This window comes from Scardinius erythrophthalmus, assembly GCF_964197995.2.
Source record: "Scardinius erythrophthalmus genome assembly, chromosome: 9".
Lineage (NCBI taxonomy): Eukaryota > Metazoa > Chordata > Actinopteri > Cypriniformes > Leuciscidae > Scardinius > Scardinius erythrophthalmus.
Window position 1 is genome coordinate 4,135,951 of NC_138229.1, and position 112,500 is coordinate 4,248,450.

Sequence of the window (112,500 nt, forward strand, 5' to 3'; positions counted from 1 at the left end):
GAGCTCATAAACATGCTTAATAATAAAAACATTAAAGAATCTGTTTTTAAATGCAATGTCACATTTCTGTTATGTCAACTACCCATTTACCAGTCCAGTAGCTGTCCTGCAAACTATAGGGAAATCTGTTTTATTGTTTAAATCAATAGTTATTGTTACAACAAATAATTAGTAATACAAACGGAGAATGCCTTCATCGCATTCAACATGAATGTTACTCTGAATAAAATAAATAATTACATTTCATTCAAATTATTAAATATTAGTTTGTTATTAATCTATTAAATACATTGAAATAAATCAAAATTTTGATTAATATAAATATATATGAGATTAAAATTAAATAATACATTTAACAGTACATTACTATAGTGGGAAGAAAAATATAGAGATAATTAATATATATTGTAACAATAGAAACTATTTAAAGATTTATGTGTTTATAAAAGTGGGTTTTTAAGGGTGTTTATAAATTTTAGGATGGGGTCACTCACATAAGGATGATCATATTTCGAGGTCCATGACATGTAAAAGATATAAAACAAGCAAACCCTGGTTTAGGGAACTGCACACTCTCTTTTATTGTCTGGTTAGTCGTGCAAACGCCCACGACTCAGCGCTCTCTCTCTCCCTCTCTCTCTCTCTCTCTCTCTGCCAAACTCCGAATGTAACTTGGCATAAATTCACGATGACAGCCAGATGTAGTCAACATCAGTCAGACCTCATTCACAGCGCAGCTGACAGGTGTGTGTGTGTGTGTGTGTGTGTGTGTGTGAGAGAGAGAGAGAGAGAGAGAGAGAGAGAGAGAGAGAGAGTGAGTGTGTGTGTGTGTGTGTGTGTGTGTGTGTGTGTGTGTGAGAAAGAGATAGAGAGAGAGAGTGTGTGTGAGAGAGAGAGTGTGAGTGTGTGTGTGTGTGTGTGTGTGTGTGTGTGTGTGTGTGTGTGTGTGTGTGTGTGTGAGAGAGAGAGAGAGAGAGAGAGTGTGTGTGTGTGTGTGTGAGATAGAGAGAGAGAGTAAGTGAGTGAGTGAGTGAGTGAGCTAGTGTGTGTGTGTGTTTGCATGCTTGTGTATTGACCTCAAAGAGTTTCTTAGTTTGAGTTTTTTACTTTTCTTGTTTTAAAACTGCTGCTGCTCTTTATATTTTTGTCTAATACACCTAAATCTGAAAATCACTGTTATTTTATAGTTATAGTAGGGTATTCTAGTTTTTATTTTGATTTTTTCTTTTTATATTTTCCATTCTCATTTTAGTTAAAGTTTTAGTAACTCTTCCTTTTTTATGTCTATATAGTTTTTAGGAATTTTAGTTTTTATTAACTTTAGTACTTCAAGTTAAACGATTATTTTATTGCAAGTAACGTAAAGTTTTTTATGGTTTTAATTTCAGTTAACTATAATAACCCTAAACTGAATAAAGTTATTCCTGTTTGATATGTTTATTGTTCATGTTCACAGATGATTTTTATTTAGGCCTTATACTTCATTGCCTTAGACATCTCATCGTGAAAGATTTTTTTTCTCTTTCAAAGAAGATTACTTTTTTAAACTTCAAACAAAAAATGCCAATGTACAGTCTGAACTGCAATAATACATATGTAAACATTATGTAAATATATTAACTCACATATAGAAACTGTTTTAACTGCTTTCTTATTATGCGAATGGAAAATAGTCTCGATATATATATATTTGAGTTTCTTTTTCGAGAACCAAAAACCAGAAGGAGATCACATACTTGCGTGAGCTCATGTTGTGTTTCAGTGTTGAATTACGTAATTCTCAAAGATGTGAAATGCTTTGTCACCATCTGCAGGGTTGCAATGGCATTACACAGATCTATAATATTCATAACGTTCCTAATATTATTATAATAATATGAATTATAAGTTATTATAACTTTATAATCTCGGTATATGATTAGATATAAATTAGTACAATATATTAGAACAGTTGGTTGCTGAAGAATCTTGTTATAATGGGTGAAAATAATGTCCACTAGGTGTCACTTTCAGCGTATGTATTTTATGTTGTGCAATAATATATATTTTTTGCCGTTAAAATGCTGTTAAATAAATAAATAAATATTGTAATGATGTTCATGTCTAAAATACGTGTAAAAAAACAACAACAAATCACAAAAATGTATATTTAAAATACATTATCTAAAAAAACTAAAGTGGCCTGTCCTATGGAATTTTTACTTTTCAGGTAAATTGATATTGTTTCAAGAATGTTTTCTTTTGTCCTGATTGTGAGACTTGTTTTTGCAAAGGCTCGCGCTGTGTGTATTTTCCCAAACGCGTTCCGTCGTCCGTACGCGTTCACACAGCATTGGCTCTTGCTCCGTCCGGGCTTCCATACTTCGCCTCGTTCTCGCTCTCAGTCGGTCGTGCAGCGAAGATGGCGGAAGCTCCCCCGCGGCCCTGCCGGTTCTTCTGTCACCGGTGTTCAGAAGAGATCAGCCCTCGGCTCCCGGTAAGACCCAGCGGACTCAACGAGCCTCTCCCGAAGGTTTTGACTCGGTGTGGATGGATGTAACGGATCGAACGGCCTCTTTTAAAAAGCGGTTTTCCGTGCTAGCTCTGCTAACGGCTAACTGGTTGCCAATAGCAACAATCAGGATTAAAATGAGGATTTGATTAAATTACACTTTATTTGAGACATGAGAGTTTAATCAGACGAACTGTTTTCGGATCTGACCGGGCTCTCCGGGCTTTGCTGTGTGTGTAACCCGTCCTGTCAAACCAGAAGCAGACTGGTTGTTGTGACATGATGAGAGCTCGTTTACTTTTAATAACGAGTCTTTGAAAATAATGACATTGACGTGATGATCTTCGCTTGTCAGTTACTCTGGCTTGTGTTTCATATCTATAGTTCATGTAGTTCACTTGTTCAAAACAGAGAAGTAGTTATGAAAGCTGCTGGTTTTCCAAAACCCAGGTTTTGCTGTCTGATCTGTAACTATTTTTAAAGTATTTTCTGCTCACCAAGGCTGCATTTATTTGATAAAAATACAGAAAAAAAACAATAATATTGTGAAATATTATTACAGTTTGAAATAAGGCTTTTCTATGTGAATATATTTTCAAATGTAATTTATTCCTGTGATCAAAGCTGTATTTTCAGCATCATTACTCCAGTCTTCAGTGTCACATGATCCTTCACAAATCATTCTAATATGATGATTTATTATCAATGTTGGAAACATTTGTGCTGTTTAATATTTTTTTTTATAACATCTGATAGTTTATATGTGATAGACCTTTTTTTCAGGATTCATTGATTAATTAAAAAGTAAAAAAAATAACAATTTTGTAACAATATACACCGTTTTCTTTCATTGATGATACATCATCACATTAGAATGATTTCTGAAGGATCATGTGACACTGAAGACTGAAAATTCAGCTTTCCATCACAGGAAGAAATTACATTTTACTATATATTTTACATAGTAAACAGTTATTTGAAATAGTAATAATATTTCACAACTAGGCTATTACTGTTTTTGCTGTAATCTTAAAAAAATGCATAAATGCAGGTTTGATGAGCATTCCAGACTTCTTTCAAAAACATTAAAAATAGTATTGTTTCTAAACTAATGTACATTAGGTGGCTTTAACGGAAAACTGGTGGTTATGAGAGACCAACTAGTTGGATTTTATTACCCAGGCCTAATTATTTTATGAAATCTTAATTATTAATTATTATCTGTAATTGCTGGAAACAGATGGCTGGTTTGTGTGATCAGCTGGTTAGTTGTGTTATTTTAAATAGGCCTATTTATTGTACATATAAAGACTTATTATAAAAGGTTTAGGCTGTGTCTCATGGTTGAAGTCGTTCAGTTGACAGAAGGCTGATTGCTTTGAGATTTGCTGGTTAGTTTAGTTAGCCTAACTATTCATAATCATGTAAAATATTTTGAGACTGATGATAACTAATGTGTAGAAGATCAAAATGTAGATGGCTTGTTTTTGTGTCTTAGGTTTCTGATCTTTGATTCCTATAGTTGCTGTTTTATCGTGAGATCTATTGGTTTGTGCCATTAGCTAATAATCGCAAATATTGTGAGTTTGAACTTATGATTTTAGATTGGTGAGATGCACGTGCTTCAGTTGGCTGATACCGAAGGCTTGTTGATATGAGTTCACTGGGTTAGTTTTACTAACTAATAACAATATCAGTTCGTTGACTTGTAAACTGGTTGTAATGAGATCAGCTGATTCATTTTGTAATATATGAGTGGATTTAACACGCATTGATGAAGGTACATTTCTGCTGACACTCTTAATAAATGACACTGAAACTGTTGGAGAATGAGGATGTGATCTTTAAAAATGCCGCATTACAATGAATGAGCCAGGACACATCAGGATTTAATTAGTCTGTTTCATACATAGAGCTGTCAGGAAAGATGAGGCCGGAGATCTTTCCAAAAGGATCTTCACATGTCGCTCCTTGTGTGAGGTTTCAGGGTAGAGAATGGATGGCGTCACAAAGCTCTTTTGCTTGTCTCTTCATCATTCTGTGCCGTTATTATCCTCCTGTTATTGTGCGGAGCCTCTAGAAAAAGCCCAAACTGAGCAGAACTGCAGTCACTGAGCTAAAGGTCAGGAGGTCATCGTATCTGCAGGGCTTTTCCCTATTGAGGGAATTCTGAAACATTCATTTATGGTAATTTGTGAGAAAATGCAGCTCAGAGTACCATACATCTATTTGTACAGGAATCACATCATCAGGGAGGGGTGGGCGATCTTTATATCACGGTTTTATAACAAACAATCACCATCATCCTAATTTTGAGATGTGCTATTGAGAATAACAAGCTTATGAACTTGCACAATTTAAAACAGAGTATTGCATTAAATAATCAAAATAGTCATTTAAACCAGTAAAAACGTTAAAACACTGAATAGTCTTCACTGTATGAATTAAATATACATTGATTCTTATTAAAACTACTGAAGTTATTCAGTCAAGAGCAGTGAGTGATTTTGTCTTTGTCTTTTGTTTAACATTATTGAGATAGACCGCAGCTTTAAAGGGGTGGTTTGGGATTTTTGACATCGGACCTCATTTTTAAGTCAGCCTGGTTGTTATTCATCAGTGGAGACATTTTTTTTTTAAAATTATTCAGTCAAAAAGTAAACACAGAAAAGAAGCGCACTACCGTGTGTGCAGTACATGTGTGTACCGGCTCACTCGGTTGCCCAGGTAATCAATATCACTCCGCTGCTGCTGTAGACAAGGCTTATGATTACAGGGAACAAATTATAACTAATGCAATGTGATGAAAGGTAAGTTTGATTTCTAACATTATTCTCTCAACGTACATTTGCATCGATAGACTAGTGTTATAATTGATTTGCGTTTGGTGCACTGTGGAGTGGGTAAAACGTTTTTTTTTTTGGCTGGCTAACATCTACCCTTGACTCGCGCTAGCCTAGCATCGGCTAACTATCCAAATATAAGGACTGAATAATTTAAAAAAAAAAATCTCTCCACTGATGAATAACAACCAGGCTGACTTAAAAATGAGGTCCGATGTCAAAAATCCCAAACCACCCCTTTAAGACCGAATGCACGGATCTAATATAATGACACGCATCCGATTTCTGTTTATTCACTTAATACATAATTGACTGTTTTTATGTAAATACTCTCCAAGATGGACATTTTGACATATGTGACCCTGGATCACAAAACCAGTCACATGTCGCACGGGTATTTTTGTGGCAATAGCCAACAATACATTGTATGGGGCAAAATTATAAATTTTTCTTTTATGCTAAAAATCATTAGGATATTAAGTAAAGATCATGTTCCATGAAGATATTTTGTAAATTTCCTACCGTAAATATATAAAACATTTATTTTTGTGAGTGAATGCAGCACAATCGCGAACATAAATGAACAACTTTAAAGGAGATTTTCTCAATGTTTCGATTTTTGCAGCCTCAGATTCCAGATTTTCAATAGTTGTATCTCGACCAAATATTGTCCTATCCTAACAAACCATACATCAATGGAAAAATAATTTATTCAGATTTCAGATGATGTATACATCTCAATTTAAAAAAATTGTCCCATGTGACTGATTTTGTGGTCCAGGCTCACATATTTGTGTATATTTAAGCGTTTAGGCCTATATGCGCACATGAAACCCCAAGCACATGCTCATCCGTGTTTCTCTCCGTCTCGCGCCGCACACAGTAAGCGTCTCTTTCGCGGTTTAAGGCACTTTCAATAAAGCATGTCCTGCAGTAGACTGTATTTTACGACAGTCACGTTACTGTCATGATTTGACTGATTTGGATGTTAGTTTAGGCTAGTTTTTTTTTTTTTTTTTTTTTTTTAAATGTGACACTTTTTATCAAAAGTTATGACTTTGATGCAATACCTGACTAAAATATCTCGATACCAATACTGAACCAGCAAAAATGAAAGTTATTTCTGCCCTCAACTGCCTCATCAAACTCTTATGTTAAAAATGCTTGCTAGTCACAAAAACAAAAATCATACTCGTGTCTCTAAATACATAAATTAATCATGAAGGGCACCAGCATCATTTAGGCTAATTGTGTTCTCAGTCACATTCATTAACCTGTCGTTTAAGGGTGGGCGATATGACTAAAATATTATTTCACTTGCCTATATGAGTAATTTTATTTCACCATTGCAATATCTCAATATAGTTATTTTGCTGTCAATCTTCTACTAATATAAAATGAGGAAATACCGTTTTTAACAGCAGGGTATTGCGAATGCGATACATTTGTAGTGCAACACTACTTGATCTGTTAATAACTGTTAACTCTTAATGACTTGACAAAAATTGCTCAGCAAGTTGCTGTGTTGCTTGGAAATAATAAACGGCTCACAGACAGGTTAATATACTATGTATTAGATAATTTTTTTAGTTTTTTAGCTTAATTTTAATTTGGCTTTAGTAATTTTGTGTGCTGTCTTTTTTACCTTTAATACTTTTTTATTTAAGTTTTAGCTTATTCATTAATTGTTCTGATTGTTTATTGTTTTTTTTTGGTGTTTATTATCTAATTGCTTCTCTCACTATTTTCTAAAAGCATTATAATCTGCTTTAGGCCATATGTTTGAGTGATTTTACCCTGGCTGTGTGTAATACCAGCCTCTACTCTTTGTTGCAGGATTACATCTGTCCGCGGTGTGAGTCTGGCTTCATCGAGGAGTTGCCTGGAGAAGGAAGGTAAAGTAACTCAGCGTATACTTGCCTCACAGATACTGAAACATTTACATTATATTTTCAGAAAAAAATATTTTCTAAAGGCCAATTCACACCAACAGACACTTGAGATCAGTGTGTCGGTGTGTGTTGGCGCCTGTCGGAGCTTGTTTCGGCCGGTTGAACATCAGATTCTGCTAAATCAGATTTAGAACGTCTGAAGTGACGTGTTGTTCTGTATCTGTCAGTGCCTTAATTCATTATTTTAATTCATTTTTCTCTGTCTCTTCTGTTTTTCTTTCTCTTTTTTCCAGTGCAGAGAATGGGTCCACGTCTACAGCCTCTAATGATCAGAATCGCCCCTCGTTTGAGGTGAGCTGTCGGACTCTTCTCTCTCTTTAACAGCGTCGTCATTATTGTGCTAGACAGCAGGCCTTTCTCTTACCCATGCTTTTGGCCGATGCATACATGTTGACTGCTCTGTGCAAACTGGTTTGGTTCATATTTCTGAACCTGAATGCAAACTTTGACAACATGCTCTTATCCAGGGCAACATATTTAAAAATTTTGATTATCATAGTTACCTGTTAAAGGTGCTTTAAGCGATGTCACATGTTTTTTAGGCCGAAATTGTTTTTGTCACATACAGCAATCATCTCCTCACTATCCGCTAGCTGCCTGTCCCCTGAACACACTGTAAAGAAATGCGGTCTCTGTAGACACCACAGGCTCCACAAACGGCAACAAAAACAAACTGGCCCAGCCTGGACCACGAAACATAACAAACAGTGTTCCAGCCAATAACCGACAAGAATGATTTGGGGGTGGGGGTTAGTGCGTGTGCACATGAAGGGGGGGTGGGGAGTGGAGGAAAGAGAAGCATGAAGAGGGAAGTTAGCTAGAGGAGAGATGTCCTAGACAACGACAACGACTAACGTTAGAATTATATTGTCCTGAATTTTGATATGGCCGACACACGACCAAAGAGACGACGTTCCGATGAACGCATTCATGACTGTTTCAGGAAGCACGGAAGGCAGGGGGAGGGGACAGGATGATGAGGAGGAGGGAGGGTCGAGCTAGCCTCCGTTTCGTTTGACAATACTTCGAACGTCAACAAGAATTGACGTCACCCAACATCGCTTAGAGCAGCTTTAACTATGATGGCCAAATGTGAAAATATGTTGCAAGCATGCAAATCGTAAATTGTTAAATAGTGTAGAATATTCTCCCAGGCCTCCTGTACTGCATTGAAAGCTGTGTAAGCTACATTAAGAAAACCTTATTGTGTGTGTGTGTGTGTGTGTGTGTGTGTGTGAAGCACATCATCCTCCAGTGATATTAAACTGGTTGTTTAAAGTTTTCCCTTTCACCCGTCAGAATGTGGACCAGCACTTGTTTACGTTCCCGCATGGATATGGGCAGTTTGCTCTGGGGATCTTCGATGAGGGCTTCGACTTCAGGGCAGGTTTGCCCGGGGAAGATAACCGTGACGCAGAGAACCGCAGAGAACGGGAGATGGCCTCACGACAACGGTACATGTCGAGACAGCCACGGGGACGCCACGTTCCCCGGAGACAAGGGGTGCGGCATGAGGGTGTACCCACTTTAGAAGGGTGAGAGTTCAGCAGATGCCAGTGTTACTCACATTTATACAGCCTGGTTTGCATTTTGATTTTGCAAATGGGAATGTATGGAAGATCTGTTTAGGATTCCCACTATAATGGAAAATAATACATTTTAAGGGGGTTTAAAAATTGTGATTTCAAGGCCTGAGAAAAAAAACAATATAGTAAATATAACTTTAAATGTATTTATTTATTGAATATAATTTTGCTCAGCTTTTTGTGAGCATAATTTCCTTTTTATTGTTTTTTAAATTGTTTTACCTACCTAGTAATCAACTATAAAATTGATGGGAATTAATTGTTCGTAAGGTGTGGGGAGCTCGATCTATTTCATTTCGTGTTGTTACTGTGGTAATGATATATTACGGTCATTACTGTAGACTAATAACACAATCTCATTGTCAGCAGGCATGAAATGAAATGGTTGTGTCACATTTTAAAATGTTTTGACAGAATCATTCAGCAATTAGTTAACGGAATTATCGCTCCGACAGCGATGCCAAACATGGCGATGGGACCATGGTGAGTCACTGATGACATTTTCTCTTTCTTTACATCATTTCTTCTCAGTGTATGACAATCTTCATCTGATCACTGCACTATAAATTGCTGTCTCACAGGGGAATGCTGCATTCTAACCCAATGGACTATGCATGGGGTGCCAATGGATTAGATGCCATCATAACACAGGTATTATCCCACATGCACACTATAGTGGATGTATTATTGTAAAATCGCTGTAACTCACAACCTCTTTTTTTTCTTTATTTTACAACCACAATGAGTATGAAACACTATCAGTGCATTATAAAACAGTGTGATCACATACTACATATTTGTCCCTGTTGTCGTTCTGTAGTTATTAAATCAGTTTGAAAATACGGGTCCCCCTCCGGCAGACAAAGAGAAGATTAAGAGTCTTCCTACAGTCCAGATAAACCAAGAGCACGTGGGTAAGAGGAACACACGAGCACATCATGGCATTTCCGTAACATCAGTTGATCTCTGTTGTCATTAGCTGCAGTGCTTCAGACTGGCTGAATTTCAGGACTTGTATGTTTTATATGCTGACAGTGTGCTGTGCTTTAGCATTCTAGCGGAAACTGGTAGATTTCCCACATGGTCAAATGCTCTCTGAAGCATTGCATCTCTAAATTCATCCAGCATCGTCACTATAGCTGTCAAGACACAGTGTTTCTGAAATGTATGCATCTGGAGGTCTTCAAGGGTTAGTTCACCCAAAAATGAAAATTCTGTCAGTAATTACTCGCCCTCATGTTGTTCCAAACCCGAAAAACTTTCGTTCATCTTCGGAACACAAATTAAGATATTTTAGATTAAATCTGAGAGCTGTCTCACTCCTCCATAGGCTTCTATGTTATTGAAACTTGGCCCAATGTTTAAAATAGTCCAAGTGTCTACAGTGGCTCAACCTTAAGTTTATCAAGTGACGAGAATACTTTTTGTGCGCAAAAAATAAATAAACTCAACTATTCAACTATTATTTTTCAGAGTGAGTTCACACAGTGTAACAGCGCAGCGCTTCTGGGTTGTACGTCACACGCATCACACACATGACCAGCATCGGCCAATAGTGAGCCTATGTTCTGACGTACAACACAGAAGCGCTGCTTAAACTTAAGGTTGAGCCACTGTAGTCACTTGGACTATTTTAAACATTGTCTTTACTAACTTTCTGGGCCGGCAAGTTTCACTAACAGAGAAGCCTATGGACGAGTGAGACAGCTCTCAGATTTAATCAGAAATATCTTAATTTGTGTTCTGAAGATGAACGAAAGTCTTACGGGGTTGGAACAACATGAGGGAGAGTAATTACCGACAGTTTTCATTTTTGGGTGAACTAACCCTTTCATGTTTATGTGAGCATTATGACAGTTTTGTGCAATAAGATATATATTAATAAATAAATAAATATATCAGTAAAATATTTTCTTTTTTAAAGTAGTTAATACAGTGCATTAAATTGATTAAAAGTGACAGTTAAGACATTTTAAAATGACTTTTTTACATTTAAAAGACATTAAAATAAATATCAGTCATTTTAAATTTACATTATAAAAGATTTCTATTTTGAAAAAATGCTGTTCTTTTGAACTTTCTATTCATCAAAGAATCCTAAAATAAAATGTATCACGGTTTCCACAAAAATATGAAGCAGCAGAAACTGTTTTCAACATTGATAATAACCAGAAATGTTTCTTGAGCAGCAAATCTGCATATTAGAATGATTTCTAAAGGATCATGTGACACATAAAAACAGTTATTTTAAATTGCAATAATATTTCACAATATGAAGGTTTTTACTGTATGTTTTAATCAAATAAATGCCGTCTTGGTGAGTGTAGGAGACTACTTTCAGAAACATTTAAAAATCTTACCAACCCCAAACTTTGGTAGTGTATTGAAAACAAATAGCACCTTAATAATAAGATAACAAATAATGCAGTTGATTAGTTCTCTAGTCATTCAGACAAGCCACAGACTAATCGCTTTGAAAATATATAATTTCAGTGCAGCCCGTTCAGACTCACCATCAACACTGTGAATTATAGTGGATTGCGACATTGACACTTCCTGTTTCTGACGTGAGTGTGTTTGTGTGTTTCAGGTGCTGGTCTAGAGTGCCCTGTTTGTAAAGAAGACTACAGCGCCGGAGAGAACGTTAGACAACTTCCCTGCAATCATCTCTTTCACAACGACTGTATAGTTCCCTGGCTCGAGCAGGTGGCGTTTCTCTTCATTGCACTTATTCATCTACACTCAACATGTTTACAACTTTTGACCTCATTTATTTGTTCGTTAATGAGAGATTCAGATAAAGTCCGTTTCAATTTGTTGCTTGCGACATTAATTTCATTAGGTTTTATACAGGAAGTCCATCCTGTTATACAGCACCTTTGAACTTTGTAACTTTTTTAAATGAATATGCATGTGTTGCAATTAAAAAAGTACTTCAGTAAAATAATATGCCAGGCTTTCAGAAATGTACTCGTCAAACTCAGACATTTCAACTTATTATAACTTGATTACTAGAACATTAACAGGATGAAGTGATGCATTGCTTTGCTCTGGATTGTCCATTAGCGTACATGAGAGTGACAACCCGAAGGTCAAATTTCATTTTTTCATGTTTTTGTAATTTAAAAAAAAAAAAAATGTTTCCATAAGGGAAGTTGTAACATTACTGGTATAATGCTGTGTGTGTGAGTATGAGCACGTGCGAGTTCAGAATATGCTGACGTAAGAAGTCTGCTTTGGGCCAATCATAAAGTTCCTATGGAGAGGACACGATTACTCTGTTTACAGTAAGCTCAGCTGCGTTTTAATACTTTTCTGTGTAAATATACATTAGATGGACATCTTTGACTGTTGTGGCCCTTCTCTCGACACCCAGCCTTTCTTTTCCATTCGTCAGCGCTGCGGTTGTACAACTATTATCCGCGTCTTGTGTTTTTAAATGAAGACATTAAAGATCATTTCGTATGACTGACATCATAGAATTTACAGGTATTTTGGTGCTGATGAGTGAATGGTCTTGGTAAAAAGCCAGAACGCCATGGCTTGTGTGAACAGCATGTTTGTGTATTTACATTGAGTCATTCTGGTAATTTTTCGGTAATTTACTGCGATTGAGGAGTGAAAGGGGCTATTGTCGAACAGAAGAAGAAAAAAAAACCCAGCTAAATTCATATAATAAAGTCATAAAATCTCCATTGCTGATGTTTACTAATCTGCCCCCCCCCCCAATAAAAATCACTTCCTCAAGGATGATGTCAATAATGAACTTACTTTTGATTGTTTTTAAACCTTTGCAAAAGACTTAACAATTATTAGAAAAAAAAACACTAATTGAAACTAATTTAATATTAATTACGGCGGCATGAAAAATGGCAAATGAAAAATGAATTACATTTTTAGTTTAATAATGTATCCAACATATGAATAAATCTACTGTACCGATCAATAATTATTATTTTTTTTTTTGTATTTTCTGCTCACCAAGACTGCATTTATTTGATCAGAAATACAGTAAAAATTTGAAATATTATTACAATTTAAAATAACTGTTTTCTGTTTAAATATATTTTAAAATGTAATTTATTCCTGTGATGCAAAGCTGAATTTTCCGCATCGTTTCTCCAGTCTTCAGTGTCACATGATCCTTCAGAAATCATCCTAAAATGCTGATTTGCAGTAGTGTTGAATTGCATGTGTTCTCTCTCTGATTCCCAGCATGACACGTGTCCGGTGTGCAGGAAGAGTTTGAGCGGGCAGAACACAGCCACGGATCCGCCCGGCCTATCAGGGATGAATTTCTCCCCCTCTTCCTCCTCCTCTTCCTCCTCCAGCTCTCCAAGCAATGAGAACTCCTCCAATAACTCGTAAGACCTCAGCCCACCTCCTGAACACATCATCATCATCATCATCATCACCACCATCATCATCATCTCAGCCCCAGCGCCACACTCTGGACTGATCTAGAACTCGCTGGAACCAGGGGCCGGAGCCGATGAACCTGCTCATCACTAACACACGTTTTCCTGGCTGGAGACAGGTCAGAGAGCACGCCAAACCCCGAAGAGAAAAACACAGTCTCATATTGCTTCAGACAGCCTTTCCTTCCTTTTTTCTTTTTTTTTTTAAACCATTGAACTTGGGAGCGATGATTCCTCGAGGTTTGGGCGCACACAGCGAGTGGACGGCAGCACCTGTCCCGCGTGACGTGCTTTTAATCAGCAGAACGCATGAGAAAAATGCTGAGAAAAAGAGAGAGGACGAACTGCACGATGACGGTGGCAGATCTGAAGACACACCAAGTTGAACTGCGTTTTTTAGAAGCAGACTTTGTGTCTCTCGGGAGGGACGCGTTCAAATAGAACCTTTTGTTTTTTTATCATTTGATTTTTATTTCACGGATAAAAGTGGCTGATATGTGAACGTGCGTATGGGTGAATCTCACAATACCGGTCAAGGTGACATTTCACCCTAAAACCAGAAGAAAAGAAATAAGAAATCGTATCCTGCTAAAAGCTCAAGCCTATTTTAGAGTTTTTATTTTTATTTTTTCGCTTTTGCAAAGTGAAATTATTTTCATAACAATTAAGCAAAGTGCAAGAACATTTCCGTAATGCCAAAAAATCTGATTCTCATTACTGTAGTGCCAATGGTATTTGTTGCACAGCCTTTAATTTATGATAATAAATAATTTTTTTTATCGTAATCACCATTGAGAATAATAATAACAACAAAAAGTAAAACATCTAATGGTCTATGGTAATGAGAATTTGGGGTAAATATATGCTTAATTCTCATGAAAATAAAAAAAAAAGTCATTTTAAGAATACATTTTGACCTGGACATGTTTTTGTGATTCATCCATATAGTCATGAAAAATAAAAATAGAAGCCAAGCGATCCGAGAGCGTCTGTGGCGGAGGAAAACACTGAGTGCTAGTATTTATTTGCACAGTATTTCTCGTTTTGTGGAGATTATTCGACCCCCTGAACAAAGTGTGAATTTTTTTTGGGCAACATTTGATATGATTTTCTACATTTAGCATCAACCTTAAAGCTCATGAGGAAAAATAGATTTTCTCTGTTTCACCCTTGCATTTTTTCGGGCCTCTATCCAGACGGCAACACGGTCCGATAACATGATGAAATCTCTCTCTCTCTCACTTTTTAAAAACAATATTTTTATCTCTCCTCACATTCAGTTGTCTTCTCTCGGTCTGCCACACATATTCAGTGACTTTCAGTTCACGGCAACTTTTTTTTAAAACTTATTTAAAGTTAAATGATTTGTTTTTGTAAATGATAATAAAGGAGAAGAACAAACGAACGAATGAATGAATGTATCACTGCTGATGATGAAACGTGTCATAAAAGCTGTCATTGGTCTCTCCACAGATCACAAACACAAACTAACTCCAGAGTTTCTGTTGTTTATTGGGGTTTCTTTTGAACAGCACCACTGTCCTGCATGTGCTCGAGTGCGGGATGAAGGGATGAAGGGATTGGGTTTAGGAATGGAGGTATAAATTGGATTTTAAAAAGTCTTTTAGTTTTTAATGACCATTTTACACCCTTTCTGGCATCCTTAAGCAGGATTTATCTGTCATTCGATCCATCGTTCTTTCTATCATTTTATCTTTCTGTCTATCCATCTATCTATCTGTCTATCTGACGTTCTTTCTATTGTTCTATCGCTCTATCTGTTATTCTATCTATCTATCTATCTATATATCTATCTATCTGTCGTTCCATCTGTTGTTCCATGTGTCGTTCTATCTGTATATATCTATATCTGTCGTTCTATCAATCTGTCGTTCTATCTATCTATCTATCTATCTATCTGTTGTTCCATCTGTTGTTCCATGTGTTGTTCTATCTGTATATATCTATATCTGTCGTTCTATCAATCTGTCGTTCTATCTATCTATCTATCTATCTGTCGTTCCATCTGTCGTTCTATCTATCTATCTATCTATCTATCTATCTATCTATCTATCTATCTATCTATCTATCTATCTATCTATCTATCTATCTATCTGTTGTTCCATCTGTCGTTCTCTCAATCTGTCGTTCTATCAATCTGTCGATCTATCTATCTATCTATCTATCTATCTATCTATCTATCTATCTATCTATCTATCTATCTATCTATCGTTCCATCTATATATCTATATCTGTCGTTCTATCAATCTGTCGTTCTATCAATCTGTCGTTCTATCTATCTATCTATCTATCTGTCGTTCTATCAATTTATATCTATCTGTCGTTCTATCAATCTGTCGTTCTATCTATCTATCTGTCGTTCCATCTGTCGTTCCATCTGTCGTTCTATCTATCTATCTATCTATCTATCTATCTATCTATCTATCTATCTGTCGTTCCATCTGTCGTTCCATCTATCGTTCCATCTATCTATCTATCTATCTATCTATCTATCTATCTATCTATCTATCTATCTATCTATCTATCTATCTATCTATCTATCTATCTATCTATCTATCTATCTATCTATCTATCTATCTATCTATCTGTCATTCCATGTGTCGTTCTATCTGTATATATCTATATCTGTCGTTCTATCAATCTGTCGTTCTATCTATCTATCTGTCGTTCCATCTGTCGTTCTATCTGTCGTTCTATCTGTAGTTCTATTTATCTATCTCTGTCATTCTATCAATCTGTTGTTCTATCTATATCTGTCATTCTATCTTTCTGTCTGTCTATCCATCCGTCTATCTATCCATCTACGTAACTAATGTTTTAAACTCAAAGGTTGCAGGTTTGCTCTGTTTGTAATTATAGTTTTTGCTGCTGCATCCTTCAAACAACCAAGAGCTGAATCTTCAGAGTCATAAATTACATTTCAACATTTTCGTTTCAGCACAGGATTTGATGGACTATTACTTGTTATCTTGCTGCAATTTCTTTTAAACTCTTTTATGCTTCATGAACAGATTTAATCACAGATGAAACAAACTCTCAATATATTCCTGCAAAAAAAAACCAACTTCCTGATTGTGCATTATAGTCAAATGATGTCCAAGTATACACAAAAAAAGATTTAGTATTATTTATATACTATTATAGTATTTATTAATGTTATAGTATTTATTAAATTAATTAATGTTTTCAATTAGCTTTTATTTTATTTTTAGTTTTTTTAATGTGCTTTTATTTTCCTCAGCTTAAATATTTCCATTAGAATTTAATTTCTTTCTTTCAGTTTTAATAATTTTAGTACTTTAGTACTGAGCGAGTTGCCAAGGCATCATTTCTAGTTTTTACATATAATTATTTTTAGTTAACAGTAACTACACTGATCTTCAGTTCTTCCCTGACTTTCAAATCTTCTTCCACAGTCTGGTGTGTGATCCAGATTTCCCACAGTCATGGAAAACCCAGAAATATCAGCGAAATATCCCAGTGAATGTGTTTTTCTTGTTATGCTCAGCTAATTGCCTTTTCTTGCCTTGCAATGCCTATAAAAATGATCTGGAAAAAAAATAACTGGTGATCTCCTGAGTTTGGGAAGCTTCCAGGATCAATCCACAGATCTTCTCCTTTCTTGGAACTTTGCCTTTTATGCAAATGAAGCCCAAAGCATCATCCTTAAATGTGTCATACCAGGAAGTGAGTGCCGGCATTCTGTTCTGCAGAGAGCGAGAGTGAGCGAGAGATATAAGAGAGGTTCATGCGGAGCTGCTCAGGTTAACCAGCAGAGTGTGTGTTCGGGAGCATGGCGACCTCACTGACCTCCAGAGGTCAAACGCTCCATCACTGAAGAGTCCCACCTCTCTCTCTCTCCGCTGCGCTGAGACAACCTTTCAATGTCATTGCTCCAGGCTCTGTTCTCAAGGTACGCTTCAGTCTCTGCATTGGCTGGCTTCAGTTCCACGTCAGCGTCAGGGATAACAAGGTAAGATCTGCTAGTCTGCAGGACTTCTGTGAGCCTCATGTCTTCTAGCTCCGCATCAGTGATGTTCAAGGAGGAAGATGACTTGCTTTCTGATCAATGATCGTGGAAGTGCTCAGGAACAGATGCAGTTCTCACAGATCAGCTTTCTCTTGTGATGTAAATGTTAGGAATATGTCTACTATGAAAGCAGAGAGCACACAGATCTGGGATTTTTTCCCCCCTCATTTAACTAAGAAATTATTCTAAGTCAAAAGTCAGCATTTCTAGATCACTAAACCAACAAATTTTATTTTGCTTCTGTTATTGTATTATTAAAACATTATATGCAAACCTTGTTATTAAGTAATATGCAGTTACCATAATGATATTCATAATCATCATTGTAGGAAGCGCATGATGCTATGTATTTGTTTGTCACTTATTTTACGTTAATATAATCTAAAATATGTGATGTTAGATTTTTATTTTTATTTGTTATTTAGTGCTGATTTAACCATAAATCTAGATATAACAGTACTGAATTCTATTATAGCTCTCAAGCATATAACATTCTCAAATTATTATGCTGATAATATAATTTGTTACAAAAATGTGGAGTCAGTCTTTTTTTTTAAATCCCCATCATCAGATTACTTGTAACACTTTGATGTCCATCATTGCAGCTAGCATCAACAGGATATGTTTGATATTATTGCTGCATTATTAGTTGAAGACTGTCTCAGCTCGAGTGTTTTTGTCTCTCTCTATGGGATCTCTCTGTATATATCTCTCCATCTCTAATTCTGAAGAGATTCAACAGGTGTTTAAAACTGAGTGACCCCAGTGGTTGTCTACAATGATCTGCTGTAGTTCAGTGTGTGTGCCGGTAGGTGGCGCCACACATCAGTCTGACTCTGATCGCACTGTTGCCTGTCATTGAGCGCATCCTCTACCGATGTGACATCATAACGCCATGATGACGACATCTGCATTTTTAGACTGCAAAAGTGCCAGACTGTTTATGCGACAATAGTAGCTTTAAATATTCCAGCCATCTGTTTATGCACGTGACCTTAGTCATTTACAGATTTCTGGATGAGCACAATAGACTTATGACTGATCACTTCATCAAGTCAGCAGGACTGTGAAGACAACGAATGAATATAAACGAAACGTGCTCGTATGCGTGAATAAAGAATGAGACTCACACATTTATCATGCTATTATGTGCATGTTAAAACATCAGCGAATCATTAACATTTTTTTTTCGTTAGGAGGATGTTTCCAACATCTGCCTCTTATATACTGCTAATTTTAGTAATGCATTGTTTTCATCGTTTTTAAGTTCTATATTTAAATTAAAACATTTAAAGTGTGACTATATGCAAATCGTGTTATTAAATAATGCGCAGTTGCCATAATGACATCATCATTTTAGGAAGCGCGTGAAGCCATGTATTTGTTTGTCACGTGTTTTACATTTATATGTTATTATATGTCATGACCTTGAGCGCAATGCCTGAATAAGCTGAATAACTTTCAATAAGACATACTATATCATTAGATATTATTTGACAATATAGCTTAAAATTACGCGATGCAACACTGTTTAGCCTCTCTGTTAGAGTGTTTAAAATCCAACTTATTGAAATGGAAATGCGCTCAGACTCAGAGAGTGACCCAACAAACAGTTAATAAACTAAAAGCTGTTTCATTTTGTTGGCAAAGAAATCACGTAGGTCTCACTCTATCTCTCTCTCTCTCTTTCTCTCTCTCTCCCATCATCCCTGCTGATTGGTTTCCCGCAAAGATAATTACAGGCCAAATCTGATCCTGTGAATGACATGGACCGGAATGAGCTCTCGCCCGGTTCGGATGTTGCCATGACGAAGAAAGCGGCCCATAAGAGCGCGCCGGCGTATCACTGCGCCGGGAAAAGCACCGCTAAGAGTTGCCTGGAGTCCAACTCGGATGCCGCCTCTGGCTCGAACCCGAAACCCAACCACGTCGCCACGGAGGAGACGGAAGATGGGGAGGAGGAATCCAAGTTTCAGCATCCGCGACTGAGGAGAGCAGGTGGAGGAGGGAGCGCACAGCAGATTAAAGGAGGAGGAGGAGGAGGAGGAGGAGGGGGAGGAGGCGCGTCCAGGAGCGCGTCCACTTCCACTGATGCGCGCCCGGGTGATGCTGCTGCTTCTTCTGCGGGTCGCCACGACACCGTTAAGGGCGGAGGAGGAGGAGGCAAAGCGTCTACCGTAGTGGCCACCGTGACGGTAGAGCCTTGTAATGCAGCCGAAGCCGACGGCAATCCCCCAGCACCGCTTTCCAGCATGAAATGCAACAAGAACGGGGAGTGCAGGCGGGACTCCGGCACCGGGAGCCTCCGGTCCATCATGTCCAAGACGGACGGGTTTAAGCGGACGGCGTGCAATTCAACGACCAGCGTTGACGGAACCAGCACGCAGGGGCAGGACGCCTCGAACAACCCCGGGTTCCCGGAGAAGAAGGATTCCAAAGTGTCCTTTTCCAACACTCCCAGCAGGAAAGCCTCGTCTTCGATCCACGGCGCGCAGCAGCCCCGCAACTCGGTGACGTTCCTCAAATCCGAGGATGGAGGTCAGGAGGACACCGAGACCCGGGACAGCCGGGACAGCCAGACGAGCTTCATGCAGAGGCAGTTCAGTAGCATGTTGCAGCCCGGGGTCAATAAATTCTCCCTGCGCATGTACGGCAGCCAGAAGGCGGTGGAGAAGGAGCAGGAGCGCGTGAAATCGGCGGGAAACTGGATCATTCACCCGTACAGCGACTTCAGGTGAGAGAAACTTTGGACATGTTGTTGACCAACAGCGACTGAGCATGGGATCCAAAAAGTGTAGGCTGCATGCTTTTTCTTTCGCTTGCATTTGAGGATTTGGGAAAATTGTGCATAATAATAACAGATATTGGTCATGCTTAATAATAAGGTCTCACTCACTGGTTAATGCATAGGCTACTAACAATGCACAACACATTTTTACAGCACTGATTAACCTTTGATGATACAAAATCATGTTCGTTTTAGTTCACGGTACCTTAAACTGATTATTGTTTATTGTTAGTTCATAACACATGAAACCTTATTGTTAGCAAGATCCTGCATAATTAGTGACATGATCATCAGGTTTTGTTTATGTCAGCTTCAGTACTGCTGTCATTAAAGCAACAGATGCATTCTCAGATTAATATTAATGAATACATTTTTATATTAGTGGTCTCAGACCCCCGAACCCCTCACACAAACGTGTTGGGTAGATTTAAAGCTAAGCATGATTTGACTGATTTATGACCCTTTCAAATACTTCATTTGTCCTCACTAGTCAGTTTTTAACAGATTTTGCTATGTTTGTGAAGACCCTTGTACAATCTGGCCCTCAAAAGCAGCCAAACCTGAACACTTGAGTATTATATTATTCTCTCATGAAACTGAGGTATCTATCCAGGCTATTCTTACGGTTATAAAAACAAAAACAAAAAAAGCAATAGCATTGTGATTTTAGACTAAGCATTTGTCGTCCGGTAGTTTTCATGCTGAGTTAGATTTATTTTTTTATCCGACTAGATCAAATTTGGTTGACGAGAAAACCATAACAATGTGACACCAAATACACTGAAGCACATAAGCAGTTTTGTCTAGACGATATGCTGCATTAGATTTGAACATATTTACATTCATTCTGAGATAATCTGATTGCCTCATGGTCACATAATGCACATATGTCAAGTGTTACTGATAGGTTTTAAAATATTGAAGCAATAAATACAATTTAGGCGTGTGCAAAACTTTCAGTCGAGTGTTGTTCTGCAGAGAGTTGGTCATGTTGTCATGTATCAGCGAGGAACTATTTCAGCACCTCTCTAAGTGGACAGCGACACACTCAGTCTGTGATTTGCATCTAATGAAACAATGTTTGCATTGCTCAGGGTTCATGTACATTTCACATTTTAGTCTGTCATTTATGCAACATGCATAAGTATTATTTATTGTAACTTTAAATGATTATGTGGGATGTAAATCATCAGAGGCCCTAGAACCTGAGCTGGAGATGAGCTGTTGCAATGCATTATGTGCTTTAATTGAGACTTTGTTTGGGTCATAATGTCTGTAGATCGCTGCTGTTAATGATGAAAATGTGCGTGCATGCAATCTTTGCATGAGGTTGCATGCAAAAACGTGCACACATCCTCATCATTTTGCATCATCTGCCTAGAAAAACCTGAAACTGATGCATATCTTTTTCAGCACTCCCACTCCTTTCAAATGTCATCTTGACATATCAAAGACCCTCGACAGTTCTTAGAGACGATCAGCTGTGCAAACCTCGCATAAAGAGACGGCCATTGTTGCATCAGTCTCCAGTTATGAGTCAGCATGCACCTTAGCGCTCTGCTGTGACCTTGAGTTGCACACGTGTGCAGCACCACGTGGAAACCGATCATATCCGCTCCATGCTTTATTTCAGACCTTCAGGAATTGACTCTCACCCGTCACAGCCGTTTGAGACTCAAATATCAAGGGTCTTGTGAGGTTTTCGGCACTCTAGCCCTCTTTACAAGGTCAATATAAAGCTTTCTCGTGTTATAATGCATTGCAGTGCTCATGTTATTGATTTATAGTGTGCAGAACAAAACCTGTTTAATGTGGGTGACATGCATGCTGAAAGCATTATAATCCTCACAACACAGGAATAATTATATTCATTATTTAATGAATGTATAATATTCACATTAGAAATGTTTAATGTCATTAGACTTATTGGATTGGAAGCTATCAGAATATTTCTCTATGCATTTAAATGACAATCAGAATAAACAGGAAATTAACCGACTCATTAATTCTCATGCATGTTCTTAAACCGAAACACACATGAACTGCAAAATGTAGGCCATGAGAATCTCACAAATGCAGGCCGTGATGTTTCTTTAAATGTTTAAAGTCCTCCTCGCTCCAAATATTTTTTTTTCAGTAGCTTGACTTTCAAGCTTTCAGTAATGCATTGGAATTTGTTAACATTGACTGCGTTAGTTAATGTGAACTAACAATGAAAATACTTCTAAGGCATTTATTAATCTTAGTTAATGTTCATTTCATCATTTACTAATACGTTATTAAAATCTAAAGTTGTATGTTAATATAATAATCATGGACTTGAGCTGACATGAACTTACAATGAATAGTTGTACTTTTATTAACTAATTTTAACAAACATATTAATACCTACTATAACCCCAGGTTACACTTTATTTTGATAGTCCCAAGTTTGATAGTAACTTGCAAATGCAGTACATGTCAACTAGCAGTTATTAGAGTATTAGTAGACAGATAGGTTTGGATTAGGTGTTCAGGTTAGTAGAATAAGTTGGCATATAGTTAGTAGAATGTCTGTTGAGGAGCATTAAAATAAAGTGTCTGCAGATATTAAGTTATTAATAATCTAATCACTGCTAGTTGACATTTAGCTGCAAAGTTACTTATAGTTAGTAGAATATCTAAAGCGTTCCAAAATAAAGTGTTATCCAAATGCATTGCTCATATTAATATTAGTTAATGCATAACTCATTACCAAAAATTCAATGTATACATTCATATGCCAGCTGTCTTTTTGAGTTTTCTTAGTGTCTCGTCATTGCAAACAGTTTATGCATTTACATGATGCTTGCAAAATGGGATTATGAGTGAATCCGGATTAATATTGTAATAGTTTTGTGCAGGAAAACACAGTCTAATTATACAAGAACATCAACGCAGCGTTTACACATGTTCAGTAGTGAAATCGCAGGGTGAACTGGCGCTAGATAAAGTCTCTCCGGTCTCTCTTGCAGGTTCTACTGGGACTTCACCATGCTTCTCTTCATGGTGGGCAACCTGATCATTATTCCTGTGGGCATCACCTTCTTCAAAGAAGAGACCACCACCCCGTGGATCATCTTCAACGTGATCTCCGACACCTTCTTCCTCATGGACCTGGTGCTCAACTTCCGCACGGGCATCATTATCGAGGACAATTCCGACATCATCCTGGACCCCAAGACCATCAAGAAGAAGTACCTGAAGACCTGGTTCGTGGTGGACTTTGTCTCTTCCATCCCGGTGGATTATATCTTCCTGATCGTGGAGAAGGGCATAGACTCAGAGGTGTACAAGACGGCACGAGCCCTGAGGATTGTGCGTTTCACTAAGATCCTGAGCTTGCTGAGGCTGCTGCGTCTCTCTCGGCTGATCCGCTACATTCACCAGTGGGAAGAGGTACGTCAACAAGCTCACAAATATACTCGAAATCCCATCAAATGCGTATACACAGAGCTCCATATCAGCCACTGTGATTTTGCCAAGTAAGACATACATATTTTGTTGATCCTGGAACAACATTCCTGTCCAAAAGTTTTGTCCTAACCCTACTTTATCCCTAAATCAGAGGGAAATGATATGTGTATAACACTGATGTAGACACACCTAACCCTGGCTGAAAGACTTAACTTGACACAAACTTGTCTCTCAAATCTGATTGGATGATCCAGGAACATGTTGCACTTGGTGAAATCAGTTTCGCCATATATATCATACCTGTTAATTATGAAAGCCCATTTCCTCTACGCAAGAAAAAAAAAACATGCTTTGGTGATTTATTATTATGATATATAATAATTATGAAATAATAGGTTGAAATTGAGATATTAAAAAGTGCTAATTATGATAGAAAGTAGAAATGATGACATAAAAAGTCATAATTATGACATTATGACAGCTGAAATTTATAACAGTCTTAGTTATGTTTTTTGTCAATTATGACATTGTTTCTTTTTTATTTCACAATTTTGACTTAATGGCTTAATTAATGGCATAATTATGATTTTATCTTATAACTTTTGTCTTTTTATCTCATAATTAAGACTTAGCCTGTCATAATTGTGTCCTTTTTTCTCATAATTATCATTTTCGTCTCATGGTTATGCATTTCTCATACTTTTTTTTTTTGTAATATTGACTTTTAATGCCATAATTATGATTTACCAAAGCATGAACATCAGGAGTGGGGGGGGATTTTCTTATGTGGAGGGAATGAGCTTTCATAGTTAAATATACAATCTTAAAATGTTTTTAAATTAGTGTACGCTACATTCACACTGGTGTGTAACAGAACTGCACACAGGCATTAACTGAATGAAATATGAATCTGAATGAAATATGAACGTGAGTATCAGGGAAAGTGGAGGGTTATTCTCCAGGTTGACACAAATGGACTGCGGATATCTTAATAGAAATAGAGGACATGAAAGGTGCGGAGATGTGCCAATCTCAGCTGGCACGAACCATGAGTCTACCGAGCCAAAACACTCAGATCTTGCTCTTTTATACATCAGAAGGTTTAATAGACTTTTCAGTTCAAGGGGACCTGTTATAATCATAAATGTGTGTTGGCAGTGTATGTACACAACCATCTTATAATGGTACAAATCCACCCATTTCTTGTTTTATATCGCCTTTTAATAACAATCTGTCTCAAAACGTTTACGTTTTCTGTGCTTTGTGACATCACAATGCAAGAGGCCCCGCCCACCACATATTAGCCTAGCTCCTCCCCTGAGTGAGCCGTACACAGTCCGCCATGTGTATCTCCTCTCTAGAGCAGCTAGTGGAAACACAAGAATGTCTCATCTACGTGATAAACAATCAAAATGTTTTGGCTGTATTAATTAACACAGGAATGCGTTTGTTCAATCCACTGCGCTACTTTTCTATGTAAATGCGCTGGACGGATGTGTTTGACCGCTGAGCTTGCGTCTCGCATCTTACAGCGCTCTAAAAACTTTGCTCTCAAGTTAAAAGAAGTTGAACTTTTAAAAAACGTGTCTCTAGTCCACATCTTACATTTTCCTCTGCCCACGTCTCTCATTTTTAGATGCAAAGACACATTGTGGGCCCTATTTTAACGATCGAAGCGCATGGTCTAAAGCGAGTTCACTTAAAGTCCGAATCCACTTTTGCTAGTTTAACGACGGGAAAAATGGTCGGCGCGCCTGGCGCATGGTCTAAAAGTGTTATCCCTATTCTCTTAATGAGTAATGGGTGTGTTTTGGGATTTAAGTGCGTTAAACCAATCAAAGTCTCATCTCCCATTCCCTTTAAATGCCAGTTGCGCTCGTGCCATGATGGATCCGCTATTTCTATATTTATTTTTGATAGTGGAAAGACCGCACGCGTCTCCAGAGCGCAAACGGATCTGCTCGTGCGTGAGGTAAAAGTGCGCAAGCAGAACATCTACGGGACAAGCCGGATTCACCATATCTTTATGTACACAATAATAATCTTTTACATTGTAATCCTTTTAAGTAAAATATTTGGCATGTTTGTGTGCTCCTGTGCGTCCCTGTGTGTTTAATAAGCAGAGTGTGCGTGTGTTGTGGCCCCGCCTATAGGCGCACATTACTAACGCGCTCTTTAAATAACAAAAAATATATATTTTGCCATTGACTTTAGGCCAGGGTTCAGTTGGTCAATGACTCAGTCTATTTCTGTTGCCTCAAGATAGCAATGCGCCAGAACACACCTCGTTTTCAGAGCAGCACCTCCATGGGCGCACAAATGCATTTGCTATTTAAAAAACGAGGCGCAGGACGTAAAAATGATAACTGCGTCGGGCTGAAACTAGCAAAAAACACTTGCATCACGCTTGGCGCTGCATTGCGCCGAGTGTAAGATAGGGTTCTCTGTGTGAATGGCTGTGAAGGTAAGACAAAAAACACAAGGTCCATAGTGCATGTTTACATAGAGAATAATGGAGATAAAAAAAAGAGTTCTGTGGAAACGGCCCCATACCGTTTCTCCTGTTAGGTTGTTGCTGGAGTGTCCGAGGCACGAGCTGTAAAGGCACAGCCCTCTTCTGGAAAGGGGGGCGGAGAGCAGCAGCTCATTTGCATTTAAAGATACACACACCAAAACAGAGTGTTTTTGCTTCCACCCAAAAAGAGCCATTTTGAGCATGGAGTAAGACATGATCTGTGGGGTATTTTGAGCTGAAACTCAACAGACTTATATTACATCTTGTGAAAAGGGGTTTCATAGGTCCCCTTTAAGTGACCAGATCTTTTCTTTTAAGTCTAACGGATGACATTACATACATTTCCTTTCTGATTTTCCTGTGCTATGGGCGCAGACCGCTGCAGAGAGCAGATGGGGACTTTAACACTGATAAATTGATCTCAAACGTGTTGACTGTTGTCTTGTCAAGGTCCAGACAGGCTCAAGTGGAGATCTGATGGCGAAGTCACACTTTTGTCTGTAATTAAAGCTCAGTGTCAAAACCTCTGTCAGTCGATGAGGCTCTGAAACACTGTGGATGGATGCGGCTCGTACACTGTATGGAAATATGCCGATGTATGTCATTTCTGCATGATTTTGCTGACAATATAATTAAGCAACATTGTGATGATATTAATGCAGTATTGGAGATCAGCTGTATGCTAATGTACTTCTAAACGTTGACAAAATAGCTGATATACAATTACAATTTACAGTTTTTTTCTGAGAAACTATCAAAATGATTGACTCATTTTGCTCTCATTAAGTTTTGATGTTTTTGAGAACAGTATTCACTTCAGGAGTCTCATTAGTAGCATAAATGACTTGAGTTTATGGGTTTGATTTATATTCATGTTTTTGGTTTAGTAAATGTATTCAATATATTTCTCAATATTTAAGATTCAATTATTTGATTGTCATTATTCACAAAATCTTGACATTTTTGCTTTTTTTCATGCTTTTGGTAAAAAATATACACTACTGTTCAAAAGTTTGGGGTCAGTAAGATTTTTTTTTTTTAAAATAAATTAATATTTTAATTCAGGAAGGATGCATTAAATAGTGACAGTAAAGACATTCATAACTTTATAAAAGATTTATATTTCAAATAAAAGCTGTTCTTTTGAACTTTTCAACTGATCAAAGAATCCTGAAAAAAAAACAGTTCCCACAAAAATATTAATCAGCAAAAAATTTGTTTTATAACATTAACATTAATGTCATTAACATTAACATTTTTAACATTAATAATAATCAGAAATGTTTCTTGAGCAGCAAATCGGCATATTAGAAGTGATCCTTCAGAAATCAGTGACATATATTAAATAAAAAACAGTTATTTTAAATTGTAATAATATTTCACAATATAATTGTTTTTACTGTATTTTAATCGTGTTGAGTAGAAGAGACTTCTTTCAAAAACATTAAAAAAATCTTTGACATACATAAAACATAAGAAAATGCATTGTTATTGTGGGATTTATAGTTTAATTTGTTTAGCTATGTCACCCAGCCATAACAGAAGCTGTCATTCTCACAATGACAGAAAATAAATTAATTAATTTGTTTCAAGACAAAAGTTGGTCGTAATTAACACTGACTGCTCGGTGCCACTTTAAATCCCTTAATAATTTACGTTATTGATACTTATTATGCTTTTAGTGTGATAATCAGCTTCCCATTCAAAAGAAACAGGAAGACATTAAGAGTCTTTTGCTTTGGGACACTTTCGATTATCAATGTGAGTTTAAACGTTCCCCGTGGTAAAGCACCTTATTTGACTTGGAAAATAGTTTGTTCATTAAACACACGTGAGACTCCTGTTGTTCATCAATAACTCTTGATCCCTCCGGATCTGAGAGAATAACCTCTTAGTTAATAAAGCACTTCAGTCTTTTATCAGGTAAGATGCGGTGGATCAGGTGGATCAAATTTGCATAATTATGAGCTTGTGATTGGTAATTTGTCTGCACTATACAATTAGACCAATGCTGTACAGATACATGCCCTTGTTAAATTTCTGTTCAGCTCCTGTAGAAAAAACAACCTTCGCATTCACGACACGCACTGAGAACTCAATCTACTTAAACATAAAGCGCTCCGTTCATTCCTGTAAATGACCTCGTCTTAGAAAACGAGTTATTGAGATCGTTTAGCTTTGCCTGAATCTACAAATGATTCATTTTCCCTAAAACAACTCTCATTACAGTAACCTTGAGCTTCATTGTTGGTTCCTCGGGTCAATGTTTTGGTACATAAATGGTTTTCTAAAGAAATAGACAATAAAATATTATTATTTCTATAATAATAGACAATATTATTTGTAGAAATTAAAGCTTCCGCTGTTGCAAAGTGAGTTTGCAATTGCCGTTTTATTGATTTCTTTTCTTAGTATAGTTGTTTTCCATCTCAGGTGCTTGCGAACGACTCTTACTACGTGTTGATTAGACGTCTGATTCATCGTCATGCTGCCGGCCTCCGCTGTAATTGTATTATCCTTATGATTATGCGTTCTGAGCGCTGTTTTCATTCACTTGGAAGAGCCAGTTAATACATTGTGATTTTCGAGTCAGATAAGTTCAAGCATGGATGGCTGTTGCATCCATAAGCATTTAGAATAGATTTCTTGTTATGCCAAACCAACCAGAGATGCTCTGCGCAGGTGAACAAGCCAAACAAAGACACTTAACGGCTTAACATTACAGTAGACGAATGAGAAAATGAAAGAAAAGCAGCTTGATCTGTTTAGGAGCCGCACACTTACGCAGGGAATTTGTTCGGGTTTATATGCCATTTAGCATGTGAAATTGATGATACCACACAATAATAGACGTGTGTTAACACTAGAACTACCGGAATTCTATAATGGCCATAGCAGTCATTCTGACCGCTCATGCATTATGTGCATATAATTTCAATAAGCTATATCAAATCTAAGAATAAATGGATCTGTAATGTTAGGATAGGTAATAATAAACACCAGAACACTACATTTTAATTCTAATGTACGTGAAAATGTATTAGCCTAGTTAATCGACAACCACAGAACAGCTATTGTAATTACAGATACAAAGTCGAAAGTGATCAATTTTCTATTATTTTCTTTGTAAAATGAAAACAAATGTATTCATCCTTGGATATTAGAATACAATAACTTACAAAAACATTGGCAATATGCATTTCTAAATGCATAGGTAAAACCATATTCTCCGAGTATTTTCTCCTTTGAACGGCAGTGTCCCAAGGAAAGTCTGAGCACAAGAAAAATTGGGTAAATAATATATAGCGATATAGCAGGTGAATTATGTATATGATGTATATTACTATGTTATGATGCTTTTCTCCACTGACTTTCTATGATGCTTAAAGCATTTCTAAGGATGCCGAACGGGAACATGGTTTGTGTAGCATTAGCAACACATTATTAGCTGTTTGATAAAGTAGATCATATCAATTACCGTTGTGTGTTCAACATCGTAGAGAGCGATACATAAAACGCATTAGTATTCTGATACATTGACCTGTAGACGAGCCTGTATAATTCACTCTTCCTCTTCTTCTGAATCACTTTCTGGTTTAAACATATATTGGCTGAATTAAACCAGTATTTCCACTGGCCATTATGCAGCGTTTACTACAGTAAAGTTGACCGAGTGGATCAGGTAATCCGAGCTGGTGTGAGTGAGTGGAGGCGGAGGCTAATTTGCATATTCATCATGTGACCCTGCATCACAAAACCATGCAGTCATAAGTCGCACGGGTATATTTGCGGCAATAGCCAACAATACATTCTATGGGTCAAAATTATCGATTTTTCTTTTATGCCAAAAATCATTAGGATATTAAGTAAAGATCATGATCCATAAAGATATTTTTTTAATTTTCTTCCTGTATAAATGTATAAAAAATTATTTTTGTGAGTGAATGCAACAATATCGTGAACATAAATGGACAACTTTAAAGGAGATTTTCTCAATGTTTCGATTTTTTTGCACCCTCAGATTCCAGATGTTCAATAGTTGTATCTCGGCCAAATATTGTCCTATCCTAACAAACCACACATCAATGGAAACCTTATTTATTCAGCTTTTCTGATGATTTATAAATCTCAGTTTTAGAAAATTGACTCATTAGACTGGTTTTGTGGTCCAGGGTCACATATACTAAATGAAGCAAGTGTGTAGAGTTACATTCAAGCTATTTTAAGGCATGAAAAAAAAAACATATTTAATTGAAAAAAACATAAGATAAAAAATAAATTAATACTTTAATTCAGGAAGGATGCATTCTATTAATCAAAAGTGACAGTAAAGACACTCATAATTTTATAAAAGATTTATATTTCAAATAAAAGCTGGTCTTCTAAACTTTTCTATTCTAAAAACATTTTTTTTACAGGAAAAACATTTAAATATGTAATTTTGGTATATTATTTAAATTATTGACGACAGGAGGACTTTAAAAAACTAAAACAATCTGACCCCAACCTTTTGAATGGTGGTGTAACAAAGCAAAACATGGCTGTTGATGTCTAGTTTAGTTGATGCATTGGGAGAATGCGGATTGCCAGGACTGAGAACTGTATCCTGATCTTCCGGAAGTAAAGCTCCTCTGTGTTCCAGCAAATCCCAGCTGTCCTCATGGAAACCAGATACGCCATCCAAATGGGAGCAAATCTCTTTGTTAGCGCTGGCACTGGAAAACAACTCCGGAAATTAGGTTATAGAGAGTGAATGAACAAATCACACTGTCTGATTTTCCTTCATTTATGATCAAATTCTTTTTATGCAGATTAATTTCTTGTTATCATATATCTTAAAGTAACTAATGGTGTTTGGGTGGATGTGATTTATGGAGGTGTGTGTCTGACCACATGACGCTCTCAGCGTCCGTGAGTGTGTAGCAAGCGTCTCGCTGTGCAGTGTTACACTGACTGATGTCCAGTGTCTGACGGGCGTTTGATGCTCGATGTGGATCATTAATCACGTTGGGATTTCAGGGCCTGAGTCAATGTTTCTTCAGGGACAGGTCAATAGAAAAGTATTCTGAATGGATCCAGGAGCCGTGTTTGTGTTGTCTGGTGGATTCTGTGAACGTCAGTGTTGAGGAATGTTGCTTTTATGTAATGTGGTATGTTATTGTGGGACCAATGATGTCTCACTTTGTTCATTTGAATGTTGTAGGTTTTTTATTGTGTTGTCTCATCTTGCTGTGTTTGTGCCCTCAAAGTGGTTTGCATTCAATTCAAATTTTGTTATATTTTATGTTATGTTATGTTGTGTTGTGGTGTGGTGTGTGTTGTGTGTTGTGCTATGTTGTCATGTGTTGTTTTATGTTGTTATGTTATGTTATGGTATGTGTTGTGTTGTGTTGTGTTGTGTTGTGTTGTGTTGTGTTGTGTTGTGTTGTGGTGTGTGTTGTGTTATGTTGTCATGTGTTGTTTTATGTTGTTATGTTATGGTATGTGTTGTGTTGTGTTGTGTTGTGTTGTGTTGTGTTGTGGTGTGTGTTGTGTGTTGTGTTATGTTGTCATGTGTTGTTTTATGTTGTTATGTTATGGTATGCGTTGTGTTGTGTTGTGTTGTGTTGTGTTGTGTTGTGTTGTGTTGTGGTGTGGTGTGTGTTGTGTGTTGTGTTATGTTGTCATGTGTTGTTTTATGTTGTTATGTTATGGTATGTGTTGTGTTATGTTGTTATGTGTTGTTTTATGTTGTTATGTTAAGCTATGTGTTATGTTATGTGTAGTGTTATGTGTTGTTTTATGTTGTTATATTATGTTATGCTATGTGTTATGTTATGTGTTGTTATGTTAAGGTACATACATGTAGTATATTGTTATGTGTTGTGTTGTGTTGTGTTGTGTTGTGTTGTGTTGTTATGTTGTGTTATGTTAAGCTATGTGTTATGTTATGTGTAGTGTTGTGTTGTGTTGTGTTGTGTTGTGTTGTGTTGTGTTGTGTTGTGTTGTGGTGTGTGTTGTGTGTTGTGTTATGTTGTCATGTGTTGTTTTATGTTGTTATGTTATGGTATGTGTTGTGTTATGTGTTGTTTTATGTTATGTTATGTTATGTGTCATGCTTTGTTTTATGTTAAAGTATGAGTCATGTTATGTCATGTTATGTTATGTTGTCATGTGTTATGTTATGTTATGTTGTTATGTTATGTTACAGTATGTTGTGTTGTGTTGTGCACACATTGCAATCTTCTCAATCAGAACTTCCTCTAGATTACGGCTGCTCTTACTTGTAATGGTGAACACATTTCCAAAATGGAATAATTGACAATTATAGCCAAATGGTACTTGGAGATTTCTCTTGAAGTGACTCGATGATGATGATGCTGATGATGCATGCTGCTTCCTCTGTTTATTTGCTTTGAAATTCTGTAGAGAGATGAAAGATGAAAAATATAGATGAAAAAATCTGTAATGGAAAACAGGACGAGAGACAGAGAGAGAGACGTGAATGAGACCTTTGGGTGCATTTGTTCACAAAGGTCTGATTAGCTGCTCACAAAGTAGCGTACTGTTTTCACTAAGTAAACTCAGGAGGATTCGTGCGTCGCTGCTGGGCTTCAGACAAACCCTCTGGACAACCGAGAGCCAGAGAGAAAACCACTGAACAAATACTGTAATACGGATATATATCATTATTCACAAAGGAGAAAATATGTGCACAGTAAAGTTTAACCTTCAAGTCGAGGCACTTTTTTTGTAAAGCACATTTAAAACGTGCACTTAAGTTGTTTACATTAAAATATTTAACATTAAAAGATGCTATTTTTATAAACATCTATGTATATTATATATATCACATCCGTAGCAAATTAGCCCAAAAGGGAAATATGAATAATTAATCATCACTTGCTATAATTAATTATAAATATTTGGATCAGTTAATCGAATTAACTTCCTGTAGCTGAATTAATATTACAATCAATTAATCTGTTAATTAGTGAACACTCAGTACTGATAGTCTGTAAACTCTCAGAAAGGATATTTTCCGTGGCGACAAAAAAATAACTCTTTCTTAGCATGTAGCTATGATCACTTTAATTCATAAGCAGACCAGAATCAATCAAAAGCTTTAATTAACTAAATCACAAACACATACACACGATCACGCATACATGGGTAAAATGGAAAGTGAAAGTGACTGAAAAAGCAGAACGGGGGTATGAAGCTGTGTAAAGAGTCATTTAACCTTCAGTTTTTACTACAAAGGAAACTTTGTGTTGGCTTTTAAAGCTCCCATATTGTCAAAACTGAAATTTCCTGAAATTTTTCATGATAGCAGAGGTCTAGGTGTATGTAACTACCATATAAGTTTCAAAGCAGTCGATCCACAGACAAATGCACACAGCCTGCATAAAGTAGCTGTGCCTTTTCACGAGCCGTTGTGACTTGTGTATAAATGTGATGTCAGAACTACTCAGTCACCGCCTTCAGTCTCAACCCCCACCAATGGTGGGTCACTCAGTAAACAACAGGCCAATCAGAAGAGAGGCTCATGAATATTAAGTAGACAGGCCAAAATCGACCTGTTCTTGGCAGAGCTCCTGAGAAAGGAGCTGTAAAAATATATTGAGATGGCTTTTGGTACTTATACCGCAAATATATATTCTTAAGCACATCAAAACCTAAAATAATACTTCAGAAAGGTGTGAAATATGGGACCTTTAAGTTCCACAGATTGGCTTGACCAATGAGAAAGGTGCAATTCTCAAGCGGGAAAGTTCCTTTGTTTGAAAGGCTGACTCATTTGCATGATTGGAGTAAGCTGGCAGTTTGAGTCCATTTATATAACATACACACACTGCATTATATGAGAAGGGGATTTCTACCGAAGTGTGAGTCATTAAATGATGGATATTTTGATACCAGACACCACCTAGACATTAACTAGCAGTTCTATCCTCAGGCATGCGTAACACTATACAAACAGTAATAAATACAAAATGTCCTGGGAGGAAATGCATGTTCGTTCATTAGACAGATTTGTGAATGAATTAGTGGAGAGAATTACATTTCTATGGGACTGCATGTCTGTCTGTTTGTTGTAGCCTGAACTTTTCTCCCGACGGTGTGTGTTTGAAGTGTGTGAGGTGAGCAAAAGGATGGTAATTCTCAGTGAGGAAACCGGACATCACTGAGTCTGCCTGGGTGAGGGGTTGTGAAGGTGAAGTGGAACAATGGTGTGTTTGATCCGTTCAATCATTACACAACACACACATACACACACACACACACACACACATACACACACACACACACACACACACACACACACACACACACACACACACACACACACACACACACATGTGACCCTGGACCACAAAACCAGTCACATGGGTAAATTTTTTTAAATTGAGATGTCTGAAAGCTGAAAAATATAAGCTTTACATTGATACGTGGTTTGTTAGGATAGGACAATATTTGGCCGAGATATATGGAAGTAAAATAATGTCAAATGTTTTTGAAACAAAAAGCCTGTTGAATTGCACTACTTGAAAAAAAATAGGCATTGCATTAACCATGCTTGCATTTTAATGCATTGTATTTTTAGGGCTTGCATTTTTATGGGCTGAAATTCAACATGGTTGAATATTTAAGCTGTGAATATTTCAATTAAAAACATTTCAAACACATTTTCATTATTAAAAATTCAATAATCCATATTCACCTTTCATATTTCACCTCCAAAATATTCAAACTGTTTAAAAATACAACTTATAATATTCAACAGGCAATTTTCGGTCCATTTTATTTCGCTTTGCAAAATTCGCTTCCACAAATTCAGTGGTTCAAATTCGACAGTAAATTCAACGGAACTGCAGGAAAAGCAATAGATTACCGAGATACTCTCCATCTGCTGTAGTGTTGCACGATGTATCGATACTTCAAAAGTATCGCGATACTCGGAAATTAAAAACGTCACGATACCTAAATTGATCAGTATCGATACTTAAAAAACAAAACAAAAAAAACCCCGCCTCCCTATGGACGTCTGTTTTTTTCCTGACGCACGCAGCAAAGAACCTGCCGCTGTCAGTGTCATGTAACAAAACACTACAGAGATGGTTGCATGTGCGAGCACAATCGTTTATATACTGTCTATGAGCACAAGTGGTCCACGACTCGTTGAAAAAGATGACGCGAGGAGGAGTGACATATGGAAGTAAGTTGCCTACCTTGCTCTGTTGCACGGTGCACCGATACTTCAAAAGAAAACCGGAAATGAAATACGTCACGATTCCTTAATTTATTAGTAGGCTATCGCTTCTAAGAATGACCGCGTTCCAGATTTGTAAAGGCCTGACACACACTGGCTGCGTGTCGTGTCCGTTTTGATTTCGGCTCTCATGTTAACTGCCTGCGTGACACACACGCGTCTGGGCGCAGCTCGAGACGCGCGGAAAACGCGTACATGCTAGAAATAGAACCGACGCCTATTTTTCACGCGACACGCACGCGTCTTGGAAGCGTTTCCAGGCAAAATAGAATGTTTTGATGAGATTTTGACACGAATACATATTAATCAATGACATTTTGATGTTTAAATGTTTTGACAATTATACAATATAAAATGTAAAAATATGATCAATTTTCAAATATTGCACCTCTCAATACAGAACGAATTATTCTGTAGCCTATTTTGCCGTCAACACTGCCGACGTTGTCTTTGTTTGTTTAACATGAAGTATAGGCCTTCCACAACTCTCTCACCACGTCAAATATATCACCAATAAGGCTTATCATACCAATATTAAACATTGTTTAATATAATTGCTGTTCATATTTTTTATTCAGTTCAGAATCAAGATAAAGCTCTTATGTTTCTTATGATAAATGAGATAATGCTGCTAAATTTATTTATTTTTTTACCTTGAATGTCATTGCTCAAATTTATTTTTTATATTTTGATATTTCATATTTTGTTCAAATGTTTAATATATCTGCTGTTCATATGTCCATTTATTAGTGTGTTATATGATTAGAATATTGTCCCGGTTTTAAAATAAAGCACAGCAATGATATTTGAGAGTGTTTCTCCCTTTTCAGGAAAAGTATCGAAAAAGTATCGAAATCGCAATACTTGACTTGGTATCGGTATCGAAACAATAATTTTGGTATCGTGACAACACTAATCTGCTGTTAGTCAAACTCACCAGCAGGAGGTGCAAAAGCTCGTGTTGTTGACGAAGACAGAGCAACAGTAAGAGCAAGACATTCATTCATAAAATGAAAATGAGCTGTGTCAGTATATATGCGGAAAAGATGATAAAGACACAAAAGCTGTGTTTATGTTTCATTCAATAACTTCATTGTTACTTTCCCTGTGTAGCATGTCATCAGCTTTCTCTTCATGAACAGGATTATAATCGGTTTCCCTCAATACCTCACACTCGAGGATTCCCCTTCTGTCGGGACAAAACGCTTAACGTAGTTTATGGACTAATACAGTGATATAAAAGACCAAACTCACACCTTATTGGGGATGTAGGCTGTAGGCTACTATATAGGCTACAGGCAAGCAGATGGACTAAGAATATGAACGTAACCCGCAAAGTTTCATGCTGGGCGTTTCGTGATACTGGCATAAAATCAACACTTGATCAATACTAACACTTTCTCTTCTCTTCTCTTCTCTCTCTCTCTCTCTCTCTCTCTCTCTCTCTCTCTCTCTCTCTCTCTCTCTCTCTCTCTCTGCAGTATATATATATATATATATATATATATATATATATATATATATATATATATATATATATATATATATATATATATATTATATATATATATATAGTATAGGCTATGCCTACGTGTATTGCATTAGGCTAGCTTAAACTGGGAAGAGTCATAGCACTTGCATATTGTTGTCCTCCTATTGTTAGTTTAACTGTAAATCGCTTTGGATAAAAGCGTCTGCTAAATAAATGACTAAATGTAGCCTAATGTAAAATTGGCTTGACATTGGACATTCGCACATTTAGGGACCGTCTCAAAAGTTGCATAAAACATTGGCATACACGTTTCTAACTTCAATAGCAAACTTTAATTTATTTGAATAAATATCAAAAATCCAAAGGGTGCGCATTATGCCTGACACTACATGAACACTTTACAGTTGGTTTTATGACTGTAAATCGTTCTATTCAAATGCTATTGAAGTTAGAAACGTGTATACCAAAGTAGTATACACTTTAGAGACGGTCCCTAAATGTGCGAATGTCCAACGTCAATGCCAGTCTATCACTGGGGAAACGCTCAGCATTAAACTTTGCGCGTTATTCTGAGTCAATCTGCTTGCCTGCGAGTTTGGTCTTTTATATCACTGTAATTAGTCCATTAAGCTATACGTTAAGCGTTTTATATGTCCAGCTGGGGAATCCTTAAGTATTAAGGGAAACCCTAATAGCTTGCATGCAGCACATCGCCACAATATAAAGTTAAGGCAACTAAACAACCAAGAGAAATATATGTCAACCTCAAAAATGTAATATTGGATCTGTATATCCGCATCGGGGAATAACATTATAATCTTGTTCACGGTAGAGAAAGATGCTTGTAGGCTACACAGGGAGAGTAACCGTGAAGACACTGAATTTAACATAAAACCGCCGTCATAATAATCACAAATACATTGCATTGCTGTTAAATGAGTTTTATGAATGAATGGCTTGCTCTAACTGTTGCTGGTCTTCGTCAACAACAAGCGCTTTTGCACCTCCTGCTGGTGAGGTCGACTAACAGCAGATGGAGAGTATCTCGGTAATCTATTGCTTTTCCTGCAGTTCCGTTGAATTTACTGTCGAATTTGAACCACTGAATTTGTGGAAGCGAATTTTGCAAAGCGAAATAAAATGGACCGAAAATTGCCTGTTGAATATTATAGGTTGTATTTTTAAACAGTTTGAATATTTTGGAAGTGAAATATGAAAGGTGAATATGGATTATTGAATTTTTAATAATGAAAATGTGTTTGAAATGTTTTTAATTGAAATATTCACAGCTTAAATATTCAACCATGTTGAATTTCAACCCATAAAAATGCAAGCCCTAAAAATACAATGCATTAAAATGCAAGCATGGTTAATGCAATGCCTATTTTTTTTCAAGTAGTGCAATTCAACAGGCTTTTTGTTTCAAAAACATTTGACATTATTTTACTTCCATAGAGATACAACTATTGAAAATCTGGAATCTGAGGGTGCAAAAAATCTAAACATTGAGAAAATCTCCTTTAAAGTTGTTCATTTATGTTCACGATTGTGCTGTAATCGCTCACAAAAATATATGTTTTATATATTTACGGTTGGAGATGTACAAAATATCTTCATGGAACATGATCTTTACTTAATATCCTAATGATTTTTGGCATAAAAGAAAGCTCTATAATTTTTACCCATACAATGTATTGTTGGCTATTGCCACAAATATACCCGTGCGACATGTCACTGGTTTTGTGATCCAGGGTCACATATGTGTACTGTGTATATATATATGTGTGTGTAATGTGTACATACTGTACTGTAGCTTATGCATGTGTGTGTATATATGTATGTGTGTGTGTATATATATATATATATATACAGTGCAATGCATAAGTGAATACACCCATGCTAAAGTTGACTAAAAAGAGGAATAAAAAAATCATATTTTGGAAATTGAACTTAATGCCTTAATTTAAAAAATTAGGAAAAATCCAACCTTTAAGGACACCAATTTTCTTTGTGAATTAATAATGTATCGTAAATAAATAAATGTTCTTCCTTAAAATACATGGTGCATAAGTGAGTACACCCCTATGTTAAATTCCCATAGAGGCAGGCAGATTTTTATTTTTAAGTATTTTTTCTATTTAATTTTTAGGATACTATGCATCCTGATAAAGTTCACTTGGCCTTTGAAATTAAAATAGCTCCACATCATCACATAGCCTTCACCATACCTAGAGATTGGCATGGAGTGCTTTCCATAAGATCATCTCTCAATGCAAATCAAACTAGCTTTTAGGCTAACTGAAATAAAACCATGCCATTCCAAAGGCCAAGGGAACTTTATCAGGATGCATAGTATCCTAAAAAAAATTAAAAAAAATACTTAAAAATAAAAATCTGCCTGCCTCTTTGGGAATTTAACATAGGGGTGTACTCACTTATGCACCATGTATTTTAAGGAAGAACATTTATTTATTTACGATACATTATTCATTCACAAAGAAAATTGGTGTCCTTAAAGGTTGGATTTTTCCTAATTTTTTAAATTAAGGCAATAAGTTCAATTTCCAAAATATTATTTTTTATTCCTCTTTTTAGTCAACTTTAGCATGGGTGTATTCACTTATGCATTGCACTGTATGTATATATATATATATATATATATATATATATATATATATATATATATATATAATTTCTCACATTTCAGTTTTTTTGTATCTAGCAATTCGGACTTTATAACTCACAACTGAGTTTATCTTTCAATTCTGTCTGTTTCTGGCTATTGCGAGTATATATAACTTCTAAGAAAAAAGTCAAAATTGCACGATATAAACCTGCAATTGTGAGAAAAAAATTCAGAATTGTGAAATAAAAAGTCATTATATGTGAGTATATATATGTAGATAATAACAAACAATGAATAAATGCTAATGTTAATAAATTGCAGCTTGTTGTTTCCATTTTTTCCCTGTTTCTTACTAGTAAAGTGTGTAATTTCTGTCTCTAGTGGCACCAAGCGGAATTGCAAAAATAATGTTTTCAAACAGGTTTCCTGGATACTTTTTTTTATATATATATATATATAACTTTTATAAGACAAACTCTTGCTAATGTTGTGTTGTGATTCCGCCCTCCCAGATCTTCCACATGACGTATGACCTGGCGAGCGCAGTCATGCGGATTATTAACCTGATAGCGATGATGTTGTTGCTGTGCCACTGGGACGGGTGTCTGCAGTTTCTGGTGCCAATGCTGCAAGACTTCCCATCAGACTGCTGGGTCTCCCTCAACAAGATGGTGGTACGTCATTCCTTTTTCAATTATGAAGGCACATACACAACAAAAGACGTCTGCATGCAGGGAATGAGACTTTCTTAGCGTGTGCCACTGAACAATACAGCACCCCGCTAGCACGAATATTAAGAAAATTGGTTCACAACTCTCACAAAGCGAATATCCAAGTGGGGTAATTTAATTGAATGAAACTGAATTCTATTAAGCAGATATTACCTGATTCTCATTGACCAGCTAAATTAAGGTTCCCAGTTGGTGTCTGTTGGATTCAGATGTTGTCTGCTGCATCTAATAATGTTTATCTTTTCATGATGAAATGTGTCTACATGATGCACACTTGATTTCTCTCATTGCAGTAAATACGATATTAAATAGATCTAATTTAAAATTATTCTCTTCTTTGTGACAGATGGTGAGGAATTAAGTGTTTTTTCCATATTTTTTTCTTTTTCTTGTGTGTCTTTTTGTCTCCTCTCATTGGGTTTTCCCACTCTACCTCTAGCTCATACAGTGTCGGTCTGTTGAAGTGTGTGATGAAACTGTGAGTAAGAGTGTGTGTTGTTGCTCGGCTTTAAGCTGTTTTGTGTGGGTGAGATGAGACAGGGTGATGGCAGTGAGATAAAAGTGTGTGTGTGTGTAAATGTTCAGGTTTAGAGATGTGCCAAAGCAGCTGCGCTCTTTGTACATCTCTCAGACAGACATGAAAGAACCTGTTTATAGGGCCAGGCACCCCACACACACACACACACACACACACACACACACACACACACACACACACACACACACACACACACACACACACACACACACACACACCACTAATTAAAAAAAAAAAAAAACAAGAAAACTAAGTTTATTTATTCACTCTCATGCCCTTATGAGTCGATCTTAAAGGGTTCAGCTTCTTAAAGATCATGGAAGTGACTTCTGAAAGACTTTCCTCAACTGGATCATCCCAGTCTCTTCAACTCTCCAAAATCCCACCCTGCAAATCCAGTGTCAGCAAACATGAAGGTGCAAAATGATTGACAGCAAGTTTTCTGTCAAAGAAGTAAGAGTTATTTCAGTTGTCTGTCAAGTATGGAAGCTTGTTTCTGCAAGGAATAAAAAAAAGGTGATTGCGACTTTTTCTCTCACAATTCTGAATTTTTTTTCTCAGAATTGGAAGTTTATATCTTTCAATTCTAAGAAAATAAGTCAAAATTGTGAGATATAAATTTGGAATTGTGACATTTTTTCTCGCAATTGTTTATATCTTGCAGTTTTAACTTCATAATTCACAATCACAAGTTTATATCTTTCAATTCTAAGAAAAAAGTCAAAATTGTGAGATATAAATGCGCAAATCTGACTTTTTTCTCGCAATTGTTTATATCTTTTTTGAGTTTTGACTTCATAATTCACAATCGCAAGTTTATATCTTTTCAATTCTAAGAAAAAAAGTCCAAATTGTGAGATATAAATTTGCAATTTGTGACATTTTTTCTCGCAATTGTGTATATCTTGCAGTTTTGACTTCATAATTCACAATCACAAGTTTATATCTTTCAATTCTAAGAAAAAAGTCAAAATTGTGAGATATAAATGCGCAAATCTGACTTTTTTCTCGCAATTGTGTATATCTTGCAGTTTTGACTTCATAATTCACAATCACAAGTTTGTATCTTTCAATTCTAAGAAAAAAGTCAAAATTGTGAGATATAAATGTGCAATTCTGACTTTTTCTCGCAATTGCGAGTTTATATCTTTAACTTCTAAGAAAAAAAGTCAGAATTTCTGGATATAAACCTGCAAGTGTGAGAATTTTTTAAAAATAATAATACATTTTATGTGTGGTATTGTGGTAATAAAAAAGTCTCTTACAACCGCTTTAAAGTCACCATAAAATGACTATATTGTTATATTACTTTCATAATGGGGCATATTTCCGAATAAAACAGGATATTTAATGAGAACAAAAACTAAGACATGACATGATGTTATTTGCCTTTCTTTTTCGCTGATCTCATCACGTCCTCCCATTTTTCAGCTCTTCTTCTATAACTGCCTGTCACATCGAGAAAAACTTTTATTCTTTGCATTAATGTGCACTGATGAATCTTTGACAGTAAAGCTGCCTTTCCCTTTTGGCTTAAAGGGAGTTAAGAAGTGTGTATAGTCCAGTCATTTTATGAAAAAAGGTTGAACAAATTGCAACAGAAGCAAACTCAACTGATTTTGCATCCTCAATATGTCCTGAGTCCCGAAGAATCCCATTAGGGGAAAGTTTCTAAAAAGACCCTAATATAGCCTATTCATACGCCTATTCATTCTTTTTCTTACGTGAATAGGGTAAAAATTTTAACCTTTAGATATCACCATGAAAATTACTGAGTTGATTACTTACATCAAGACAAACAAAAAATTTATTACAAGTTTTTTGAAATAGTTTGTTAACATGGACAAACGGTCCATAATCTAATTACATATGTGCTAATTTGCATAAATACCACAACAGATCTAAACATTATCTGAATGGAACCCATGAGCATTAATACATAGAGGCAGGAAGAAGTACTTTAAACCAGCCTTTATTAATTATTATTGCAGAGATGATCATTTTTACCTTATTCACATAAGAAAAAGAATGCATAGGCGTATGAATAAGCTATATTTGGGTCTTTTTCTAAACTTTCCCGTAATGGGATTCTTCTGGGCTCTTTTTTCCTTTCTCAGGACATATTGAGGATACAAGATCAGTTGGGTTTGCTTCTGTTGCAATTTGTTCAAGGTTGACCCCCATTTTGGCTTAAAATGACTGGACTAGGTTCAATTTCAAATGCATGTTGACTTTAAGAACACGTATATATTCACTTTTTCTAGTTTGTCTGAACTGCTGAATTGTGTTACCGAGGCGATCCGTGTTGTTTCAGCTCCGTTTCCGTGGTTACAGAAGGTTCGTGATGATGTCACATGTGGCATTAAGGTCACTGTCCCTCTGGAGATCAGAGAACGAGGGACAGATAGAGAGAATGTGAGATGGCAGGAGGGCAGAAAGAGAGGAGAGAGCGATTACATAAACAGATGCAGGAGAACTGGGAAGTTTCACACACACACAGTGCCATTTCAGAGAGCGAGAGCTGGGGTCTGTCACAATTATTATGTAATTTGATGTAATTGCAGTTATTTGTTATAATCACACTCATTGCACACTTTATTTAATCACATATTGATCTACAAATAAGGGTATTTTCATGGGTCATTATTTGAAATGGGTGCCAAGATTTAAATGTCAAATAAATGCAGTTCGTTTGACCTTTTGACAAAGAAAAATTGCATCGCAGTTTCTACAAAAATATGAAGCTGCAAACTGATTTCAACATTAATCATAAATGTTTCTTGATCATGTGACACTGAAGACTGGAGTAATGATGCTGAAAATTCAGCTTTGATCACAGGAATAAATTATATTTCAAAATATATTACGCTAGAAAACGCTAGTAATATTTCACAATATTACAGTATTACTGTATTTCTGATCAAATAAATGCAGCCTTGGCGGACATAAGAGACTTATGAATCTAAAGAGACTAAAAAATCTTACTGAACGCAAACTTTTGAACTGGAGTGTGTGTGCAAAAAATACTTTAATCATAATGAAAATCTGATGCTAAACAGATCAACAAAAATCCTGAACTTTATCCCTGCATGTGTTTCCATTTTTACCTGTATTTGCATTTTGCATTTACATTTTAATCAAAACATTATATATCTTTATGTAAAAAAATAATAATATTTAAAATGTATTAGAAATGGTAAAATGCATTTTCTTTCTGGTTGAATGCTTAAAATAGAATAAGAAATTACTTTTTAAAATGGAAAAGGCACTCGTTCATGGAATGACCTTTATGAAGTTAAAATGTCATTATACCCTGTGTAATATGTGAAGAAAAGCTCAGTGTATAAATACTTTGAGGTCTTAGTTATTTGTATAATAATTTAACGCTAGCCAACATGTTATAATCGTGACCCACACTCAAGCTGGATCAACACGGAAACCTCCGGACGCGTGTGAAGACAATGATGTCTTTGGCAGTCGTTCACAGCTGTGTTGACAGGGCGTGTGGATTATGATCGATGTTCACAAAGAAAACGCCTGAGACTTTCTGATGGTGAGAAGGTTGTTGGTTTGATCTCGGCTAGTCAAGTCACCTTCATTTATATAGCGCTTTTAACATTATGGATTGTTTCAAAGCAGCTTTACAATGATACAGTTAAAACCGGTCTCTAGTTCATAAACGCCAGAGGAGAACTGGCCCCCGACTGAGCCTGGGTTCTCCCAAGTTTTTTTTTTCTCCATTAGGTCACCTGATGGAGTTTTTCAGTTCCTTGCCACTGTTGCCTTTGGCTTGCTCAGTTGGGGATACTTAAAGGAGTCATAACCTGCAATTTTCACTTTTCCACGAGAATCAATGTATGTTATGATTGCCTAACGATTATACACTGGCCGGGAAGCCGATATTTAAAAGTGAAGCGTTTGTTTGCCTCAGGGTAAATAAACCAGCGCGCGTGCACGCGCACTCAAATACGAGATTTTGATTTCAGCCCCGTCTTGACGTCATGACGGGGCAGGATATACCATATATGGACACCGCAAACCTATGCCGCGGGAAGCCCGCCCCTCTCCCCCTCATATTCAGTTCAGTCGAGAAAGATGGAGAAACGAGTACACACCTGAATTGCTCTGTGGTTGACTGCCACAAACAACATGTAAATGTGTTTTCTCTACCAAAAACGGACCAAACTATCAGGGACCAGTGGATGAAATTCATTTTTAATGACGCTGTCCCAACAACCCTTTCAACTGGCTTATCGTTAGGAGTCTGCGCTAAACATTTCACACAGGAATCATACACAAATTTGGGGCAATATCAGGCGAAGTTGGCCTCGAAGCTCTGTTTGGAAAAAGGTGCAATTCCAACCATCAGAGACTTGCCTGAAATTGAAACGGTAAGACTGAGTTTTTATTGCTCTACTGTGTGTAACAAACAGCAGCTAACTGCTAATGCGGCTATTGTATGCTAGCGGGAGTATTAGCTTCGAGGTAAACATGGGGAATGGCTGCTAACGTTACTTTGTAAACAACAAATGACTGAGATCATCATGAATTCGGCTATTGTATATTGATTGCCTAACGCTTATACACTGGCTGGGAAGCCGGTCGCGGCCAGGTCGGGTTCATTCATAACTTGCGCCATGATGTCATTTTGGAATGATATGCTAAAGCGTTACCTGCGGTGTCAACCCCCCTCCTTCCTGCCACCAATCAACGCGTTTGCATTATTTGCATTATTAAAATGACCGTCCACGACAGCCAAAATATCGCATCAGATCTCGCGAGAAAATAATGCCTTCAGAAATAAGGGTCTGAGGAGCTCTGTGTTTATTTTTTTTTCACTTTTCTTTTTTAGAAGGGCCTGAAAGACTATAATACAGCAGTAGGTATCCAAGGTAATACTAGGTTATGACTCCTTTAATTTAATTAATCAATCAACAATACTATTAATCAGCATTACCAAACGTGGAAACACACTAGAAACAAACACTGATGTACTATTTTATTTAATACTGTGAAGCTGCTTTGATACAATCTGTATTGTGAAAAGCGCTATATAAATAAAGTTGACTTGACTTGACTTAATAGGAAATTACTGTAACAGATTGTTTTGGCTTTACAACAGCTCTAGGATAAAGTTATTGTCCAGCTAAAGTTAGTTTTGATTGATTGATTCACTTCTGTTGCGAAGATCATTAGTTATTAATTTATTTAATAACTAGGCTAGTCTCAGCCTCAGACGTCACTCCCACGAACCGTTGGAGTTTGAGTTTCGAAGTTGTCGTCTTTTAAATTCTTCAGGATTTCTGGGAGACGTGTGTGTCACGTTCTTTAACAATCCGCCTGGAAACAAAGCCGTCGTGATGCCAAACCCCCTCATGGAAGAAGAACGCCGTCAATGAACTCATCAGCATCAACTGTATTTTCAAAAGTACAGTGCTATGCATAAGTTTTGACACCCATGCTAAAGTTGACTAAAAAGAGGAATAAAAAATCATCTTTTGGAAATTGAACTCAATGCTTTAATTAAAAAAATTAGGAAAAATCCAACCTTTAAGGACACCAATTTTCTTTGTGAATGAATAATGTATCGTAAATAAATAAATGTTCTTCCTTAAAATACAGGGTGCATAAGTTTGGACACCCCTATGTTAAATTCCCATAGAGGCAGGCAGATTTTTATTTTTAAAGGCCAGTTATTTTATGGATCCAGGATACTATGCATCCTGATAAAGTTCCCTTGGCCTTTGGAATTAAAATAGCCCCACATCATCACATAGCCTTCACCATACCTAGAGATTGGCATGGGGTACTTTCCATAAGATCATCTCTCAATGCAAATCAAACCAGCTATTAGGCTAACTGAAATAAAACCATGCCAATCTCTAGGTGTGGTGAAGGCTATGTGATGATGTGGGGCTATTTTAACGGGTCAAACCTCTGCTCTTTCAACGGGTTGTCTCAGTTCATTTTTAGCACTAACGATCGCTGAGATATTCAAACAGTTTAGCACTATAGATTTCGTGTTCTAGTTTGTGCTCACCTTTCTTTGAAAAGAAGTAATTTACCAATTGTTTACCCTCATTTTGTTTTCTTTCCTACTCCTGTCTTTCTTTTTTTTTTTTCTGGTGGCCTGATTTGGCTTTCTTTGAGAAAGACATTTCTACAGCAGAGGTTTGCGCTCCACCAGAGGCTCAACCAACTAACATAAACAAAATGTTTGGCGCATTAGCAAGGGGTGGGACCGTGAGACCTTAACTTTTCTTTTACTTTTTTGTATACAAAATGTAGTCAGTCAATCAACCAAGTTATTCAGCCAATACACTAACTTTACATTTTCATCTGACATTCGTTATGAAATTTAATTAGGAAATGAAAATATCCAGGTAAAGTAAAATATATTCCAGACTTTTCAAGGGCCCTCTCTCCCCTTGGGGCCCTGGTAATCAGTACTGGTTTTACCCCCAGTCCGACGCCCCTGGAAAGAGGTGATGCATTGAGGTTTGATCATATTAAAGGAACACGCAGACTTTTTGGGACTTTATCTTATTCACCGTATCCCCCAGAGTTAGATAAGTCCATACATACCCTTCTCATCTCCGTGCGTGCCGTAACTCTGTCTGACGCACCCACCGCTAGCCTAGCTTAGCACAAAGACTGGAGGTAAACGGCTCCAGCTAGCATACGGCTCCTAAAAAGTGACAAAATAACGCCAACATTTTCCTATTTACATGTTGTGATTTGTATAGTCACAGCGTGTACAAATAACAAGGTCACATGACACACACAGCCATCTTCTAACCGTATACATACTGGGAACTATATTCTCAGAAGGCGAAGCACTGCTACTTCTGCGGAGTGATGTCTGTCGGTGCTTGTTTTCACTAATTGAATGTGCCGAATTGGAGCTTGTCTGGTCGATGAATGTCTGAGAAGTGATGCACTGTAATCTGGTGATTGTCTGCATTAGTCAGCGTCTGTCAGTGAAATGTGAATTGCCCTTTTGCTAGAAAGTACCTGTGCACAAAATAACTGCAGCTTTACTATAGACAGATTAGAATTCCTCAAGATTCCTAATTAGAGTTCCTCAAATTCTAAATATAGTTTATATGAAAGTTGTAAGATGTGAAGTTTTGCAGTTACATGTAGTAAATGGCAGGAATTGAGATCACTGTATGAAAAAAACAAAAAAACATTGAATTATTATAATCTGTGCTTTTTTTGTGAGGTTTCGGTAATAAATCAAAGAGGCATCTGAGTTCACATGCTGTGAATTTTCTGCATACAAATAGGCCAACTGATGTGTGTGTGTGTGTGTGTGTGTGTGTTGCTCAGCGCTAACATAAATCTATTAGGATAGCAGGAAGTCAAGGGTATGCAGACATCAGTGGACACAGTGGAGTCCACTAGTGAAAATGTGTGTGGCTTTTTTGTGGATTTTATTTCTGATATATCAATGATATGCAGAAGAGAAGCAAGAAAATCAGATCTTTTGGTTCCCATGGTTCCCACCAAATTTGCTTAAATTTAAATGATGCAAATTTGATTTGAATGATGATTTAAATGATGCAAATTTGCATCGGCATAAAATGCCCTTACATAGATGGCAATATCTGAAATCATTGTCCTTGAGGGGCATTTTTTGGTCCCCATGAGTAAAATATCTTATAAATTATAAGTTATGTTTTTTGAAAATGTAAAAATACAGAAAGTTTTCTGTGATGGGTGAGTTTAAGGGTAGGCTTAGGGTTAGGGGAGAGAATATACAGTAGAAAAATCATTGTCTTTGGAAAGTTCCCATAAAGCATGAAAACCCAACATGTGTGTGTGTGTGTGTAGACTCACATGTGTAAGTGGATTAAACACAGTATGTTATTTCTGTCCCTCTGAGAAAACCCCTCCAGGGACACAGAGATGCTCTCAGTCCTCTCACCACACGCGTTCGTCCCTCCTGGGAAAACACTGCCGCTAACATGGACCTGGAGGAATAAAGCGGCCGTTCACAGTATGGGTTGGTTCCCAGAATCCGGTTTAATCAAGGCTGACTGCTCCTTACTCCAAAATGTGTTTATTTTGACTTAATGTGTAGTACATAGTTTTATTTATTCAACACGAAAGTCAAAATTGTTCCCATTTACTTTTCCTGGTGATATCGTAAGCGGTTCATCAATGCAGATTATTCCAAAGAAAAGAGAAAGTGTTTGTCTCCATCTAAGTATTTCCTGTTCAATAGACAACACCTTATTTTCAACTTTAGTTTTCATCCCTTACCATTCAGGCACATCATATACGGACTTTTCTCAATCTAATAAATTCCAGATGGATTAAAAAAATGGATATTTATCATTAAAATTTTTTTTTATTTCAATCTGGCATGCATCATATTACAGTAGTAGATTCTGACCTAATTGCTGACTTTAAATAATGGTAAGTTGAGTTCTTATTTTGATAATAGTAAGTTTGCACATTCATTCATTTTAACCTGCATTGATACTGCTTATGTTTGCACCAATATATTCATCCGTGTGCCTGTTAAAAGGAATGAACGTTTCATTAATATCTCATTTTGTTGGGGATTAAATGGAGATTTATGCTGAAGCCTTCTGCTTCTCTCTTGAGTTTCAGAAGAGTTCTCAACAATGTCTCTCACTGTGCAAACATTTGTCTTGGCCAAAAGGCAAAATTCTCAAATGTTCTTTTTATATTTCTGTACTTGTTTTATTTCTCATCAGGAATTTTAAGATAAACATCTGAGATAAAGTTGATACCCCAATGAAACATAAGAACCTCTGAGCAACGAAAGAGCCAGCTCTGAAAAATAACATTATCCTCATTGCAATAGTTGCAGTGATGATGGATTTTTGTAGGCCATCCTGTAAGTTAGCGTCGCCCTGATTCCCTCGACAAAATCCCAGTAGGCTTTTCCATTGGCTTTTGATAATCTGCACAAATGAACAACTTCTATGAATTTTAAAGCCTAAATACAATCACCAGGTAAAAAGCGAACTATGCCATAGTCACATGACTTCACAGTCACCACCATTAAGCTTCCTTATTTAAAAAATATATATAATTCCCTGAAAGTTTGAGTTATAATAGTGTGCATGAGTGCGATTACTGTATAAACACAATAAGGTTGTGAAAGTGAGTAGATGAGTTTGCCTGTTCAGCTGATAATGTTTAATGTCCCTGACAACCTCTTCATCGAGACACTTGCTAGCAACCTCCTTTAATGCCCAGTACACACTGTACGATTTTGGGCCGTCCGAGATGAAACATGACCAATCGTGACTCAAAGACGGCTATTGTCACGGTCTTGCGACCAAACACAGCCTGTGATCATTTACTGACACTGTCAGAATTCATCATGATCATCCGACAGTGTGTGTTTGCTGCTACGACCTACAGATACTGACGAGCCAATAAAAATGCAACATGAAATGGCGCACATCCATATTCTCCTCTTTTGCTTCCTCCTCATTTTTCAGCTCACATTAAAAACCACAAGTGTGATTCATCTTGCTCTATTAGTTTACCACTAGCGCACGCTGATGATGTTTTATTCTTCTATCTTGCGTTGTAGCCTACGATTCAATAGGTGTCATCATCATACAGTCTACTAGGGTTGCCAACTTCAGAAAAGAAAAATGCGGGACAATCGTGGTTCTTTACAGGAAAATAAGGGACACTCAAAATATGTGTACTGTATCACACAGTATATGTCATTTCAGGTTTGAGTGTGAGAAAAGGTTCTCAGACATAAACACATTTGCTTTGCTTAACCTATTTATGTACAATTTAATTCTAAAACGAATTTTAAGGTCACACAAAAAAAGTCACATTACACACAACCATAGTTCAAAATAATAGCATTTATCTGAAATAGAAAGCTTTTGTAACATTATTCACAAAGAAATTAAGGTAGTAACCTACTTTTATTCAACAAGGACGCATTAAAGTAATCAAAAGTGACAGTAAAGACATTTATAATGCTACAAAAGTTTTTTTATTTCGGATTAATCTACTTTGAACCTTCTATTCATCAAAGAATCCTGACTTTTTTTTGTTTTTTTTATATTTTTTTTTTTTATAATAATCGGAAATGTGTCTTGGGCAGCAAATTACATCAGCATATTATTCCCTCAGGAAGATTTCATGTTTTCTTGCGTGGCTGGATATTGGACTCATGAACAATAATCACATTGTTTGAATTTGTTAAAACTGATTTGCCGAAATCAAAACCCGGTCGGATGGTGAAAGGGATTAGCCAGCACGAGTCCGGATCAAACCGGGAGCGACCAGACAGCAGAGGATTCTGTTCGCAAATCAAACAATGATTTGTCCCAAAAGAATAATAAATTCTCAATTTAGATTTTGTTATTCGTATGGTCTGATGAGTGTGGGCTCTAATTGGATGATGACCGGTGTCGTGATCATTCTCAAGTGTCGTGTTGCTGTTGTATCAGTCAGTGCGTGGTTAGATCAGCGTAGCAGTGAATAAACGGGACAAGGGAGGTCCCGTCCCGTACGGGACAAATAAATTAGGTCCAATATACGAGTCGTCCCGGCTAATTCGGGACAGTTAGCAGCCCTACAGTCTACATCCAAGTTTATTAGATCAGTGTCGTACAGTGTGATTTATAATGAACTTATGGGATTGCCGAAATCTGTAGCTGGCATTACAAGACAAGTAAAAGCTTTAAAAATTACTTATGTGTTTTATGTTGTTGAGTAAATATCTTGAGCTTGTCTTCACCGAAGACATTTAACCCATTAAAACTTAAGGACGATGGAACCAAAAGTGCTAAAATGCTCATTTTCAGGTTTTGGCCTACAATAATACATCATCCTTGCAGCACTTTAATGCACAACTGCTGTATGTATCTACAGGCCACAAGTCAATAGGGGATAAATAACCTCTTGGTGTCATTCAGAACCAATCATAAATGTAATCCTGCTTTCCTCCGTAATTTACTCCTCATCTGAATGTATTCCTCGTGAAGAGCAGACTGACGTTTAGTGTCATTTCCCCAGGAAGCTTTTCTGCCTGACTTGCTGCATTTACGTTTGAGATGAAAAGCGGCACTGACGCAGAGATGAATGGACGGGTGAAGAGATGTTGGATTGTTTTGGCTGAGATTAAAAACATATATTACACAGCATCTGGTGTCTCAGGGCCTGGGCATCAGCGCGTGTCGTCGCATGCGAGGACTCCTGTACGTTTAGATAAGCTATTGCAAATAGAGTCTGAACAGGCTGGCAGCGCGACTGCACTATTACAGGCACAATCCAAGAGTTGGATATTCGCAGAGCTTATCAGCCACAGGGCACGCGTGTCTGTATGGTTAATGAGTGTCTTCCCATACTGCCTCTTGCCCTATCACTGCAGACCAGGGCATGAGCCAATGAATGGGAGAGCGATGTCAAGAAAGTGTCTCAGATCCTATATGGCTTACATTTTATCTTCCTTTCTGTCATAGACTTATACTATTTTAGTCTAGTTACAGATGGGAATTCCTTGCAAAACATATTAGAATAGCTTATCATATTACTGGCAAAAAAGTTACATATGCTCTTTAAGTCATTTTTGATAAAAGCATCTGCCAAATGCATGAATGCAAATATATGTAAATAGTATTTTTGCTGTAGGCTGATCCAAAATCTCATATCACGGTATGAGTAATCTTATATAACAATATATTTTGAATGTGACAAGTGAACCAGAAATGATATCAAGCTTGATTTTTGATATCTCTTTCTTGACTCGTTATATGATCTGACTGCCAAATGTTATGACATTTGCTTACAAAATTGTATTTAAAATGCAAAATTACTATATTAATTTCCCAGATGATAAATGGACGGCACTCGCTAAATTGAGGCAACATTAAAGCATTCTAATTTTTGAAAGATTTATTGTCACATATTGCATATGTTTCACATACTCATTTAAAAAAAACAGTATGCAGTATGCACTAAACGGCATCCTATCCCAACATAGTCAATGTAGTTGCAAGTTTATGTTAGTATATACTTGATTTTATAGACTGCTGTAGAATGTGTCCTCTATCCACTCTATTCCCTTGTCTCTGCAAACACAATGTCTCTTAGTGTGTGTGTGTGTGTGTGTGTCCAGAGTTTCAGTATAGACTCTACTTCTTCTGTTTTTGAGGCAAAGTGCCTTTGACTCATGTATAATTCATGCCTGTTCACTCCAGTGTTCTTACAGTGACCTGCTCACTCTGACACTTTCCTCATTTCCCATTTTTTCATTTCACAATCCTTTTCTTCCTTCCCTTCTACTCTGAATGCCACCTAATAGTCTTGGGGGAGAAAAATACTTAAATTGAATTGAATTGGGGAGCACCTTGAGGCTATATTGAAAATCTAGGCCTTTTTTTATTTACACTTGGAAATATTTTATACTGTACATTTTGACAAATGTAGTATTCCATGCATACTGCAAAATATGCATATTTGCATACTGCCCACATGCTTACAAATAGTATGCTATTTGGCCAAAATCGTTTAACTAGACTTCTCAATATTTTATTATAATATATAATAAATATATGTAATATAATATATTTTATTAGACTCTTGACACATAGAGTAACCATTTCAATTTGTAATGTGGGGTCTTATAGAGTCATGATAGGATGGTTTTCGGTTTTCAGAGGACAGCAACCGTAATTAATCTTGCCTTGGGAATTAGCCGGATGTCAGCACAAGTCAGGCAGCAGACACATTTTTAAAAAGGGCACATTTAATGGCTTCTTGTTTGAGACTGCTGGCAGTGCCCCACCACATACTGATCTCTGGCATCCCGAGACGTCTGAGAGCCATCCGCTCTGCAGCTAAATGCTTTATTTATAAGAGTTTAGAAAGTGGCACTGTAGACATTTTGGTTATAATATAAATTGCATTCAGAATATGAAGTATATACCACTGAGCCAAAATGACCACCTGCCTAATATACTGTTGGTCCTAATGTTTGCCAAAACGACAACGACTCGCCGAGGCATGGACCCTGCAAGCCCCCTGAAGGTGTCCTGTGGTTTCTGGCACCAAGATGTTAGTAGAAGATCCTTAAAGTCCTGTCGGTTGCAAGGTGGAGCCGCAGTGGATCAAACTTGTTGGTCCAGCACATCCCAGAGATGTTCAGTTGGATTGAGATATCTCGGGTAAAGATAGAGTTGATCCCCAGTAAAAAGGACTGGGGATCAACAACTGGCTGATGAGCTGAATGAGTTTTCCTGCAGATTTGAAAATCACAGTCTCACACCCCACACCCACTCTTATAGTCTCTCTGCACAGCCAAAAAGCACCAGGCCCAGACGGTGTTTCAGCAGCCTGTCTAAAAACCTGTGCTGTCCAGCTGGCCCTCATCTTGTCATAGATCTTTAGTAAATCACTGGAGTTGTGCGAAGTCCCTTCCTGCTTCAAATGCTCTACCATCATCCCCATCTCAAGAAAAATACCCAAATCGCAGGACTTAATGACTACAGAACTGTTGCTCTAACATCTGTGGTTGTGAAGTCATTTGAGAGACTGGGATTGGCTTACCTGAGGGACCCCCTACAGATTTCTTATCGAGCAAACAGGGCAGTGAATGATGCAGTCAACATGGGACTGCATTATTTCCTGGAACATCTGGACAAACCAGGGACTTATGTTTGTGAAATCCAGTTTGACTTTCAATACCACTATCACACGACTCCTGCAGTCGAAAATAACCCAGCTCTCTGTTCCTAGCTCTACCTGTCAATGGATCACCAGCTTTCTGACAGATAGGGATGTGTGTTCTCCCCACTGCTCTTCTCCTCTACAAGAACGACTACACGCCAAATACCCTTCTGTCAAGTCTGCGGACGACACTACACTCATCAGAATCATACACAATGGTTACGAATCTGCATTTATGCAGGAGGTTGAACAGCTGGCTGTCTGGTGCAGTCATAACAACCTGGAGCTGAACATGGTAAAAATAGTGGAGATGATTGTAGACTTCAGAAGGAAACCGCCAGCGCTCCCCCACTTACCATCATTAACAGCTCTGTGGATGGTGGATAAATTTGGCACTCGCTTAATTAATCATGCAACATGGTGTGGTCATGTGACAGCATTGTAGCATTGCACTATTTGAATCAGTGTTTTACTATTGTTATTTTTCCCACCTGACATGTTTAATTATGTAGCTATTTTTCCACTGAATTCAGATTTGTTTTCAATTTGGTTTGCATACATCAAATGTGGAAAAGAAAACATTATCCCCCGGTTTCACAGACTTAAGCCTAAGGTTTAAGCTATAGTCCCAGACTAAAGCATGTTTGAGCTGTCTTAACTGAAAGCAACTTGCAGTGACAAAGTTTAAAATAGATCAGTGCCATTTTTTTCAAGTAATGTTTTTTTTCTAAAGCATGTTTAAAAAAGCTACTTAAATGTCCTAATTGAACTAAGGCCAAATCCTGGCTTAATCTAAGCCATCTCTGTAAAACCAGGCCTATAAATAATATTATTTGAGCCACGCTTGAGGCCAAGCATGACAATTCTCTCATTATATTTATAAAGCCTTGTGAATTACACTTTATTTCAACAGTCCACTTTAGACATTCTACTAACTATAAGTAACTTTGCCAGCACATGTCAACTCTCATTAGAGTATTAATAGGTTAGGGTTAGTAGAATAAGTTGACATGTACTTGCAAAGTTATTTATAGTCAGTATGATGTCTGTTGGAGGAGCATTAAAATAAAATGTTAGCAGATATTAAGATGTCAGTCTGCTAATCCTCTAATCACTGCTAGTTGACATGTAGTTGCAAAGTTACTTATTGTTAGTAGAATGTCTAAAGTGGACTATCGAGTTTTATTCCCTTTTAGTTTTATCCCCTTATGTTTTTCCCAAATTTGTACGACACTGTTTGGTGAACAATATAGGTATTAAGCAAAATGTTGATGCTTCTGTTTTCCATAGAATGAAAGTGTATTATAGTGCAAAAGTAATTTAGACTGATGCTTTTTACTGTTATAGTGCTTTCAGATTGGCATAGCTGCAGTTGGTGAGCTGCAGTTTCGTGCTGTTTATGTTCTGTGTTTGTCTTTCTCTCTCTGCAGAACGACACGTGGAGTGAGCTGTACTCGTTTGCTGTGTTTAAAGCCATGAGTCACATGTTGTGTATTGGTTATGGTCGTCAAGCTCCGGAGAGTCTCTCTGATATCTGGCTGACGATGCTCAGCATGATTGTTGGTGCCACTTGCTATGCCGTCTTCATCGGACACGCTACGGCCCTCATCCAATCGCTGGACTCCTCACGACGCCAGTATCAGGAAAAGGTAAAGCAACTGTGCATGAAGCAGAAACAATTGACTAAAAAGCTACACCAGGTGACTTTTAGCCTTCTAGCGGTTTAAGCATAAAACTTATATGCATTGTTGTTTTTAAATAACGCTACAAAAATTTGGTAATGCTGACATTAGACGTTAGGAATGCTATTCATATCAGATGGAAACTATAACTTAGCAAGGCTATTTATGGGCAAATAGAGCAAAGAAGTAAGTAGTGTAGAGAATTAAATATTGTTTTGTGTCAATGCACGGCAAAAGTGATGCTATGTTGATTCATGTTTTACTACGGATATTGTCTCTTTCCCTTTTTGCTTGCAAAACTCTTTTCGGGTTCGATTTTCAGCTGTGGCTTCAAGCTACTTCAACTGCATATAGTAGTAGCCTGACCTTCTTTCCGTTATTTATGGATATGCTGTAAACATGCATGGAGGAATGACGAAAGCATTATGCAGTTTCCCAGGAAATCATCCCAACAATAATATCAATAATTATTATATGCGTACCATTGTGATTTGGGGTAAGGCAAAAACATGGGTTGATGGTTTTATGATGTACTAAATTATTAAAATTTTGTACATTTCAAACAAAAAAGGTTACATAGTTTACTGAATTTCAATTTGCATACTTCTCCACTTACTATATTGTGTACTTTGCTTTTATTGGTAATATACATCCTTTTGAGTATGTTGGCAGAATTGGGACACCAGTGTCATAAAATCGCATGTTGATAACACAGACTCCTTAATCACGACTGTTTGCTTGTGCATGTGAGTGCAACATCTGTCTAAATTCACTATTATTTAAAGGTAGGGTTGGCAATTGCGTAGAGGTTAGCATTAGCAAGTTAGCTTTGAAAGCATAAGATCCCAGCCTACAGAGCATCTACAAAGCCACGCCTCCTTTGAAACACATGAACGCACACAGCAGAGTCTGCAAAGCGTCACGAGAGACAGTGTTAAATTATCTTGTGTCTCAAACCACATAACACTGCAGTAATAATGAACATAACTTAAAGAGCGCTGACCTGCCACCTGACTGCTGCAGATTCATTTCAGCGTTGATAGTGTTGACATGTAAACACATAAATCCAAGTCTGAGGATGTGAACAGCTCCGGGTAGAACGTCACGGGTTGCCATCTCGTAATTACAGTTATGACATGGTGTGTGGACGCAGCATAAGCTCATTGTTTTGGTTCAGGAGGAACTGTAAAAGCTGCTGATGTTTATTTGTGGCAGTCGGTGACTGTTTGTCTACAGCTCCGCATAGCCTCATGGATCACGCTGATGAACTGTGATGTCTGGTACGCGGAGGTATGGAAATACATAGGTTGACAGGCAGGAAGGATATCAAACCAAATGCAATGATTGGTCCTGAGACTTCCACAGAAGATGTACGTTTTAATATTTAGAGCACTTCTATTATTGATTGCTATCAGGATGTGAAGAGAGTTTCAACCAGTATAACAAAAATTGCCTAGCCTACCTTTAACTTATAGACTCATACAGTTAAAAACCGCTGTGCTAGCTTTGGCCTCGCGAGCCTTGCTTTGTCAAAGTCCCTAGTAAACTGCAACAGAGGCATTCTCCTCCAAGGGGTTGTGGGTAAGGCTAGCCTAAAAAGCTAGCACGAATGCACAACTTGAAAAAGCAGTAGTCCGTTTTTAAAAATATTTCTATTTAGTTTTATTTTGCTAATTAAGTACTTGAGTACTTATTTTTCCAATTAGTTGCCAAGGCCTTTTCCTTGACCTCATAATGTTACTCCTCCTCATCCATTAAAACTCATTAAAGTCGCTATTGTTCCATCTGCCTGCGCAGCTAATGTTTGTGCAGCTGTTACGGTTTGTTTGTCACTGTTGCGTTGAGTCAGCAACTCTTCAGATGCTCTTGTGTTGATTGGATAATGACTGCTAATGCGACAGATAGTTGTCTTTCTGACTGTGTGTTTGTTTTCACTGCAGGCTCTATTAGCCGATGAGACCGCAGCTACAGCATCAGCTTATGTATTACCTACCGCAGTGCTGACTTGGTTGTGGCTGTCATATTTCTGTGCGTCGTGTTTGTAACAGTAGATTAGACTTGGCATGGCTTCAGTGTTCCTGCAATCGTTTACCAGCTCTGTTACCATGCAGAAAGATTGGCGGAGGCAACGGAGCACTCTGATTGGTCGCTTTGAAAAAGAGGGATTGCCTCCCGATCTGTTTAGCCAGTAATTTGAGGCGTGTATCCTCAAGTGGAGGACAGACGTCGAGAGACTCGTTGCGTATACGATTTATGTGCGTGTGCGTGCGCACAATATTACAGTGTCTCTCTGGATGAGCTAAAATTGATGAGGTAGCAGATTAGTGTCCTGCCAATGTCCTTGTGAAGTAGGTGTGTGTGGTGCGCTTTGTGCACTCTGTCCTTGAAAGTGCCGTAATGAAATGATGAGAACGAGGTAGGGAGAGAAACAGAAAGACAGACAGAGAGAAATAGGGGGTTGGGAATAGACCTGTAGGGGTCAGGGACGAGTGACCTGCTTCTCTGCGCTGTGTGATTCTCTCACTTTGGAAAATTCTCCCCTTGAAGTGCCTCTTCAGTTTTAAAGGGACAGTTCACCTAACAATGTTGTGGTTTTATTGTAGTGTCTTTTTGCTTTGAGCTGCAAAGGTGCCAAATATACACTGCCGTTATAAGTCTGTTATACATTTATTTGATCAAAAATACAGTAAAAACAGCACTATTGTGATATATTATTACAGTTTAAAATAAGTGTTTTCTATGTGAATACTTTTTAAAATGTAATTTATTCCTGTGATCAATATATATGTTTTGCTGCTCAAGAAACATTTCAGATTATTATCAATGTTCAAAACGGTTTTGCTGCTGCTTCATATTTTTTTGGAAACCATATTTCAAGATGGTTTGATGAAAAGAAAGTTCAAAAGAACAGCATTTATTTGAATGATAAATATTTTGTAACATTATAAATGTGTTTACTGTCACTTTCGATCAATTTAATACATCCATTACAGAATAAAAGTATTAATTTCCACACACACACACAAAAAATCTTTCTGACCCCAAAACCTTTGAACAGTGTATATTCATTATCCTGCTCATCCACATGTATCCAAAAAGGACAAAAATAAATAAGTGTAAGTTTTCAGAAGCCACACAGTATATGTGTGTGAGTAATAGGCTATTATTTAAAGGTCATGTTTCATTTTTTTCTACGCTACAAGACATTTTCTCACCCCCAACTTAATATGTAAATACAAGTCATTCATAGTTTTATTCAATATAGGTAGAAATTATACAGCAGTCTAATTTAAATTAGACACTATTAAATGTTCTGTGCATTACATGTTTTTGTTTATGAATGTTTGAACATCTTTCAGTTCTGGTTCACATTTGCACCTATTCAAACTGTTGACAGAATATGGTGTTGAGTACGATGTTTAGAAAACTTGCAATGTCAAGTTACATTTATTTCTACAGCGCTTTATTCAATACAGATTCAAAGCAGCTTCACAGTGATAAACAAGAATATAACAGTATTCATTAGTTACTGTATGCAGCGAACTCCATTCAACTAAAAAGCAGGCAGAGTCATTATTCAGAATCAGCTCAATTTAGTTCAGTGTTGCTTCAGTTTTGTTCAATAATAGTGCAAAGTTCGTCAAATAAAGCAATTAAGTTAAAGTAACTCTTGTTTTGTTCCACGGGGGGAAAAGCAGTTTGCATGAGAGTGAATATGTGATAAAAACGGCATGATTTTCATTTTTAGGCTGAGCTGTATCTTAAGGTGATCATTTATTATGTTCAGACTGTCTGCCGCTCCGCACCTGACCTGAATCGCTTATGTATTACAGAGATACAATCGCAGACGGCTTGACTCATCAAACAGCAAAAAAAAATCCGCTTTCAAGCAGGAAAAATGTATGCAGTCATGCAAAGCTGTGCTGTGATATGACGTGTATGAATGACTGTTGTCCCTCAGGACACCTCAAGTTCAGACGGTTGATGAACGAGCGGTGGGCTAGTTCTCTCTCTCCATTGATTGTCTAAGTCTTCGCCTCGGGTGTGTTTTGGACACAGACAGTCCTTTGAAATGTAATGCCGTGTGCTCATGCAAACGCATAACACACTCAGCAGTGCCTGAAGAGGAAATATGACACATATCTTTATGTCACTTACTGTATGTTACAGGGCTGTTTGCGTCATAGATGTGAGCTACCTCACATTCAGCTCAGCTATGTGCCGCTACTGTTTTTGCTCAGTATGTGTGTGTGTGTGTGTGTGTGTCTGTGCAATTGTGAGCATTGCTTATTTTTATCGCTGCTATAAAAGTGTGTTGACGGACGGAGTGCTAAATCTGGAAGGCTGGGAAGCGGTCTGGATACTAAAAGAGATTGACTGAGCCGGGCAGATTGGTAAAGGTAGAAGAAAGACGCTGTTCTGCCTTCTCGATGCAGTGGAGACATGAACAGCTTTCTTAAAATAAGATGCTTTTATCTGATTGGCTGATTAAGATTCGTTTGCAGTGGTTTTTTAGATTTGCAAATCCCAGAAAAAGAAGTTCTTAGTTGATATCTTCATGTTTTCTAACTTAAGAAAATGTATATATATATATATATTGTAGTCTCAAAATACACATTAGTCTCATCTTTTTTATCATACACTCTGAAAAATAAAGCTTCCAAAAGGTTTTTGCTGCAATGCCATTTTTGGTTCCCCAAATAACCTTTCAGTGAACAGTTCTTAAAATAACCATTTTTTCTTAGTGAAGAGCATTTAAAAAAAACCTTTTTGCACTAAAAAATATTTTTTGTGGAAATGAAAGTTTCCATGGATGTTAAAGGTTGTTCATGGAACCATCGATGCCAATTTAGAACCTTTGAGATGTTTTCTACTTAATGAGACATTTGTATATATGAAGAGTTCAGATGCAAAAGCCTCTAAGTGCCATCTGAAATTTTCTTCTAGAATGGTCATTTTTATCAAGCTCGTATATTTAAGTTCAGTAATTTCACTTAAATGATAATTAATAGGTAATTTTCATTGCCATTTAAGTGAAATTACTGAACTTAAATATATACGAGCCTGATAAAAACGACCATTCTAGAGGAAATTTTCAGATGGCACTTAGAGGCTTTTGCATCTGAACTCTTCATATATTAACTAATTTTTAAGGCGTACATTTTTAAATATGTTGTATTAGACAAAGAAACCTCATGATAATAGGCTGTACATAATCACATCCTGTCATTTTATAGAAAATATATGAGAATTTCTTAAGAATTTTTTTCAAGGGTTACACATTCTAATGAATATTTTATAATATAACTTACTTTTTTAAAGAAGATTTTCTGTGTTTGCCTTGTTCTAAAATGTGACTAAATCGTTACAATGTTGCATTTTCTCCTTGGTTTTGTTAAAAATGTGTTAATAAGTCACATGTGAGCAAAACTGTTCCCGTATTGGTTACCATTTATGTTCCAGTTTTGTTCATAGCCTCATGATTCACCATTATTTCTACAGCAGTTTGAGTGTCATTAAAGCATTTTCAGAGGTACAATACTTCTTTGTGTATCTTTCAGTTATGCTTTATGTTCATCTGTCACTTTTTATTTGTTAAGAGTTACACTCAAGTCAAGTCACCTTTATTTATATAGCGCTTTATACAATACAGATTGTTTCAAAGCAGCTTTACAGTGATTTACAGCTCAGTTCATTTCTCATACAACAGCGTCAGTGCTGTCAGATCAATAATATTGTTGAATATTAAGTTAACATTATCATTCAAATAGTTTTTTGGGCACATTCAATTAATTAAAAGTGACAGCAAAGACATTTATAATGTTACCAAAGATTTCTATTTCAAATAAATGCTGTTCTTTTGAACTTTCTATTCACTTTTCAACTTTTATAATAATCAGAAATGTTTCTTGAGCAGCAAATCATCATATTAAAATGATTTCTGAAGGATCATGTGACACTGAAGACTGGAGTAATGATGCTGAAATCAGCTTTGATCACAGGAATAAATTACATTTTAAAATATATTACGATAGAAAACAGATATTTTTAATAACATTTCACACTATGACTGTATTTTCTGTATTTTTTATTTATTTATTTAGATCTTATTTCAACATTGAATCTTTCTGACCCCATACATTTGATTGATAGTGAACTGTGATTTATGATTTCAAATTTCGATGCTCAGAGTTTTGTTTTGTGCACTAAGTAGCATTTAATGCTCAAGACATATAGTGTATCACAAAGTCTAAAAAGTCATATTTCATCTTTGTTTTCTATTCAGTCAGTCACAAACTAACGCTGTTGTGTGAGAGCTTGAATGAGTGTTTTCCACGCCGGGCTGTTTTTGTAATGTAAGCCATTTCAGATAAACCCCTAAACGGCAGGTGAAAACAAACACACTGTGTTTGTTGTCTTTGTGTGTCAGTCAGGTGGTCTGTTCCTGTCCAACTGATTGGCTCCTAGCCAGAATAAGCTGGTGTGTGTATTAGACGTTTGGTGATAATAATTAAGAGTCTGGTTATGCGACTCCAGGTTGTAGATCCCGCAGTGAAGCCGCTCTGGTGCTCGTAGGGGGTCTGGAATATTTTTCAGGAAATAACAAGTGGAGAATTTCAATTAGACCTAATGCCTCTTGCGCTGTTGTCATTCAGTGTGTGGTTTGATTGTGCGTTGAGCAGAAACACAGGCTCTCTCTCCTGCAGTCTTCTCGGGTTTCACTGAGCTTTCCTTACGGCCCGCTGATGCTCAGAACAGCCTGAGGAAACAGGCATGACAAATATCACCAGATCTCTGTCTTCTCTTTCTCTCGCTCCTTCTCTTTGTTGCTCAAACCTTCTGAAATCATTTGTCTCCTCCGTGCAGAACCTCCTAATATCTGTGATTCTTTCAGTACATCCCATAATACACCAGAGCCTCCGTCTGTCTCTCCCCAAAGACTGATGTCCATGTGTATGTGTGGATAAACATTGAGACTCTTTAATTAATGCAGTACTTCATCAGTTTTGTTCTCCCCGAGGATCTCTGGCCTTCAGGATGAAACTGAACAGAGATGTCAGGTTCAAAGCTGGTGTCTATGCATAATCTATTGAATTTATTATATATAGTATACCTGTATATTAGTGCTTTAAGTGCTTTGCGCAAAATTATCATACTTTTTAATTAGGCTTCCTGCAGTAACTTCACCATTATACATAAAATATAAGGGTAATCGACTACCGAATGTGGCAAGTATGTTTAGCAGATTGGTTTTGCTTTTAAATTTTGCTGTTTTGAGAAATGTACTAGCTGACATTGATCGCATGTTTGATTTTTAGGATTGTTTTAATCTGTATTTTGATTGTATAGGTTTATTGGTTCTTCTCACAGTACGTTCTTGTACAAGAAACCATGTTTTTTATGTAGTTGTTGAATAGGTCATCTGTATTTACTGCATGTAACTAACTACTATGGACACGGTACTATGGTATTTTGTATCGTGTAAAAACCATGGTACATGAGTTTCAATACTGTGGTGTTGCCTCTTTACTTTTAAAGTAAAGGCCTTGTGATTAGACCTTGTGTTTCCTATAGCTGTGACTTTATGTACACAGGGTAATTGATTACACGTCTTATAGATTATTGACAGATTTCTATGACAGATAGCTATCACAATATGACTGAATTGAGGTCTTAAAGGGTTAGTTCACCCAAAAATGAAACTTCTAGGGCTGACTTCTAATAGTCGAGGATTCGACGATTCGATTCGGAGAGGTCTGATTCGACTATGAACCTCATAGTCGAATAGCCTAACGTATTTTCCGCACTATAAGGCGCACTTAAAAGCCTTTAATTTTTTCAAAAAACGACAGTGCGCCTTATAATCCGGAGCGCCTTTATGGATCTGGCGCCATATGTTAATGTCTGTAAAACAACCGCTGACTTAACCCTTGTTTAAACTTTCGCCTGGCACCGGAGCGCGAGCCTCCGCTGACTGCGCGCGCAACTCCTCAAACAGACGAGGCATTTATACTTGACGCAACTGTTTTGTTTTAGACTGAACACCAGACCATACAACTGATTTAGACGCGCAAACTGGGTGCCGGTGTGATGATGAGATGTACTAATATCCGTCTGCTCGGGCAGATTCGGGTCAAAGTCGTGCATCTTCGGATGCGGAGGCGCGCGCGTTGTTAGCCGAATCTGCCCGAGCAGACGGATATTAGTTTTTTATTACCTTCGCGCCATAGCTTCGCGCTCAGGCGGACGCGTCGAGTATAAACAAGGTTTTACAGCTCAGCCACTTGTTTTTTCACATTTTTTTTGCAAGTGGTAGATCTTGATTTATATTTGGACTTTGGATGTGATCTTATGAAAAGGTTGGTGACCACTGCATAACGCAAACCCAGTCAAACGTTTGACTGCAGTATCTTCTATTCTATGCGCCTTATAATCCGGTGCGCCTTATAGTGCGGAAAATATACGGTACATGGGCGTCAGTTTGGTTTGAAATGTGCTGGGGACAGAGACGCATTCGCATTTTCAGAAGGGCTGGGTACAAAAAAATATTTTCCGCTTTCGCGCAGGTCATGTTTTGAAAGACGATGTCCTGTAGCTTACTAATGTAAATAAATAAAAATGTATTTTATTTTAAAAATGTATCACCATGTGTTTCTTTTAGTTTTTTTTAGCTCTTTTGTTTGAAATGGAAAAAATCTAGCTGCTATCTTAAAAAAAAAAAAAAAAAAAGGTTCGACTATCAGTCGACTACGGCAAAATCTAACGAATCAGATTCGACTATGAAAATCCTTAGTCGAAAACAGCCCTAGAAACTTCTGTCAGTAATTACTCTCCTTCATGTTGTTCCAACCGTGTAAGACCTTCGTTCATCTTCAGAACACAAATTAAGATATTTTTTATGAAATCTGAGAGCTGTCTCACTCCTCCATAGGCTTCTCTGTAATTTCATCTGCCAGCTCAGAAAAGTTAGTAAAGACATTGTTAAAATAGTCCAAGTGACTACAGTGGCTCAGTCTTAAGTTTATCACTATTGGCCAGCATATATGCATCACACACATGACCAGCGTCGGCCAATAGTGAGCCTACGTTCTGAAGTACAACCCAGAAGCGCTGCGCTGTTACACTACGTGAAGTCACTCAGAGAAACACAGAAGAAAATGAAGAGTTGAATAAAGTCGTTATTTTTGTTGTTTTTTTGCACACAAAAAGTATTCTCGTCGCTTGATAAACTTAAGGTTGAGTCACTTGGACTATTTTAACGACGTCTTTACTAACTTTTCTGGGATGGCAGATATCGATCACAAAGAAGCGTATGGAGGAGTGAGAAAGCTCTCAGATTTCAACCAAAATATGTTAATTTGTGTTCCGAAGATGAACGAAAGCCTTACGGGGTTGGAACAACATGAGGGAGAGCAATTACTGACAGAATTTTCATTTTTGGGTGAACTAACCCTTTAAAACCATATTCTAAAAGATGGTTTTGGTTCCTGAAAACTTAATGACTTTTTTTCTTGCTGAATAACAGTGATGGACTTTTCTGTGCGAGTTCAAACTCTGTCGAGCGGCTCGAGGGCAGGCTAGCTTTGGCTCGGCTCACTGTACCCGCAGGTAGAAATGTGCTTAGTACTGTAATGAGGTGATTTATTCTAGAATCAGAGTGGTGAATAATACATCTCTGATCCAAACCTGAAATTAGACTTCTTCATCTTTATTTTCAGCAAAAGGACACCAGGACTTCACAACATTGGAGAGTAGACACACACACACACACACACACACACACACACACACACACACACACACACACACACACACACACACACACACACACACACACACACACACACACACACAGAGCTCTCAGGTTTCCATTTATCTTAGACGTGGGGATTGAGGAGCCAGGGTTTTGTTTGCTTTTACCTAGACTGGAAAATCTTTAGTCAGGAATCAATATGGTGCCCCAGTGTTATAATACTGTCGTTTAGTCCATTTAGGCTGTTTTAAAACACTGAGGAGAATGTGTGTTTGGGCTTGGTAAAATTTGTTAATGTTTTTGAAAGAAGATTCTTATCCTCATCAAAGCTGCATTTATTTGATAAATATCAGTAATACAGTAAAACTGTAATATTGTGAAATATTGTTATAATTTAAAATAAATGTTTTCTATGTGAATATATTATAAATTGTAATTTATTCCTGTGATCAAAGCTGAATTTTCAGCATCATTACTCCAGTTTTCAGTGTCACATGATCCTTCAGAAATCATTCTAATATGCAAGTTGATCAAGAACCATTTATTTATTAATATAGGGATGCACCGAAATGTCGCCTTCTGATTTTCAACAGCAATTTTCAGTTTCGGGCCGAAATAGACATTTAATTAGTGCACAGTTTGAGTGTTGATTATTAATCAAGTTTGATTAATTAAAAACCCCTTACCTGGCAGGGATCACTGGTGATCCCAGATTATTTTAGTTCAAAATATGTTTGAGCTTATATATCTCAATATTAATAACAGTCTGGTTAATTTTGAGTCTTGAACTATAAACTCTCAAGGGTTGGCTTTCTAAATGTATGTGTGTTATGTTTCTATTCAGAATTACTTATGAGCAGTAACCTTTTTATTTTGGGCATTTCATGTATGCAGCACTTGCCAAAATTGGGGGTGATGAGGAAGGGGTTTTAATTAATTATTAATTTATGTTTTATTTTTTATTTTGGGCATCCTGAATTTTTGGGTTTGGTTTCGGTGCAGAATTTTTATTTTTCGGTGCATCGCTAATTATCAGTGTTGGAAACAGATGTGTTGCTTCATATTTGTTAGGACACAGGATTTTCAGGATTTATTGATGAATAGAAAGTTCAAAAGAACAGTGTTTATTTTAAATAGAAATCTTTTGTAACGTTATAAATGTCTGTTTTGTGACTTTTGATCAATTTAACGCATCCTTGAATTAAATTGATTTCTTAAAAAAAAAAAAAAATCATCTTACTTACCCCAAACTTTTGAACTGGTAAAATGTACATCTTGAATGCAATGTATGTCATTTTTTTATAAAAAAAATCTGTAAAATGCACATGTAATCTAAATGTTATCATTTATAATTAGCTTTAAATATAAATGTATAGCAGTAGAAGTCTATAGTATGAACTCGTTCCAGTAGTTAAGTAAATGTACACTACAATATAATGACATCCCATTCGTAATCCGTAGGGTTTAATATGGAGTTAGTCTACCCTTTGCCGCTACAACAGCTTCAACTCTTCTGGGAAGGCTTTCCACAAGGTTTAGGAGTGTGTTAATGGGCTCTAATTCATCCCAAAGGTGTTCTATTGGGTTGAGGTCAGGACTGTGCAGGCCAGTCAAGTTCCTCCACACCAAACTCACTCATCCATGTCCTTATGGACCTTGTTTTGTGCACTGGTACGCAGTCATGTTGGAACAGGAAGGGGCCATTCCCGAACTGTTCCCACAAAGTTAGGAGCATGAAATTGTCCAAAATGTCTTGGTATGCTGAAGCATTAAGAGTTCCTTTCACTGGAACTAAGGAGCCAAACCCAACCCCTGAAAAACAATCCCACACCATAATCCCTCCTCCACCAAACTTTACACTTGGCACAATACCGTTCTCCTGGCAACTGCCAAACCCAGACTCGTCCGTCGGATTGCCAGACAGAGAAACGTGATTCGTCACTCCAGAGAACACGTCTCCACTGCTCTAGAGTCCAGTGACGGCGTGCTTTACACCACTGCATCCCACGCTTTACGCCACTGATTACCACACTTTAAACCACTACATCCCACGCTTTACACCACTGCATCCCACGTTTTACACCACTGCATCCCACCCTTTACACCACTGCATCCCACGTTTTACACCACTGCATCTCACACTTTACACCACTGCATCCCACGCTTTACACCACTGCATCCCACGCTTTACACCACTGCATCCCACGCTTTACACCACTGCATCCCACGCTTTACACCACTGCATCCCACGCTTTACACCACTGCATCCCACGCTTTACACCACTGCATCTCACACTTTACACCACTGCATCTCACACTTTACACCACTGCATCCCACGCTTTACACCACTGCACCCGACGCTTTACACCACTGCACCCCACGCTTTACACCACTGCATCCCACGCTTTACACCACTGCACCCCACGCTTTACACCACTGCATCTCACACTTTACACCACTGCATCCCACGCTTTACACCACTGCACCCGACGCTTTACACCACTGCACCCCACGCTTTACACCACTGCATCCCACGCTTTACACCACTACATCCCACGCTTTACACCACTGCATCCCACCCTTTACACCACTGCATCCCACCCTTTACACCACTGCATCCGACGCTTTACACCACTGCATTCCACGCTTTACACCACTGCACCCCACTGCTTTACACCACTGCATCCCACGCTTTACACCACTGCATCCACCGCTTTACACCACTGCATCCAACGCTTTACACCACTGCATCCCACGCTTTACACCACTACATCCCACCCTTTACACCACTGCATCCCACGCTTTACACCACTGCATCCGACGCTTTACACCACTGCCTTCCACGCTTTACACCACTGCACCCCACTGCTTTACACCACTGCATCCCACGCTTTACACCACTGCATCCCACCCTTTACACCACTGCATCCCACCCTTTACACCACTGCATCCGACGCTTTACACCACTGCATTCCACGCTTTACACCACTGCATCCCACTGCTTTACACCACTGCATCCCACGCTTTACACCACTGCATCCACCGCTTTACACCACTGCATCCCACGCTTTACACCACTGCATCCCACGCTTTACACCACTGCATTCCACCCTTTACACCACTGCATCCACCGCTTTACACCACTGCATCCAACGCTTTACACCACTGCACCCCACGCTTTACACCACTACATCCCAAGCTTTACACCACTGCATCCCAAGCTTTACACCACTGCATCCAACGCTTTACACCACTGCACCCCACGCTTTACACCACTACATCCCACGCTTTACACCACTGCACCCCACGCTTTACACCACTACATCCCAAGCTTTACACCACTGCATCCAACGCTTTACACCACTGCACCCCACGCTTTAAACCACTGCATCCAACGCTTTACACCACTGCATCCCACGCTTTACACCACTGCATCCGACGCTTTACACCACTACATCCCAAGCTTTACACCACTGCACCCCACGCTTTACACCACTGCATCCCACCCTTTACACCACTTCATCCACCGCTTTACACCACTGCATCCCACGCTTTACACCACTGCACCCCACGCTTTACACCACTACATCCCAAGCTTTACACCACTGCATCCCAAGCTTTACACCACTGCATCCAACGCTTTACACCACTGCACCCCACGCTTTACACCACTGCATCCCAAGCTTTACACCACTGCACCCCACGCTTTACACCACTACATCCCACGCTTTACACCACTGCACCCCACGCTTTACACCACTGCACCCCACGCTTTACACCACTGCACCCGACGCTTTACACCACTGCATCCCACGCTTTACACCACTGCATCCCACGCTTTACACCACTGCATCCAACGCTTTACACCACTGCATCCCACGCTTTACACCACTGCATCCGACGCTTTACACCACTACATCCCACGCTTTACACCACTGCACCCCACGCTTTACACCACTACATCCCAAGCTTTACACCACTGCATCCAACGCTTTACACCACTGCATCCCACGCTTTACACCACTGCATCCAACGCTTTACACCACTGCACCCCACGCTTTAAACCACTGCATCCAACGCTTTACACCACTGCATCCCACGCTTTACACCACTGCATCCGACGCTTTACACCACTACATCCCACGCTTTACACCACTGCACCCCACGCTTTACACCACTACATCCCAAGCTTTACACCACTGCATCCAACGCTTTACACCACTGCACCCCACGCTTTACACCACTGCATCCAACGCTTTACACCACTGCACCCCACGCTTTACACCACTACATCCCAAGCTTTACACCACTGCATCCAACGCTTTACACCACTGCACCCCACGCTTTACACCACTGCATCCAACGCTTTACACCACTGCACCCCACGCTTTACACCACTACATCCCAAGCTTTACACCACTGCATCCAACGCTTTAAAGCACTTGTTGATGGAAGGCTTGGATGCAGCTGCTCAGCCATGGAAACCCATTCTATGAAGCTCTCTACGCACTGTTCTTGACCTTATCTGAAGGCCACATAAAGTTTGAATGTCTGTAGCTATTGACTCTGCAGAAAGTTGGAAACCTATCATGGGACCACGCTTGAATTCACTGAGCTCCTGAGAGCGACCCATTCTTTCACAGATGTTTGTAGAAGCAGTCTGCATGCCTAGGTGCTTGATTTTATACAACTGTGGCCATGGAACACCTGAATTCAATGATTTGGGGGGATGTCCCAATACTTTTGGCAATATAGTGTATCTAACAGAAAGAAATGGTTAGAAAAGTCTTAATGTCTGAAATTTGAGAGCAGAATTCCATATTACATTATTTCCGTATAACATCATTCTTGAGAAGTGTGAATATTATCGTTTTTCACGGCTTTATCTGCTGTAATGATTCTAATAGTGATCCTACACCAATTTTTTACAGTTGAAGTTGAACACACACACACACACACACACACACACACACACACACACACACACACACACACACACACACACACACACACTTCATCAGTGATAAAGCATTAACGTGTGTCCTAGTTTAGAGGGGAATCACCCGGTTAAACTCACTCTTAGAGATAAAGGTTCAGTGGGGTTCTATATAGAACCCTAGCAATCGTGACTCAATTTTATTGAACCCTTTCTAGGTTATTTATATGAAGCTGTTCTATAAATGCCACTCCTGACAGAATCCTTTAAGATTCTAATATAGAACCTTTTCTTCTAAAAGTGGAGTTACAGTTATCACAATTACTCTCGTCTCCTCTTCTGTTCTCCACTCCTCTCCTCATCTATTCTCCTCTCCTCTCATCTCCTCATCGATTCTACTTTCCTCTCCTCTCCTCTCTTTTCCTTTCCTATCTCCTCCTCTCCTCCCCCATCTCCTCTCCACCCCTCTCCTCATCTATTCTACTTTCCTCTCCTCTCTTTTCCTTTCCTATCTCCTCCTCTCCTCTCCTCCCCCATCTCCTCTCCTCATCTATTCTCCTCTCCTCTCATCTCCTCATCGATTCTCCTCTCCTCTCCTCTCCTCTCCTCTCCTCTCCTCTCCTCTCCTCTCCTCTCCTCTCCTCTCCTCTCCTCTCCTCTCCTCTCCTCTCCTCTCCTCTCCTCTCCTCTCCTCTCTTTTCCTTTCCTATCTCCTCCTCTCCTCTCCTCCCCCATCTCCTCTCCTCATCTATTCTCCTCTCCTCTCATCTCCTCATCGACTCTCCTCTCCTCTCCTCTCCTCTCCTCTCCTCTCCTCTCCTCTCCTCTCCTCTCCTCTCCTCTCCTCTCCTCTCCTCTCCTCTCCTCTCGGATGTTGTGTCTCTCTGTGCAGTGTGTGCATTTCTAGACATGCTCTCTGTTAGACACGCTCTAAATCTGCAGCGGTGCACTGAGTGTGTGTGACTGCTGCTGTCCGCCTGCTTCTGTTCCTCTGCAGGGACAGGACGGGGACCATCCTCTCACAGACAGAAATAGCACACAGATCATTCGCACAACTCAGGTTACTCAAGAGAACATGAAGCGTTCGAAAACACAAGAAGCTCCAACCCTCTTACACAAAAGACCATAGTATTGCCTTAAAAATAGACCACGGAAAAGCCTTCATTACACCATATATATTTTGGTCAGTACCATGATGGTAATACCGTGGTATTCTTTGAAGGTTCTTGCTATGCCTTTTCAATGCATGGTATATGAATATGACAAAAGGTTGTTTTTTAGTAAGACAACAAGCGCCACTATTACCATTTCTCATACTTGGCTCTGTGTACTGTGTTAATATGAAGTATTTTTTTCTGTATTGAATTTACAGAGGTGTTTTACCCATGTTTTGAATTACACATCACATTGTGTTGTGTTTTAGGGTTAACGAAAATATCCATAAACTATAATGTCCTGGCAGAAAATTACCAGTACCTTTTCTATTTTTCTATAGATTTTGTTTAAACCTGTGACACATTTAATATTATAAGAACCCCCCAAATGAACGGTGATGTTAGTATGAATAACATTAGCATTCATATACCTAGATTGAGAACAGTTGCATGTCCTTGCATGTCTTGACCTGTCCTTGTTGGTAACCTCTCACACTGATCGGTAAACGGCTCCATCAATGGCGACTCAGTTTTCATTCAATTTGCCTGTAAATGAGGCGAGAGAGGATGTAGTTTGACGTCACACAGGTCTATCATTCCATCTCTATCGCATTGCTTTCTTCTGACTCGGCCATTAAACACAATTGTCTTTATCGGTCCATCAGTGAACCACTTAGATCAACACTGCTGGCTCTTCAAATGAGGAAAGTGAGTGACATCTTCACCGTGAAGCGTCTGGATCAATGAAAGCCTAGGAAAAGCTGTTTGAGGGTATAGATCCACTTGGAGGCTGTTTGAAATAGTCTAAATGATGGACAAAGGAACGTTTTTCAAGACGTATATGACGCCCTGCAGTGCAATCCCTCATAATGACTCTGAAAAAGCAGCTTGAACTCCTGTTTTTGCTACTGTACCTTTAAGGGTTCTGAATGACCTCTGTTGTGATTGATGCTTTGATCTCTGGAAGTTCTAAAATTCTAAAATCTAGTACTTTGAACTCTTTCAAAAGATCAAGGGAAATTAGATATTTTTCATTTTTTTTCATGTGACCTCCGTTTAGAAACAATCTTTGAACACGGTTGACCCAGCGCTGCTGCTGAGAGATGCAGCCCACTTTCATGTTGGTATAAAGCTCAACACACAGGCAATTATTCTCACAAGTGGTTGAGGGAGCTTTACAGGTGTTACACAAACGCCTGCGTCAGCATGATGCTGCTGTGCAACAGGGAACACACACGACTGCAGTGCGAACGCCTCCGGTCTGACCTGCTTTCTTTGTTGTTTTGCGTAGATCATTACTGTTCTCATTCTGTCTCGGTAAAAAACACAGTTTGAGGGATGTTTGGCTCGGTAACTAATGATCTGAGGTTGGGATTCGGGGTCGTACGTTGCCTGAAGAACAAATACTGACTCTGTGGACCTGGATCTGAGCAAAAGAGTTTTTATGTTGACATGAGAGTTTCTTCAACGACCTGTTTGGACCTCATAAAAAGTAAATTTGTTTAAAACACTTTTCTGCACACTCTCACTAGTTTAATTCATTTTGTTTTCTAACAATGGATGTACGTTTATCTCAGGATGCTTTTTTCAGCACAATTTTTCTTTGGAAAAAAAAAAAACTTTTTTATGTTTAATTTGTTATCTCGAGCATTTCTGTGTTAGTATAATTGAGATACTTATAATTTGTATTAATATTTTAATTCTAAATTAGAGTTATAATAGTATAATATAATAATTTCCATTTTTATTCGGTTTTGTTTTTTAAAAATGTCTACATTAGTTTTATTCATTTTTTATCATCTTTATTATTAAGTATTACTTTTTATTTCAGTTTTATTTAGTTACTTTACTACATTCAATAAATGAAATTGAGCAATGTTGAAAGTAGTTTAAAGAAAGGTTTTTATATTTCATTTTATTTCAGTTAACATTTATTTCAAAGAACGAAAGTGTTTTTTATGTTTTTTATTTTAATAAACGATAATATCTCTGTTTTATTAGGAGCAACAGCTATTAAGGGACAGTTGTAATTTGTGTAAAAATGGTTAGGTTTGTCTCTATTTCACAATAGTTTATCTATTTCACTATTTTAGAATTGATTTATCGTCTTGATATAATCAATGTTAACATATTCAATCATTTAAAATGATAATTCATATAGCTATTGACCTGTTTTCTTGGGTGTAGCTTGACATTTGTGCATTTGATTGATGCTTTTATCCACTCAAGATAAATATTTTTTTTTTATTATTATTTTTTTTAAATGTTATTCAGACTTTACCAGTGTTAATTTAAGTGTATATTACTTTTGACTACTCTGTTTAAGATTACAGAGATCTGGACTTGTCAAAACACACAGTTCACAAAGCTTGATCATCAAGAGTGATGATCTTTATGAGTTGTCCTGTGATTTTCTTTGTCTTTGTTCTCTCCTGGCCTCGTTTCTCTTGAATAGGAGAGACTGTGATAGTGTCTGTTGTTGAATAGCATTACCTTGGCATGGCTTGTGTCTGTAAATGTTCTGTACTCCACAGGATGATGATTCTTCAGATGTTAACTCAGTTTGCTTGTGTTGAAGTCCTGTGAACTTGTGCCTTGCCTTTGAAATGCTCGTCTCACAATTGGCAGTCGTACTTTTTGTTTTGTTGAAGTTCAGAGATTGCTGACATGATGCTTCACATCAGTGCATTACTATAGCTGACAGAACTGATGCATCTTTTGGTTTCAATAAAAATCAACCCCTGGGTTATTTATTCTTTTTTCTCTCCGCAGTACAAACAAGTGGAGCAGTACATGTCCTTCCACAAACTTCCGTCAGATTTCCGACAGAAAATCCACGATTACTATGAGCACCGTTACCAGGGCAAGATGTTTGATGAAGAAAGCATCCTGGAGGAACTGAACGAGCCGCTCAGAGAGGTGAGCTTGTGTTTGGTTATCTGTGTGTTTGCAAAGGTCTGTCAATGTCTGTAAACATCTGTGAAAAAAAACTCCCAGAAGGCCCTGCAGTTGTCACAGAGCTTTCCGAAACAATAAAACCACGCTGAACGGGGAACAGCTTTCAAACTAATTTATGTCACAGTAAACAACTAAATCTCCTCTGTGAATGGCTTGCAGCTTTCACTGTAATGTTGTTTAAGAGAGCGTAACTAACATTGTGCTATTTGTGTATTGATGCTTAAGTTTGGATATGATCCTTTATGGCTGAATCGCACCATGAAATGTAAAATGTCATAAAAAAACAATATATATATATATATATATATATATATAGAATCAAATTTTCAGGATTGGTTTTGCCATTATTTGACATTACAAGCACATTTCCTTACAAATTCTTATTACCATATCTCTAATAATTTTGTAAAATGTTAAATTTAATATTTCCAATAGTGTAAAAATATATAATAACTTTTCTGATATAATATTTTTCTGATATTGGCATAAATTAAATTCAGCAAAACAAATACAAGGCAATAATATACTATATATACATCTCAATGCATATTATTATTATTATAAAAAAATATATATACAGTATATATATAATATATACAATATATATATTAAATATATATATATATATTTACAAATTCTCAATTCTGTATTAATTTTCTAACATTTTAAATTTGATATTTTAAGTATACTGAAAAATAGAAAAATGGAAATATAACTTCAATTCTTTTCTGATATTAGTGTAAATTCAATTCAGTAAAACAAATACTAGGCAATCATACACTATATTTTAATTTTCTCAATGCATATTAATATTATTATTATTATTATATTAATATACTATTTTTATAGTAATTAATAAATATATTATTTTTCAGTATACTTTATATATATATATAATTATAAAAACAATTATGTATACTGAAAAACTAAAATAATGTAAATATAATAACTTTACATTGTATTTTCTTATTTTAGCATAAATTAAATTCAGTACCACAAATACAGGGCTATTTCACCCATAAGTGTTATGTAAACACTGTGTATGTGAAATATGTGTTTATGTATTTCTCTCACCCTGCGGTCTTTCCGTCTGCTGTCAGGAAATCGTGAACTTCAACTGCCGTAAGCTGGTGGCCACTATGCCCCTGTTCGCCAACGCCGAACCCAACTTTGTGACAGCCATGCTGACGAAGCTCCGTTTCGAGGTCTTCCAGCCAGCCGATTACATCATCCGCGAGGGAACCATCGGCAAGAAGATGTACTTCATTCAACACGGCGTCGTGAACGTGATAACCAAAGGAACTGTTGGGCTGAAACTTTCTGACGGCTCCTACTTCGGAGGTACAATCCCACTCGTATTAACCTCGCAAATTAGATGGGAATTAAACCATCACTTCACGTAATTAAACTGCTCAAATCCTTATTGAACCTCATTACATTTTAAATAATTTAAGCCAGATATGGTGTGACCTCTTCCATTTTAGCACTTTTATCGTAATTATATTGATGTTAAATTAGTTGAACTTTAAAGGCAATCAAAATATTCTGCTCTGGCCTGACATTGATATTTAGATGTCAGTGGTGTCACTGTAATTTAAGCACTTTTTATTCTCTAGCCAGTTTTTCTAGTAACAATGTCACATTCTCAACCAGTTTTTCTTCTTCAAAATAATCATTCAACAAACTCTTTTTTATATATATATTTGATGGTGAAGTGTGTAATTTCTGCACTACCAAATGGAATTGCAAATGATAATTGCATAATTGCATTGCATCTCATTTAGGACACTGTATTTTCTTGTTAAAGAGGCAATATTATGTCCTAATATCTTGATTTTGTTTTTGGGCTCTACTTGGAACAGTAGAGCCCAAAAACGAACTTGGTTTTCATGCTTGAATGTTCAAAAAACACATTATTTTTTACATATTGTACATTGCTGCAGCTCCTCTCTTCCCATGCAGTCTGTCAGTAACGCTCTGTTTAGTTCCTGTCTCTATGAAGCCCCTCCTTCTAAAAAGCACAGTGTGCTCTGATTGGTCAGCTGGAGCAGTGTGTTGTGATTGGTCATGCGCTTCGAGTGTGTTTGGGAAATGCCCCGCCCCTTAAAGGTCCCGTTCTTCGTGATCCCATGTTTCAAACTTTAGTTAGTGTGTAATGTTGTTGTTAGAGTATAAATAATATCTGTAAAATTATAAAGCTCAAAGTTCAATGCCAAGCGAGATATTTTATTTAACAGAAGTCGCCTACATCGAACGGCCCGTTTGGACTATATCCCTCTACTTCCTTCTTTAATGACGTCACTAGAACAGTTTTTTGACTAACCTCCGCCCACAGGAATGCTCCCTCAACTCTACCGAAATTCGTTTATGTACTTGCGCACTTCTTATAACTTACTGTTTACTCAGCTCTTACGGTGATTTTCTGAAGTAAAACTGACGCTTCATCTTTTGTGTGATGTACAATAAACTTTATTAAACTCATCAGTATATGTTTGATCATCATTCAGACAGCAGACTTGTAGGCTATTAATAAATAATGGATACATACAAGCAGATGACAAATACGTTATAATAACCGTAATTAAACTACTAAACTATACCTGTTCCATCTCTATACAGCACTCTGACTCTGTAGGCATTATTGTCCGACTCGAACTGAACACCGTTACTGAGAGTTTCTGATGTTATCATCATTCCGTGAGATGAAATTGTCCTGAGAGACTGAGCGCGAGCTCATGAAGCTCCGCCCCCTGTGTCGTCCAGCAGCAGCTCATTTGCATTTAAAGGGCACACACTAAAACAGCGCGTTTTTCTGAGCCCCAAAAAATGACAATTTAAACATGCTGTAAAAAATGATCTGTTGGGTATTTTGAGCTGAAACTTCACATACACACTCTGGGGACATCAGAGACTTATTTTACATCTTGTGAAAAGGGGCATAATACGGGACCTTTAATATAACTGTGAGATTCAACACACTACTAACTAACTCAACCAGGCCCCGCCCCTTTATTCTGCGCATTAATTATTTAAATGAGGAATATTGCGACGTGTTCGTTCCCAGAAGAAACTTAACACTACAATGGAGGTGTTTCAGGGAGTTCAGAAACAGTGACACTGATATAGAGAATAATCCCTCCGCTGGAGGGACTTTGTAACTTTGCAGATTTTTTTTTTAAGCTCAAACAGCAACATTACACACTAAAGAACATGTAAGAAAGAATAATAGGTCCTCTTTAAGTCTCTGAATCCTCTGTAAAGCAGAACTGCAGCAGAAGTCAGTTGAATTGTCATGGTTCTGAGCTGGTGGAGGGATCCAGACCCTGGGGAACCCAGAAGTGTGTGTGGTGAGATGTGATGTGCTCTGCTGAGGAGTGAAACACGATCGTTCTGCAGCCTTAAATCCGCATGAGTCAGTGGTTTTTTAGCTGCAGAGGACAGGAGGGTTTGGAAGAGGCTCTCGGCGCGTGACCTTGGAAAGGTCGAAGACAAACCGATGTCTTGCGCAGCCCGAGATAAAGAGAGAAGCCGTCTGATCATGTGGGCGTTGTGCAGAAGGATCAGTCTCAGTTCTTCCCAGAGGAAAACTGTATTGCTCTTTTCATAGCTTAATGGAGATCTCATTTCCGTTTCATTTAAGCATCAGACTTGTTGATGCTTCTCCTGAAATTCATTTGGGAGGGGGAAAAAAACAGACACAAACGAAATGAGACAATTAACACGCAGCGTAGAGCTATCAAATGGATGTGAAATTTCACTTCATGATCAAATACAAATAATTAATTATATTTTGAATAAAATATACAAGATTATTGTATTTGACATTATTTTTTAGAACAAGTAAGCACATTTCCCTCAAAATATATTGGCAAAGCATTTTAAATTTACACACACACGCACACACACACACACACACACACACACTACGCTATATTATTCTATAATAATAAGCTAATGCATTCATGTTAAGCATACATGTATTTTTTTATAAAAAAATTATTATATATAATTAAGTTTTTTAATGACCCAGAACTTTCTTGACAGTTTTCTTGTGATTCACACTTATTTTTTATGTAAATGCTTTGTATATGAAATATGTGTTATGTATTATAGAAATTATAGATCTATATAATGGATATGAAACGAATAGCAGCTTTAATGAGAATCATTTGAGCTCATATTGAGATCTGACTTTTGATTGCACACTTTAAAAAAAAAATTCTCCAAAGAAACAACTGAAAAGTAGATATTTCTTTGCATATCAAAGTCTCCATTTAATCTCATTGTTGTAGGATATTTTTCTTTATGGGTTAAAGTAGCGTTTGTGTATGTGAGTGTGGATTTAATCAAATTAAGGAACAAATTAGATGCAAATGAGGTTTTGTGTCCACAGGAGTGTTTGCGTCTGCACCGGTGTGTGTCTGTGTGTGTGTGTGTGTTCACTTTTATGTACCTGTGATTGTAGCTTTAATTTACTGCCTTTCGGTTTGATGAATGACCCCGCCCCGGATAAACGCTGCTGGAATGACGAAGTTCTCTAAAGTGAACCAAGGTTTCCAAGGTTGTGTATTGGATTTTCTGGATTGATTAGGAAAGCAGACAGGGAAATGGACCGAACACACAGAGGTCCCTGATGGATGGGTCAGGATTTAATACGCGGAATGACACAACATCTACGATGAATGATGTTTATGATCTTCTGAGGCTTATGGGTTATTTCTCTACCATCCTAAGGAACTAGTTGTGTTCCAATATCACATGAGCTAAATTTAATCCCAGAGAACATGTGTGTGTGTGTGTGTGATCTTCTAAATATAGACACAAAACAACCTTGAACATTCACCATGAAACAATGAAAATATGATGATTGTGGCTTAGATGTGTGACGTATGTGGGACTTTTTTTTACAATGAAAGTCATTGGAGTCAAGTGTTGTTTGGACCATAATTGTTCTTCAAAATGTCTTCTTTTGTGTCCACTGAAGAAAGTGAAACAGGTTTGCAGTGACCTAAGGGTTGAGTAAATTATGACCGAATTTCCCTTTAAAATGGGATTTGGGAATTAAATTTTTTTTGCACTGAAATAATTACACATTTAATTTTTAAGCCATGAGAGCTCAATAAAACGAGAATATATTCAGCACTTTATAATAAGCATTCAAATCACATACTTTCTGAATGAAGTCTGATAAAGTTTAATTACTTTCTGCAGCCATATATTTAAATTCATTCCCCGTTCAATGAAGGACTCTTCAGGGTTTCAGTTTTCGAGCAATTTAAAAACACTTGCCATTTAGAAAAGGTCTCAGAGTCACTCTCCCCTGATTAACACCACTATCAAGATGTTTTTTTAATTATTCTGGTACTCATGTCCTGTCCTTAAATCTTCAATGTGTGTGAGTTTGACCGTTTTCCTCTCTGTCAGAGATCTGTCTGCTGACGCGGGGTCGTCGTACGGCAAGCGTGCGAGCGGAGACCTACTGTCGCCTGTATTCTCTCTCCGTGGACAATTTTAATGAGGTATTGGAGGAGTATCCCATGATGAGGAGGGCCTTTGAGACAGTGGCCATCGACCGACTGGACCGCTTAGGTAAGCGAAACCAGAATCACCTTCTGAAGTTTCTCAAAGAACAATAATGTGAACATTTTAACGGCTAAAAGGATTATTCAGGGTTAAATACAGCTTAAGCTTTATGGGAAACATCTGTGTCGATTAGGACTTAATATTGACCTCTCAATAATGGTGGGCTTGTAAAAAAACGAACTGAAAACCTGTTAACAGTAATGCACTTGTCTTACATACTTCTAATGTAAATGTTTAAAAGCAGAACTTTTAAAGAATATACTTAAGTGTTAATTGAATATTTCTTCTGACACTTAATTGCATGTTATTTACAATTAAATCAAAATATATTATAGTTTGAATTTGTATGAAATGCAATTGAGTTGAATTAGTTGAACTAACCAACTGTAAGTAGGACTTAAGTACATCTTTATGTCTAATTTATATCTAATATCTAATCTTTATAGCTAATTTTCTTTATATCTGAAATATGTTTTAAGTGTGCTGCTGAACATTGCCAAGTATACTAAAATATGGTAAACTAAAATATGATTTAACATCATGTCTAAAACTTGTATATCATGTATTTCAGTCTTTTTTTAATTACACATTTGTAATGATGAAGTTGCGCTTTAGTACATTTAAAATACATAAACTTTAAGCAATGCAAAAGAATATTAAAACACAATTATTTAAAATATACTTTAAAGAAAAACTTTTAATTTGACATTGTTACATAGTGCACTTTTTAAAAGCTTGTTATGAAATATAGTCATGAAAATGTGCTCTCTTTAAGTACACTTAATTTCATTGCAGTTTTTTGTACAATCGCTAGGACACATTTCTCAATACCTAGTGGCCTAAACTGTGAATCATTTATCATTGCTTTGGCACAAAATGCAATCAGTGACCACATCTTTCAAATCACATGAATTAATTTCTCACTTGGACGGAAACAGTCAATGTACCTCCATGTACCTACTGGCCAGTTTGCATGTTTACCTACTTTTTTACATTTACATTCTTACATTCAGGACTTACATTCAAAACCTAACATAAAACATATATAAAGTAGTTCTAACATATTGAAATATAGTCCAAAACTAAAAAATTAAATACTATTAAAACAATTACATGTAGCTGAACAGTAATTATGATACAATAATACAAAATGTTCAATTAAATTAAATTCACATGTATTTGTATAGCGCTTTTCACAATACACATAGTTTCAAAGTAGCTTTAAAGAAAATGCATGAGTCCACATTACATTTTAGAGTGATCTGTTATCAGAGGAAACTGTCTAAGTTATGTATTTCAGAAATGTACACATACAAAATCACAGTTAGCTAATAATGCATTAATTTAAATAATTGAATAATTTAAGGCAGAAACAATGAGCTCATAATGAATACGTGTTTGTTAACAAATGATTATGACATTTAGAAAATAAATAAATTATAATCTCTCGTTACAGGAAAAAAGAATTCCATCCTAATGAACAAAGTGCAGCACGACTTAAACTCCGGCATCTTAAACAACCGTGAGAACGAGATGATTCAGGAGATCGTGAAGTACGACCGAGAGATGGTGAAGCTGATCGATCAGCAGCGCCCGCGTGCCATGTCCATGACGCCCTCCATCCCGCCGGGGATGTTTGCTCCGCCTGGCCAATCGCAGGGCAGCTCTGCCATCGCTACTCTTCAGCAAGCTGTAGCGATGAGCTTCTGTCCGCAGTTCGGTGGCCCTATGGTGGGTCCGAGCACCTTGCAGTCGCCCAGGATGGTCCGACGGTTCCAGGTTGTGCAAAGCCTTGCCAGCCCGGTTTCGGCTTCTCCTCAACAGTCTCTCCCGCCGCTTGGCGCGTTCGCCGCCGTTGCAATGGCCAGTCCGCCGGTGCAGAGTCCGCTAGCAGCGGCAGGCGGGCGAACTTTCCAGTACGGGAGTTGCCCGATGGGTGCGCGCTCCGGATCTCAATTGTCCCTCATCCAACAGCATGCTCCCAGTCCCACACGGCCCAAAGGATCCCAACCGTTGCACCAAACGGGCAGCTTGACCCAGGATGATAGAGCACTGTCTGCTTCACAACCCTCCCTGCCACAAGATGGCGCTCCACCCGTCGCGCCCAGCCCGCCACCGTCGACCCGCGTGTCCTCAACATCGATCGGCCCACCTCATCCCGCCGTCCCGGGGCCTTCCGGTGTCCGGAGCGCATTGCATCAGAGAATGGCGCTGCCACACCAGCCGTCCGCAGCCGTGGCTGGGAGTTACCCGTCCACAACGCCTCCTACAGGCACTCCCCCCGTAACGGGACCGGACTCGGCTATACGCAAGAAAGATTCCATAGTCAGCCTTCCCGAGACGGACTTCACAGCCAGATCCCGGCTCTCGTCCAACCTCTGACGAGGACTCTGAGACTCTTTGCAATACTTTTTTTGTGAGTCAAAGTTCGTTCTTTTTGCTCGAGCGCCGCGCTCGTAGGATGGCTTTTCATAGGAACCAAAGGGAGGGCGATCGGACAGACTTAAGGTGCGGTCACATTTACCATTGCTCTGGGGAATTTCAAGGGCGAAATTTATATTTATGCATCTAGCAGAGGCTTTTATCCAAAGCGACTTGCAAAAGAGAAACAAAAGCAATTTACCAATGTTCATAACATGCAATGCCAGGTTTAATTGACGACTAGATTAGGAAGCAAGGTCGAGAAGGGAAGTGCATTGGTTTGAGGGTGTGGGATGGTTAAGTGATTGCAGAAGAGATGTGTCTTCTGCTTATTGAAAGATGGTTTCAGCAGTTCGGGTTTGCAGCCAATTCCACCGGAGAGGAACAGAGAGGGTGAAGGTTTTGGAGAGAGTGAAGGAACAATGAGGCATCACTCATTTAATGCCCTTAGCTGGTAGGAGGGAGGGAGAATATACATGAAGAAATTGACTCATTCCAATAGGAAATCCATCATTTGACTAATTTTCATGTTGGCCACTTGAATTTACCACACTGGCCAACGGAAAGCTTCTTGGTCTGGAAGTGAGTTCTGTGTGAGCCGTGCTTTATTTTGCCCATGAAATATCACTAATGTGACCGCACCTTTACCGCTAATAGATTTAGCATGTCCTCTACATATAGATTCACAAGGTCGGATGCCTCGACTCCACCCGCTAGTGTAGCTAGTGCCGCCCCTGTACAGCTTCTGATGCCTCTTGATATATTTGTCTCTATCGTCCCGAGTGAAAGGGAGAAATCCTGTCGTGTGTTGGTGTTTTCCGTAGAGTTCATTCAATGCAATCGGGGCGACTAGAAAATCAGGGACTTGCAAGAGATGACAATGATGAAATGGGACGCTTTGTGAACGTGTTTTCCTTCTTTCTGTATAAGCTCTACTTGTAGCAATCTAATTAACTGTCTTTCACTTTGTTGTAAAATATCAATGAACAAAAAAAAAGTATTATGGACCGCTGGTCGATCTTATATCTTAATGTAAATAAGAAGGGGAAAAAAGGGAAGAAAAAAAAACAAGTGATAATAGAAAACACACAAATTGTATTTACTCGAAAACCAAAGTTGAGCTTGAACACAAGTTTTTGGTTGTGTCTGTGTCAACTGAGAAAAACAAGTCAAACTAGAACATCCTCTATTTAACTGCCTTGATTCCGAGTTTAGAAGCCATATACATGGTCTGTGTGTGCGTGCGTGTGTATTTGTGCACATATGCTTATTATTGCGTTTTATCGAACGGGAGTGTAAATGCTTGCGTTTTTACGTCGTTTCGTCAGGCGTGTCGATAAAGGCAATACTTCACTGCGTCGGGGTTGCACTGACAGTCGAGACTTGAATGCAATGGGTCTTTTGCAGAACTCGTTTAAATTAGCAGGCAAACCAAAATAATCACGCTGTTTTCTGTGATCTATGTTGATCTGTACATGCAATATAATTCTGCAATATCCTCGCCCTGCCTTTTATATGAAAGCTTCATATCGCGGCGTAAGCAATTTAATCTGCGTTATTCAGAGAATGTTTGAAACCTCATCTTTTAAGGCACTTGATAAGGTCGTGCAGATTTCGCAATACGTTATAAAATTTGTCTTTGTTTTCTAAAGTTTTGCGGTATTTGTCACAGTGGTTTGTTTCAGTGATGAAAACGGGTTTTGTAATGTTTCATGGTTCTTTATTTATTGATTTTTTTATTGCTGGGAAGGACAACAGTCACAATAAAATAAAATAAAAATAAAATAAGTCACAATTTTGAAAGTCAGTCAAAGCCAGAAATGTTGGTTGTTCCGGCGTAGACCTTAAAAAATTGTAATATTTACTTATAAATTTAATAATGAAAAAAATGAATATTATCTCTATAATGTAATAGTATTGTAAAATATAATATCTTCTATATCTATTCATTTATTCTATATTTTACCGCTTAACAGTGGCATTTTTATAACATTGCGTGTTCTCCCATTATTCTGATTTGCACAAATTACTGAGTATCTAAAACATGCTGCATATTAATGGCCTGTAAACGTAATACAAAGTTTGTGCGTGGGCTCAGTTTGCAGGTCTGTGAGCGCTGGCTGAATTGTGGATTTGTTGATCGCTTGCGAACATTGGGTTGATTTACGAACTTGTCTCTTTACAAGAATGTAGTTCGTTTGTGATCGTTTCATTGTCAACTGCTGCAGATTTTTCTCACTTGAACTTTGAACTTGTAAATATGACGCTGTAAATTATTTTATGTGCAAACCCGGGCAGTAACCTAGGAAAAAAGAAAAAAAAAATGATTTTAGAAAAACAAAAATGAGATTGGTGCATAATGGGTTTTGAATGTATGCCAAAAGGCATTAATGATGTGATCTGAATATTAACAACTGCCATGTAAATAGATCAGTAATAATTCATGCAAAATGGAAAGTGTGTGTATTTGCTGATTGTTTGTAGCGATCACGTCCTAAATACTTTAATCTGATACGTCTAGAATGCTTTTATTTTTCTAAGTCTTGTTTCTCTGACGGTGGCCCGAATGTGGATTATCGTAACGCAAAGCACACTGTGTCCCATTATCGCCCTCTGTAGGACAGGTATCACCACATTCCCAGGATGCACTGAATGACTTTTTGGGATTAAAACAGGCAGCTTAATCTATTAAAACAAAACAAGCAAACAAACAAACAGTTTATCAGCAAGATTCCCTGAAACAACAATGCATTGATTACTATCGATGGTCATTTTGTCTTTTGCAAGCCTGCATTTACACTGCTAACCAATTCTGATTTTGTCTCAGTGATATGCACAGATCGGATCATGTTGCATACATGTTTGTGCATGAACACAAACAGAACAGATCATATCTTCTACATCTGATTTGGGTCTCTTTCTAATGTGATTCTGGATCTATTATATATCTGGTTGAAATCTAAAATGGTCTGAAATCATCACTTGGTGCTTAGCTAAGGAATAGTTCACCCAGAAATGACACTTCTGGGATTTATTACTCATCCTCATTTCCTTCCAAACCCGTGAGACATTCGTTCATCTCCAGAACACAAATGAAGAGAGATTTCTGTCCCTCCATTCAAAAGGTTCATAAAGAGATCGTAAAATAAATCAATATGAATTGAGCGATTTAATCCAAGTCTTCTGAAGAGACAGAATAGATTTCATTTTGGCTTTTATCCACATATAACATATCACATATTTTGAAGGGTGAACGGGCTTTCAATGGAGGGACAGAAATCTTCATTTGTGCTCTGAAGATGAATGAACGTCTGATGGGTTTGGACCGTGATGAAGGTGAACTATTCACATAGAGTGAATGTAAACATCTGGGATCTGTGCATTAGGCTTTGCAGTGTAAATGCAGCACAGCACCGTGTCTACACTGGAAATGCATACATAAATTAGATCACCACATAACAGAAACATAATCACAAACTGGCTGTGATGTATTTGTCAAAAAATTCAATATATATTGATTTTTTAAGCATTTGGCAGATGTTTTTTTTTTTCAAAGAGGCTTAGATTGCTTTTAAGGTATACATTTGCTCAGTTCATGCATTCACTGGGAATTGAACCAATGACCTCGGTGTTGCAGAACGATGCTGTAACAGGAAATTAACTCTTTCCCCGCCAGCTTTTTTTTTTTTTTTTTTTTTATATAAAGTTGCCAGCCGCCGCCAGCATTTTTGATCATCTTCACAAATCTTCATGGCCCCCACAATATTTTGTTGTATGCATATCTGAACATGCAATATATATATATAAAACTTGTTATTCTAGCATCATGCATTCTTTTTTTATCAACAATGTGGGGTATGTTTTATAAAAAAAGCAAAAATTTTCACAAAAAGCTGAGAAAATCGCGTTTTTGTCAAAGACTTCGGACAGATGGGATTCAGACAATGATCAACACATAGCTGGAGTAGATCGAGTCCATCAACACCCTTAAAGCCTCACAGTCCTATAGCTCGTCCTGGGTCGGCGTTTCATTCGCTACACTCAGAAAAAAAGGTACAAAAGCTGTCACTGTGGCGTACACCTTTGTACCTAAAGAGTGCATATTAGTCCCTCAAAGGTACATATTGGTACCAAAAGTTTACATATTAGTTACAAAAGTGTACATATTAGTACCTAAATGGTACATTTTAGAACCTTTTTGAAGGGTACTGTCCCAGTGACAGCTTTTGTACCTTTTTATAACGTTAGGCAGTTTTGATTTATATGTCGTTGAAAATTTGATGATCGCATTATTTTTCATGTGCATTTAATGTTTCTGCTTCTTTTTCACCTGTGTTTTGATCAGCAGATTCAGTGCTCTTTCAGAAGATGTGTAATAGCGCCCCCTACCAGAAAATTCCGTCAATGGCGGGGAAAGAGTTAAATTTCCTTTCAAAACATTATTTCAGACAGAGGGGAAAATAAATAGTAAATGTGCAGCATGACAGAAACAGGTGAACTGAAGGCATTCGCGTCCGCTGTTGATTATAATGCCAGTGATTTGGTTTTGAGATGTAGCTTCGCGCTCGCTTCTGGTGTAGACCCGGTGTAAAAGCATCATTTCAATCAGTCCTAAAAAGCCCCAATAAAGCCAGCTAACCGAAACCTCCACACACATCTCCTGTAACATTAGAGTCTGATGGTATTAATCCGAGAAAGGAAGCTAGGAAGTGACAGTCCGTCGACCAGAAGGCTCAATGAAACTTTATCACAGGTTTGCAATGCAATCTCTCTTATTTGGTTTCTCAGTAAAGGCACATTCAGTGCTCGAATAAACCTTTCAGTTCTGCTAGGCCTTTATGTTCGTTCGCCCAAGGACTTTTGTCTCAAATGCAACATCCACAATAGTTGGTCGAAAACAATTGGTATGGCAGTGAATGTATGTGAATAACTGGACCGTTTTATTTACATATGTACACACATTTGCATATGTAATGGTTTTAGCCCTAATTAAGCTGCTGTCTGATTGTTTGAATGGAGATCGCAGCCAAACGTGAGTGTTTTAGCGTTGCTCTAGAGCAGACTCATATAGTACCCGTTCACGCTCACCGCAGGCCTCGTCTGCCACTGCTGTTAAGTCATCTGTGCGGAAAATGTGACAGTTTTATTCTGCTTTTCCAGCACGGAAAGGCTGGCAGATGCGAGGCAATCTTCCCTGCAAGCGCTTGAAGGACAGGCGGACAGATTGACTGAACATTCCTCCATATTTCCTGGCATCAAATGTAAATCAGGGTACTTTATGTTTCTGTTACGAGAAGTGTTTTTTGGGGTGGGGGGGGTTCTCTGTCTGTCTGTTTCTTTTATGTTTTGACAATGTGCTCCAATGCACAATGTACTGTAAATACCTAGTGCCTAGTATATCTAGTTTCCAAATAGTCTATTTTTAGTCGTTTGTGGCTCTATGAAAGACAAAATGCAAAGTTTGTGTCTTTTCTTTTTTTATAAAGGGAATGTTCACCCAAAAATGATTTGTTTAAAGCATCTTCACGCAGTTCTTTTCTGTACAAAGTTCATCATGTCCAAGTTTATCAAACTAAAAAAAAAAAAAACAAAAAAACACATAAAACAACTATATACTGCAAAAAAAAAAAATATATATATATCTTACTTAGTATTTTGTCTTGTTTTCCAGTGCAAATATCTGCGCATTCTTAAATCAATATGTTTGAGAAGCAAAATGACTTTAAGACATTTTAAAAAAAGAAAAAAAGTATCAAAATGAAGTGAGTTTGTTTAAAACAAAAAATAATATTTGCCAATCTGGTAAGAAAAACAAACTTAATTCTTGAATTTTGAACAAGACTTTGCTTCTTAAGTAAAATTATCTTGATTTAAGAATGTGCAGATATTTGTGCTGGAGAACAACAAAAGAAATGCTATTCTTAATTACTTAGTATTTTTGTCTTGTTTCCAGTCCAAATATCTATTATATCAAGAAGCATTTATAGAGAAGTAAAATTACATTATATCTTGTTTTCTGAAAAAAAAAAAAAAAAAAAAAATTAAGTGAGTTTTTGCTTAAAACAAGCAAAATTATCTGTCAATGGGTTAAGAGAAATAATAATCTAATAATAAATAATAATAATAATAATATATATATATATTTTTTTTTTCAGAAAACAAAATATAATTTCTTATGTCATTTTACTTCTCTATTAAATGCTTCTTGATATAATAATTTTTAGATATTCTGACTGGAAACAAGAAAAAAAAATACCAAGTAAGAAAAGCATTTTGTTTTTCAGAAGACAATAATCATTTTGTGCAGTGAATGACTGCATGTCTTCTAAAGTCATGCAGATTTTAATTTATGCTGTTATTTATGAATTAATAAACCCATTTTTTTGTCCTTTCTTTTTAAAGCTTGACAGAGGTTGATCTATGAACTGCCGCTGTATGAATAAGCTGAGTGAAGATTCTCCAAAATTTCTCCTTTTGTGCTCCATGGAAGAAAAAAACAACAACAATATACAGATTTGGAATGCCATAAGGGAAACTAAATAAACAGCATTTTTATTTTTGGGTGAATTAATCCTTTTAACCTTGCAATATGTGTACAGTAGCTGCTAATTAGTGTTAGTGAAACGAATAACCCAGCATAATCTCCTCGTGTGGGGAAACACGACTTGCACATTTCTGTTTGTCTGGAACCCTGAGCTGCATGTCTGTGTACGGGACACTGAGTGAGAACCATGTTTTGGATCTACCTTTACTTTAGCACAGCTCTGATAAGAGGTTCTGTGGGTTTTGCTGTTGCAGATCATAGACATCACAGCAGATTCATTGATGACGAGACTTTTTAGCACACAAAAAAGATTGTCTTATTAGTGATTCCGAGCACAATTGCACATATAAACAGCGAATGCAATAAGATGTTACAGTTTAATATCACAACTGTCAGAGTATAAAACTTCTGCCATCCTTCACTGCAAAAAAAAAAAAAAAGTTTTCTTGCATAGTATTTTTTTTAGTGTTGTTTTGTTTTAAAAATGTCTAAAATTCTTAAAACAAGATACAAGGAAACAATTATTTTTCTTATGGATTATATTTTTTCTTGTTTTAAGCAGAGACGCGCTTAATTTTTATACATTTTTCAGTAAACACATACATTTTGTTACTTAATTGTATTTTGATTTAAGAATGTTTAGATGTTTGTACAGGAAAACAGGAGAAAAATACTGAGTAAGAAACTCATATTGCAGAGTTGGGTTACTAATTTATCAATTTTTCAGTTTGAGGTAAACATGAAATTGCGTCCGCAATGGATTTTACTTCCATAATGCGACATATGAGTGCAACAGGTTATTGGGAATTGCTTGGGATGGTGAAAAGTTCAGTCCATGGACATGAAAAGTGAGTTTGGAGTGGATTATTATGAACTCTCTTGAAAACCGGAACATAAAGACTGAAGGTCAAGTTCACCTTCCAGAGCATCTCCACATATTTACTTTCAGATCTATTGCTGTAACTTTCCATATATTACCATTAACTACCATTGGCAAGATTTTACCTGCAACAGTTGCCTAAAACTACATCTATTTGTCTATTAGTTAACATTAATCTTTTAATGCCATTTTAATGCAAGATTTAAGACCGTTTTTACTTGGACTAACTTGCACTAAATAAGACCAGGATTGTGTATTAGGAAAGTAAATAGAGTCCATTTCATATTATACATTATGTTTGATTAAAAGTGACAAGTCGCAAAAATGCAGACACTTTAGACTATTTGAAAGGTCTAAATTGCTCTTATTAAAGTGCGTTCAGATGTGAGAATTCACTGCTTGTTTTGTGTGATGTGAACACAGCTCTGTTCAGATACATGATTTTATATGTAAAGCCAGATGACGGTTTATATTAATGCGGAAGCTTCCAACTGTGTCCAAGTGTTAACGTAGCATCAAAAAGTGTTTTAACAAGAACACACAGACTTTGATGGTGCATACATCCGTAGTATCATGACTTCTCAAAGCGTTCTCAATCTGTCTTTAGTACCACGTGTCTCTCTTTCCATCCGCTGTCGTTTCCCATGCAAGCCATCCAATTAAACGTGGTTCAATGAAACGTCAGATTAGGCTGGTGTGGACTAAATGGATCCGGATTTGTGTCTATTTCTGCTGACCCAAACCCAGCGAAAGCTCTGATGTGGATAATGCTGCTGTGTCCTCTGCCTGGTATTCATTTCGGCTGCAATAGCTGTATATACTAATATTTGTTTGTGTGTGTATACGTGCGAATCACAAGATGATAAAAGGCTGTGACTCGATTAAATATATATTAGGGCTGTCAAATTGATTAATCGCATCTAACATAAAAGTTTGTTTATATAATTGTGGTCAGAATTAATGGCACCCCTGGTAAATATGATCAAAAATGGCTGTAAAAAATAAATCTGCATTGTTTATCCTTTTGATCTTTCATTCAAAAAATGTGCAAAAATCGAACCTTTCATTGATGTAAAGGAAATCACATTATGAAATAAATGTTTACGTTGGCCACAATTATTGGCACCCCTAGAGTTTTTACGAGTAAAATATCTCTGAAGTATATTCCCATTAATATTTACCCTTTTTTAGCACACCAGGGTGACTAGGAACATGAAATTATCCAGCCATGACTTTGTGTTTCACAGGAGTTTAAATATGAGGAAACACAAAGGCCAAATTCTCTGAATCATCCATCACAATGAGTAAAACCAAAGAATATAGTTCTGATGTGCAGCAAAAGATTGTTGAGTTTCACAAAACAGAAAGTGGCTGTAAGAAAATATCTAAAGAATTGAAAATCCCCATTTTGAGCATCAGGGCAATAATTAAGAAGTTATGATCAACTAAAGATGTTACGAATCTGCCAGGAAGAGGACGTGTGTCTTGTCTTAATGGACGACGAGGAGGAGAGTTTGAGTGGCCAAAGACTCTCCAAGATGGAGAATTGCAGAGATTAGTTGAGTCTTGGGGTCAGAAAGCCTAAAAAATTATATCGAAAAACCCCAACATCCCCACATGTTGTTTGGGAGGGTTTCAAGAAAAATCCTCCTCGCTCCTCTAAAAATAAACTCAAGCATATTCAGTTGTCAGACACGACTGGATCTTCAGACGGCACAGGGTTCTGTGGTCAGATGAAACTATAAAAAGAGCTTTTTGCCAGCAAACACACTAGATGGGTTTGATGCACACTAGGATAAAAAGTACCCCATGTGTGCAATTTAATATACCGTTGGATCTTTAATGTTGTGGGCATATTTTTCTGCTGGAGGTCCTGGACTTCTTATTCAGATACATGGCATTGTGGATTCTATCAAATATCAACAGATAAAAAAACAAAACCTAAAGCCTTCTGCTAGAAATCTTATAATGGGCCGTGGTTGGATCTTCCATCAGGACAACGATCCAAAACAAACATCAAAATCAACACAAAAATGTGTTAGGGAGCACAAAATGAAGCTTCTGCCATGAGCGTCCCAGTCCCCTGACCTGATGAGTGGGCTGAACTGAAGAGAAGAAGCACAAACATGGATCTGGGAATCTGAAGGATCTGGAGAGGTTCTGTATGGAGGAATGGTCTCTGATCTCTGGAGATTGCAAAAAGTATTTAATAAAAGGGTGCCAACAATTGTGGCCAATGCGTTTTGGAGAATAACATTTATTTCATAATGTGATTTCCCCCCCCACTTTCAATTCTTTGACTTCAATGAAAGGTTAGATTTATAATACATTTTTTGAATGAAAGATCAAAAGGATAAACAATGCAGATTTATTTTTTTACAGCCATTTTTGATCATATTTACCAGGGGTGCCATTAACTCTGACCGCCACTGTATATATACAGTATATATATATATATATATATATATATATATATATATATATATATATATATATATATATATATATATATATATATATATATATACAGTGCTATGCATAAGTTTAGACACCCATACTAAAGTTGACTAAAAAGAGGAATAAAAAATCATCTTTTGGAAACTGAACTTAATGCCTTAATTAAAAAAATTAGGAAAAATCCAACCTTTAAGGACACCAATTTTCTTTGTGAATGAATAATGTATCGTAAATAAATAAATGTTCTTCCTTAAAATACATGGTGCATAAGTTTGGACACCCCTATGTTAAATTCCCATAGAGCCAGGCAGATTTTTATTTTTAAGTATTTTTTATTATTATTTTTTTAGGATACTATGCATCCTGATAAAGTTCCCTTGGCCTTTGGAATTAAAATAGCCCCACATCATCACATAGCCTTCACCATACCTAGAGATTGGCATGGTTTTATTTCAGTTAGCCTAAAAGCTAGTTTGATTTGCATTGAGAGATGATCTTATGGAAAGTACCCAATGCCAATCTCTAGGTATGGTGAAGGCTATGTGATGATGTGGGGCTATTTTAATTCCAAAGGCCAAGGGAACTTTATCAGGATGCAGAGTATCCTAAAAAAATAATAAAAAAAAATACTTAAAAATAAAAATCTGCCTGCCTCTATGGGAATTTAACATAGGGGTGTCCAAACTTATGCACCCTGTATTTTAAGAAAGAACATTTATTTATTTACGATACATTGTTCATTCACAAAGAAAATTGGTGTCCTTAAAGGTTGGATTTTTCCTAATTTTTTTAATTAAGGCATTAAGTTCAATTTCCAAAAGTGATTTTTTATTCCTCTTTTTAGTCAACTTTAGCATGGGTGTCTAAACTTATGCATAGCACTGTATATATATATATATATATATATATATATATATATATATATATATATATATATATATATATATATATATATATATATATATATATATATATATATGATGTACACACTTATATATTATATAAACACAAACAAGATTTGAACACACTTTATATATATATATATATGTGTGTGTGTGTATGTATTTATTTTATTTTTTTATTATTGTCACAGCCTTTAACCATATTGTGATTTGCATATATTAAATAAAGGATGCTTCAAATTGATAATATTTAATATTTATGTAATTAAATCACAGTTTTACCATATTGCAATTCGGATTGTAATTTGGTTCATTATTAATTGTGCAATCGAACAGCGTGGTATTATTTTCACTTTTTGCATGGTATATTCCAATGGTAAAACCATGATACTGTTTTGTAAGCGATGAGTCTCGCTTTGCTGCTGATAATGTGTAGTATTTTTGAGCGAGAATGTGTGTTCTCTGAGCTTTAATCACTGCATGCACTGTGCGTGTGTGTGTGTGTGTGTGTGTGTGTGTGATTCCCTCTGTATGCACTCTCACTCACTCCATAGTGCAGATATTAGTCAGCCATCCCCATTGAAGGTCACACGAGGTGCACTGGGCTCGAGCGCTTCTGGTCCAGTTGGCAGCATGATGAGTCCCTGGCACCCTCTCCGTCACTGTGTGTGTGTGTGTGTGTGTGCGTGTGTGTTTGTTTTCCTGCGGCAGACCCATCCCTCTCGCTATTAAACCATAATGACTCGCGTAACGCTGCTCGCGTCATTCAGAGGGCCTTGTTCTGATAGCTCCCCATAGTTTCTCTGCTTTCCTAACAGGACTAGAGGGAGAAAACAAAAGCGCTCCTACAGAAGCCCAACATCATAATCTGCTCGTGGTTTACGACCTGTGGTGGTGTCGTGCCAAATCCCACCTCTCGTGAAAACACGGCCCCTGTTGAAGCGCTTACGGCAGCTGTTTGTGTCTGATCATGTAAATACAGTCATTTTTAATACCCCACACAAAAATATGTTTCCTTCCTTCCAAAATGGATTTCAAACAGAGGCTAAATACAGTAGTCAACATTTGAAGTGGATCAAAACCTTTCATCACAGTTATACATGAATTTTTATTGAATTATTTTATTTAATTATTAATTTATACATGAATTATTATCCTATATCGCAAAAAAAAAAAAAATCCAGTCCAAAATAAATTTCAAATAGATGCTAAATACATGTTGGCGACAGCACCGCTTAATGAAATATTATTTTCAATTGTATAAATATTCAAATGCAATTTTTTTGTTTGTTTTCTTTTACTATGCTTATAATAATAGCAATTGGATCAACTTGAATTAAATCGTTATATGATTTGAAGAAGAAAATAAATACTGCAAACATTCTCTTTCCAGATTTTTCCAGATTCTCTTTCTTTCTTGGAGTTGTATGTGTGCATACTGATTTAAAAGATCAATTTGTGTATTTTAATGGTTAAGACTACAACAATCTATATTTTAGGCTTTTATTTTCTCGAATTAGGCACCGGATATTAAACCCAAAGAAGTAAATTAGGGGTCCAGGGAGACAGAATTTGACAAACACAAGATAAGCCGGATTGCTTGTGTTATTTTATTGGCCCTGTAGATCAGAGAAGGACGTGTGTTGTGTTGAGAGTGATACTATGAAAACTAATGTCCACAGGGATTCTGCAGCTGATGTCTATGACTGCAACACGTAAAGTCTCCTGCTAATGAATATAACCCTTTTACAGTAATCTGATACATCAGTGACGATGTTGTTGAAGCGTTCCTTACAAATATTGACTTGTTGTGCAATAAAAGATAACATTGGCATACAAAATGACACTGTTTTTTGTTGTTTTCGTTTGAGTCCTGTCATGTTTTTTTCCCCCCAAGTCAAACTACTGTATAATTTGGTGCATTTACACCATCAACCAATTTTTTAATATATCGTTGTATGTGTAAATAGGTTTTTGCATGCAATTTGGGTCTCTTTCTTATATGGTTCTAAATAAGATCTGTATCTGATATTTGACATGCATTTAAACACCCTTGATCCTCTTGATTGGGATATATACTGTATACATATGTTAAACTATTTTTATTGATACTTTAGGTACTCGCATTATTTTTTTTCTCCTGACAATGTCACAAAATCTAATGTCACAGCACTTATGATGAATGGCTACGTTATTTTTAATTTTGTCATTTCATCTGAATATCAGTATTGTGAGATTTAGTCAGCTGAAACAGTTTCGAGGATCATTTATGGCATTGTATTATGTTGAATATAATTTTTTGTGTGTGTGTGTGTGTCTGTTTGTTAATGAGGGATTTGTGGACACATCAATGTTTTTAGATTTGTGGAGTAAAGTTTTATAGTTTTATTTTGAAGTAAAAAGATAATATGAGACCCTTGGGGTAAAATGAGCCACCATAAATGGCACAGAAGGCCCCAAGTAGCATGTTATTAGTTGTGATATTATTGTTTTTTTTTTTTCAACTGAATACTTTTTGTAATAATGGAGTTATTGTTCAGTATTTCCATGAATTACATTCCAGATATCTTCAATTTCATTAAAACCTATAGGTAAGTTGAGTGAAATCATTCAGTTTGCATTCATAGTGTTGCTATTATGACGTATCTTGCCTGATCATAAGTCATAGAATCATAGAATAATTTTACCTTTCAGATAAATCTCTTTTATTGGGATTCTGTCATCAGTTATCCACTTATTATCAACTAAATTGTCAAAATAAAATGTTAAGTATTTAGTGTGTGTGTATACATATATATATATATACCCAGACAGCAATATAGTGTCGGTCCAGATCCAGGCCACATCTGGACAGATGTGGGCCGGATCTGGGCTGACAATATGTTGCTGGGTATATATATACATATAAATGTCATTAATGTAAAATACTATATCAACTACTGTATTTAAAAAAAATTAGTTGATAATAATTACTATATATATTATACCCCTCTTTTAATATTTGACATTTTCTGCTACAACAACTAAATTAGCAAATGTTACATCTATGTTATTATCTATTAGCAAACTTATATCTAAATATGTTACAATTGAAAAGAAAATCCATTGACATTGATCTGGCCTCGTCTGTCATCTTGGGTGTTTTTTGTCATGGAGAAAACCACATTTGTTGCCTGACACGAAGTAACAGAAGATTCCCAAACCATCTAAGATTGTGTGAGGAGCGCTCCTACCCAGCAAGCAAAAGCCGTCATTTCACCACCGTCTAGGTTAACTATAGACCCTATATAGTCCGGCTATGAGTAACCCAATTTATAGCCAAAATAACCTTGAGTTTGGTTACATGTTACGAGATACGAGATGTGTGATATTCCATCATGTAAGCAAAGGTGTTTGTTCATTTCTTCACTCATTTAATTTCTTTATCTAATTGATGACTAGTCTATTCTCGGGCGATAGTTTACACGTCTAGTACATTTTCACTGACAGCCCAAATTTGGCCTTGTTTTAGCCTAGATGCCTGGGCTGTGTTTGGGTGGCTATTAGACGTAAATGTAAAATTGCTTGCTGGGAATGATGTCTCAGAAGGCTGCTTACGTAGGCATCTTGTGGGATGTGGTACAGAGCCTCTCTCTCTCTGTAGACGGTGGCTGTGCTGCATCAGTGATGAGGTGTCTGTGTCTCAAACGCCTCACAAAGCGGAGTGTGTCAATGCCGAGGTCAGCCCAAGGACTCATCCCACTAGTGTGGACACACACACACTGATATCACACTGATACACACATATGCAGGATAGCTCTATTAGTGGTCCTGTTAAACCGTGTGTGACGCTCGGGGCCATGTTACTCATGCAGATTCATGTAGCTGGGAAAACTAGGCCAATATTTACATCTTATTGGACAGCATGATGAATTAGAGATTTTGAGGTTTATCACGCTGATAAACAAGGGCTAATTTATTGGTTAGGATTTACAGAATCACTCTCAAGGAAAACAACTCTCTCAGTCCCTATCTCTCTCTCTCTCTCTCTCTCTCTCTTTTCTGGTTGTTTTCATCGTATCCTGTTGGCCTATTTCCATAAATCAGCTAACTTTTCCACTTTTGTTTGTTTTCTTTTTTTTTTTTTTTTACTCCTTACATAATCTTTTTGATAAATAATGAAAAGATCTTCCAGAATCCAGGCAGAGAGATTCACAGATGTTCTGCTCTGGCTGTCTCAGGCTCATTCATCACTCGGCCGAGTCCAGCCTAATTCTTAATGTCAAAATTAGCATTTCATCACTTAGCCCTGAAATAATGGAAGAAGTGGAGAGGACGGGCAGAAGACAAAGAGGACGTGACAAGGGGAATTGAATCATCAGCGGTGTTGAGGAACTGCAGTCGTACAACAAAGAACACTAGTGTACTGCATACTGCACTTTATACTGTATACTAATTAATATTTTAGTATGTTAAACTGTGCACAGTATCTCTTAGGAAAAAAAAAAGGTCTGTATAGAAGCTGAAAGCGATCTGTTATGCACTGTTATGGATCATTTTGTGGATTATTTTTAATTAATTTATTAGTTTTAACAAATTATTTTAATAAAATATTATGAATTAAACAGCTCGTAAATATACTTTATCGCTAGAAAAATTGAAATCTATTAAACCTGAAAGTATTGTGCAACCATTTAAGACTTTTCTTCTTAAAATGAACCTTTTTGGCATAAAGGGTTCTTTAAAAGTGAGTCAAGACTAGAGTTCTATACAGAACCTTTTATTTTCAGAGTGATGCAATGATAAACGTTTTATACAGTACTATGCTACGTTTTGTCACATGGAAGTTAGTTATATTGTATTTTTTGTTTCTTTAACCAAATATATATATATATATATATATAAACAAATATTTGACTATTTTCAAACAGGTTTCCCAAATTCGGACCATAAAAACAACCTGGCTATGTTTGGAATTGGGTAGTTTCTACATTGTAGTCACATTCAGTGACCTCATCATGATGCAAGTAAGTGGCTTCCATTAATTTGCTTTTTATTTAATTTATTATTAGCAGCTTAGAGATCCTCTAAAATCTATTATTTTGCCTTATGGAAAGTCATATGGATTTGGAACAACATATACGGGTGAGTAGGCCTATATAATGAAGAGTTATTTTTGGTGAACTGACACTAATGTGACATGTGACCATTGCTGGAATTTGGGGGGGGGGGGGGGTCATGAAATATTAAATCTAAATTGCTTAAATAATACAATAACAATAGACTTTCGCCTTTTTTAATGTTCAACAGTTTAAGATGCAGAGCTTTTGTTCCCAGTCGCTTTTGATAATAGCGTCTGCTAAATGGATAAATGTAAAATGTTATTGTTGTTTTTGGATCTTAACAGCTCATGGTCACTTTAAATATTTGTTGCATGGAAAGGAGCAGTTTAGAGACTCTCTAAAATCTATAATTTTGCTTTATGGAAAGTCATGTGGATTTGAAACAACATGAATGGGTGAGTAAATAATGAAAAGTCATTATTGGTGAACTGTCACTTTAAGACAATTGCTGGGATGCTTATTTTGTTTGGTTCATGAAATATTAAATCTGAATTGTTTGAATAATACATCAACTCTTTTTTTTAAGTTGAAGAGTTTAAGATGCCGACACAGAGCATTATAAATTCCTCTTCCTAATGCAGGTCATAATGCAGAAAGCTGGGTCCAAATGTGTGAAATAAAGCTCAGTCCAGAATTTCTGGGTCATTACTCCACGCTCAAACAAGCAGAACACCGTAGTAATGCATTACCGTAATCAAAACAACATAATTCACCACAAGTGCTCCAATTCATTATAGAGTGGACGGCCAAATGGAGGCCACATTTCCAAAGATTACATCTTCATCTCATCTACTGTGTGGAGGCTCTGCCAGCGGTCAGCTTTATTCAGCACGTGGAGGGTGTTTATGGTAATTATCCTCATTGGCAACACTCACTGTTTCTAGAAATATACTTTAGTACAGAAAGAGGGAACATGTGTAAGGTGCTTTGTCAGCAGCAAGCTCCAGCCGGCAGGGAGAGACGATAAATGCTTGTCCTCCCTGAGGAGCCGTTCAGACACTATTCCACAACAGTAATACCTGTATTCAGCTTGAACAGACAAATATATCAGTGCCAATTACTTAAAGGGATAGTTCACCCAAAAATGAAAATTCTGTCATTAATTACTCACCATCATGCAGTACCAAACCCGTAAGACTTTCATTCATCTTCAGAACACAAATGAAGATCTTTTTGATGAAATCTGAGGATTTCTGTCCCTCCATTGACAGCTACACGACTACCACTTTGACGCTTCGAAAAGTTAATAAAGAGATCGTAAAACTAATCCAAATGAATTGAGCGGTTGAGTATACATTTTCTGAAGAGACATGCTTGCTTTATATGATGCAACAGATTGAATTTAGGCTTTTATTCACATATTAACATTGATCAGCGAACATAAACTGAAGCGCAACCGAACTTGCTTGACACGCGAGAACAAACCTCTTTCAGAAGCTCAAACGTGCTGCGAAACACCAGAATGAACCTCATTGGTTCTTGCTAAAGCTCAAACGTGCTGCGAAACACTAGAACGAACCTGATTGGCTCTTGCTGAAGCTCAAACGTGCTGCATAATACCAAAATTAACCTGATTGGTTCTTGCTGAAGCTCAAACGTGCTGCGTAACACGAGAATGAACCTGATTGGCTCTTGCTGAAGCTCAAACGTACTGCGTAACACCAGAATGAACCTGATTGGTTCTTGCTGAAGCTCAAACGTGCTGCGTAACACCAGAATGAACCTCATTGGTTCTTGCTAAAGCTCAAATGTAATGCGTAACACGAGAATGAACCTCATTGGTTCTTGCTGAAGCTCAAACGTGCTGCGTAACATGAGAATGAACCCGACTGGTTCTTGCACATCAAGCAAACATGCTTGAGCTTCTGTTTACCATAACTGATGTGTGAGTTGATGAATGTTTATATGTAAATAAAAGCTTATATTCAGTCTGTTCATCATATAAAGCGATCGTGTCTCTTCAGAAAATTTAGACTAAGCCGCTCAATTCATATGGATTAGACTTACGATCTCTTTATGAACTTTTTGAAGCGTCAAAGTGGTAGTTGCGTAGCTGTCAATGGAGGGACAGAAATCTCTTAGATTTCATCAAAGATATCTTCATTTGTGTTCCGAAGATGAACGAAAGTCTTACAGGTTTGGAATGACATGAAGGGTGAGTGATTAATGACAGAATTAAAATTTTTGGGTGAACTATTATAGGAAGCAAATTATTATTTACAGTGAACGGAGGGGTTTTAAAGGCACACTATGCAGTTTCCGTTTTTCTCAAACAGCGACCCCTCGAGTCACTGTGGAGTTCTTGTACTTGTATTTAACATTACTGTCGTAAATACCACTCACGCAGAGCCGTCTCTGCACTCTTCCGACCGCGCTTTCTTCGTTTTCTTCGTCGACTCTGCCATGATTCACGTCTGAAATGTGCTAGTGTCTTCCACAGAGGCCGCTTCATATGTTGTTGATGTATGTGACGTCGTGCCGTAAAGCAAGTCGTGATTCTTGCAAGATTTGCCCTACTACGAGTTCGTTTACCATCGAAATGATTTCGAAGCTGTTATATTAAGGTACAAATCTTGCATAGTGTGCCTTTAAACAGTTTTTAGTGTCAGTCTCAAGATGCATCAGAGCAGTTGGATATAGGCCAACAATTAAAAAGATACGCACGAACGTGTCCTTTGTCAAGCTGAGGTGTTTTGGTGGAGAATGCAGGTAATGAAGAACTGGCACAGTGTGTGAAGAGCCTGTAAATGTCTCCGTGTGACCTAGACTAGAGGACTGTAGTGTAGTGTCACTCTAATTTCTCACTGTGGTTCTGGAAGGGATCGACTTAATGAGAGAGAGAGAGCTTGAATGATAGAAAGAGAGAGGATAAAAGTGCTGGTGTTCTCCCTAGGGATTCTCTTTAAAGGCCCGGCCTCGCACAATCCACCGACAATACACTGAACGCCTGAATAAATCATGTTTGCTTCCTCAGGCTGACCCCTTTCCTGTCAGAGAGAGAGAGCGTGAGCCGTCGGTCTTCTTCTCTTCGCCTGCCCCGTCCGTTTAAAGATTTGAGTGAGGGCTTTTGATCGGCTAATTACTCCGCAACAAAACGCAGCTTTGAACTAAGGTGCGAGCGCGAAATGAATAGATGTGAGTGAGTGTGTGTGCTTGCTTTCAGTTGATGAGATATTTCGGCAAATGTTTCGTACGACACGAGTCATTGAATGTGAAGCACGAAGGTCTTATGACGTCAACGGTGAGTCAGACACCTTCAGGCCACATAAATTGATTTCCCTGCAAATCACCAACGCCACCTAATTCCACGAAACTGATCCGTTCAATCAACATGAGGAATCGCTCTCGAGAACCTCTGTCCTTGATATTCCCTCTTAATGTGTTTGCTGAAATGTTTAAGAGTTTCCGACAGGGCTATAACGTGTTTTAAACCTATACGCTTTGCAGTGAGAAGGCAACCAGAGGTCATTTGCTTTCGATCTTCAGAGACGTGAATGAGAGCAACTGATGGGCGCTGCAACAAAATTGAGGAAAGTTTAACTTTATGCAAATGAGCAGTGATGCAGTGCAGTGTTTCAAAATGTAAGATACGTTGCTTTGGACTGTTAGGGTGCGTAGAATAAGTTGACATGTACTTGGGAAAGTTAGAAGGATGTCTGTTGAAGGACCATCATAATAGAGTGTTAGCAAATATATTGCAGAGAGTCTACTAATACTCTAATCACTGCTAGTTGACATGTAGTTGCAAATTTACTTATTGTTAGTAGAATCTCTAAAGTGGACTATCAAAATAAAGTGTTACCCAAATTTGAAGGCAGATTTGTTGCTATCATTTGCAAAGAAAGCTATCCCATAATGCACTGTGCAAGTGAATGCAAGTTCAGTGAACAAGTCCAATTAAAGATGGCAGATGAAGCCAGAGATCTCATTCATTTTTTTATTTTTGACTCAATATTTGTGTGCTATTTGTGTAATATTTGGTTATTCTTATTAAAGGATCATGTAGAGTTGCACAAAACTCTCTTGTAATTTACAGTCAATTCTCCTGTGTGCTTTGCACATGGAACATTACATGTATGATGCAGAGTTGCTTATGCACAGTTTCAAATCTGTCACTTTGGTCGTATTAAATTAGGATGTATTACTGTAACTCATTATAATGCCATGGTGTCAAGTCATAGGTATGGCCTGAACTAACAAATGTTTACTGACCTTGAATGCAATGTAAGTCATTATGGATAAAAGCATGTGCTAAATGCATGAATGTAAATGAACGATGTGACAGAATTAATAATGCATGGAAAAAGCATATCAGAAATAATGTCAGTATAAGTTTAATTCTTGCTTTGATAATTGTTCAAGATCTGCCTCATTATGCACTGCTGCAATCTATATACAATTGCTTTTCCTGCCAACATGTTCATTTTTAGTAGCCGGAGAACTGATTTATTGTTGAATCAACATGTTAACAAGATTTATTTTTTTGTACTGGCAATACATCCCACTTGCGGTCAGATTTTACAGTATAGCCGGTTGTGTTGTGAACCAGGTATCAGCATGCTAATGAACTCAGAATGAGTCTGTCAGGATTCAGTATTCTCCAACTACCTCGGCATGATGTGTTTTCCATACTAATCATTCCCTCTTGCATACCATTTGCATAAATGAGTCTCAATATTTGTCACTTCAATAATTTATAAATTCAAATTGCAGTGCGAGATATATGCAGTGTAAAGCCTGACGGTACAACATCACGTCAGCAGTCTGTGACACAAACTTCAAAAGAAAACTAACAGCTGACACGTTCAATGCCACACTGTAATATTGTCAATTTTTAAAGTGCCCCTATTATGCTTTTTTTCAAATATTACCTTTCATGCAATGTGTAATATATCTGTCTGGGAATGTTAAAGGTCACGACAAAGTAATTGTCTCCTAAAAGAAAGAATCGAGATGAAACAAGTCAGCAATTCCAGTCTCACATCCTGTTACACACCTACGTAACAATGTAACAAATTTGCATAATGCCAGCCTATGGTCTTCATTGGCTGCCCGTGAACAACATCTGCTTTGCCCCGCCCTCAAACACTTGTAGCTGAAACTGAGTTTGGTTCGTGTTGTCTAACTGTCGATAAGGCGCTGTTTTCTGCACTGCGAATCCAATTTCTAAGGATGAGGATTTGCGCTGGAATATATATGGAAAAAATTGACGCCATTGTTACTGTTCGTATCACTGTGTATGGAAGTGCTGAGGAAGATCTGGAGCTGAAATTCCAGCACGCGCTGTAAGCAGTCGACCAATCACAACAGACTGGGCCCTCTGACCAATCAGAGCCGAGTAGGCTCGTGGAAAGGAGGGGTTTAGAGAGACTGAATCCTTTATCGAACCGTTTTCAGACTCTTTGAAAAATGAGGCGATGTGCTACCCTGTAAATCCAGAGTTCTCGCGAGAGCACAAGTTGAATTTGCTCAGCGAGTTACTCTGGCGTCGAGTAATGATGCTCATTAAATATGCCCTTTTATCCGAGCTGCACCAATCACATCGGGTTATCTGATATAGGCGGGGCAGAGGCGAGCTAAACAGAAGATGACAGCGCTGTGACGTCGAAGTCATTAGTAAACATTGCAAGATGGCTATAGATGAACGCCAGTTGTTTGAAACGGCTTTGGTCGAATGAGTTAGACTTGGCTTTTTATCTAAAAGAGGAAGATGGCGCTCGAATCCTTCCTTTGCAAGAAGGGCGTTTTTGCTGTTTTGCCGACCGGATACGGCAAGAGTCTAATCTACCAGTTAGCTCCGCTGGTTGCTAAGCGATAACTTGTTGTGATTGGTCGTAGTGTTATCCAATTGCGTGCAGAGATATTTTCAAATGCATGCTTGGTGCCGCCCCTCGAGCTGGCCGATTTTCATTAGTCGATGCCAGACCATTAATCTTTCAGATTTAGGTCTGGATTTCCAGGCTAGCGATGTGCAATGTATATAATGAGAAAATCAAAGTGTTTTTTGACCTTGGATGCATGTTAACCTGTTGTAGGAGACTTTAAAACAAAATTAGGAACCTTTTAAAATTGCATAATAGAGCACTTAAATATAATTTAAGATTAGTATGCATAGACATCTATAAGTAAAAGTCCATTGACACCAAGTACGATAAAGATTGGATCCAATCAGAATCCACCAAGCTTTAAAGAGCTCGAGCATTTAAAGCAGCAGACGACTTAAAGGATTAGTTCACTTCAGAATTAAAATGTCCTGATAATTGACTCACCCCCATGTCATCCAAGATGTTCATGTCTTTCTTTCTTCAGTCGAAAAGAAATTAAGGTTTTTGAGGAAAACATTCCAGGATTTTTCTCCATATAATGGACTTCAACGGTTATCAACGGTTTGAAGGTCTAATTCAGCTTCAAAGGCTCGACACGATCCCAGCCGAGGAATAAGGGTTTTATCAAGCCAAACCATCGCTCATTTTCCCCAAAAAATAAACATATATACTTTATATACTTTTTAACCACAAATGCTTGTCTTGCACTGGATCTGTGATGCACCACACATTACGTAATCACAATAATTGATCAAAATCCATTATTTTGATGGTTTAAGTGAACTTATATAGGGTCATTAAAAACAAATATCCCCTCCGGACATCACTTTTGGCCACTACTGTGCAATTCAATGTATATTATATTTTATGATGTGCATTCCTTTGAAATCAAAGCCACAAAGTTGGTGTTTCTAATGTCCTGTTGAGCTATGGGAACGAAGCACGTCTGAAATGTGTGTCATGACAGCTTGGCCTAGACCAATAGAAATCAAGACAAGCAAGTCATGCAAGCTTTTTGTGAATATTTGTGAATTGTAATGCAGCTTTACTGTGTCTGTCTTTGCAGTCATGTTCTGCTGCTTCACACAGAAGCTTAGATGATCATTAGCGCATGTGCCGTCTGTGTTTGCTTCGGCACAAACAAACATCATGCTAACACCCTTGCAATTGCTGTGACTTTGTGTCGACCAGCTCTTACTTTCTAGATTCACGTCTCTCTATCTCTCTCTCCCCCACTGTGTAATATTCAAAGAGTCAACTCGGAACTGATGTGATATTACATTTCAAATTCACAGCTGAGCTCCTCTCTCTTTCTAAGGCTAATGAGTTTTGGGATAGGGTTTTTGGCCCCTGGATTCATCTCATTTATTTTGCTGAATCAAGCTTTGGGTGTTTACCCGAGACAGAGCTCCTCTCGCTCCCTGTCGCCTCAGATCCAGACGGATGCTCACTGACCGCATTATGCATATTGAATGGAAACATGGCAGGAGCGATCAGAAATCACTAGTTCCAATCTGACTAAACAATTCTAGGAAATTTCTGGGAGTGACAGTTTTTTTTTTTTTTTTTTTCAGACTATGCAGAAATTTCAAGGCAAAACTAGGCACTAGATTTAATTTAGTTTAAGGTTCTACGTTTGATTCAACTTGCATGTTCTTTTTTTGGTAACTCTTTATTCTGATGGTCCCTCTTTAGGCATTCTACTAACTATGAGTAACTTTGCAACTACATGTCAACTAGCAGTCACTAGAGTATTAGTAAACTGTAATATCTGCAGACACTTTATTTTGTTGCTCCCAAACAGACATTCTACTGACTATAAGTAACTTTGCAAACTACATGTCAACTTATTAGGAATGCACCGATATGAACCTTTTGGCTGATACCGATAACCGATAATTCTTTATATTTGAAAGCTGATAACCGATACATTGGCTGATAAATCTAAATCCAAGTTTTTATGTAAAAAATAAAAATAAAATTTGGCTAGTGTTCTTGAAGAATAACTTGACTTGAAATGTGTATGAAGTGTTTTAGTAGATTTAGAGCATTTTGAATGTGAAATGAACTGCTGTGCCAAGACGAAAGTTGGTTAAGAGAACTGTGTGAAGAGTTTTGAAAAGTAATGAAAAATGTGTCCTAGTGATTGTGTAATAAATATACTATAATATGCTTATAAAATGTTCTGTACAAATTCAATATACGCCTATGAACCCACATGAATTTAAATCTCATGCAGCAAATCCCCCCCAAAAAGGCTAATGAACTATATTAAGTACTGTTTAAATAGTTTATTTTGATTATTATTAAGTCTTTTTATCATATTACTGCTGCCAGCCTTTCATAATACTGCACCGTTTAAGTGTGGACAAATAGTGCACAGTCTCTTATTGCTTTATTTTGGGAAGAATGAAAACAGATTCACTTTCTGTCCACGAGAGCAGCTGACCAGAATATCCCAGCATCTGTGAGCTCTGCGGTCATTATTCCCTGGAGGACAAACAAACTCGGTGTCTAAAAGCTGAGCTTCAGAAAACAAAACAAGGTAGAGGACATAATAGCAAACGAGACACTTTCGAATCGGTCTACTGTGCCATTCATCTCTCTTTTCTGTTGTCCTTTTGCTGCCGGGCCGCCTGACAGCTGCTTCATTCACCACACTGAGGAGGCTTTCATTATAGAGAAACCTGCTAATGTCTCACTTCCAGCGTCCCACACTGTGAGGACACCCGGTCCAGCAATGCAAATCTAAATTAAATTCCTCAAAAACACAATGACAGCTTGTCCATGCAAAACTCACTGCCATGTTTCTGTTCCGTGGGGTTTTCAACATGTGGTTGCTACACAATTTATTTTGCAAATAATTTCACTCATGTGAACTAATTTCTGTGCTCTCTCTCTCTTTACAGAATTTTATTAGTGCTGTCAAATCGATTAATCGCATCGATTAAAAGTGCCATCAAAATTAGTGCCATCAAAACGATTAATCGTGATTAACGCATAAAAGTTTGTATATACTATATGCGTGTGTGTTGGTATGTATACACATATATATTTACAAACTTTTATGCGATTAATCACGATTAATCGATTTGATGGCACTACATTTAATCGAGAATTACATTTAAGATTAAAGTTGAAAATCTCCCATTGATTTTCCATCACCAGATGCGACATTTTAATCAGTGTCATTTTATTATCATTGAGATTTTATTATAGTTTAAATATTTTTGTATGTTCCGTTTTCATTTTAATTTTAGTTAAAATTTGTGTAATTTTGTTGTCTTTGTTATATTTTAATGTCTAATTTTATCATTTTTTTATTTCAGTACATCATTAAACAATGAAAATGAGAAATGTTGTTTAAATTGGCATCTAGTTGAAATTTTAATTCAGTTAACATTTAATTCAGTTAACAACTAATATTTAGTTTAATTTATTTCAAATAAATTTTTTTTCATGGTTTTGGTTTTAGTTTTACCTAACTATAATGACCCTGCATTCCTGCGTTCGTTCTCATATATATTTGCACTGGGAATTATTATTAGTCTTTTCTTTTCTGCATCTATTTAACCAGCAGCAAAGCTGTCACTCTGAACCAAAGATTAAAACCTAAACTTACCTGAAATTGAACACTGTCCTTTTGCATTCTGCTTTGCAAGCAATGCTATTTCCCTCTATTTGATTAATAACACCATTTAAAATAATCTAACTAAAATATTATGCACATGGCTGTTGGCTGTTTTTTTAAAGGTCTCAAGAGGGCTGAAAGATCCTGGTGATTTAATATTAAAGCTCTCCAGATATCCAGGGCTCTTGGAATTGGATTATCTGCAGATGTGTGTTCTGGTTGTTCAAACAGCCCTCAGCATAATTACACACCTGTCCACTCTGTTAGGATGTCCATTTTAATTAGGAGACTGGTTCTTTATAAGCGTTCATTCAGCCGGTGCAGTGTCCAGATGTTATAGGAGTTTATTTCTCCTTTATTTATCACACTATTTCAAGTTGTGCGCTATGTATGGTATGCAAAATGTCAGTTTTTTTATTTTGACTCATTATTTCAGTATTTCAGAAAGTTTATGGCTGATAAAAAAAAATAAAAAATTTCAACATGATAATTATATATATACTGTACACTCTTATAAAAGTCTTTAAAATAGGGAACAATGTACAGTGTTAATATGATGGATTTTTCAGACTGATTTTGCACATGCTTTACTCTATTTTGAATTATGCATTGCACTGTGTTTGTGTTTTAGGGTTAGATAAAATGTCTGTAAACTTGTGTATGTGTGTTTGTGTGCATTAGAGATGAACCAATGTATTAATAATAATAATAATAATAATAATGCATTTTATTTAATGCCGCCTTTCATAACACCCAAGGTCACCTCACAAGCAATATACAGGTCACTGCATAAGACAATACACACAACAAACAAGCCGCATATACAGATAAAGTGCATTAAAGACTCAATACAAAAAGCTTGTATAAAAAGATATGTCTTAAGACGCATTTTAAAAGTCAACAAGCAATCGCTATTGCGAACATCAAGGGGAAGAGAGGTCCATAGGTGGGCGGCAGCATAACTAAAAGATCTGCCATGGTAGTTGGTTGAGTCGGTCGAGGTACCACAAGAGAAATTGAAGATGATAATCTGAGAGCACGTGAAGGAGTGTAAACATGGAGAAGTTGTGTAAGGTATTGGGGTGCAAGATTATGAGGTGCCTTATAATTGAGTAGCAAGATCTTGAATTCAACTCTATACTTTATCGAAAGCCAGTGCAATTGCTGAAGACCTGGAGAAATGTGCTCAGTAGAAGGTGTTCTAGATAGACCACGAGCTGCAGAATTCTGAACCAACTGAAGCTTATGTAGCAATTTGGAGGGAACACCTGTGAGAAGAGCATTACAGTAGTCTATACGTGAAGTGACACAACAGATCTAGTGCCAACAAGCAAAGCTTCAGTTTTGTTGCCACTTACCTTCAAGAAGTTATCTGAAAGCCAATCTTTAATTTCAGCTAAACAGCTGGACAAAGATGGTGATGGAAAAGAACCAGTGGGTTTGGCAGACAGGTAAAGTTGGGTGTCATCCGCATAACAGTGAAAATTAATACCATATTTTCTCAAAATATAACCAAGAGGGAGCATATAAATAATGAAAAGAAGCGGGCCCAAGACAGAACCCTGGGGAACACCAGTGGTGATCAACTATGAAGATCACTGAGCTGTGGCCGCCGATATTTATCGGCCAATTTTTTATCAATTTAAAACCAGGTTTATAAATGATCTGCGTGACGAGAAGGCACTGATCTGTTGCATAATCCAATCTGGGTAAAATAATTAAATACTTGCTAAAACTAAATTAAATCTGTACAAAACATTGTTAATACTATTTGAATAAAGGGTGAAGATGGCCGGACATCACTTCTGGCCACTAGAAATATTGATCTGGTGACATTTATCTTAGTAACAGACAGTAAAGGCTATTACTGGCCATCATTTTTAACGCTGACATCTCAGTGAATAAATCTATAAAGCCACTGACATCTGCTGCATTCTATCAAAATAAGTTTGACTCATATGCATTCGAAACTCAAACATCTAGATGAAAAATCAAGGCCATAAAGTGATTCACTTCCTCAGTGTTTTTTCTATTAGCATTCTAATTTCTTCTGCCCTTCATAGAACAAGGTGGGAGAGGGTTTTTTGTGCATCTGTCCAGCGGCTGGGCCGCAGCCAAGTCAATTACCTCTGTGCATTTATCTTTCTGTCCTAATCTGTCTTTGCGGCTTTTGCTTATGCTTGATTTTGTCATTTCATTACAAACTTGTTTTCTTATGCTGAAGAAACGAGTGCCGCTTTGCCAGTGCAAACCCAGTTGCCAGTGTTCTGGTTGCAATGGCATTGCCTGTGTATCCCTATGCTGGTTATTTTGACAAACATGACATTTCCTGTCAACTGGTCCGTAACATTTACATAGAGCTGAGTCATACTGAACTACGACTGAATCCCCCATCACTCACTCACTGCCCGCTGTAGTGCACACTACAAAGGCTTTCTATTTATGGAGCTGGTTTGATCAAGCTCTGGAGGGAATCGCCGTCCATTGTGTGACGAGACTCTCTGAGGTTTTCAGTTGTCCTATAATTCAAAATTTTGTTCTTTTTCAACAAAAGGGTCAGTTAAAGGATGTGAATAACTTTCAAATTGTTTTGTTCATCCACATCAGAGGTGAAACTAAACATTGTACTTGTTATATTTACTGTTTATTGTATATGAGGTTTGCTGGAATGGGTAACAGGACTGCTGATTTAGCTACAGTAAGTTATCAGTATGACTTGTTAGTTTGAGACCAGATGTTGGCAGTTATTTATAAACTTTTCTAATAATTTCTAATAATTTTTAATAAACATAATAATTCTAATAAAACAAATTTAAATATTTTTTCAGTTACACTTTATTTTAAGGTGTCATTGTTACAGTGTAATCATATATTTAAGTACTGAGTACTATTAAGCAACTAAATGTACTTACTGGTTATGGTAGGATTAGGGTTTGGTTGAGGGTTAGTTGCATGTAATAATTTACTGTTATTACTATGGTAAGTACATGCAAAATATGTAAGAACGACACTGTAAAATAAAGTGTTACCAATTTTTCCTATAATAACTTTTTTAATAGGTCAGCATGGTGGGGCTTGACAATTTTTTTGAAGTGTTGGAATGAGATTATTAACTTAAAGTGTTAGTTCACCCAAAAATTCTGTCAATAATCAGAGCTTTCTGTGAGAGCTTTCTGTCCCTCCATTAACTGCTACGCAACTACCACTTTGACGCTTCAAAAAGTTCATAAAGAGATCATAAAACTAATCCATATGAATTGAACGGTTTATAGTCCAAATTTTCTGAAGAGACTCAATCGCTTTATATGATGAACAGACTGAATTTATAGGCTTTTACTCAGATATAAACATTGATCAGCGAACATAACCAGAAGCTCAAACATGCTGCGTAACACGAGAATGAACCTCATTGGTTCTTGCTGAATTATCGTACGTCTGGCAACACTGAGCTCGACTGTTTTCGGACAGAATCGGGACAGCTGTATCCTACTTTTATAAATCTGATCAAACTAAAGACTCTTCAGAGATGTGAAGGATGCAATACTACTCTATAGGTACTCAACATTAACATGAGATGAGAAACTGTGTGTGTTATGTCCCCTTTAATAACAGATTTTTTCTTTTTTGGGTGAACTATCCCTTTAATATGTGGATATTTGGATGCTTTTTTAAAGAAAATAGCTTCTGGAACAGAATGCAGTTTCATTCGAAGCCCAGTTGCTGAGCCTTTCCTTTCTTTCTTTAGCAGAGTCTCTGTGGAGGAAAAAGCTCATTGCTTTCTCTGAGTTCACTTTTGACGTCATTAATGCATCAGCGCCTCAAAGTCTTTGTTTTGAATATGCTGCACCACACACACAAACTCACACGTTTTGCTTGACCTTGCCATCCCTGCTTTGTTTAAGATCAGTCAGCCATGTTAAATGGATGATGCCAGCGATGTGACGTTTGCCCCATCAGATAAAGTGTGACAGCCATTCAACATAAACCAATCAGTTAATGAAGTATTACAGACGCATCGCTGCGAAACATCCATATTCGCTGTAAATAACCTGCAAAAATATCTTTAGTGCCAGGTGGCCTTTCTCTGTATAGGACGGTTCAGCTGAGAGGGGCAGAATAGAGATCGTAAGCAAATTTGCACTGTAATTTTCCCTGAAGGTGCATGAAGGAGTCAGTCTGGTGAAGAGTAGGAGGACAGTCTGTTAGATCACACACTCCTGCAGGAGAATGAAGTCACTGAACCAAAGAATCACTGAGCTCACTAAGCC

At 37.4% G+C, this 112,500-nt stretch overlaps 2 protein-coding genes across 2 annotated transcripts; both read left to right on the forward strand.

Annotated features, from left to right (window-relative positions):
• The first annotated feature begins 2,322 nt into the window (after positions 1-2,322).
• Positions 2,323-14,784, forward strand: rnf126 (ring finger protein 126). The gene is made up of 9 exons (XM_081374474.1): positions 2,323-2,476; positions 7,171-7,229; positions 7,520-7,577; positions 8,586-8,821; positions 9,287-9,355; positions 9,454-9,523; positions 9,693-9,786; positions 11,463-11,578; positions 13,088-14,784. The coding sequence occupies exons 1-9, from the start codon at positions 2,402-2,404 to the stop codon at positions 13,238-13,240; spliced, it is 930 nt and encodes a 309-aa protein (XP_081230600.1). The 5' UTR covers positions 2,323-2,401; the 3' UTR covers positions 13,241-14,784.
• A 4,323-nt stretch (positions 14,785-19,107) lies between these two features.
• LOC308695818 (potassium/sodium hyperpolarization-activated cyclic nucleotide-gated channel 2) lies at positions 19,108-82,852 on the forward strand (the record flags this gene model as incomplete). Its single annotated transcript, XM_081374039.1, has 8 exons — positions 19,108-20,075; positions 23,123-23,546; positions 39,963-40,124; positions 55,833-56,051; positions 74,702-74,848; positions 75,988-76,228; positions 80,312-80,476; positions 81,927-82,852. The coding sequence occupies 8 exons, from the start codon at positions 19,108-19,110 to the stop codon at positions 82,850-82,852; spliced, it is 3,252 nt and encodes a 1,083-aa protein (XP_081230165.1).
• Positions 82,853-112,500: the final 29,648 nt, after the last annotated feature.

Coding starts and splice junctions, on each gene's coding strand:
- rnf126 (XM_081374474.1), top strand. CDS start 2,402: ATGGCGGAAGCTCCCCCGCGGCCCTGCCGGTTCTTCTGTCACCGGTGT. Junction 9,356..9,453: donor AACATGGCGATGGGACCATG/GTGAGTCACTGA, acceptor GCTGTCTCACAG/GGGAATGCTGCATTCTAACC. Junction 11,579..13,087: donor TAGTTCCCTGGCTCGAGCAG/GTGGCGTTTCTC, acceptor TCTGATTCCCAG/CATGACACGTGTCCGGTGTG.